This window comes from Salvelinus fontinalis, chromosome 22 (assembly GCF_029448725.1).
Source record: "Salvelinus fontinalis isolate EN_2023a chromosome 22, ASM2944872v1, whole genome shotgun sequence".
NCBI classification, from domain to species: Eukaryota; Metazoa; Chordata; class Actinopteri; order Salmoniformes; family Salmonidae; genus Salvelinus; species Salvelinus fontinalis.
The window spans coordinates 24682645-24826823 of NC_074686.1; the positions used below are offsets into that span (position 1 = coordinate 24682645).

The 144179-nt window shown below is 44.2% G+C and overlaps 4 protein-coding genes and 1 long non-coding RNA gene across 5 annotated transcripts in view; 3 read left to right on the forward strand and 2 right to left on the reverse strand.

Annotated features, from left to right (window-relative positions):
* The window catches only part of LOC129820080 (thrombospondin type-1 domain-containing protein 7A-like), a 184893-nt gene extending 182969 nt beyond the window's left edge, over positions 1-1924 (reverse strand). Inside the window, exon 1 of the mRNA XM_055876922.1 lies at positions 1417-1924. Within this exon, the coding sequence (XP_055732897.1) occupies positions 1417-1573 (157 nt within the window). The 5' untranslated portion in view covers positions 1574-1924. The remainder of the gene's footprint in view (positions 1-1416) is intronic.
* Positions 1925-59026: 57102 nt separating this feature from the next.
* On the reverse strand, positions 59027-68507 carry LOC129820082 (uncharacterized). The gene is made up of 3 exons (XR_008754152.1): positions 68313-68507; positions 64426-64701; positions 59027-64269 (listed from the first exon to the last, which is right to left on the reverse strand). It is a non-coding gene; the product is annotated as an uncharacterized LOC129820082 (long non-coding RNA).
* LOC129820081 (transmembrane protein 106B-like) lies at positions 67792-86038 on the forward strand. The gene is made up of 8 exons (XM_055876923.1): positions 67792-67911; positions 73625-73807; positions 76686-76749; positions 76903-77062; positions 77364-77504; positions 79797-79846; positions 83666-83719; positions 83856-86038. Exons 2-8 carry the CDS (start codon positions 73633-73635, stop codon positions 83995-83997), a joined length of 786 nt encoding a protein of 261 aa, XP_055732898.1. The 5' UTR covers positions 67792-67911; positions 73625-73632; the 3' UTR covers positions 83998-86038.
* An 8035-nt stretch (positions 86039-94073) lies between these two features.
* Positions 94074-114380, forward strand: LOC129820083 (scinderin-like). The gene is made up of 16 exons (XM_055876924.1): positions 94074-94398; positions 97214-97368; positions 98022-98183; positions 98813-98962; positions 99197-99289; positions 99384-99516; positions 99633-99721; positions 109500-109715; positions 109974-110095; positions 110236-110326; positions 111840-112010; positions 112261-112438; positions 113009-113130; positions 113314-113391; positions 113487-113547; positions 113822-114380. Exons 1-16 carry the CDS (start codon positions 94206-94208, stop codon positions 113989-113991), a joined length of 2184 nt encoding a protein of 727 aa, XP_055732899.1. The 5' UTR covers positions 94074-94205; the 3' UTR covers positions 113992-114380.
* A 798-nt stretch (positions 114381-115178) lies between these two features.
* On the forward strand, positions 115179-118862 carry LOC129820085 (ADP-ribosylation factor-like protein 4A). The gene is made up of 2 exons (XM_055876925.1): positions 115179-115464; positions 116323-118862. Exon 2 carries the CDS (start codon positions 116445-116447, stop codon positions 117054-117056), a length of 612 nt encoding a protein of 203 aa, XP_055732900.1. The 5' UTR covers positions 115179-115464; positions 116323-116444; the 3' UTR covers positions 117057-118862.
* Positions 118863-144179: the final 25317 nt, after the last annotated feature.

Below are 144179 nucleotides of genomic sequence, written 5' to 3' on the forward strand. Positions count from 1 at the left end.
TCCCAGGGACCCATGGGACACACAAGGGTCAGCATCCATCCATCCATTCATCCACCCCCTTCCCCAATCACCCTCTTATCCCACCCTTCACCTTCTCTCCTTCCCCCTTCTCTGCCCTCTGCCAATCCACAATCATCCCCTCCCCATCCCCTGTTACTCCCCCTTAACCAACCCCTCACTCCCCCTTTTACCCATTTCTCCCTGTTCTCTCCCTCCTCTCCCCCTCACTCATAAGCCCATGCATGAGTAATGCACCCCTCTCTGACCACGTGCTGACATCTAATGTTGAGTGTGTTTAAAACTACATGGTGAGAGAGTAGCACTGCCCAGAACAGCATGGACGACGCCTCTGCGCTCTATACTGTAACACTAGATGTATCTTACACGTTATAACACAGAGCCAGTCAATTATGCAACTGCAATTATACAACTGCTCATAATCATATGTAGCCTAAAAAAAAAATGAACCTGTATTGGTCATTCTAATGTGCAGCTCACTTGTTCACAACATGCAGGTTCACAGTTCACACATGTTCATAAGGGAACCTATGCACACAGCTACAGGGTGCACCACCACACTGGTACTGCAACTCATCAACTGCACGTGTCAGAATGCAAGAAATGTGTCCAATAGTGGTTTGTAGCGGTTGGAGCAGTACCAACTGTCACTGTGAGCCTAGTGAATGGGGGTGAATGGGAAAACGCACAGAGCACAGCCCCACAACCTCTAGTCCTCTCCTCCTCCCCTCAGCAACAGCCAGAACAGGCTAGGGATTCACCTCAGGGACTGCAATAAATATGTTCACACACTACGACCCTCTGACATATACAACCTTTTCTACTTCCTTACTTTTCAGCAAACGGCATGGTGTGAAATTCAGCTCAAGGGAGATCTTGTGCTTCTTGTCATTCTAAAAACATGCACAATTCTTCTCAAAAGCTCTTGATTCAATAGTCAGAGTGGAAACTGTATTCCCCAAAGCAGTAAGTGAAAGCAACAGGAAAAGATAGGCTACAAAAATACAAATCTTTGTGCATTACTTTTGACCAGGGATATTTGGGACAAGCCGATGGAATAGGCACAGGTACCAGCAGTACAGTTGAAGAGGACAGATCCCTGTAAGGAAAACTTTAGTCCACGATAAACAATCTCTACCCTCAACAACATCTTCAAATCTGTATTTCATATAGAGATTCTAGTCTACCACCCAGGTGTGAGTGAGAGAGAGAGAGAGAGAGAGAGAGAGAGAGAGAGAGAGAGAGAGAGAGAGAGAGAGAGAGAGAGAGAGAGAGAGAGAGGAGTAGTCTGCTGCACAGTACATATAGTAACAGAGGATGATATCTTTCTCGGCACTCCCTCTATTTTCAGCATGGTGACCGAATTAATTATTAGCCCAGCAGTTGTAGCAGCTGTACCTGTTTGCCAGACGTAGACAGTTGGTTTGGTGTCGTCTGCAGTTTGTGCCTCCGTGGCTCCAGAGATCCAGAAGAGGACCAGCGCTAGCCTCCAGAGAGAGGGGAGTAACCCCCTCCACACACCCAGTGTCCCCTTCACTCCGCCAGGCAACCCCATGGCCTTCACAGTGGGACCACGGTGATAGTATCCACACAACGAAAGATAACCAAATGGAAAAAGAGTGGAGAAGGCAACACACACGGAGACACACACTGAGGGAGCACTCAGACACAGTGGAGGAGAAGTGTACTCTGCTCCCTGCTCCGTCCCTCCTCTAAGAAGAAGTAATCCTGGGTAAATGAATGGTTCTCCTCTCCTCCCTTCTTTCTCTCTCTCTCTATGTGGTGGCTAGGCCAGCGAGGGGGAAACAGGGAACAATAGACCTCTAAGCCGAGGCTGTTGGTGTTGCTGCGTCCTGCGTGTGCCGGGCTGATGCAGCACCTCCCTCTCTCTCCCTTGTCTCTCTCTCTCTTGCGCGCTCTATCGCTCGCTCGCTCGCTCGCTCACTACCCTCCCTCTCGCTCTGTGGCTCTCTCTCTCCCTCCCTCTCTTGGTCTTGATCATACTCTCTCACACTTGCCCTCCCTCTCTCTCTCCCTCTCTCTCTCCCTCTCTCTCTCCCTCTCTTATTTTTTGAGCTGGTGCTCCACGCTCCCATCAATGGAGGCATGCAGCTGGACAGAGGGGGTGGAGAGGGGTGTGTGTGTTTTTGGTATTACTATCCCTGTGGTATTAGTGTTTCCCCGGGACACCGTGGGGGGCACAGTTTGGTTTGTCCCCTAGCACAACACAGCAGATTCAAATAATCACCTAATCATCAGGCTTTGAATCAGCTGTGTAGTGTTGGGCAAAAACCAAAGTGTGCACCCCTTGAGGTCCCGAGGACCGAGATTGGGAAACGCTGGATAAGGGGTTAGGTTTATTGTTATGGCAACAATTAGGGTTAGAATTAGTGTTAGGGGTTAGGGGTTGGATTTAGGGGTTAGGGAATCAGAATTTGAATGGGAATCAGTTGTTTAGTCCCCACAATTGATATACCAGCCTGCTCCTTTAGGGGAACACATTTATAGTCTGGTTTAATCGAGTGCTCCTCCTGTCCTGTGGATAATAAGGAAACAGGACTGTGTGTGTGTGTGTGTGTGTACGTGTGTGTGCGTGTGTGCGCGTGTGTGTGCGTGTGTGTGTGTGTGTGTGTGTGTGTGTGTGTGTGTGTGTGTGTGTGTGTGTGTGTGTGTGTGTGTGTGTGTGTGTGTGTGTGTGTGTGTGTGTGTGTGTGTGTGTGTGTGTGTGTGTGGGAAGGAGCGTGGGAGGGAGATAGAATCCTGAAAAACATTATAGATGGAGGATAAAAAGCATCTGCATCATGTTAAAATAAAACAACGAATTATTGATGTCAGATGGGCTTGACCTTGTATGATATTCAAGCCAGAGACCCAACATCCTGCAGTGCACACACACACACACGCACACACACACACACACGCACACGCACACGCACACACACGCACACACACACGCGCACACACACATGCACACACACGCACACACGTACACACACACACACACACACACACACACACACACACACACACACACACACACACAGTCCTGTTTCCTTATTATCCACAGGACAGGAGGAGCACTTGATTAAACCAGACTATAAATGTGTTCCCCTAAAGGAGCAGGTTGGTATATCAATCAGACAAGGCAACGGACATAACGGTGACTCATTCTTCCCATAATGCAGCTCCCCATAAAACATATCCAACATCATTATCATAATGATCTAAAACTCCAGCACAATTTTATCAATAAATATGTTGGAACAAACAAATATTTGATCTGATTTACCAATGAATCCTGATGTGCAGCCTCTATATAGACAGAGCCAGTCAACCACACACTCCCCTCCCCCAATATCCTCGAGCACAACCCTTGCACCCTACTCCTCTGCTCCCCATGACCCTCTCCTCCCTCCTCCCTCCTAAACCTCCACAGCCTGTCATCCCATTATGTAGTTCCACAGCCAGTAGGTTCATTTAGGGAGATCTCACCCCTGCTAGTGTGACCAGGAAGCCCAGCCAGAGCCAGCAGGACTCTACTCACCCGCTCTGCTCCCTAAGCCCTGCTTCACATAGACACGTGCAAGGACAGACACATGCATGCAGGGACGCACATACACACACGCACGCAAGTACGCACGTAGGCACACACACACTACGTGGGGCTGGGCCCAGGTCATAACCTCTGCTAGCGTTGGGGACGCTCATGCCATGCACTGCTTCACACACACACAATGCCGGACGCACGAACAGACGGACACACACAGAAACATACTGTGTCAAGCTGTGTGTATATAATGACAACAGACAGCCGTCTGAATGATTACTTTTAACATTTTATTCAGTTTAGAAACTACAAAGTTCAGTTGTCCTCTTATCCTTCCCTTCTCTCCAGGCACTTCCAACAGTCATCCCCCCCCTCCCACCCTGATCCCTCGTTGCCCTTCTGGCCTCCCTCTCTCACGCCAATGTCAGTCTTAACCCGGAGAGCAATTCCAAGTGGTCACATGGACCACTCTGAGAAGGAATGGAGGGAGAGAAAGAGCAGAGAGAAAGAGAGCGAGAGGAAGAGAGAGAGAGTGGAAGGGAGAGAGAGAGGGCTTACCAGAGGTTTAAATGGTTTTGTGCACAACCCTGATTAGAAGGAATCAGCTGGGTGGATTACAGCTTCAGCCGCTCTCGTTTTGAACTTACAAACAGAGGCGGGCACTGAGACCAGACTCCCTGTAGCACTGAGACCAGACTCCTTGTAGCACTGAGACCAGACTCCCTGTAGCACTGAGACCAGACTCCTTGTAGCACAGAGACCAGACTCCCTGTAGCACTGAGACCAGACTCCCTGTAGCACTGAGACCAGACTCCCTGTAGCCCTGAGACCAGACTCCCTGTGGCACTGAGACCAGACTCCCTGTAGCACTGAGACCCGACCCCCTGTAGCACTGAGACCAGACTCCCTGTGGCACTGAGACCAGACTCCCTGTGGCACTGAGACCAGACTCCCTGTAGCACTAAGACCAGACTCCCTGTAGCACTGAGACCAGACTCCCTGTGGCCCTGAGACCAGACTCCCTGTGGTACTGAGACCAGACTCCCTGTAGCCCCGAGACCAGACTCCCTGTGGTACTGAGACCAGATCCCCTGTAGCCCTGAGACCAGACTCCCTGTGGCACTGAGACTAGACTCATTGTGGTACTGAGACCAGACTCCCTGTGGCCCTGAGACCAGACTCCCTGTGGTACTGAGACCAGACTCCCTGTAGCACTGAGACCAGACTCCCTGTGGTACTGAGACCAGACTCCCTGTAGCCCTGAGACCAGACTCCCTGTAGCACTGAGACCAGACTCCCTGTAGCCCCGAGACCAGACTCCCTGCGGTACTGAGACCAGATCCCTGTAGCACTGAGACCAGACTCCCTGTGGTACTGAGACCAGACTCCCTGTAGCCCTGAGACCAGACCCCCTGTAGCACTGAGACCAGACTCCCTGTGGCACTGAGACCAGACTCCCTGTGGTACTGAGACCAGACTCCCTGTGGCACTGAGACCAGACTCCCTGTAGCACTGAGACCAGACTCCCTGTGGTACTGAGACCAGACTCCCTGTAGCCCTGAGACCAGACTCCCTGTGGTACTGAGGTCACACTCCCTGTATACAAGGGAGCAAATTTCTTGTGACAAATGTTTTTTGTTTTTAGGGGTGCGACTGCATTTAGGGTATTATGCAAGGTAAAATTAAGATCCTCACTTAGGTGGTTAACCAATTTTTGTGCTCTGACGTCCTTGGGTAGGTGGAGGGAGTCTGGAAGGGCATCTAGGAATCTTTGGGTTGTCCGAGAATTTATAGCACGGCTTTTAATGATCCTTGTTTGGGTTCTGAGAAGATACTTTTTGTGATTGCAAACATAATAAAATGGTGGTCCGATAGTCCAGGATTATGAGAAAAACATTTAGATCCACAATATTTATTCCACTGGACAAAACTAGATCCAGGGTATGACTGTGGCAATGAGTAGGTCTGGAGACATGTTGGACAAAACCCACTGAATCGATGAAAGCCTTTTGGAGTGGGTCTGTGGACTTTTCCATGTGAATATTGAAGTCACCAAAAGCGTGAATATTATCTGCCATGACTTCAAGGTCCGATAGGAATTCAGGGAACTCCATGAGGAACACTGTACATGGCCCTGTAGGTCTGTTAACAGTAGCTTTAAAAAGTGATTGAGAAGGCTACATAGATTTCATGACTAGAAGCTCAAAGACAAAAACAAAATCATTTTGGGGGGGATAAATTGAAATTTGCTGTCATAAATGTTAGCAACATCTCTGCCTTCTTGGGATTTGACTTGATTTGATTTGGATGCGCGGGGGATATGGTCACTAGTGTAACCAGGAGGAGAGGCCTCATTTAACACAGTAAATTCATCAGGCTTGAGCCATGTTTCAGTCAGGCCAATCACATCAAGATTATGATCAGTGATTAGTTTATTGACTATGACTGCCTTCGAAGTGGGGGATCTAACATGAAGTAGCCCTATTTTGAGATGTGAGATGTCACAATCTCTTTCAATAAAGACAGGAATGGAGGAGGTTTTTATTCCAGTGAGAATGCTAAGGCGAACACCGCCATGTTAAGTTTTGCTCAACCTAGATCGAGGCACAGATACGGTCTCAATGGGGATAGCTGAGCTGACTACACTGACTTTGCTAGTGGCAGACTCTACTAAACTGGCAGGCTGGCTGGCTAACAGTCTGCTGCCTGGCCTGCACCCTATCTCATTGTGGAGCTAGGGGAGTTAGAGTCCTGTCTATGTTCATAGATAAGATGAGAGCATCCCTCCAGCTAGGATGGAATCTGTCACTCCTCAGCAGGCCAGGCTTGGTCCTGTTTGTGGGTGAGTCCCAGGTAGAGGGCCAATTATCTACAAATCCTATATTTTGGAAGGGGCAGAAAACAGTTCTCAACCAGCGATTGAGTTGTGAGACTCTGCTGTAGAGCTCATCACTCCCCCTAACTGGGAGGGGGCCAGAGACAATTATCCGATGCCGACCCATCTTTCTAGCTGATTTACACGCTGAAGCTATGTGACCTCTGAACGTTTCATCCAAATATCGTTGGTGCTGACATGCATAATAATATCCCTATACTCTCTACTTTAGCCTTAGCCAGCACCCTCTTCAGATTAGCCTTTACGTCATTAGCCCTGCCCCCTGGTAAACAGTGTATGATCTTCAGATTAGCCTTTACGTCATTAGCCCTGCCCCTTGGTAAACAGTGTATGATCTTCAGATTAGCCTTTACGTCATTAGCCCTGCCCCTTGGTAAACAGTGTATGATCTTCAGATTAGCCTTTACGTCATTAGCCCTGCCCCCTGGTAAACAGTGTATGATCTTCAGATTAGCCTTTACGTCATTAGCCCTGCCCCTTGGTAAACAGTGTATGATCTTCAGATTAGCCTTTACGTCATTAGCCCTGCCCCCTGGTAAACAGTGTATGATCTTCAGATTAGCCTTTACGTCATTAGCCCTGCCCCTTGGTAAACAGTGTATGATCTTCAGATTAGCCTTTACGTCGGTAGCCCTGCCCTTGGTAAACAGTGTATGATCTTCCGATTAGCCTTTATGTCATTAGCCCTGCCCCCTGGTAAACAGTGTAAGATCTTCAGATTAGCCTTTACGTCATTAGCCCTGCCCTTGGTAAACAGTGTATGATCTTCAGATTAGCCTTTACGTCATTAGCCCTGCCCTTGGTAAACAGTGTATGATCTTCAGATTAGCCTTTATGTCATTAGCCCTGCCCCCTGGTAAACAGTGTAGGATCTTCAGATTAGCCTTTACGTCATTAGCCCTGCCCCTTGGTAAACAGTATATGATCGCTGGATGATTATTTTTAAGTCAATTATTGCGGGTAATGTGACTAGTGTGACTAATGAGTCGCCAGTGACTAGTGTTTTCAATTTGTCAGCGCTAATGGTGGGAGGCTTTGGAGGCTCAGACCCCGTAACCGTGGAGGAGAGACCTCAGAAGGCTCGGCCTCTGACTCTGAGTTGTTGCTTAACGGGGGGAACCGGTTTAAAGTTTCTGTCGGCTGAATGAGCAACACCAGTTGAGCATGCCGATAGCATTTATTTCCAGAAGAAGACCAGACTCCCTGTGGCATGGGCATCACTAATACCAGCGCCTCTGAAGTCCCAAGCAGCTAAGCACTAGACAAAGAGAGAGATTACAGAGAGGTGGTAGTCCCATCCACCAGGCTACCAGGTGTGAAACAGGGAAGAGACTCAGGGGGTATGCTATTTTGGTATAGAGCAGACCTAACCCCAAAACAGGAACATTTTACATCTGTCTAGAAATTAATAAGGAAATTATCTCAACAGAGAAAAATGTCCTCATATGTGCTACCTATATCACCCCAATATAATCCCCATACATTAACGATGACAGCTTCTCCATCCTAGGGGAAGATCAGCCATTTCCAAGTTTAGGGACATGTACTAGTCTGTGGCAACCTAAATGCCAGAACTGGACAAGAACCCGACACCCTCAGGACACAGTGGGACAAACACCTACCTGGAGGGGACATTATTCCCTCCCCCATATGCTCCCCTAGACACAACTACGACAACATAACCAACAAAACGGGTCACAACTCCTGCAGCTCCATCGGACGCTGGGTATGTACATAGTTAATGGTAGGCTTCAAGGAGACTCCTATTGTAGGTACACCTATAGCTCATCTCTTGGCAGTAGTACTACTTTATCACTGAGCTCAACCCAGAGTCTCTTAGAGCACGTACGTGCAATGCCGTCGGTGGTAAGCCAAATAAAAATGTGATTCACATAAAAAAATATATATATATTTACATTTTAAACAGTCCAGGGGGAGATTTTTTTCTCGTCTGAAATGCCTCGTTTCACTGCCAAAAATAAAATGAAACCATCTAGTGTTCAGCGAAATAACAACACAATTTCAAATACAGGTAGTCAAATAATTAACATCCAATCACATTAACCATTACTCTCTCACGGGAATTCCACTAAAGGTCCGTATTTAGCCAAACGTAGCTGCTGCTCATTTTGTTTGCTCAAAAATGTATAAATGGTTAAAAAAAGTAATGTCCACGTCCATAGAGACACATACCAGCTCTACTGCTAGTACTGCTACTACCAACAGTACTACACCTGCACCTGTCGACGACACAAGTTGTTCTGCTTCCAAGAGCACATACAATGCTAGCATCAGTAATTCTACATGTGTTGCTACATGTGTTGCTACATGTGTTGTGTTGCTAGTGTGGACTCTGACAGTTGTGAATCTGATGCAGCCGAAGAGCTGATTTCCTTACCCGGGAAATCACTGAACAACAGACAGGGACGTTGGACCATCGAAGAGACACAAATATGATGAGAACTACTGTACATTAATTTGGGGTTCACTTACAATGGGAGTAATGCCTTTCCTCAGCCACAGTGTGTTATGTGCAAAAGTACTATCTCACAACTCAATGAAACCTTCACTCTTTCGCAGACATTCAGAAACAAAACCTGGCAATTTGAAAAATATATAGTTTTTTGAGCGAGAATTAAGATGGCTTTTGAGTAGTAAGACATGTATAAAACAAACAGATACTATTAATAAGAAGGGGCTAAAAGCGTCGTATATGGTGAGCTACTGAGTGGCTAGGACAGGCAAGCCCCATACTATTGTGGAGGACTTAATTCTTCCTGCTGCCACGGATATGGCTGGGACAATGCGGGGGGGGGGGCAAAAAAACAATGTTTTGAAACAATTACTGCTTCGCATACAAGCCAGTGAATTCTATGCGTTACAGATGGATAAGTCAACAGACTGGCGGGCCTGGCACAGCTCCTGGTATATGTCCGTTACTTCATGGGGGGTCAATTAAGGAATACATCCTCTTCTGCAAACCACTGGAAACCAGGACAACAGGAGAGGATATTTTTAAATAACTGGACAGCTTTGTGACATCAAATGGACTTTGGTGGTCAAGATGTGTTGGTATCTGTACTGATGGCGCAGAAGCCATGACAGTGAGACATAGTGGAGTGGTAATGCGCATGCAAGCAGTTGCTCCCGAAGCCACTTGGGTACACTGCAGCATCTACAGAGAGGCTCTTGCTGCAAAGGGAATGCCTGACAGCTTGAAAGATGGTTTGGACACTACAGTGAAAATGGTTAACTTTGTTAAAGCAAGGCCCCTGAACTGTTGTGTATTTTCTGCACTATGCAATGATATAGGCAGCGACCATGTAATGATTTTACAACATACAGAAGTGCGCTGGTTATCAAGGGGCAAAGTATTGACATGTTTTTTGTAATTGAGAGACAAGATTAAAGTTTTCTTCACTGACCATCATTTTCACGTCTGACCGCTTGCACGATGATGAGTTTCTCACACGACTGGCCTATCTGGGTGATGTTTTTTCTCGACTGAATGATCTGAATCTAGGATTAGAGGGACTCTCCGCAACTACAGTCTTGGCCAAAAGTTTTGAGAATGACACAAATATTAATTTTCACAAAGTCTGCTGCCTCAGTTTGTATGATGGCAATTTGCATATACTCCAGAATGTTATGAAGTGTGATCAGATGAATTGCAATTAATTGCAAAGTCCCTCTTTGCCACGCATATTAACTGAGTCCCCGAAAAACATTTCCACTGCATTTCAGCCCTGCCACAAAAGGACCAGCTGACATCATGTCAGTGATTCTCTCGTTAACACAGGTGTGAGTGTTGATGAGGACAAGGATGGAGATCACTCTGTCATGCTGATTGAGTTCAAATAACAGACTGGAAGCTTCAAAAGGAGGGTGGTGCTTGGAATCATTGTTCTTCCTCTGTCAGCCATGGTTACCTGCAAGGAAACACATGCCATCATCATTGCTTTGCACAAAAAGGGCTATTGCTGCCAGTAAAATTGCGAGAGACTTGTGTCAATCCTCAAGAGGCGGATGCACAAACAAAAACCCACAAATTCTAACAAACTCCAAGCATTGGTTATGCAAGAATGGGCTGTCATCAGTCAGGATGTGGCCCAGAAGTTAATTGACAGCATGCCAGGGCGGAATACAGAGGTCTTGAAAAAGAAGGGTCAACACTGCAAATATTCTCTTTGCGTCAACTTCATGTAATTGTCAATAAAAGCCTTTGACACTTATGAAATATTTGTAATTATCCTTCAGTATTCCATAGTAGCATCTGACAAAAATATCTAAAGACACTGAAGCAGCAAACTTTGTAGAAATTAATATTTGTGTCATTCTCAAAACTTTGGCCACGACTGTATATTCAATGTGCGGGACACAATTGAGGCTATGACTAAGCAGTTGGAGCTCTTCTATGTGTGCATTAACAAGGACCTTCCTCTATGCTCTGCCTCCAGTCCACTGGGTTCTGTGAAAATTTAATTTAATCAGAAGTGACTGACAGATTTCTGTATTGGGCTGTGCTCAGAGTATCATCCCTTGGCAAATTGTGCTGTTAAGACCCTTTGTAACCACGGACCTATGTCAGAGTGGATTCTCAACCCTCACAAGCTTGAAAACTAAATACAGGCACAGACTGTGTGTGGAAAATTATTTAAGACTGAAACTCTCTTCAATACAACCCAACATTGCAGAGTTATGTGCATCCTTTCAAGCACACCCTTCTCATTAACCTGTGGTGAGTTATTCACAATTTTCGATTAACAATTCAAGTTGTATACAGTGGGGCAAAAAAGTATTTAGTCAGCCAACAATTGTGCAAGTTCTCCCACTTAAAAAGATGAGAGAGGCCTGTAATTTTCATCATAGGTACACCTCAACCATGACAGACAAAATGAGGGGAAAAAATCCAGAATCACATTGCAGGATTTTTTATGAATTTATTTGCAAATTATGGTGGAAAATAAGTATTTGGTCACCTACAAACAAGCAAGATTTCTGGCTCTCACAGACCTGTAACTACTTCTTTAAGAGGCTCCTCTGTCCTCCACTCGTTACCTGTATTAATGGCACCTGTTTGAACTTGTTATCAGTATAAAAGACACCTGTCCACAACCTCAAACAGTCCCACTCCAAACTCCACTATGGCCAAGACCAAAGAGCTGTCAAAGGACACCAGAAACACAATTGTAGACCTGCACCAGGCTGGGAAGACTGAATCTGCAATAGGTGAACAGCTTGGTTTGAAGAAATCAACTGTGGGAGCAATTTTTAGGAAATGGAAGACATACAAGACCACTGATAATCTCCCTCGATCTGGGGCTCCACGCAAGATCTCAACCCGTGGGGTCAAAATGATCACAAGAACGGTGAGCAAAAAATCACCGCAAACCACAAAAGCGGAGACAAATTTGACCCCAATAACTACCGTGGGATACGCATCAACAGCAACCTTGGGAAAATCCTCTGCATTATCATTAACAGCAGACTCGTATATTTCCTCAGTGAAAATAATGTACTGAGCAAATGTCCAATTGAGTTTTTACCAAATGACCGTACGTCAGACCACGTATTCACCCTGCACACTCTATTTGACGAACAAACAAACCAAAACAAAGGCAGTCTTCTCATGCTTTGTGGATTTCAAAAAAGCCTTTGACTCAATTTGGCATGAGGATCTGCTATACAAATTGATGGAAAGTGGTTTACACAAACAACAAGTGTGCGGATAAAATTGGCTAAAAACAAACAGATTTCTTTCCACAGGGCCGTGGGGTGAAACGGGGATGCAGCTTAAGCCCCACCCTCTTCAACATATATATCAACAAATTGGCGAGGGCGCTAGTACAGTCTGCCTCACCCTACTAGAATCTGAAGTCAAATGTTTACTGTTTGCTGATGATCTGGTGCTTCTGTCCCCAACTAAGGAGGGCCTACAGCAGAACCTAGATCTTCTGCACAGATTCTGCCAGACCTGGGCCCTGACAGTAAATCTCAGTAAGACAAAAATAATGGTGTTCCAAAAAACGTCATCTCGCTAGGACCACAAATACAAATTCCATCTATACACCGTTGCCCTAGAGCACACAAAAAACTAGACATACCTCGACGTCACAGGTAACTTCCACAAAGCTGTGAACGAGCTGAGAGACAAGGCAAGAAGGGCCTTCTATGCCATCAAAAGGAACATCAAATTTGACATACCAATTAGGATCTAGTCTTGGGTCTGCTCACCAACCAAGAATTCACAAAATGGGACAACACCAAATTGAGACTGCATGCAGAATTCAGCAAAAATATCCTCCGTGTACAACGTAAAACAATAAATAATACACGCAGAGTAGAATTAGGCCGATGCCGGCTAATTATCAAAATCCTGAAAAGAGACGTTAAATTCTACAACCACATAAAAAGAAACGATTCCCAAACCTTCCATAACAAAGCCATCACCTACTGTACAGAGAGATGAACCTGGAGAAGAGTCCCCTGTGCAAGCTGGTCATAAGGCTCGGTTCACAAACACAAACATACCCCACAGAGCCCCAGGACAAAAACATAATTAGACCCAACCAAATCAGGAGAAAACAAAGAGATAACAACTTGACACAATGGAAAGAATGTACAAAAAAACTGATCAAACTAGAATGCTCTTTGGCCCTAAACAGAGAGTACACAGTGGCAGAATACCTGACTACTGTGACTGACCCAAACTTAAGGAAAGCTTTGACTATGTAGACTCAGTGAGCATAGCCTTGCTATTGAGAAAGGCCGCCGTAGGCAGACCTGGCTCTCAAGAGAAGACAGGCTATGTTCACACTGCCCACAAAATGAGGTGGAAACTGAGCTGCACTTCCTAACCTCCTGTCAAATGTATGACAATATTAGAGACACATATTTCCCTCAGATAACCCAGATCCACAAAGAATTCAAAACAAACCCAATTTTGATAAACTCCCATATCGACTGGGTGAAATACCACAGTGTTCCATCACAGAAGCAAGATTTTTGACCTGTTGCCACGAGAAAAGGTTAACCAGTGAAGAACAAACATCATTGTAGATACAACCCATATTTATGTTTATTAATTTTCCCTTTTGTACATTCACTATTTGCACATCATTTCATCACTGTACATATACATAATATGACAATTGAAATGTCTTTATTCTTTTGGAACTTCTGTGAGTGTAATGTTTACTGTTAATTTTTATTGTTTATTTCACTTTTGTTTATTATCTACTTCACTTGCTTTGGCAATGTTAACATATGTTTCCCAAGCCTCCCAGGTGGCGCAGTGGTCTAGGGCACAGCATCGCAGAGCTAGCTGTGCCACCAGAGTCTCTGGGTTCGCGCCCAGGCTCTGTCGCAGCCGGCCGCGACCGGGAGGTCCGTGGGGCGACGTACAATTGGCCTAGCGTCTTCCGGGTTAGGGAGGGTTTGGCCGGTAGGGATATCCTTGTCTCATCGCGCTCTAGCGACTCCTGTGGCGGGCCGGGTGCAGTGCGCGCTAACCAAGGGGGGCAGGTGCACGGTGTTTCCTCCGACACATTGGTGTGGCTGGCTTCCGGGTTGGAGGCGCGCTGTGTTAAGAAGCAGTGCGGCTTGGTTGGGTTGTGCTTCGGAGGACGCATGGCTTTCGACCTTTATCTCTCCCGAGCCCGTACGGGAGTTGTAGCGATGAGACAAGATAGTAATTGCTAAAAATTGGGGGGAAAAGGGGGTAAAAAAAACAACATATGTTTCCCATGCCAATAAAGCCCGAGAGAGAGAGAGAGAGAGAGAGAGAGAGAGAGAGAGAGAGAGAGAGAGAGAGAGAGAGAGAGAGAGAGAGAGAGAGAGAGAGAGAGAGAGAGAGAGAGAGAGAGAGAGAGAGAGAGAGAGAGAGAGAGAGAGAGAGAGAGAGAGAGAGAGAGAGAGAGAGAGAGAGAGAGAGAGAGAGAAGGACATGGAAAAGGGAGAGGAACAAAATTGTGCAGTTTCAGGCCATGTGGCGAACAATAATGCAGGCACTAGGGAAGTGCCTTTAAAGGAAAGGGAAGAGAGGTGGGTGGGAGAAAGGGAGAGAGGAAGGGATGGAGGGAGAGAGAGGAAGGAAGGGAAAGATTGTTAATTTGAAAGACAGCACTGTATAATGAGAGTAGATCCAAGGAAAGCCGGGCGTAATGACACACACCCCCACGCAACAACACTTCTCTGTGATCATAGCTGATCAGCTAGATAGACAAAGAGGGAGGGAGCGAGAGTTAGACAAAGAGAGAGAGAGAGAGAGAGAGAGAGAGAGAGAGAGAGAGAGAGAGAGAGAGAGAGAGAGAGAGAGAGAGAGAGGGAGAGAGAGAGAGAGAGAGAGAGAGAGAGAGCAAGAGAGAGAGATTAAGAGAATATATAGAGAATATATAGCCTAGCTATACCTTGTAGCTAATGCAAATTCAGTACAACACATCACATTAAATTAATTGTCTCATTCAGTTATCCTATCAGATACTTTCTGTAATTAGTGTTACAATGGGTTTAACATATTATAATATAACACCATGCAACAAAGACCACCATGCAGTGCACTCTACTATACACAGCTTAATGCTATGCGCGCACATGCACACACGTGCGCTCGCACAAACACACACACACACACACACACACACACACACACACACACACACACACACACACACACACACACACACACACACACACACACACACACACACACACACACACACACACACACACACACACAGAGAGAGTCATTACAGCTTCCATTAAAGGAGTATCATCATAACAGGAAATAATATATTACAGTTTTGTCAGGCGAGGGACGTGATTGTGAAGACATGTACCCAGATATTACACAGGGATCGGAACATGGAGGAGGGATGGGAACATGGAGGAGGGATGGGAACATGGAGGTGGTTATTGCTGCCTGATGATCTGCCCCAGTTCCACATAGGTAAAAGACATGGACTGTCTTATAGCTTCATTAGTTTTGTGCCATGAGGCTAAGTCAATATCACAGACCATTATTTTTCTGTTTCGTTGAAGTCTTGCAGAAAGCAGGGCCTGGTTACTCAGAATTCCCAGAGTGCATTTCCAGCAGCGCCACTTTAGCGTTTAATGGTAACGTAACAGCTTGAGGGGGAGGAGAGAGGGGCATAGGGCGGGGGGGAGACTCGACCAATCTGGAGGGAGAGGTCAGCCCAGTCGAGCTGAACCAATTGAAATATGCAAATGTTATCAAAAGGATGCAGGGTAAGAACAGGAACAGAGAGACAATGAGGGAGAACAACAGGAAGAGTAGCATGACACCTCGCCTAATGTAATTAACTATTGACTATTGTTTCATCACACGCTCCACAAATCAATTAAAGCATTTAGAGGAGAAGAGGGGACAATAACCACTGAGTGATTTCTATTGTCAAGCATTCATAGGGGTTCACAGATTGTCATATCCTGCACATTAAAACATGGCACAAACACACTCCGTATCAAGAGGGTGATTTGTTCATATTTTAAGCCCCTAAGCACAATGGCAGCATTAATGACTTGGAGAACCTAGACAAAGTCTAAGACACTTAACTGTATTTATATTAAGACTTAACCCATTTCTTCATCCATAGTGTCTGTCTGTATGGACGTATCTAAGGAAGCAGAAGGAGCCTATTTTAGCCCTTCTCTTCAGAAGTCTGGTAATACTGGTCAATGCATAGATATCACAACAATAATGGTGTGAAAATTCCAATTTGCGGTGTGAAAAGCAATAGCTGTGTGTGTGTGTGTGTGTGTGTGTGTGTGTGTGTGTGTGTGTGTGTGTGTGTGTGTGTGTGTGTGTGTGTGTGTGTGTGTGTGTGTGTGTGTGTGTGTGTGTGTGTGTGTGTGTGTGTGTGTGTGTGTGCATCAGGGTTGTTGTGACCCCTTCCCAATCAGGAACAAAGAGACTGAACACTAATCCAAGCAGCTCATATCCGTCAAGGCAAATCATTCCTGAAATGAGTTCACTCAGGCGGAATCCCAGGACCTGTGTGTGTGTGTGCCTACAGTACATGTGTGTGTGTGTGCATGCATGTGCGTAAGTGTGTGTGTGTTCGTGCATACATATGCACGCGCGTGTGTGTGATTGCAGACCCTCAGCCCATCCAATCGTCTCATTGTCTTCTGATTAATATGTTTAGAGCCAGTAACCAGATTGAGGGAACAAAGCAACTAAGCACCCTGTTTTTAGAGCACTCACACACACACACACACACACACACACACACACACACACACACACACACACACACACACACACACACACACACACACACACACACACACACACACACACACACACACACCAGAGGGGACGTAAAGCACCCCAAAGAGGATTTAAAGGGGTTGCCATCCGCACTCTAAACAGCATAACGCCAACCCCTGGGGATTCACATAAACAACAACGTAAACAGAGGTACTGTCTGGGGGGTTATCCAACATGTGATGTCTGACAGTGGTCTGTCTATATGTGACTGAATAGGTTGCATAAATGTTAGCGGAATCTGTTCAACTGTTCACCCAACTTGGTCAACAATATGACAATATTGATCAATCCTTGTTTTTAAATAACTTAATGGGAAATAATTGGAGTACAGATTTTCGTCCAATTGATCAATTCTAACATAATTACCTGAGATGTGGCAGATACATTCACAATGAATTTCCTGAAATCATATGCAAATAGAGACAGTGGTGATGATGGTGGAGGTCAGACATTGAGCATCACAGGGACCCGTCTACCCCTGAGGGGTACACATTTGTATAAGTCGATAGGAAAACAGAAAATATTTACTTTGCCTGAAAATGGAAGAACAAATAGTGTAAAACATAAAAACACCATCCACATAGCATACAGTACGTCCACGCCCATTGTGACGACATGCCCAGTTGCACACTGATGCAGCTCCCCTCTCTAATTCCCCTTATCTTATCTCAGCACATGCTGCTGTTGATTGATTGATTTCTAAATTGCACAAACAGCCCAGTGAAATTGGGCCTAACCTACCCCCTCCTACCTCTCGACATAGCCATGCTCCGGACCTCCACCTCCATCAGAGCCCCTAATTAAATTCATTTCGACCAAATTAATACCGTTAGCTGGATGTTCTGCAACTAAACACATCGCTCCAGCGTCCGGTCTGATGGTTAGTCTCCAATTTCCAGTGGAATTTAGGGGGAGATGGGGGTAGATTTACACAGGGAGAGAGAGATACACACACACACACACACACACACGTTTAGGGGTAAGATGCTGACTCGTCAGGATCAAGGCGATAGGAGCCAAAGGGATCAGGCATGGCAAATCAACAGCTGTCACAGCCACTTTACCCTGGACCGACGACATCCACTGATTGATTTCTTTGATACAGCTCTGCTTGAAAGGCTGGGCGCGGAGGGGAGGGGTTAAGAAAATAAGACGCAATACAATGTGCTTTGTTTTGTTGGAAGTATCCTAAATTACTTTGTTCGACTGATGGATCAATGTATATAGAAAAAGTTGCTGTAGGTCATACTGGTCTCTGGTTTGTGGAAACACTCTCTGTATGTTTTTTAATGAGATGTGGTTATTTGTAGTGTTGCTGGTGTTACCAGGTGTGGTAATGAGATGTGGTTATTTTTAGCGTTGGTGGTGGTATCAGGTGTGGTAATGAGATGTGGTTATTTGTAGTGTTGCTGGTGTTACCAGGTGTGGTAATGAGATGTGGTTATTTTTAGCGTTGGTGGTGGTATCAGGTGTGGTAATGAGATGTGGTTATAACCACATCTCATTACCACACCTGGTAACACCAGCAACACTACAAATAACCACATCTCATTACCACACCTGGTAACACCAGCAGCACTACAAATAATTGTAGCGTTGGTGGTGGTACCAGGTGTGGTTTTTAAAGTAAACCATTTGAAAAAAAGGTGCTATTTAGGGTTATTCGGCTGTCCCCATAGGAGAACCCTTTGAGGAACCCTTTTTGGTTTTGGGTAGAACCCTTTAGAGTTCTAAGTAGGACTCTTAACACATGAAACCAAAACGGGTTCTGCATGGAAACAAAATGGCTTCTCCCTGGAACCAAAAAGAGTTCTCTTAGGGGAACAACTGAAGAGCCCTTTTGGAACCCTTTTTTATAGGAGTGTAGGTAATAAGCTGTAGTCAGGTGGTCATTACCAGGTTAACCTGTCTAGCCCCGGGGTAGCGGAACCCCCCCCACATTCCACTGGAAAGGCAGCGTGCGAAATTCAATTTTTTTTTTTTTTATATATTTAACTTTCACACATTAACCAGTCCAATACAGCAAATGAAAGATAAACATATTGTGAATCCAGCCAACTGCCTTTTCAGTGGAATGTGGGGGGGGGTTCCGCTACCCCAGGGCTAGACAGGTTAACCTGGTAATGACCACCTGACTACAGCTTATTACCTACACTCCTAAAAAAAGGGTTCCAAAAGGGCTCTTCAGTTGTTCCCCTAAGAGAACTCTTTTTGGTTCCAGGGAGAAGCCATTTTGTTTCCATGCAGAACCCGTTTTGGTTTCATGTGTTAAGAGTCCTACTTAGAACTCTAAAGGGTTCTACCCAAAACCAAAAAGGGTTCCTCAAAGGGTTCTCCTATGGGGACAGCCGAATAACCCTAAATAGCACCTTTTTTTCAAATGGTTTACTTTAAAAAGTATTGCAGAGGATACAGTTGGATATTAAAAACATTTTGCATTGCATTTATATTTGTTTCCATAGTCACCAATTAAAGTCAATCTGCAACATATTGGCAATGGCAATGGCAAAAATAAATCTACATCACAATTGTTCCCACATCTGTATGCAGTAAATGTTTCATAATTCACCCACAGACATTACATGCGTAGAAAGACTGGAACACAGAGTACATAAAGGCCCATTTGTTTTATTTGACTCATGATTAATCAGATTAGTGTGATGGGGTAAATCTTTATCAAGGACATCTGAGCACAGACGGCGATCTGGAGCGTAGTGGCCCTTTTGAACAGTCGTATGATGAGTCAGACCGGCAGTGAAGAGAATCAGCGCATTACAATTTTATCAACTACAGATTTTTAAAGAAAACTAGACGAGGACATAATTGAAGATACTTTGTTGACTCAGCTGGCTAAAAGTATTTCCATGGTACTAGTTGAAGAATTGTGTGGCAGTTATAGATTAGAGACGTCTTCAAAAAGACCCCTTGACTTTTTCCACATTTTGTGTGTTACAGCCTTATTCTAAAACTGATTAAATCGTTTTTTTACTTTTAAATCTACACACAATAACCCATAATGACAAAGCAAAAACCGGATTGTGGACATTTTTGCAAATATACTGTATATATATAAAAAAATATGAAATATCACATTTATATAAGTATTCAGACTCATTACTCAGTACTTAGTTGAAGCACTTTTGGAAGTGATTACAGCATCGAGTCTTCTTGGGTATGAAGCTACAAGCTTTGCACACCTGTATTTGGGGAGTTTCTCCCATTCTTCTCTGCAGATCCTCTCAAGGTCTGTCAGGTTGTATGGGGAGCGTCGCTGCACAGCTATTCTTAGGTCTCTCCAGAGATGTTAGAATTGGTTCAAGTCCTGGCTCTGGCTGGGCCACTCAAGGACATTCAGAGACTTGTCCCGAAGCCACTCCTGTGTTGTTTTGGCTGTGTGCTTAGGGTTGTTGTTCTGTTAAAAGGTGAATCTTCACCCCAGTCTGAGTTCCTGAATGCTCTGGAGCAGGTTTTCATCAAGGATATCTCTGTACTTTGCTCCGTTCATCTTTCCCTCTGACCAAGGCTCTTCTCCCCTAATTGCTTAGTTTGACAAGGCGGCCAAGCTCTAGGAAGAGTCTTGGTGGTTCCAAACTTCTTCATTTAAGAATGATGGAGGCCACTGTGTTCTTGGGGACCTTCAATGCTTCAGAAATATTTTGGTACTCTTACAATCATGTCTCAGAGCTCTACGGACAATTCCTTCAATGTCATGGATTGGTTTTTGCTCTGACAAGCACTGTCAACTGTGGGACCTTATATAGACAGGTGTCTGCCTTTCCAAATCATTTCCAATCAACTGAATTTACCACAGGTGGATTCCAATCATGTTGTAGAAACATCTCAAGGATGAGCAACGTAAACAGAATGTACCTGAGCTCAATTTTGAGACAGCAAGATGGCACCAACAGAGAGGGTCACCTCTTTTCTCTAGTCCTTAGAAAACTACGCAGTATTTTGTTTTTTGATGTATTATTTCTTACATTGTTAGCCCAGAAAATCTTAAGTGTTATTACATACAGAAGGGAAGAACTATTGGATATCAGAGCGACGTCAACTTACCAACATTACGACCAAGAATACGACTGTCCCGAAGCGGATCCTTTTTTGGCAGCACCACCCAGGGCATTTGATCTGATTCCAGAGGCCGACCCAAAACAACGTAGCCGCAGAAGGGGTAGACGGAGCGGCCTTCTGGTCAGACTTCAGAGGCATGCACACCACCCACTGCTTCCAACTATATTACTCGCCAATGTCCAGTCTCTAGATAACAAGGTAGAAAGATATCAGGGATTGTAACATACTCTGTTTCACGGAAACATGGCTGTCTTGGGATATGGTGTTGGAGTCAGTACATCCACTGGGATTCTTTATGCGTTGCGCCGACAGAAATAAACATCTCTCTAGGAAGAAGAAGGGCGTATGCTTCATGATTAAAGACTCATTGTTTAATCATCACAACATACAGGCACTCAAGTCCTTTTGTTCACCTGACCTATAATTCCTCACAATCAAATGCCGACCATCTTATCTCCAAAGAGAATTCTCGTCGGTTATTGTCACAGCCGTGTATATCCCCCCTCAAGCTGATACCACGACGGCCATCAAGGAACTTCACTGGACTCTATGCAAACTGGAAACCAAATATCCTGAGGCTGCATTAATTGTATCTGGGGATTTTAACAAAGCGAAGGCTACCTAAATTCTATCAGCATTTTGATTGTAGCACTCGAGCGGGCAATACACTGGATGATTGTTACTCTAACTTCCGTGATGTATACAAGGCCCTCCCCTGCCCTCCCTTCGGCAAATCTAACCACGACTCCATTTTGCTCCTCCCGTCCTATAGCCAGAAACTAAAACAGGATTTACCCATGACAAGAACTGTTCAACACTGGTCTGACCAATCGGAATCCACGCTTCAAGATTGTTTTGATCACGCGGAATGGGAAATGTTCCGGAGAGCCTCAGAGAATAATATTGATTTATACGCTGTTTCGGTGTGTGAGTTTATAAGGAAGTGCATTGGAGATGTTGTACCCACTGTGACAATTAAAACCTACAATAACCAGAAACCGTGGATAGATGGCGGCATTTGCACAAAACTGAAAGCACGAATCACCGCATTTAACCATGAAAAGATGACTGGGAATATGGCTGAATACAAACAGTGTAGTTTCACTCCGCAAGGCAATCAAACAAGCAAAATGTCGGTATAGTGACAAAGTGGAGTCGCAATTCAATGGTTCAGACATGAGACATATGTGGCAAGGTCTCCAGACAATCGCAGACTACAAAAAGAAAACCAGCCACGTCACGGACACCTTCTTTGCCCGCTTTGAGGATAACACAGTGCCACCAACGCGGCCCGCTAACCAGGACTGCGGGCTCTCCCTCTCCTTCTCCGTGTCCGACGTGACTTTGAGATTTAAACGTATTAACCCTCGCAATGTTGCCGGCCCAGACATCATCCCTAGCCACATCCTCAGAGCATGAGCAGTCCAGCTGGCTGGTGTGTTTACGGACAAATTCAATCTCTCCCTATTCCAGTCTGCTGTCCCCACATCCTTCAAGATGGCCACCATTGTTCCTGTACCAAAGAAGGCAAAAGTAACTGAACTAAATTACTATTGCCCTGTAGCACTCGCTTCTGTCATCATGCTTTGAGAGACTAGTCAAGGATCATATCACCTCCACTTTACCTGCCACCCTAGGCCCACTTCAATTTGCATACGGCCCCAATAGGTCCACAGACGATGCAATCGCCATCACACTGCACAATGCCCTATCCCATCTGGAGAAGAGGAATACCTATTGAAGATTGCTGTTCATTGACTACAGCTCAGCATTCAACACCATAGTACCCTCCAAGCTCATCATTAAGCTTGAGGTCCTGGGTCTCAACCCTGCCCTGTACAATTGTGTCCTGGACTTCCTGACCGGCTACCGGCTACTGACCGGTGGTGAAGGTAGGAAACATCATCTCCACTTTGCTGATCCTCAATACTGGGGCCCCACAGGGGTGCGTGCTCAGCTCCCTCCTGTACTCCCTGTTCACCCGTGACTGCGTGGCCATGCACACCTCCAACTCAATCATCAAGTTTGCAGATGACACAACAGTAGTAGGCTTGATCACCAACAATGACGAGACAGCCTATAGGGAGGAAGTGAGGGCACTCGGAGTGTGGAGTCAGGAAAACAACCTCTCAATCAACGTCAACAAAACAAAGGAGACGATCGTGGACTTCAGGAAACAGCAGAGGGAGCACACCTCTATCCACATCGACGGGACAGCAGTGGAGAAGGTGGAAAGTTTTAAGTTCCTCAGCGTACACATCATGGACAAACTGAAAAGGTCCACCCAAACAGACAGTGTGGGGAAGAAGGCGCAACAGCACATCATCTCTCTCTCTCACACACACACATGCAGAGAACACACACACATACACACATTTACTAAACATTAACTAAACAGATATCAACATTTCAAAATGTTAGCTAGCTAGCTACAACCAATGCCTACAACCGGTAAAAATTCAAATGTGCCATTTCCATGGAGTATTAGCCAGAGCGCTGACAATAATAGCTAGCTAAAATTAGCCAGCTAAGTTAGCTAGCTAGCAAATCTTTCAATGACATTCTTCTCCCCGACAAACTGCCACTTCACATACAAAAGTATAACAGTCAAATATTTTTTGTACATTTTGAGAATTTGTCATTGTTTTCCAGCTGTGTTGTTACGTAGTCTACCGGGAGCTCTGCCCCAACTGCTGTATGGAATGTTGACCTACTGTATGCGCTCGAGCAAGCAGGCTGCCTGCAAGTAGAGATCTATTACTGCGTGTCTATTACTGCATGTGACGCACAGATTCCAATCCAAGTTTTAGCTGGAACTGATATACCTACCTTCTGATTTAGCTACTGAAATTAAAATAGAATTACTGTGCGCTTTATGTTAATTGCTTAAAAGCTTTAAGAGAAAATATAATAGTCATCATTTCAGAGACAAATTCAGTTGCAATAATTTTAGACAAATTGTTTATGGAAATAAATGCGATAAATATAGGTTTTAGTAAATCCTGGTCGATTGTAGTATGATATTGAAATAAAAGACACAGGCCTATGTGTTATTTGTTGAATTCTGAAAACAAATGTAATTAGTCAGACTGGAACTTCAAAACAGCATTAAGTGGAACATAAGAAAATATGCAGCACAAAAAGCAGTGCAATTAGCTAACACAGATAAACGCTACCAGACATAATTAATTAATTAACAACCATCATTTCATTGTACTATAGTGTTGCTGTATTTTAATGACAGTGCATTGTTGTAAAGGTATCCTGTATTATTGTGCATGTTTATCTTACATGCTGGCAGCCTTCAACAGATGTTATGGAAGCGAATGTGCACTTTTCAATTGGGTGGACTGCAGCTACGGAAACCACTGCCCTAGCCTGTAGTAAAAACAAAAGCATTTATAGCATCTGAGATTCTCTGAATTAGGGACCATTTCTTATAGTTATAGGACCACAGAAACTGTCACACATTTTAGCTTAAATGACCTAGCAAATCCCATAACTCTGGGGTGAAATATGTAACATTTCTTTGTTTAAATTTGTTTAAATTTGTTTTGTATTTGTATTTCAACATGTATGAACTTTCCAATTTGTAAGTCGCTCTGGATAAGAGCGTCTGCTAAATGACTTAAATGTAAATGTAAAAACACCTGCTGAATAAAAACCTCAAATGGCCCTACTCATGAAAAAGTTAATTGGACCAGATAAGCTGAAGTGGAATCAGATGGGCACCATTAGCCGAAGCCCAGAGTAATATGATTCTGCTGGACTCGGGAAGAGCTCGGCACGCATGAAGCCCTCCAAGTCAGAGTCCATGCCAAGTCCCCCGAGTCTCGTATTAGGACCCTAAACCGTTTTGGTGTGCTCTGCCGGCTGTTTTTGCCAAGTGTGCTAAGCTGAATTATGCAAACCCTGCTGAAATAGAACATTACTTAAATGTTCATAATTGTAATGGTTCTTATATGCAATAGATGCATGGCCCACAAACCCTATGCCGATGTTGATATAGATCGATGTCAATTAATTGAGTGGCATTTAGATAACTGGTAAGTAGTTCAATCAGATTTCAACCAAAAGCCAGATATCATCCATAATAAGACAGTATTTTTTATGATGTCAAAAATAAGTCTTCATCTGATTGTAAGACGTCCCGACCAGATTTCAGCCAGTAAAAGGCATCTTTATCACATCATATGCCCACTGGGATATAGTGAGCAATATGTTTGGAGCATCAAATCACAAAAACATCACAGTATCAAATCATAATACATATAGAATCGTGAGAATTGCACTACATATCATATCGGCACCTAAGTATCGTAATAATATTGTATCATGAGGTCCCTGGTAATTCCCAGCCCTAGTTACTAGGTGTTTTAATGAGTGTGAGTTCACACCTTTAGTAAACAGGGAAGAGTCGTCATTCACAAGAATGAACTTGTGCCGTGAATCATGTGTATCATGTGTATTCATGCATGTTAACATCAGAAGCTTCCTCCCTAAGTTTGTTTTATTCACTGCTTTTGCACACTCCGCCAACCCTGATGTCCTAGCCGTGTATGAATCCTGGCTTAGGAAGGCCACCAAAAATCCTGACATTTCCATCCTAACGATAACATTTTCCGACAAGAAAGAACTGCCAAAGGGGGCGGAGTTGCAATCTACTGCAGAGATAGCCTGCAGAGCTCTGTCATACTATCCAGGTCTGTGCCCAAATAATTCGAGCTTCTACTTCTAAATATCCATCTTTCCAGAAACAAGTCTCGTTGGCTGGCCCTCACTACATATTCATCACCAAACCCATTGGCTCCAGGTCATCTATAAGTCTATGCTAGGTAAAGCCCCGCCTTATTTCAGCTCACTGGTCACCATAGCAACACCCACCCGTAGCACGTGCTCCAACAGTTATATTTCACTGGTCATCCCAAAAGCCAACACTTCCTTTGGCCGCCTTTCCTTCCCGTTCTCTGCTGCCAATGACTGGAACAAATTGTATAAATCACTGAAGCTGGGGTCTTATATCTCCCTAACTAACTTTAAGCATCAGCTGTCAGAGCAGCTTACCTGTCACCGATCACTGCACCTGTCTGTAAATAGCACACCCAACTACCTCATCCCCATATTGTTACTTATCCTCTTGCTCTTTTGCACCCCGATATCTCTATTCTCTACTTGCACATCTGTCATTCCAATGTTAATGCTAAATTGTAATTATTTCGCCTCCATGGCCTATTTATTGCCTTTCCTCCCTACACTTCTACATTTGCACACACTGTAAATATATTTTTCTATTGTGCTATTTACTATAAGTTGGTTTATGTGTAACTCTGTGTTGAAAAAACTCAATATTTAATCATTTTCATTAGATGCATTTTGAAAATTCCACCCCCCATAAAACACAAACGACATTCCCATGCACAAAAAAAAGAAAAAAAAGAATGCCGGATGAAATGTGACATTAATAATGTTAATACTGCTGAGAGAAGCCCTGACATCAAAGAGTTGTCATCAATATATTCAGGATGTGGGATCACTTCTAAAAGACGCTGGTTCCTGACGGTGGATGAAGCTTATTTCAGACTTAGAGGGAGATCCTTCCGAGTCTCACGAGACCAAAGTGACAGAAGTAAAGTAAAATCATCACAAGTCCCTTCCTTTAATTATGGCTAGAAGGACAACGAAGGAGGAAGGATGGGATGAACGAACGAGAGAACGAGAGAAGTGCGTGGAGGAGAATGCATTTTTTGCATCTACCTCACACTTTCCCTTTCTTTTATCCCTCGTTTGCGTCCCCCCCCCCCCCCCCCCACACACACCCTGCGACTCCCTTAATCTTCAGCGCCGCACTCCAAGCCAATGAGTGCTCAACGTTTCACATTCCTTCCCGGAGACAGTGGAACCTCCCGGTCAGCTACATAGGAACCCTTTATCATTCTACTCTGCCAGTCACGCAGCTTAACACCAATCATATGCTGCTACCCCGGTGCATTCCGCATCACATACCTCCTATTTGGCAAAGCGCACAATATGGGGCTTTTCAATGTTTAGTTAGTTACTACCCACAGGCATGACGAATGCCTTAGCCTGGTGAAGGAAAGGCAAAGCAAGCCATGCTCAATTACAGCACAGACAAATAAATAATGTGAATTTCGCCTGTTACATTCCAGCTTATGATTCTGAGCATTGTTCTTGTCTTTCTTGGGGTAAAGTAGAGGGGGTGGGGGTTGATTGTGATTGGGAATGCCACTTCCTTGTGGTTCCTTGTCAGACATATTAGGATATTGAGCCACAAGTGTCTGCCCAAGGACTCTTCTGATCAATACCGTTGAGCTTATCGTTAGCTCATGCTATATCTCGGCCTGCTATGGCACACACACGCGCGAGCGCGCACACAAACACACACATCTTACTTGGCCTGCTATGGAAGCCCGGACCTAGGTGTCATCTCAGGGTGCATTTGAAGCCTCAGGACATAGAACATAAAATAAACAAAAGTGTCTGTATATGAGGGGGAACCAGCTAAACACCATTCAGTATCAACAGAACAATATACCGTCTGTGTGGAAAGGAGATTATATTTCATTATATTTATAGCTTTTATTCAATTCAATCTCTAAAAATTGATGTTTGAGTGTTGAGTGGAAAATCATCTCCTGATGGAAATTATGTGAGCTGAGGGGTTCAGATTAGGTTGTGAATTCATATGACATATTTCAGATACAGTATGTATTTGGAGAAGTTTAAAAGCCTCAACAATGACATTAATAGGGAAAGTGAAACATAACAGACACAGCTAGTCGTCGCTGCAGGGCTGTAACGTAAAGTACATCATTAAAGTTATTAAAACTGCGTCCAAAATCACACCATTTATATTCCCTTTATACCCCTTATATATTCCCTCTTTCCCTTTACACTATAAGAAGAAAAGGAATAGGGTGTCCCGCAGGGGTGTTCACGTTAACAAAATCGACTTGTCTGTAAAAAATTGTCACCTGCACTTACACTGCCGATGATACTGTTGTGTACGCTATCGCCCCCCACGGTTGACCAGGCTCTACCTGAACTACAGACTGCCTTCATTGTGTTACAGAAAATCTTTATTGACCTGAAATTAGTATTACATGCAGTTAAAACTAAGGATATGTTGTTCTCTAGAGTGCATAAAAATAACTCTGAGGATTTAAGAGGATTTAAGCTGGATGGTGTCCACATTGATTGTGTCCCTGCTTACAAATATCTGGGGATTTGAATATATTAAAACCTTTCTTTTAAAAAGCATATTGATGAGTTAGTTAAGACGCTGAGAATAAAAATGTGCTTCTTCTATAGAAATAGGTGTCATCCTTTCGCTAAACAATACTGATTATTCAGTCGACGTTGCTATCGGTCTTAGACTATGGCTGCATCCTCTATATGAACGCAGCTGCCACTTCATTAAAGTTGTTAGATGCTGTGCTTTATTACAGGCGACAATCTTAGTACTCATCACTGCATTCTATACCAGAAAGTTGGTTGGCCCACTTTGACGGCCTTTTACAAAACGTCCCACTGTACCTAATATCTTTAGTAAACTTTAGACAAACGAGTTACCACACCCGGTCTCAGGGATGGTTAACTCTGGAAATGTCTTTGGTCTCTACTGAGTTAGGTAAATCAGCTATTAGTTTTCTTGCACCTTCTTTGTCAAACAATCTTCAAAATGTTCTTAAATTTGATGTTTTTCTGCTTGCATTTTGTATTCATATTTTGATGTGTGTATTTTCTGTAATTTATGTAATTCAGGGCTAATCTGTAAAATAGACCTTGGTCTCACTATGACTCCCTGAAAAAAATAAAGGTTAAATAAAATGTGGGACACAGCCTAAGGGATGTCTCTGAACAGATGTGTCAACATATCAGTTTGTACAATATGGGTTTCCTATGTGGGTTTATCATTTCATTCTTATGGCCTTTTTCACAAGCAACAGCCTAGGAGCCTATAATCAGGTCAGGCAAAGGTGAGAACAGCAGTACCTCCTCTTTCAGATCAACTCAACCACATCAGAAATCCATGATACAGATGTAAACAGAAAGGCCAACTCATTTGAAACCAGATCCCCTGACAAATAGGTGAGCAACATTGTTTCTGTCTCTCTTCCGACGTGTACCCTTTCCATTTCTTTGATTCAAGCAACGTGAAAAGGTGAAATCGATTATATCCTAGCTGCATTCATAGACAAAAGGAAGCAGTTATCTCTAAGAATGTCGCCTCACACCTCCTCGGTCAGGCAGGGACGTACTGTACCGTACTGTTAGGCTTGCGATTCCCACATCAAAATTACATCTCAATCTTCACCAAGAGGAGTCTGGGCAGTAGAAGTGTTCTGCCAGCTGAGGGAACACAGCAAGGTTAATTGGAGCCACTTGTTTCACTGTGGCGACACACACAAACCACACACACAGGTAATTGATGTCCACAGGCGCCCCGGCCTGCCTGTTGGATCGGAAACGTGGCTCTCTTAACCAGCTCAGCTCACCGTGACAATTAGAGACGTCGACTGCTGAGCTACAGAAGAAAGGAGGGAAAGAATAGGGGGAAGAAAAGACGGATGTTTAAGAGGAGAAAAGAAGCTAAGATAAGTTTTAAAGAGGGGGGAGATTGCTGGGGCTTGATAGACAGATAAGAAAAGAAAAGCCAACTAATATTAAGCTTTATTACGTCTTATAAGCATTTATGAGCCTTTCTAATGTCTTATTATGATCTCATTCCTAGCCTGCCCCTGGAATGTTCTGAGAGCCAGTACAGCCCATTTGTATAGTCGGTTATAGTAACCTTCTATCCTATACAGGATGCACAATATGTGTTTCTAACAATGTATCCATTATTCAAGGTTCTACAATGAACGTTGATTGTCCTAAAATGTGGGTCAGCCAACCAGTGTTTTTCTCAGCAACAATCAATTGCCTATCTGCAACAGCTCTACGCCTATCAGCTACTGCAGAGGACTGCAGCCCCTCCCACACACCCACCAATCAGCTGCAGCAGATTGGTATGCTCCCATCCTTCAGAGTGGATAGTGTGGGTCACACATAGGTTCAAATCACATTTCAAATACTTTAGGTGCAGTTGTTTGAGCTTCCCTGGCATCACAAGAGAACGGTTCCAAAAGTGAAAATCCTGTACACCTGGAACAACCAGTAATCTTTTCCGCGAGTACAATAAATATCATATCAAATTGTATTTGTCACATGCGCCGAATACAACAGGTGTAGACCTTACAAGGAAATGCTTACTTACAAGCCCTTAACCAACAATGCGTTAAGTTAATAATACAAAAAAAGGGTTAAGTAAAAAATAGATAAGTAAAAAATAGAAAGTAAAAGAAGCAAATAATTAAACAGCAGCAGTAAAATAACAAGCAAGGCTATATACAGGGGGTACCGGTACAGAGTCAATGTGGAGGCTATATACAGGGGGTACTGGTACAGAGTCAATGTGCGGGGGCACCGGTTAGTCAAGGTAATTGATGTCATATGTACATGTAGGTAGAGTTAAAGTGACTATGCATAGATTACAAAAAGAGAGTAGCAGCAGGGTAAAAGTGGGGTCTGGGTAGCCATTTGATTAGCTGTTCAGGAGTCTTATGGCTTGGAGGTAGAAGATGTTAAGAAGCCTTTTGGACCTTGACTTGGGTACCACTTGCCATGCGGTAGCAGAGAGATCAGTCTATGACTAGGGTGGCTGGAATAGTTGACATTTTTAGGACCCTCCTCTGACACCGCCTGGTATCAAGGTCCTGAATGGCAGGAAAATTGGCCCCAGTGATGTACTGGGCCGTACGCACTACCCTCTGCTATGCCTTGCGGTAGGAGGCCGAGCAGTTGCCCTACCAGACAGTGATGCAACCAGTCAGGATGCTCTCGATGGTGCAGCTGTAGAACCTTTTGAGGATCTGAGGACCTATGCCAAATCGTTTCAGTATCCTGAGGGGGAATAGGCTTTGTCGTGCCCTCTTCACGACTTAATGTGTTTGGACCATGATAGTTTGTTGGTGATGTGGACACCAAGGAACTTGAAGCTCGCAACCTGTTCCACTACAGATCCGTCAATGAGAATGGGGGCGTGCTTGGTTCTCCTTTTCCTTTAGTCCACAATCATCTCCTTTGTCTTGATCACGTTGAGGGAGAGGTTGTTGTCCTGGTACCACACAACCAGGTCTCTGACCTCCTCCCTATAGGCTGTCTCATCATTATCGGTGATCATCGGCAGACTTGATGATGGTGTTGGAGTCATGCCTGGCTATGCAGTCATAAGTGAACAGGGAGTACAGGATGGGACTGAGCACGCACCCCCGAGGGGCGCCCGTGTTGAGGATCAGCGTGGTGGATGTGTTGTTCCCTACCCTTACCACCTGGGGGAGGCCCGTCAGGAAGTCCAGGATCCAGTTGCAGAGGGGGGTGTTTAGTCCCAGGGTCCTTACCTTAGTGATGAGCTTTGAGGGCACTATGGTGTTGAACGCTGAGCTGTAGTCAATGAATAGCATTCTCACATAGATGTTCCTTTTGTCCACGTGGGAGGGGGCAGTGTTGATCTGGTGGGGCATTTCATGGCTACAGACGTGAGTGCTACGGGTCGGTAGTCATTTAGGTAGGTTACCTTGGTGTTCTTGGGCACAGGGACTATGGTGGTCTGCTTGAAACATGTTGGTATTACACACTCAGACAAGGACAGGTTGAAAATGTCAGTGAAGACCCTTGCCAGTTGGTCAGCTTATGCGCACAGGTACACTTCCTGGTAATCCGTCTGGCCCTGTGGCCTTGTGAATGTTGACCTGTTTAAAGGTCTTACTCACATCGGCTACGGAGAGCGTGAACACACAGTCATCCGGGACAGCTGGTGCTCTCATGCATGTTTCAGTGTTACTTGCATTGAAGCGAACATAGAAGTAATTTAGCTCGTCTGGTAGGTTTGTGTCACTGGGCAGCTCGTGGCTGTGCTTCCCTTTGTGTGTAAATTAGTCATGTCCTGAAAAGTAACCAGATTGACTGTGCAGGGACACACTCACATAGACACAACACAGGGACATAATGATTAAATGCACTGTAGACGGAGAACAGTAGAACGGTGCAGAATATCTCGCCTACAGTACATACACTGTCACTGTGCAGTTAGGTCACACACACGACACAGGGACATAGTGGAGGGTGTACACAACATGCTGAGAGAGAGAGGCCTGTGGTCTGTGATTAAGGGATAATCTGCCAACCAGCCACCCCACGACACACACCTGCTGATCTGGGAGTGGCCTGGCTGGCGTGAGAAAAAACAATTACTCAGACATGGAAATAAACATTGTGGCATACCAGTAGAGGTATATCAGACCTTTCTTGATGTACTCAAAGATTAATTATTAGCATGTTTTAATTACTCCTATCAACATGATCAAACATCAAGATACCAGGCCTGGTCTTCATTTGAAAAGGCGTTTGATAAAGTATGACTATAATTTATACATACAGTAAATGCCAATGAGTATCAGGAATTTATTTATTTTATATTATTTATTTGACCTTTATTAAACCAGGTAAGCCAGTTGAGAACAAGTTCTCATTTACAACTGCGACCTGGCCAAGATAAAGCAAAGCAGTGCAACACAAACAAACAACAACACAGAGTTAGACATGGAATAAACAAACATACAGTCAATAACACAATATAAAAAGTATATATACTTTGTGTGCAAATGAAGAAAGATAAGGGAGGTATAAGGCAATAAATAGCCCATAGTGGCAAAATAATTACAATATAGCAATTAAACACTGGAGTGATAGATGTGCAGAAGATGAGTGTACAAGTAGAGATACTGGGGTGCAAAGGAGTAAAATAAATCAAATAGATAACAGTATGGGGATGAGGTAGTTGGATGGGCTAATTACAGGTGGACTATGTTAAGGTGCAGTGATCTATGAGCTGCTCTGAATCAAGGTAAGATCCAGAAGCAAACTGTTATTTTGGCATTAATACGTGTAACATATCAGTTTGCGAACAATGTAAAAAATATATTTATATAATTTAGTTAATGAATCCACATACGAACATGGTCTCTTTTTTGTTTTCTTGAGTAAGGCAGCTCCAAAAAACGTGGGTTTCAGCCTAGCTCAGTGCTTTCTGTGGTGGTGGGTCAGCCAGCAGAAAATACAGGGTACAGGGGTTGGTAATGTTTTCTAGTTGCGCCGTGATTGGCTCAGTGTTCTGCCACTAATGAGGACACTACATCACCACAAAATCTTCGGGGAGAGCTCAAAAATTCAAGCCCCTTGGGTGCTGCCATAGAGTTACATTAGAAGTGCCTATCCAGGAAGGCTATAGACTGTTTTAGAGAAATGTAATCCTTGAATATTGTAAAAGCTTTCATTGTTTGCTTATATACTCCCTTTATTTATCCTACGGTTCTGACTACAGGGGGAGAATATTGTAAGAACAGCCCATGTTCTGAATTCTGTACATTTCAAAAGTCCTGAACAAATAGATATATTGACTACGTCTGTCCTAGCTCACTCATTAATGTCTTAATCGAAATTACGGATTGCCTCTTATCCGCATGTCTTGCCCTTATGCCATAGTTTGTACATCTCAATTGTTAGAAGAAACCACATTTGTTCAAGAAAGACAACCATAGCAACTATGTTTTTTTAAAGGCAGTAAATTAAGCTGAATGAACTGTTTTAGACAAGGCTCTGCTGAAAGCCAAGTGTCGCAGTGGTAAGGTTTTGGGACTGCTGTTGGGACTCTGCTGTTGGGACAGCTTTATGTAGGCCCTAACAGTTTGTGGGCACCGTTTGTCACCGTTATAGTGCAATTGATTTATTATTGACTGTTATTTGTATTTTTTCCCCACCAAGATTTACATGCTAAAATTGCCACTGCACAGAGGTGATGGAAGATTTCATCAAGCAGCTGAGGGACAACTTCTTCACCAGATTTGAAGACGTTTGTACGTAATCATCTCACAGTCCGCACAGGTGGAAAATTATCCTCCCTTGCTAAGAAAATGATACCCTCGCTGGATGAGGCCGCAATTCAAACTGAGTTGATTGAATTCCAGATATCGAGCCAAATTAGGGATGCGCTCAGGAGTGACGAGTCCTTGTGTGAGTTCTGGAATGCTCCGAGGAATACAGCACAATAAAGAAACTTGCATTTTAAACTCAGCAAAAGAAGAAACGTCCTCTCACTGTCAACTGTGAGTAAATATTGTGTAAATATTTGTATGAACATTACAAGATTCAACAACTCTAATGCGATTGGATGAGGTTGTAAGTAACAAGAATATTTCCCAGAACATAGACATAAACTGAACAAGTTCTACAAACATGTGACTAACAGAAATGGAATAATGTGTCCCAAAACAAAGGGGGTCAAAATCAAAAGTAACAGTCAGTATCTGCTGCATTAAGTACTGCAGTTTCTGCTTCACGGAAACATGGCTAACTCAAGAGACGCTAACGGAGTCGGTGCAGCCAGCTGGTTTCTTCACGCATCACGCCGACAGAAACATACATCTTTCTGGTAAGAAGAGGGGCGGGGGTGTATGCCTTATGATTAACGATACGTGGTGTGATCATAACAACATACAGGAGCTCAAGTCATTCTGTTCACCTGATCTAGAACTCCTCACAATCAAATGTCGACCGCATTATCTACCAAGGGAATTCTCTTCGATTATAATCACAGCCGTATATATTCCCCCCAAGCAGACACATCGATGGGCCTGAACGAACTTTATCTGACTCTTTGTAAACTGGAAACCACACACCATGAGGCTGCATTCATCGTAGCTGGGGATTTTAACAAGGCTAATCTGAAAACAAAACTCCCTAAATTCTATCAGCATATCGATTGTGCTACCAGGGCTGGTAAAACCTTGGATCATTGTTATACTAACTTCCGCAACGCATATAAGGCCCTCCCCCGCCCTCCTTTCGGAAAAGCTGACCACGACTCCATTTTGTTGCTTCCAGCCTACAAACAGAAACTAAAACAACAAGCTCCCTCGCTCAGGTCTGTTCAACGCTGGTCCGAACAATCTGATTCCACGCTTCAAGACTGCTTCGATCACGCGGATTGGAATATGTTCCGCATTGCGTCCAACAACAACATTGACGAATATGCTGATTCGGTGAGCGAGTTCATTAGAAAGTGCATTGACGATGTCGTACCCACAGCAACGATTAAAACATTCCCAAACCAGAAACTGTGGATTGACGGCAGCATTCGCGTGAAACTGAAAGCGCGAACCACTGCTTTTAACCAGGGCAAGTTGACCGGAAACATGACCGAATACAAACAGTGTAGCTATTCTCTCCGCAAGGCAATCAAACAAGCTAAGTCCCAGTACAGAGACAAAATAGAGTCGCAATTCAACAGCTCAGACACAAGAGGTATGTGGCAGGGTCTACAGTCAATCACGGATTACAAAAAGAAAACCAGCCCCGTCACGGACCAGGATGTCTTGCTCCCAGACAGGCTAAATAACTTTTTTGCTCGCTTTGAGGACAATACAATGCCACTGACACGGCCCGCTACCAAAACCTGCGGGCTCTCCTTCACTGCAGCCGAGGTGAGTAAAACATTTAAACGTGTTAACCCTCGCAAGGCTGCAGGCCCAGACGGCATTCCCAGCCGCGTCCTCAGAGCATGCGCAGACCAGCTGGCTGGTGTGTTTACGGACATATTCAATCAATCCTTATCCCAGTCTGCTGTTCCCACATGCTTCAAGAGGTCCACCATTGTTCCTGTTCCCAAGAAAGCGAAGGTAACTGAGCTAAACGACTACCGCCCCGTAACACTCACTTCCGTCATCATGAAGTGCTTTGAGAGACTAGTCAAGGACCATTTCACCTCCACCCTACCGGACACCCTAGACCCACTCCAATTTGCTTACCGACCCAATAGGTCCACAGACGACGCAATCGCAACCACACTGCACACTGCCCTAACCCATCTGGACAAGAGGAATACCTATGTGAGAATGCTGTTCATTGACTACAGCTCAGCATTTAACACCATAGTACCCTCCAAACTCGTCATCAAGCTCGAGACCCTGGGTCTCGACCCCGCCCTGTGCAACTGGGTCCTGGACTTCCTAACGGGCCGCCCCCAGGTGGTGAGGGTAGGTAACAACATCTCCACCCTGCTGATCCTCAACACTGGAGCCCCACAAGGGTGCGTTCTGAGCCCTCTCCTGTACTCCCTGTTCACCCACGACTGCGTGGCCATGCACGCCTCCAACTCAATCATCAAGTTTGCGGATGACACTACAGTGGTAGGCTTGATTACCAACAACGACGAGACGGCCTACAGGGAGGAGGTGAGGGCCCTCGGAGTGTGGTGTCAGGAAAATAACCTCACACTCAACGTCAACAAAACAAAGGAGATGATTGTGGACTTTAGGAAACAGCAGAGGGAGCACCCCCCTATCCACATCGACGGGTCAGTAGTGGAGAAGGTGGAAAGTTTTAAGTTCCTCGGTGTACACATCACGGACAAACTGAATTGGTCCACCAACACAGACAGCGTTGTGAAGAAGGCGCAGCAGCGCCTCTTCAACCTCAGGAGGCTGAAGAAATTCGCTGCCAACATTGTTGGCCGCTGCCAACATACTGACTCAACTCCAGTGTAACGGCAGTCTAAGTCGCCCCCGACCTTGGCCTAGGAATCCTCGCCAAGGTCCCCACTAAATTTAGGAGACAGCTCAGGACAGAGAGGTATCTCAGGAAAGAGAGGTATCTCAGGACAGAGAGGTATCTCAGGATAAAGAGGTAGCTCAGGGCAGAGAGGTAGCTCAGGACAGAGAGGCAGCTCCGGACAGAGAGGCAGCTCTGGACAGAGAGGCAGCTCTGGACTAATGGCAGCTCTGGACTGAATGGCAGCTCCGGACTGAATGGCAGCTCCGGACTGAGTGGCAGCTCCGGACTGAGTGGCAGCTCATGACTGTAGGGCCGCTCATGACTGTAGGGCCGCTCATGACTGTAGGGCCGCTCATGACTGTAGGGCCGCTCATGACTGTAGGGCCGCTCATGACTGTAGGGCAGCTCATGACTGGAGGGCAGCTCATGACTGGAGGGCAGCTCATGACTAGAAGGCAGCTCATGACTGGAAGGCAGCTCATGACTGGAAGGCAGCTCATGACTGGAAGGCAGCTCATGACTGTAGGGCAGCTCATGACTGTAGGGCAGCTCATGACTGTAGGGCAGCTCATGACTGTAGGGCAGCTCATGACTGTGGGGCAGCTCATGACTGGAGGGCAGCTCATGACTGGAAGGCAGCTCATGACTGGAAGGCAGCTCATGACTGGAAGGCAGCTCATTACTGGAGGGCAGCTCATGACTGGAGGGCAGCTCTGGCAGCTCCTGACTGGCTGGCGGCTCTGGCAGCTCCTGACTGGCTGGCGGCTCTGGCAGCTCCTGACTGGCTGGCGGCTCTGGCGGCTCCTGACAGGCTGGCGGCTCTGGCGGCTCCTGACTGGCTGGCAGCTCTGGCGGCTCCTGACTGACAGACGGCTCTAGCGGCTCCTGACTGACGGACGGTTCTAGCGGCTCCTGACTGACGGACGGCTCTAATGGCTCGTGGCAGACGGGCGGCTCTGAAGGCTCGTGGCAGATGGATGGCTCAGATGGCGCTGGGCAGACGGATGGCTCAGATGGCGCTGGGCAGACGGATGGCTCAGATGGCGCTGGGCAGACGGATGGCTCAGATGGCGCTGGGCAGACGGATGGCTCAGATTGCGCTGGGCAGACGGATGGCTCAGATGGCGCTGGGCAGACGAGCAGTGCAGGCAGCTCAGACGGCGCTGGGCAGACGAGCAGTGCAGTCGGCGTTGGGTAGACGGCCTGGTGGTACCGGACTGGAGACACGCACCTCAAGCCTAGTGCGGGGAGCAGGAACAGGGCACACTGGACTCTCAAAGTGCACTATAGGCCTGGTGCGTGGTACCAGCACTGGTGGTACCGGGCTGAGGGCACGCACCTCAGGGCGAGTGCGGGGAGAAGGAACAGTGCGTACAGGGCTCTGGAGACGCACAGGAGGCTTGATGCGTGGTGCTGGAACTGGAGGCACTGGGCTGGAGACACGCACCACAGGGAGAGTGCGTGGAGGAGGAACAGGGCCCTGGAGACGCACTAGAAGCCTGGTGCGTGGTGTAGGCACTGGTGGTACTGGGCTGGGGCGGGAAGGTGGCGCCGGATATATCGGACCGTGCAGGCGTACTGGCTCCCTTGAGCACCGAGCCTGCCCAACCTTACCTGGTTGAATGCTCCCCGTAGCCCGTCCAGTGCGGGGAGGTGGAATAACCCGCACTGGGCTGTGTTGGCAAACCGGGGACACCATACGTAAGGCTGGTGCCATGTACACCGGCCCGAGGAGACGTACTGGAGGCCAGATATGTTGAGCCGGCTTCATGGCACTTGGCTCAATGCTCAATCTTGCCCGGCCATTGCGGGGAGGTGGAATAACCCGCACCGGGCTATGCACACGTACAGGCGACACCGTGCGCTCTTCCGCATAACACGGTGTCTGCCCGTACTCCCGCTCTCCACGGTAAGCATGGGAAGTGGGCGCAGGTTTCCTACCTACCTCCGCCACACTACCCTTTAGCGCCCCCTCAAGAAATTTTTGGGGTTTCTTCACGGGCTTCCAGCCACGCTTCCGTGCAGCCTCCTCATACCACCGCTCCTGGGCTTTAGCTACCTCCATCTCTTCCCGAGAGCGATGATATTCTCCAATGTGAGCCCAGTGTCCTTTACCCTCCAGAATTTCCTCCCATGTCCAGGATTCCTGTGTAGTGGGCCGCTGCTGCTCGTACTCACGCTTCTTGGTCCGAGTTTGGTGGGTGGTTCTGTAACGGCAGTCTAAGTCGTCCTCCTCCTCAGACGAGGAGAGGCGAGAAGGATCTGAGGACCAATGTGCAGCGTGGTAATTTTCCATGATTTAATTAACACAAAACAAGACACTATACAAAATGACAAAACAAACTAACCGTCACAGTCCTAGCTGGTGCAGACAAAACACAAAGACAGGAAATAATCACCCACCAAATCCCAACACAAAACAAGCCACCTATATATGATTCTCAATCAGGGACAACGATTGACAGCTGCCTCTGATTGAGAACCATATTAGGCTGGACACAGAAACAGACAAACTAGACACACAACATAGAATTCCCACCCAGCTCACGTCCTGACCAACACTAAACAAGCAAAACATACAAGAACTATGGTCAGGGCGTGACATCCAGCCACCTTAATAATGGGAATTGATGGAAATTATGTAAAAATGTACCACTAGCCACTTTAAACAATGCCACTTAATATAATGTTTACATACCCTTCATTACTCATCTCATATGTATATGTATATACTGTACTCTATATCATCTACTGCATCTTGCCATCTTTATGTAATACATGTATCACTAGCCACTTTAAACTATGCCACTTTATGTTTACATACCCTACATTACTCATCTCATATGTATATGCTGTACTCTATACCATCTACTGCATCTTGCCTATGCCGTTCTGTACCATCACTCATTCATATATCTTTATGTACATATTCTTTATCCCTTTACACTTGTGTGCATAAGGTAGTAGTTGTGGAATTGTTAGGTTAGATTACTTTTTGGTTATTACTGCATTGCTGGAACTGGAAGCACAAGCATTTCGCTACACTCGCATTAACATCTGCTAACCAGGTGTATGTGACAAATAAAATTTGATTTGATTTGATTTGATTCCAGTGACGTCTGGTGAGGACCTGCCTTACAACAGGTCTACAAGCCCTCAGTCCAGCCTCTCTCAGCCTATTTTGGACAGCCTGAGCACTGATGGAGGGATTGTGCGTTCCTGGTGTAACTCAGGCAGTTGTTATTGCCATCCTGTACCTGTCATGCAGGTGTGAAGTTCAGATGTACCCATCCTGTGCAGGTGTTGTTACACGTGGTCTGCCACTGCGAGGACGATCTGCTGTCCGTCCTGTCTCCCTGTAGCACTGTCTTAGGTGTCTCACAGTACAGACATTGCAATTTATTGCCCTGGCCACATTTGCAGTCCTCATGCCTCCTTGCAGCATGCCTAAGACACGTTCACGCAGATGAGCAGGGACCCTGGGCATCTTTCCTTTGGTGTTTTTCAGAGTCAGTAGAAAGGTCTCTTTAGTGTCCTAAGTTTTCATAACTGTGACCTTAATTGCTTACCGTCTGTAAGCTGTTATTGTCTTACCGACCGTTCCACAGGTGCATGTTCATTAATTGTTTATGGTTCATTGAACAAGCATGGGAAACAGTGTTTAAACCCTTTACAATTAAGATCTGTGAAGTTATTTGGATTTTTACAAATTATCTTTGAAAGACAGGGTCCTGAAAATGTTTAAGTTTTTTTTGCTGAGTTTATGTGCAAACAATGTTTGGATAGACTTACACCTGTGAGTCCTCCTTTTCCTCTATGAAAGCAAACAAGACTCACGACAAGAAGCGGCTTTCACACAAGTCAATCGAGGACTGCCTGCACATCAACATCACATCCTTCTGGCCCGACATCCACAAGATCGTGTCCGAGGGGAAATGCAACTTTTCCCATTGAGCAAATAACGTAGTGGCCTATATGATTGTATTTAGAAAATACTAACATTATTGTGAGTGCTTATCCAGGGCGATTTTGGTCTAAAGCTGACAGTATTTTCTTTTTTTTTTGTTATAGGAGCAAGCAATCCAGAGACTCCCGATACAGACATTCAGACACAGACAGCGTATTTTTTTCATTAAATTATTGTTAAATGTAGGACGCAACATTTTTTACAAGTTGCAATTGTAAGTAGGCCTAATAAAAAATAAAAAACACTTCTGTTAGGCCATATATTTTATTCTTGTGAAAGACGCTGTTAAGCGTCATAGCCTACCTCAGCCAGTTAAGTTATTTTATACAGGCCTTTGTTTGGAAGAAATAGACTCCAATTAAGCCCTATTGTTGTTTGTAAAGTCAAATTAAAATGAAGATTACTGTAGAAATGAATTAGTTGACTGGTGTAGTTTTTCTCCATCTGTTGCTGTGCGCCACTTGCATAACAAGTTCGCTATGTGTTCACCTCCTATTGATTGAGCTGCGGTTGCAGCTTTACGTTTCAGCACCACAAAATGGTCCACTGCCTGCTTTATTAGTTGACTGTCTCTTGCATTCCGGACCGAGCTTGGAAAACCCTGTGACAGAGCACTCACCCTGAAACCAGGGTCGGTGGATCAAGTCCTGGTCTAGCGGGTCCCCATAAATCATTATAATAGAGATTAGCTGCAGCCCTCTCTCTTTCTCTTTCTCTCCCTCTCTCTGTTCTCCATCAGGGCTGTATTAAACGAGAAAGTGACTGCACAGAACGGAGGAGACCTCTGCTGAATGTTTGTTCAGATATTGCACTTACTGTAAGATATCAGTACGCCATGCTGTAACCGCAGATGTATCTAATCTAATACTAGTAATTATTTGGAGAGATCTATAACAGAGGCTTGAGGTAAATGTGGGTAACTGATGGTATTTCTACTGTGAAAGTCACGTAATCCTTTTAAGCCCATCAGTCACAATAGTGAGAGACAAAATGCTTGTGCTTTAGTTAAAGTTAAAGTGATACTTATCAACAAATACGTCATATATTGTATTATGCATTATTAAGGTGTCTAGTATGATTCAGAGAAGTTTCACATGATTTCTCAAAATGGTCAGAAGACGACAAGCGTAAATCTCCAAGGTGTACATTTACAGACAAATTTGACACCAGAAGTCTGTATTCAACAGCTTAAAAAACAAATGCATTGTTGAAATAAAATATTGGTTGAATAAAGAGAAAACAATAGCTTAAAAAAATCCATAAATAAGGTTTTTGTGCAATTTATACAGTGGGGCAAAAAAGTATTTAGTCAGCCACCAATTGTGCAAGTTCTCCCACTTAAAAAGATGAGAGAGGCCTGTAATTTTCATCATAGGTACACTTCAACTATGACAGACAAAATGATAAAAGAAATTCCAGAAAATCACATTGTAGGATTTTTAATGAATTTATTTGCAAATTATGGTGGAAAATAAGTATTTGGTCACCTACAAGATTTCTGGCTCTCACAGACCTGTAACTTCTTCTTTAAGAGGCTCCTCTGTCCTCCACTCGTTACCTGTATTAATGGCACCTGTTTGAACTTGTTATCAGTATAAAAGACACCTGTCCACAACCTCAAACAGTCACACTCCAAACTCCACTATGGCCAAGACCAAAGAGCTGTCAAAGGACACCAGAAACAAAATTGTAGACCTGCACCAGGCTGGGAAGACTGAATCTGCAATAGGTAAGCAGCTTGGTTTGAAGAAATCAACTGTGGGAGCAATTATTAGGAAATGGAAGACATACAAGACCACTGATAATCTCCCTCGATCTGGGGCTCCACGCAAGATCTCACCCCGTGGGGTCAAAATGATCACAAGAACAGTGAGCAAAAATCACAGAACCACACGGGGGGACCTAGTGAATGACCTGCAGAGAGCTGGGACCAAAGTAACAAAGCCTACCATCAGTAACATACTACGCCGCCAGGGACTCAAATCCTGCAGTGCCAGACGTGTCCCCCTGCTCAAGCCAGTACATGTCCAGGCCCGTCTGAAGTTTGCTAATGTCATATGGTCAGATGAAACCAAAATATAACTTTTTGGTAAAAACTCAACTCGTCGTGTTTGGAGGACAAAGATTGCTGAGTTGCATCCAAAGAACACCATACCTACTGTGAAGCATGGGGGTGGAAACATCATGCTTTGGGGCTGTTTTTCTGCAAAGGGACCAGGACGACTGATCCGTGTAAAGGAAAGAATGAAGGGGGCCATGTATCGTGAGATTTTGAGTGAAAACCTCCTTCCATCAGCAAGGGCATTGAAGACGAAACGTGGCTGGGTCTTTCAGCATGACAATGATCCCAAACACACCGCCCGGGCAACGAAGGAGTGGCTTCGTAAGAAGCATTTCAAGGTCCTGGAGTGGCCTAGCCAGTCTCCAGATCTCAACCCCATAGAAAATCTTTGGAGGGAGTTGAAAGTCCGTTTTGCCCAGCAACAGCCCCAAAACATCACTGCTCTAGAGGAGATCTACATGGAGGAATGGGCCAAAATACCAGCAACAGTGTGTGAGAACCTTGTGAAGACTTACAGAAAGCGTTTGACCTCTGTCATTGCCAACATAGGGTATATAACAAAGTATTGAGATAAACTTTTGTTATTGACCAAATACTTATTTTCCACCATAATTTGCAAATAAATTCATTAAAAATCCTACAATGTGATTTTCTGGATTTCTTTTTCTCATTTTGTCTGTCATAGTTGAAGTGTACCTATGATGAAAATTACAGGCCTCTCTCATCTTTTTAACTGGGAGAACTTGCACAATTGGTGGCTGACTAAATACTTTTTGCCCCACTGTATCTATAGGCTACATTGAGTTTTTTCTTTCATTATTTTAGGCTATCTGGCATCAATGAGTAATTCGATTACATGTTAGGGTATCAATATTTGCATTGTGGCATGTCTGGGAAAAATTGGGAACAAACGTGTTAACAGAGGTGGCTTAGGGCCTAGGCTTTAGCTCAGCAGGCAAACACAGTCGTACGCAGCAGGAGCAGGTTTAAACCCACACACATCACTGACTGTAGTGTTCTCTGTAGGGTTATATTCAGTGTACTGTAAGGTTTGACTTTAAGACACTGTTAGGGAGAAGAGAGGAAAAAGGGACTTCTGAGAATGTAGCCACTCACCATAGAGGGAAATTGATTGTGTTCAGTCTAATGGCACGGAGAGAGTGCCCAAGACAAATTATGGTAATCACTTTGGGTCCAGATAGATAGCACCAATCTGATCAATCGAAATGTAAAATGAGGTCTTCCCGGTCAGAGGTGGGGGCTGATGCTAATTAGATTTACATCACATTTGAAACCTTGGAGTTCTTTTTGATAGTACCACATTAACATTATACAGCTGCATTAGCCAACCACAACCTTTGGGGGGTAATGATTTTCCTGTGACGGGAATTTTGCTGGGAATTGTGGGTAGCGGGGTGCCGGACGGTCAGCCCATTTCCATGTGACCCATGGTGCTGATGGGATAGACGGTGAACAGCCGCTCAATTATTAAAACCACCTTGTTCCCATGAGCCTTTGCAGGTCGTTCATTGTCATCTATGATGTCATCTTCTAAAGTAACAAACAAAATATGATGGAGATTGCGTGTTGCCAACTGTCCTGTTTAAGTACGGTGCTTTCGGAAAGTCTTCAGACCCCTTGACTTTTTCAACATTTTGTTACATTACAGTCTTATTCTAAAAAGGATTCAATTGTTTTTTCCCCTCATCAATCTACACACAATACCCCATAATGACAAATCAAAAACATGTTTTTAGAATTTTTTTCAAATGTATTAAAAAAATGGAAATATCACATTTACGTAAGTACTCAGATCCTTTACTCTGTATTTTGTTAAAGTGCCTTTGGCAGCGATTACAGCCTTGAGTCTTATTGGTTATGACGCTACAAGCGTGGCACCTGTATTTGGGGAGTTTCTCCCATTCTTCTCTGCAGACCCTCTCAAGCGCTGTCGGATGGATGGAGAGCGTCGCTGCACAGCTATTTTCAGGTCTCTCCAGAGATGTTCGATCGGGTTCAAGTCAGGGCTCTGGCTGGGCCACTCAGGGATATTCAGAGACTTTTCCTGAAGCCACTCCTGCGTTGTCTTGACTATGTGCTTAGGGTCGTTGTCCTGTCGGAAGATGAACCGTCGCCCCAATCTGAGGTCCTGAGCGCTCTGAAGCAGGTTTTCATCAAGGATCTCTCTGTATTTTGCCCGATCCTGACTGGTCTCTCAGTCCCTGCCGCTGAAAAACATCCCCACAGCATGATGCTGCCACCACCATTCTTCAACGTAGGGATGGTGCCAGGTTTCCTCCAGACTTCACGCAAGTTATCTAGGTTTCATCAGACCAGAGAATCTTGTTTCTCATGTTCTGAGAGTCCTTTAGGAGCCTTGTAGAAGTTGTAGAAACATTTCAAGGATGATCAATGGAAACAGGATGCACCTGAGCTCAACTTCAAGTCTCATAGCAAAGGGTCTGAATATTTGTGTAAATAAGGTATTTATGTTTTTTATTATGGGGTATTGTGTGTAGAATAAGGCTGTAATTTTAGAATAAGGCTGTAACATAACAAATAGTGGAAAAAGGGAATGCGTCGGAATATTTTCAAAATGCACTGTGAAACATAATTTGGAATACCTGATCGTATAATTCCCATGAAATGCACTAGACGTGTTGGGTTTAGTCTTCTGTTTAACAATGTCATCAATTGATCCAAAATCATCAGCTTGAAAAGCCCTAAAATTATTAAAACTGTATTACACATTCTCCCTTTGTAACAGTGTGATATGAGGGTTAATGTAAAAGGTATATGTGATAATGACTTCTTTCTCTCTCCTTCACTACTTTCTCCGTCACTCCTTTTTCTTTCTCTCTTTCTTTATCTGGTCTAATAAGGTGGAAGAAAAGAAGCCACTGCTCCTTGCTGGTTCACCATGAAATCATATTCGGGAGATTCCATGCCAGGACAGCCCACATTTTTGGGGGGTTATCTCAGACTCTTCTAGGAATTTTCACATGTAAACTTGTGATGAAGGATGTTTGACATGCTTTTTACATTTGGGAAAATCATGATGAAAAGGGCCCTTTGAGGCTCTTTTAGACCTATAGATACCTTCTGTAAGACCCTAACCTGCATAATACAGACAACATCTTGGTTTCATTATACTCCTTATAGTGTGCTCTAAAAGAGGGAGTTTGTCTAGAGTTTGTCTTTTAGGGAGTTTGTCTTTTTACATTAATTTATTCAGAATTATAACATATGTGATTTTGTTATTTTTTTTAATTTTTTTTTCCTAAATTGTCACTTTCATCACGACTTTGTCAAAAACTGTTTGTAAAAAGCATGTCAAACATCCTTCCTACCACTTAAGTTTATATGTGAGAATTGCCAGAACAATATGAGATACCCTAAATATTATCGGGCTGTCCTGGAGTGGAATTGCCCATTCTTCCTTTCTTCTTCTTCTCTTTCTCCTATTCCCTTCTTCAGTTTTTCAATTGGCCCTGTCGGGAGAGAGAGAGCCTGGCCCTATCAGATCAGATCAGTTCATGTTAGCCTAAATGAAACACGTTAAAGCACAGCGATTATTCATGCAGACAGGGTCGATCTGTGCAGTTATTTCATTTCTATTTCAATTCCAACTGAAAAAAATATCTTATCAGCATATCCCGATGACTCTCTGACTGGCTATAAGGTATGGCTAATACGGTTCTGAGCGGTGTCCTTGATAACCAACAGTTCCAGAGTGATTTGGCTTGGGGCATAAATCATTCTGAGACATTCAGATAAATGTTTCCTGTCATTTCTGATTTAATAGAGGGCAAAGCAGTGAGTGAGATAACATACTCTTCACTGCGTCCATCTTCAAATAGGTTTTTCTGTTTTGATATTCATTCTCATAACAAATCATGGCCCTTATCTCAAAAGCAATGGCGGAGCTATTGAACCCTCAAAAAGCAAAGGGCATGTGTACGTATATGTGTCTGTGTCTTTATCAGCTTCTGTCTACCTTTGTGTATGTCTCCTTTAGGACCTTTGTTGATGAGAGAAACAACCGGAGTCTCTGTCTCTCTGGTGATGTCATTATGGCCTGCCATACAATGGCGTCCTGGTCTCTTCTTTAGTCCCTCTATTACTGCACATCCCAAAGGATGTAGACAACAAAAGGAGTGCATGTCCCTCCCTGCCACCATGGCAACCATCTTACTAACAGCAGCATGGCACACGCACGAACACATGCACGCACGCACACACACACACACTCTCTGATGGAGCATGACATAGAGAGAGAAGGCCTGACAATCATTAACCTCAGCCAGCTGCTAATTACAACACAACCCCTATATAGTCATTATATGAGGAGGGGAGAAGAGGAGAAGAGAGGAGGAGAGGAGAGGAGAAGAGAAGAGAGGAGGAGAAGAGAGCTGGAGAGAAGAGGAGAAGAGAGGAGGAGAGAACAAGAGGAGAAGAGAAGAGGAGAGGAGAACAAGAGAAGAAGAGAAGAGGAGAATAGAGGAGGGGAGGAGAGAAGAGAAGAGAAGAGAAGAGAGGAGGAGAAGAGAGCTGGAGAGAAGAGGATAAGAGAGGAGGAGAGAACAAGAGGAGAAGAGAAGAGGAGAGGAGAACAAGAGAAGAAGAGAAGAGGAGAAGAGAGGAGGAGAGGAGAGGAGAAGAGAAGAGAGGAGGAGAAGAGAGCTGGAGAGAAGAGGAGAAGAGAGGAGGAGAGAACAAGAGAAGAGAAGAGGAGAGGAGAACAAGAGGAGAAGAGAAGAGGAGAGGAGAACAAGAGGAGAAGAGAAGAGGAGAAGAGAGGAGGGGAGGAGAGAAGAGAAGAAGAGGAGATGAGGTGAGGAAGGGAGAAGAGGGGAGAAAAGGAGAGTAGGAGAGGAGAGGAGGAGGGGAGAAGAGGTGTAGTCAGACAAAGAGGAACTGAGAGCTTGGGTAGGTAGTTAGTCTCCCCTCTTCTCCCCTCCTAAGCTCAAAAAGCACAGCTTACACAAACAGAGACACAAACATAGACACACATGTGTACGCTCTTATACACAGGAACACAATGACACAAACACACGGTGAGACATGCACCCTCACAGACACACGGGCACACCTCCCCCTGCCTCTCTCCCCTCCCCCACCCCACCATGGGAAGGGTCATTGTGTCCCTCTCTTCTAGCTTTGTGAAGGTGAGAAAATATCTGCTGCCGTGCACACTTTCATGTCCGATCCACCGTACCGATCCATCCAAGGTACTGATTGTACCAACCTGCTCCGTCTTTACACGATCACTGCAGTTTATCCAGGGGACAGCAACATCATTATACAACATTGTTAACTCCATCTTTAGCCAATACACAGCCACTATAGTTTTGTAAGGGGTCTGTTATGTCTGTTTGTTATGTGTCTAAGGCCAATTCAATTGATGTGTTCATTAGTTGAAATCAGTTGGACCCACCCGACAGTCTCTGACTGGAACTCTTCAGAATCACTTTTCAGTAGAAATAGCCTAGCACATCCTTCATGACATCATGGTGTCTTGCGGTCAAACAGAGAACAGAGCACATACCTTTTCATGGGTTGTGACCAAGGATGCAGTGGTAATCAACCAACTATTATTATTACTACTATGCAAAATTGATGTCCTCCCTGCCTTGTCACTACTGCACCATGTCACGGTAGGACACAAATCACACAGACCCCTGGCACATAAGCCTACACACACCACACACACACACACACACACACACACACATACACACATACACACACACACACACAAACACAGAGACACACAAACACACACACACAGACACACACACACAGACACACACACACACACACACACACACACACACCAATCTGGGGGATTAGTTATTAGACTGTTCTTATCTCCCCTGGCCTCGTCTGACTGCTGGTGGACACACATACACACTGCAACTGTGTCATAACAGAGAGAAACAGAATGAGCTTTGGGAACAACCCAGCAAACACAGAAACAACTTCTGGACAGGCCTCCATCAACTGCTGGACAGGCCTCCATCAACTGCTGGACAGGCCTCCATCAACTGCTGGACAGGCCTCCATCAACTGCTGGACAGGACTCCATCAACTTCTGGACAGGACTCCATCAACTGCTGGACAGGACTCCATCAACTTCTGGACAGGACTCCATCAACTTCTGGACAGGCCTCCATCAACTGCTGGACAGGCCTCCATCAACTTCTGGACAGGCCTCCATCAACTGCTGGACAGGACTCCATCAACTGCTGGACAGGCCTCCATCAACTGCTGGACAGGACTCCATCAACTGCTGGACAGGACTCCATCAACTGCTGGGCAGGCCTCCATCAACTGCTGGACAGGCCTCCATCAACTGCTGGACAGGCCTCCATCAACTGCTGGACAGGCCTCCATCAACTGTTGGACAGGACTCCATCAACTGCTGGACAGGCCTCCATCAACTGCTGGACAGGTCTCCATCAACTGCTGGACAGGACTCCATCAACTGCTGGACAGGCCTCCATCAACTGCTGGACAGGCCTCCATCAACTTCTGGACAGGACTCCATCAACTGCTGGACAGGCCTCCATCAACTGCTGGACAGGCCTCCATCAACTGCTGGACAGGACTCCATCAACTGCTGGACAGGCCTCCATCAACTGCTGGACAGGCCTCCATCAACTGCTGGACAGGCCTCCATCAACTGCTGGACAGGCATCCATCAACTGCTGGACAGGACTCCATCAACTGCTGGACAGGCCTCCATCAACTTCTGGACAGGACTCCATCAACTGCTGGACAGGACTCCATCAACTGCTGGACAGGACTCCATCAACTGCTGGACAGGCCTCCATCAACTGCTGGACAGGCCTCCATCAACTACTGGACAGGCCTCCATCAACTGCTGGACAGGACTCCATCAACTGCTGGACAGGCCTCCATCAACTTCTGGACAGGACTCCATCAACTGCTGGACAGGACTCCATCAACTGCTGGACAGGACTCCATCAACTGCTGGACAGGACTCCATCAACTGCTGGACAGGACTCCATCAACTTCTGGACAGGACTCCATCAACTGCTGGACAGGCCTCCATCAACTGCTGGACAGGCCTCCATCAACTGCTGGACAGGACTCCATCAACTGCTGGACAGGCCTCCATCAACTGCTGGACAGGCCTCCATCAACTGCTGGACAGGCCTCCATCAACTGCTGGACAGGCCTCCATCAACTGCTGGACAGGACTCCATCAACTGCTGGACAGGCCTCCATCAACTTCTGGACAGGACTCCATCAACTGCTGGACAGGACTCCATCAACTGCTGGACAGGACTCCATCAACTGCTGGACAGGCCTCCATCAACTGCTGGACAGGCCTCCATCAACTGCTGGACAGGCCTCCATCAACTGCTGGACAGGACTCCATCAACTGCTGGACAGGCCTCCATCAACTTCTGGACAGGTCTCCATCAACTGCTGGACAGGACTCCATCAACTGCTGGACAGGACTCCATCAACTGCTGGACAGGACTCCATCAACTGCTGGACAGGCCTCCATCAACTGCTGGACAGGCCTCCATCAACTTCTGGACAGGACTCCATCAACTGCTGGACAGGACTCCATCAACTGCTGGACAGGCCTCCATCAACTGCTGGACAGGCCTCCATCAACTGCTGGACAGGACTCCATCAACTGCTAGACAGGCCTCCATCAACTTCTGGACAGGACTCCATAAACTACTGGACAGGACTCCATCAACTGCTGGACAGGCCTCCATCAACTTCTGGACAGGACTCCATCAACTGCTGAACAGTACTCCTTCTCACTCCCCTATCAGGGCTCTACGGTGCGATAATTTTATTTGCATATGCGCGTAAATATTTAGCTGTCCGACCTGGAATTTTCATTTAGGAGTACCAGTTTGCCTAGAAGAAAATCACCCAGATGAATATTGTTGCAATGATTACTTGACTGTGTCACAGCCCCTGAGAGCCATGGAGAATACACTGAGCACAGATTCATGACCGTCATGCTTGCACTATTAATACAAAAAAAACGTCTTGTTACCGCAAATATTTTTCATTGTGCTCCTACATTTCTTTGTGTGCTCTTAAAAATGTTCAACTTAGACGCACACGTGCTCCTTGTAAAAAAGGTCAGCGTAGAGCCCTGCCTATCTCACTACCATGGAGAAGAACTGATCCAAGTAAACAGAGCGAGAAAGAAAGACTGAGAGATGGGGGGAAATCCATCCACTCACAGAGCCAACTTTGGCTTGACGCAGCAAAAAACTAGATTAATGCTTCACTCCTCTCTAGGCCAGACAAGAGCTCAGAGAGAAAGACCTTGAACATGTTAGAAACCCACCAAATGTCATGTCTAACATTAACTTCAGCCCGGATCACTTTATGCTTCACAGTTCCCTACATTACTGTGCAATATCAGCTATGCATTGTTTATTTGCTATATCAGATACAGTGTTCCACGCATCATGTAACATAAACGGACAATACACACCACACACACACACACACTCACTCACACACAATGTAATAGTAGAGCAATTAATCATAGTCATACAGAATATGAAGGATCGACCAATGGAGAAACCGCATGACAGCATTACACTTGACCGACGTCACGGTTCAAAACAGATGACGGACAGTACAAAAACACCAGTCCAGAAATGGTCTGCTACTGTAGACTAGACACAGAGTCGATGACGCAGACCCTAGCCTGCGTCAGCTGACTTTTCCTCCCCTGACAAGTGCCAAGTGTATGTATGTTATATGACAGCTCACTGTGGTGGAGGAGGTCGTACCCTTTGTGTTGATTTGATAAGGAGTGAGTCATCCTGTCACATGTCTGAGTGTGACATATGACAGCTTTTTTTACTACATAGGAAGAAACACACACACAGTGAATATAAAATACACCTCTGCTTGATGCTCTGATTTAGGGGGAACCAACCAGTGACAACATGGTGCTCATTCCAAACTGCATCTATGCCAACCGTAGTGCAGGGAAAGAGAGAGAAACTGAGAGAGAGTGGGGGGGGGGGGGGGTGAGAGAGAGAAGTAGGGGGAGAGAGAGGGGGGCGAGAGAGAGAGAAGCAGGGAGAAAGAGGGGGGCGAGAGAGATAGAAGCAGGGAGAGAGTTAGAGAGAGTGGGGGGGAAGAGAGAGAAGTAGGGAGAGGGGGGGGTGAGATAGAGAAGTAGGGAGAGAGAGAAGCAGGGAGAGAGAAAGAGAGAAGCAGAGAGAGAGAGAGAGAGAGAGAGAGAGAGAGAGAGAGAGAGAGAGAGAGAGAGAGAGAGAGAGAGAGAGAGAGAGAGAGAGAGAGAAGGGGAAGATTACAGTAGCTTATATTCCTATGGTACAGTAGCTTGCATCACTTCTTCTATTCATGGGTCACACTGTCCAGTGGCTTGATTATAGGGCCATAAACAGGCCTTCTCTATTCCTCTTACAGGGCCTTTCATTTTCTTAAGCGTTCTCTAAATAATCACTTTACATTGTATTAACCACATTGCCATGAACCGTCTGTGGAGGGACCTCTGGGCTTGGCCAGAGGGTTCATCCATACCATAGAAATATAATCTATGGTCCATACCATCAGATTTGACCTTAGGGGTCAGACCAAGGCCCTGATGGACCATACGCTACTAATGAGCCTCTAACACACAGCTGAGTCACTCCCCTCATTAAGAACAGGCAGGCTGTCCTGCCGGGGACCAGGGCATTTGGGTTAGACTAGAGCAGCAGTAGGGCCTGGCATGGAGCAGAACTAAATAACCATCTCAAACATAAACAATTTCAAATATGGATCTGACATTTTAACATTTCATTATTTTACTAAACATTGCTTATGACTTTGGGCTTTCTATTCTTTCTCACTTACTTGTGGGTTATAGTAGAGTGTGTTACAGTACAGTACTACTGTATATGACCTTGGGATTTCTTTCGTTCAGCCCACTATCCATTTCCAGGTATGATAATGTGATGAAAACAAGTTATTTGACTACATAACAATTTGGTTTGGTCTGCATTTCTTTAATCATGACAGATAATTACACCAGTACCACACATCAGCCACATACATATTTATGAGCTCCAAAAGGTTGTGCGATCACTTTGACTTGATCGTAATTACAGATTGATGTAAACTGTTTCCCCTCTGTAATGGGAAATGTAATTTAATATTTCATGGCAGTTACATGCTAAGTATTCACGATATAGGCAATAATAACGGGTGTTTTGTACGTTCACTTAAAGGCTTCATTTAGTATTTTGACATAAATTAAATGCTTTCTTTGAAGCCAAGCTCAAGGATATCTATAGCTACCGTATAAATATTTAACCTTGTTTTTTTCTCATCATCAATTGTTTCTGAAATATTACATATACCTACAACTATGTGGCAGACTGGAAATCGAGGCTAAGTATAGTTTGTCCCAGGTATTGTGGTTTTGATAGGATATACATTTGTTTATTTTTTTAACAATGAAAAAGAGTTAAACATGTCAGCCTTCATTTTAAATCATGTAACATTGCACTTGAGAGAGAAAAAATCCTGACCTGAGAACCCACATAAAAGCAGGACAAGACCCACATAAAAGCAGGACAGAACTCACATAAAAGCAGGACAGGACCCACATAAAAGCAGGACAGGACCCACATAAAAGCAGGACAGGACCCACATAAAAGCAGGACAAGACCCACATAAAAGCAGGACAGGACCCACATAAAAGCAGGACAGGACCCACATAAAAGCAGGACAGGACCCACATAAAAGCAGGACAGGACCCACATAAAAGCAGGACAAGACCCACATAAAAGCAGGACAGGACCCACATAAAAGCAGGATAGGACCCACATAAAAGCAGGATAGGACCCACATAAAAGCAGGATAGGACACACATAAAAGCAGGACAGGACCCACATAAAAGCAGGATAGGACCCACATAAAGGCAGGACAGGACCCACATAAAAGCAGGATAGGACCCACATAAAAGCAGGACAGGACCCACATAAAAGCAGGACAGGACCCACATAAAAGCAGGACAGGACCCACATAAAAGCAGGACAGGACCCACATAAAAGCAGGACAGGACCCACATAAAACAACGCCAAATTAGATTAGAGAAACCAGGATTGAATATCTTGTCACCTTCCCCTTGTATCATCTCAGTAATGGATAATAAAACCATTAACATGCTGTTATATAAAAAGAGAAAGCAAGGACAGGGAGGATAAACATGAAATAAAAAAAATGCAACATGACAGACTGACAACAGATACACTGCTTTTCCTAATGCAGAGGATGGAAGAGAGCGAGAGAGAGTGAGAGGGACAGAGAGAGAGAGAGTGAGAGGAACAGAGAGAGAGAGTGAGAGGGAGAGAGAGAGAGAGAGCGAGAGGGAGAGAGACAGAGAGAGAGAGAGAGAGAGACAGCGAAGATCATGATGAAAGTGTGCCACTGAACTGAGCTCAGCCCCATCACAGCACACGCACACAACAAAGACCCATCTATTGGTGGTGGGAGTGGGACAAATGAGGGCAGAGACAGCCATGCAAACAGAGATGGGGAAATTGTAATATTGTGATCCAACACACACTGTTATTAGCATGGCCATTAAAACCTCTTACTGGTGCATAATTGCATGTCAACTGATTGAATTTGGTGTGTATAGTGCACTGCACCATAGCACATAGCGGCTTTTAGCGACACAGATTTATTTACATACACTAGCGTTGCTCCCAATTGTATTGGGTTGCACAAAAACAGTCTGTGGGAAGTCAGAAGTTAAATACAATTAAATTTCAATTTACTGTGCCGGGGGACAGGCAGTTGGTCATGATGGGGGGAATTAGAGACAAAATGTCTCAAGGATGTTATTAAACAGACTTTCCAAACGTGGGTCTGTTGTACAATTTACATTGTAACTTCTGTAACTCAGGTATAATTAAACAAATGCTGTGTCTCATTTGACAACTATACAGCGTTCAACTTGGTTTGATGCATGGGTGTGGCGGGTGGTATGGTAATCATAGCTGTGCTGTCTGGGTGATATCCAGCGGATAACAGAGGAAGGAAGCTGAGCCAACATTGATATAACAGGGAATAATAGCCACGTTTTCAGAAGACATGGGCCCATAAGCAGAGTCAAAACACAGATCACAGTAAGTACGTTAGTACGTTCGGAGTTGGTTGGTGGATTTCAAACACTAAATGTTACTGCCATCATGTGGATAGAAACAGAATGGCAGCTTATGAATTCATAGAGGTTTTGTTTGCAAGAATATGACCATTTCAAAGTAGTAGGCCTACAATTGTAGCGATAATTGAAGATAATTTGCTCATGGTTTGGAGGCCACGTCCAAGTCTTAGAAATGCTTTTTTTACTTCCAAAAAACATGTGTTGCAAGGACGTGAAGAAGAACTTTCTTGTACTGTTTTGTTTTGCTATGTTTTCAACCTAACACGAGGATCAATCGATACGTACAATCAGTTTCAATCAGCTTCGCACGCAAAGTTGGTGGATTTGGATTCTCTTCTTCTTCTGTGAGGTTTAACGGCGGGTAGCTTGGTAGAAGTTCAGGAAGGGAAATGGCGGCGAGTAGCACGGACAAAATGGAGGAAATGGAGAAAAAGTTAGTGAAGCAACAGCTGTGCTGGAATGCCAACAATATGGGAGATAATTTGAGAAACCAAACTCTCGCATCTTTCACAGCATAGAAAGAAGGAGGCCGGGGGGTGACAAGGAGGAGCAATGGCGGAAGCGGAAGTATTGTGCGATTCTCTTGGCGCGAGTATAGTTGGTGAGAATGAGTGGACGATGGTGAAGAAAAGTGGAGTGAAAAGGGCTAAAGTCGAAAATTAAAAGGCAGTTTATGGTTTGACTGCGATTCACGAGCAATGCTGTTTTTTAGGGTGATCCGTTTGCAGTCTCAAAGATGGTGAAGGACAAATTGGGTAAATTGGCATCGGTTCAAGCAACCAGGAATGTTATGATGCTGATTTCATATGTGTCAACAGCACAAAAAGAGAAAGCTCTGTGGTTCAACAAAATGTTGACATATGATGTGGAAATCTATGATTTTCAGAGTAGGGCACTGGTGTCATCTCTGGTGTTTCGTTGGACATAGAGGATGTGTAGTTTAGGGATGACATTTCAAGAGTGGTAGACGCACATCGATTGAATCAAATGATAGACGGACGGAAGGAAGGAAGGAAGGAAGGAAGGAAGGAAGGAAGGAAGGAAGGAAGGAAGGAAGGAAGGAAGGAAGGAAGGAAGGAAGGAAGGAAGGAAGGAGCAAAGCCTATCGGTTATAAGTGGTCCTCCCAACTTATGTCAAACTTGGGTATGTGAGATATGCCGTGAGACCGTATGTACAGAAGCTGTTGCAGTGTCACAATTTAACAAGTTTGTTCACGTGGCAAGTGTTTGTCAAAGGAGAGTCAGATGAAGCATGTCGTTGTAATTCAAATTTTAAATCAAATCTAATTTTATTGGTCACATACACATCTTTAACAGATGTTATTGTGGATGTAGCAAAATGTTTGTTATTGTGATGGGAATCATGTTCCTGAGTTTCCGGAGTGCCCTGTATGGATGAAGGAGGTCACAGTAGCTAGGATCAGGGGCATCCAGCAGGTCTCCTATGTGATGGAAGTGAAAATAGCAGGAGTGAGTAGAGAGGATATGTTAGTGGATGTCCAACAGTTTGCAGTGAATGCCATGCAGGAGAAAGATCCCTACATAGTAATAGTGAAGAAGGTGGACTTTGTTGCGTTTATAGCGCAAGTGATAAATTGCAATAGTCAAACTAATAAAAAATCAAAGCAGTTAGATATCATTGCGAAGGCGGCAAATAGATTTCTGGATCTCCAGAACTTTACAGCCAAAATGTTACAGGGAGTACTGAATGAAGAGGTTCCCCCCTCCCAGGTTCCTGAGCCTGTGTAGGGATCTGAATATCACAGTTTTTGTTTGAAATTCAGCGTAGTAGCGTGAATTTTGTTTGTGTTTATTTTTTACATTTTCGGTAATTAGTATGATTTGTTCATCCAAAACATTTATTGGGGGGGGGTTGTATTTTATTTTACTACCCCATACAGTAGGTGGCGGCAACACACCTTATGAGCATAGTCTGCCAATAAACCTCAGAGTAGAAGAAGAAGAAGCAGCAGCTTTAACGGCGGTTGGCATCCAATACAGTATATCCTAACATTACTTTGTCAGGTAAAGACTCCGAATCAAAGCTCAAAAGAACAGACTGTGTCACCTCTGTTTCACCATGGTCCCCACCGGGTCTGCGTCGCACCAAACGGTGGGCTTCACAAACACCAGCAAGCTTCAACTTAAATTGCTTCACCTCCACACTTAATGCTACCCCAGAAATGCCCTGTACCTAAGTGCAAAGCAAGATACAGGTCTTCTCCCAAGTTACGTTGCACGGAGTGCCTGCTCCCTCTGATCTGAAGAAACACAAACAAACATCACAAGTCCACCTTCACTGACTCAACAGCACCCACTATATTTTCCTCTCAACCTGAAACCACCCATGGATCAGCCAAAAGGCCTGGTTCCACTCTCTGCAAAAATGTCACTCCTACTGGACCAGAAGTATCTTTATGAAAACCATTTCCATCAATACTAGGCTCGGTCTCCGACCTCCTCACAACACCTTCTCCCCCTTCCATTTCACCTCCAGAACGCTAACTGGAGTCCGGCTCACTCTGTTTGAACTTGACACCTATCTTCCTCGACATACCATCTCTCTTGCTTTGCAAGCTTCAACAGCCCATCCTCTGCCTCCCTCAATCTTTTCATCCTCCTCTCTCTTTCCCTCCAATCCTCCTCCCTTAACCAATTACTCGACTACTTCTGAAAATATTCAACTTTTCCAAGTCAAAATAATTTCGTTGCCTCCTCGACGGACATGCTAAGCCCTGTACTCCCTCCCTTGTCAGTTTCAAACTTGCGAGAGGTGCAAGTCCTTTATTTCTTCATCACCATTAACTTAGAGTGGTTCATCCTTTATAAGTTGCAGTGTACTGCGGCACAGGTTGCATGGTGCCGCAGTTAGTGCTAGTTAGTGCTAGTTTGACCACCAGAGAGCTTCTTTGAAAAGCATTTGATAGCCTTCAATAGTGGCTGTACTAGAGAATTTAAAACCTTTTTTTGTAAGAACATAGTTTATGGGACTGATTTTAAGAAATGTTGCTGAGTTAAATGATTAATATTATGGTGTTTCTATTCCAAGAACAACCCTCTGGGTTTCCGTTAGAATGGAACGGAAAATATGGTGTTGTACAACATGATGGTTGGGAGTAGGCTACAGTACTGGGCTATTTAGCTAAAGAATCCCCGTATTGTGCGTGCACACGGGAGACAGGGGTTCAATTCCCGATGGGGAGGAAGGAGTAGGCTGTCCTTGTAAATAAGAATTTGTTCTTAACTGACTTTCCTAGTTAAATAAAGGTTACACTAAGAGCATAATATTTCTACACCCTAATTGTATAATTGTAGTCTAACCAATACCCAATGGAGATTCAGTGAAAATAAAAATCTCATTAATTTATCAAGACCAGTCCCCATGCTTGTCTCAGAGCAATGCGAAATGGAGCTAAAATCACTGTAGGCTATTGCTTCAAATCCAATTGCTTTTAACTTCATTATGCTCTTTAAATAAATAAGACCTACACCACTTTTAACAGCACATTACTCAACACTAGTGAGACTCATGTCGCCTACGGTAGGCCTACAGTGTATCGAAAAATATGATGTGACTCTCCGACAATAATTACATATAGAGGTTTGGAGGATTCTAAATTAAAACCAAAAGCTGCCTCATGGGTCTCCCGGTGGCGGCCGGCACGGGTATCGAACCTACATCTGTAGCAAGGCATTTTGCACTGCGGGAGCCCCCATCCACAAAGTATCAAAATACAGAGAGGTGTTGTTGAAGGTACTTTGTCCTGCTAATAGCTCATAATACTGTACATGGTGTCCAGGTCAGGTTAACCAAAACATGTCTTTATTAAAGACTATCCGAAAGAATGTTGGTACTTATTTATTTTGATCCAAAGCCATGAATGAGTGAGTCACTCAGTTTTATGTAGGTGCCGCTATATAACTGTGCCATCAACTTGATAATGTATAACGATATTTTGGAGATTATTTCATTTTCAAAAAAACTAAAGTGAGCGATTGTAATCTGAATAAAGCCCAAGATAATATTTGTAAAGGACAAAACATGTATTTCTGTTTTTAGAGGGAGAGAAACGCTGGGCCAATTGTGCACCGCCCATTAAGGCCAAAATATAGCCCTGCTAATAGCCATAATGGCGCTGTACAACGTGACCGTGTGTGTTTGAAAGAGTATTTTCCAGTAAGCAACAATTTGTTTACCTTCATTAGACAACTTTGTTCCAATATTTCTGTAATTCAGTGATATTTCTTCCCACAGTAATTCGTTATGATCCATAACTAAATAAACATTGCCATTTTGAAAGAGTATTTGTATCATTATTTTATTAACGAAAGCATAAAGATGCTGATGAAGAAATACAGTACTGTACAGTATATGCTTTTACATTTGGATAATAAAGCATTTAAACTATTTTGAAAATATAAGCCACTGCATTTGTTTATTAGGCTATAGCAGAACAGCATAACGGTCCGGACGGCCCTTGCTGTGCCTGGTGAGCAGTTGGTCAAGTTCTGTTGTCAGAAGAGGAATGGAAATGTCAGGGTGAACCGAAAACCTGATGAAACCGCCAGGTATGTTGACTGCCTGTCGGAGGTGGAGTTCCAGAGCTCACAGCTGATCATGTGGCAAGGATTGTGACTCCATCTCATTCCTCGCCCTCTTCGACGCATCATTCTCTGCCTGTCTCTCCGCCAAATCCGCCTGGCTCTGGACCAATGCATCAGCAGTCACCCGAATCTCTGCCCTCCGATAATGTTTCTCTTTCTGCTGGTCTGCCTTCAATGACTCGATCTCAGTCTTCAAAGTTTGAATTTAATCCATGTGCACCTTCATCAGAGAGCATATGTTTCAAACACTCCCTTTTTCTCACTTGGGAGAAATCAATCCTTCGCTGCTGGAACACACAACACTATTTTGCGTGTCGCGGTTAGTTGTTTTTAGGAAATATTTCAATATAACAGGCACGAGTGAGTACACAATTGTTAAAAAAATAATAATACCGACGGTGTGGTATGACGAAAATCTCCCCCCTGCCAGAATCCCCCCCTCCCTTCGTGTGAACGCGCACACACTCAATTCTTCATTGTTGTGACTTGCTTGCTGTTGAGATTTCTGATCACATTAGGCTGCGTTTATTTTTATTTTTTATGTCGGTTTGATCGCGGGGGAGGCACTAGTAGCGCAGTGCGCGTTCACAGTAAGGGGGAGGGGAAGAATTCTGGCAGGGGGGAGATTTTCGGCACAACACCAGAAAGATACATCCATTGTTTTCTTACTTTTGTTTTACTCTGCCTGCAAACACGCTGGATGATTCAGAATCCATTGAATAGCTTGAACGTTTCACTTACGAGTTCAAAGAAACATGTCGGTGGTTTCGGAGGATTCAAGCACTGTTAAGGACAACAAACCCAATCAACAAAACAAACCAAGTTGTCCAAGCGGTATCAACGATTTCACCAAACCATCCCCAAGCAAGAGGGCGCGCGTGGGGAGAGGTTTACTGATATGGATGTTGACTTGTTAAAATCCATCAATGAAAGACTTGTCACACTTGATATCTTGGATATATTACAAGAGGACATCAATGCATTATGTGCCAGTCTAGAATTCAGCCAATGTCAGATAGATGATCTAAGGAAAGGGAACACAAAGCTGAAAGGTACTGTAGACTCTATTCATGGCAAGGTGGAGGAGGTGCAAAGGGAGAACAAACATCTTAAAGAAACCTTGCTTGATGTACAGTGTGGATCAATGTGGGAAATCTAATATTTTCAGGGATACCGGAGAACGACAACAGCAGAGGCTGTGAGGACACAGTCCGAGACTTTATGTCAACTGAACTTTAACTGCCCACTGATGCTGTGCATAATGTCACTCCATAGAACGGGTAAGGCCTCTGGAAATAGGCCACGGGCTATTATTGCATGTTTTAACAATTTTAAGCAAAAGGAAATGGTGAAGAGCAGGGGCAGAGAACTCAGAAACACTGATTTTGGAATGAATGATCACTTTCCCACCGAAATCAAAGAAAGGAGAGAAAAAATGTATCCCATCATGAAGGAAAAGCGTTGCCTGAATCAACAAAGCTCCATGGTGATGGATAAACTTTACATCAACGGGCAACTGTATCGGGACACTAGAGTAACTCCCTGGCTATTTTAATCCAATGTTCAAATGTGAGTTTGTGTGTTCTAGTGTATCATGACAACTTCAACTATAACGAATACATGCTCTATTGATCTTCACTTGATAAGGAAAGGGCTGCATATGGCTCAGGTTAATGTATGTAGCCTTCCTAGCAAAATACATGAGGTTTTAACTTGGTCAACATAAATAATATTCATATTTTGGCTTTGACCGAAATGCATTTAGATGCATCTGTAAATTATGGGCAACTGAACATTCAAGGATTTAGTCTACTGAGAAGGGACAGGAATCAAGGATATAGTCTACTGAGAAGGGACAGGAATCAAGGATATAGTCTACTGAGAAGGGACAGGAATAGGAATGGTGGGGCTGTAGCACTGTATATTCAGAATCATATACCTTTTAAGAGGAGGGATGACAAATAGAAGCATTATGGGCTCAAGTACATCTGTCTCACCAGGCACCCATATTGTTAGGATGTGTGTATAGACATCCTAGATCTAAGGTGGCCTATCTGGATGACTTATGCACTGGGTTTGAACAGGCCACAGATAGTAACAGAGATGTACTTTTCTTGGGTGGTTTTAATATAAATTGTAAGGATCATAATAATTCAAATAGAACTAAATTGATGAGATATGCCGAGAACTGTGGTTTGAAACAAATGGTTAATGATACTACTAGATCATCAATTAAGTTGGGTCGTCGTTCAGACACATGCATTGATCTGATCTTCTGTAATATACCATTGCAATGCTTAAAAGCCAGATCAATGCCAGTAGGCTGGACAGACCATAATATTGTGACCATAACCATGAACACCAAAGTTCCAAAGAAACCGCTAAGGATTGTGGTCAAGAGACATTTTTAAATATTTAATCATGAGCTATTTCAAAAGGATTTGGCTGCTGTACCCTGGGAGCTGATTTATCTAGAGGATGATTTAAATCACGCTACAGAATGTTTTATTGATATGCTCTCTGAGGTAATGGACCATCATGCTGCAGTAAGAAAGAGTACAGTTGGGGCTTGTCCATCTCCATGGATTGATGATGAACTGGGTGAGGCTTTTTCTCAAAGAAATATGGCAAAAGTCTTAGCAGCCAAATCTAAACTAGACATTGATGAATAGAATTATAGAACATTACGTAATTAACCAGTTAAATTGAATTGTAAGGGGAAAAAATGCTTTTACAAAAATGCTTTTATTGATTGTAAAAATGATTCTAAAAAGGTATGGGACACAGTTCAGTGCTTACTTGGTACATTTATCTCATCATGCCCATTGAGTGCGGAGGTTGGCGGGAGAACAATAACAAAACCAACTGATATTGCTAATCATTTTGAAGATTTTTTTTACAAAGAAAATGAATTTACTGAGCAACAATGTAAACACCTATTCTTCCAAACAAGCTATTGTCCAATGGATTGATGATCATATTATGAGCAACAAAACCTGCTCTTTCTGTCTACAGATGGTGTCAGTAGAGGTGTTGAAGCTATTGAAGTCATTACCCGATGGTAAATCTACAGGTTATGATCTTATGGACCATTTTTATTTTGCTGTGCTGCTCCCCAGATAGCAGTTCCACTGAGATATATATTTAATTCATCCCTGGAAAAGGGGATGTTTGCAAATGTATGGAAGCATGCAAAACTGTGTCCTATTCCGAGATAGCAAAGAACCCATTACTCCTGCCGATAGTCAACCAATTAGTCTACTCCCTTCACTCAGTAAGATATTGGAGGGTATTGTGAGTAGACAAATATGGGAGTACATGGAAAAGAATGATCTGATTACTGCTAATCAGCATGCTTATCGCAAAAACCATTCCACTACCACTGCATTGATTGACATGACTGACCAGTGGCTCAATGCTATGGATAATGGCAGGTTTGTGGGTGTACTATTTTTAGATTTTAGTGCAGCATTTGATTTAGTGGATCATGAAATAATTTTGACAAAATTCATGCATTATGGTTTTAAGGAGGTATCTAACTGACAGGAAACAGTCCACCTATATCAGTGGTTCATTTTCTTCCCCTCATGTGTTAAACTGTGGAATACCACAGGGCAGCTGCCTTGGGCCACTTCTTTACTCAATATATACCAACAACCTTCCTTCTGCCTTATCTGAATCTCAAGCTACTATATTTGCAGACGATACTACAATTTATACACCAAGACAATCGGTTCAACAGGTACAGCAAGCTCTACAAGTAGATTTGGAAAATATCAGGGAGTGGGTTTGCCGGAACAAACTTGTTTTAAACACCAAGAAAACCAAAGTTATGTTGGTCTGTTCCACCAGGAAAAGGCCAACACTGCATGGGGATACAATTAAGTATGGAAGGAGTACAAATTGAGGAAGTGGTAGAAACAAAACAACTGGGAGTGCAGCTAGACAACTGCTTATCATGGTCGTCTCAAATAGCTCATCTATGGAAAACAAATATTAAAACTGCATGCACGATCAGAAGGATAGGTACATTTTTACCGGTAAAGATTCTTAAGCAAATAACACAAGCATTAATTGAGAGTCAGATGAACTACTGTTCTGTGGTCTGGGGAAGTGCATAAGCAAGTGAAATTAGGAGGCTGCAGATTGAACAGAGCAAAGCAGCAGGGATTGTTTTAAGGTGGAGATATGGTTATTCTGTTGTAGTCATCAATCAACAAGAGAATTGAAAAAAAGCATGCGGGTTTTTTTTCATAATATACACCATTTTAAAATTATTCACAACGGTATTCAGTTGGTAAGAGACAGACATTCAGTAAATGCTAGGAATAGATTGTCCACCATCTATGTGTTATCCAGACAGAAAAGAGAAATAGGCAAAATAACATTTCGATTTAGAGCAATAAAGAAATGGAATAATTTAACTGAGCAAACAAGAAACCTTTCAATATATACATTTAAACAATACTTTAAAACCATTTAAATATAATACATAGGAAAGTTGTGCTGGACTATGATAGGTGAAGAATCAATCTATATCTGTATTTATCTGGTCAATATGTTAGTGTATTATGTATGTTTGTAACAGCGTGTTATATGTGAAAATGTGATCTTATTAAAAAATGTATTTTGAATGTTTAAGGACTCTTGGAAGATTATTCCAAATGAGGACTAAAAGAGATGCTAATAAAATCTAAATCAAATCAGATGAGCAGAATGGTACCGCCCTGAGCCTCCATTGGTTACAGTGGCCTATGATAGAAATGGTAGATCAATTAAGAATTAAAAGTGACTCCAACACACAAATGCTGCGTACACATTTTAAGAATGTAGTAAAACTAACTGCTTTCTTGGCAACCATGTGTTTTTTCGGTGCAGCCCGTTGTCCAGCCGTTTGTCCACTGATCTCCACGGATGATTGTCGGCATTTGGTACGCTCTGCAAAAACACATTCACGTTTTTAGTGCACAATATATATTTTTTTATTTTATTTATTTAACCTTTATTTATTATCGATTGTATTACACAGTATGCCTACACATTGATAGGCTATATACATTTTTGTTTTAAGAAAATGCACTGAAACCAAAATACCTTAAGTTTTGGTGATCCTCTCAGCTCCGGCTCATTTTCAAGTCCTCTCGTGGTTACGGTCCTAACCCTGGAACGGGTAACACCATAGAAAGAAGCTGGCTTGATGAAAACAATGTCCATTTCATCTCTTCTCTTCGGTCACAATGTCATTTTTTGCAGGTGGGGGAGATTGTTCACACCTACAGTAGCCGGGCTATAAAGAGTCTGTTGTCCTTATAATCGGGCTACAAGTGTTTGAAAACGTGTTTTCAAAATGCCACCAGCTGTCCGTCACTACTGTAAATAAAAACACAGCATCTTGTTTACATTCTATATTGTAACCACAATGTCACAAATAATCTGTATCTACCTTTCCAATTACTTTTAGAGTTTGGGATTTACAAATGTGTGCTTTTCATGTCATTTTTTGTTAAATCCAGTTCGGATTTAAGTATAACTTTTGAGTGACGCCTTTAGTGAGAGGTTTAATGCTCTAATATTTAATAATATCTGCCCTCCGAATTCATATCTAAGGGGCGTTTTTTACGCCATTATTAGTTACATTGTTTTAATTTGAACGTGCAGACTGGCACTAAGAACAGCGGGAACGTTTCCCTAGTCAGCGCCATTATTAGTGCAATGCCCCTTAAAGTGTTGCTCTGTGCTACCCAGCTACCCTTCCTCCTCCTCCCTTCCTCATGGGCTAGGTCCGTCTTCTGTGCGTGGCTCTGCGGCCCATCCCGTGCCCCCTGCCCTCGTGCCTTGAACCTCGCACGCCCACCCGTTTCATTGGATACAGCTGGAGAACTGCAAGGCAATCCCATTGTGCGCCACTCGGGAGCCATGACCAATATGACAAATATTGTCCTGCTAATAGCAGGGTTAATAATATATCTGTGAGAATATCCAAGGGGCTTTTATATAATTCTAAATTAATAATAATAATAATCACTTTGTTAAAAATATATATATTTTGGAGATGATTTCATTTTCAAATAATGTAAAATGATCGATAAAAAGGCCATTCTTAAACATGAGGTGAGACATTGTTGCTAATTTGTAAATAAAGCCAGTTTGTTATTTAGAATGATTTATTTCTGTTTTTAGAGGGAAAGAAACCAAAAACCTACACTCATCTCATGGGTCTCCCAGTCAAGGCCGGCACAGGTATTGAACCAGCATCTGTAGCAACACAGCTTGCACTGTACCAAGTGCAACTTCTAAACTTTCTTAGACCATTGCACACTAAGGCACTGTACAACGTGACTGGTCGGGAGTGGGCTACACTACTACAGTAAGAGCAAAATAATCCTAACAAAATAAAATAATTAAAACCTTAGTGTAACAACAATTTTAGTAAGTAATACTGAAGTCGTGCACAATTATCAGTTTCTATTTAGGTTTATGTCGCCCCCTCATTGTCAGTTAGAGACACAATAGGACCCAAAAGCATAATCAGTGCTCTAACTCCCCCTTGCGCTGGTCTGGAGCAATGAAGTAGTGACGCAGGGTACCGTACTACACCACAAATTACCTCTAAATCCCGCAGCATAATCGCAAAACTTTTAGTGGAGCAGGTGGAAAAGTTACTCATGTAACCTTTAAACTGGAATAAAGGCTGTTTTACATTGACCAAGGACTCACTGTAGGCGTTGACCAGGGTGATAAATTATTATTATTTTTATGAATTTGTTTATTTTTGTGATTACAACTTTTTTCTGACCACTCCTCAGCTGACAGCTGACAGTTACAAAGAGCAGTACATCAAGACTAAGCAGCTGCTTTACAAGTGGGATGCACTGTTGAGCACTACATCCCGAGGGGTTCGTGCTGATTGTACAGAGATTGTGACAGCCGGTTAAATTGCGCCCCTTGAGAAGGCAAGAACAAGATGTATGTCAGGAGAAGTGCAGTATTATCATAAGGAGGTGTATACTTGGAATGCAGAGGAGGAATGGAGGGAAAAGAGAGGCAGGGGAGGTATAAGAGAGAGGCTGAGCTTGAGTTGGTTAAAAATGGCAGAAAAAGGGAGATGGTTTGTTAAAGAAGAACGGTAGAAAGTGTAAGCAGAGTGATCTGAAGACAAGGAGAAATGGAAGTGAATGAGGGCTTAGTATCGGAGGTGGTAGGTTTGTTGAAGTTCTCAGAGCCCGAGGCTTGCACCGAAGGTTAGGATAAAGATGAGTCTGTGACAGTAGGAGTGAAGTTTTTGGAAAAAGTGGACCCTCGCCTTTTGGCTGATTCATTTGTGGTTTCAGGGTGGGTGAAAACAGAGTTGGGTGCTGTGGAATCAGTGAGGGTAACCAGAAATGGTCTTGTGATAACTGATTGTGTTTCTGCTGGTAAGAGGGAGCAGGCGCTCCATGTTAAACTAATGGGGGCAAGCGATGTGAATTTTTTGATCTCAAGAAAAGACCGCCATTGAAGGAGTAATTACTGGGGTAGCTGTAAATGTGAAAGTTGACCAACTGAAGGGGAAGATTCCCGGTGTTTGTGATGCTCGTCATTTGGTGCGATGCAGCCAGGGTGGCGTGAGTGGTGAAACAGTTGAGTCGTTGTCTGTTCTTTTGAGTTTTGATGTTGAGTCTTTGCCTGACAAAGTGATGTTAGGATATATAAGTTATCCCGTACGAGCTTTTGTGCCAATTACATTACGTTGCTACAGGTGTCAAGCTTATGGGCATGTGGCAGCAGTGTGTAGGAGGGATATTCCTAGGTGTGAGAAGTGTGCAGAAGGGCATGAGACATAAGGAATTTGGGAAAGTAGTGATATATGTTAATTGTAGGGGTGCCCGTGGGACTGGGGATCAGAAATGTCCGGAGCGAGAGAGACAGGTTGAAGTTTCCAGGGTTAGAGTAGTGCAGAAGTTGTCATATGCTGAGGCAGTGAAGAAAGTAGAGGAAGATGGGTCAAGGGGGAGGGATCCTGAGAGGAGTGGTTTGAGTTGTAGATCTGTACCAGTACAGAGAGTCAGGACAACAAGTGATATATGTTTCAGTAAGATTGGATTTTTAGCCTTTATCGCAATGGTTATCAACTGTACTGCAGGGATGGAACTTAAGTCGCAGAAAATTGAGGTTGTGGTGGCAGCTGCAGAGAGGTATATGGGTGTGCAAGACTTAAAATCAGAAGAGTTACAGGGTGTGTTAAGTGGTGGTGTCACATCCTTTCAGGCTGTTGGCCTGAAGTAGAATTAAGTAGATGTAAATATTGGATTAGGGTAGTTTTATTTATTATTATTTAATTTTTATTTTAAAAAATTGTCAGTGTTGTGGTAGATTGTATTTTATTAATTTTTTCAAACTAAGTATGAGGGAGTTGTACTCCAGTCTAGTAGGTGGCGGTAATGCAACATTTGTTGGATGCCAACCGCCATTAAACCTCAACTAAGAAAAAGACAGTTACGTCATCATCCGAAATGCACTGCGAGTGTCAGTTTGTTTGATAGATAAACAAGAACTGCATAACCTTAAACGATTGCAAGGAAAAACATAACTCGTATTCTGGTAAGATGGACAATACTAATTTAACGTTATGAATAGTATGCCGTTAAATAAATGTTGTGTCATTTAATTCCACTGAAAATCAAAACAGCAGTGGCCTGCTGCTGCTAATATCGTTAGCTAACGTTATCCTGTTGCTCGTTAGCCAGCTTATTTTATGATCGTGTATTTACTAACTAGCTAATTTACAAACCAGTTGATACTCAAATGACTCTTGCTAACCGAATGAGGAAACTCAATTGAGCTTAATTGGCTAACGTTATTTAGCAATCACCCAAATCCAGACAGGTGATGTCCTGAAAGAGCTGCAGAATCTGGATCCCTACAAATCAGCTGGGCTAGACAATTTCGACCCTCTTATCCGCCGCCATTGTCGCAACCCCTATTAACGTAAACTCACTCACTTTTGTACATCGCCATGGTCCGTAAAATTGACCTTATTTTAGCGCCCAAAAAACGTAATAGTTCCAGATCAACTGTAATGGCAATACCATTGTAAAGTACAATTTCTCCCCTTTCCAACAGAATTCATGCCGAGACCTCCACGCTGCCCGTTTCTGCATAATAAAGGCAATGAGCTCCGTCGGGTCTTTTTAAAAATGGCGGGCGGGGAAGCGAAACTAAAGCGTGGTAGTGAGGAGAGATGTGTGTGGCAAAACGGCTTTTTTTTTTTTTCACTCGATCTGTCCAACTTATCACCTTATCGCCTCTAAAATGTAAATAAAACATTATAAAGTTTATTTAGTGTGTTATTACATACCTATTTGAATTGGGTTTTTAGGGTGGTGCTAAAGTGATCTTCAGAAGTAACGTAAACTCACCCCATTCGTATGTAACCGCAACATTCAAACGAGGCTACAAAGAAAACTAATGGGACTGTGTTGGCTTCAAAATCGGGGGGGTGAACTACGTTTCTATTCAAGCGTTGATCGACATGGCAATGGATCTATAGTATTGGAGAAAAAAACGGACCCTCCTTTACATCGTTAGGTGTCATGCCGTAACGTACAGCATGCATAAAGCAACTATTTCTGTCTTACAATCTCTCTCCACCAGATGTAGCATTTCTCACATGTTTAAAAACAAGAAATGGACAGTGACGGGTTAAGGGGATACCTAGTCATTTTTTACGTCATCATTGCATGCATCATCATTCTCAAAGCCGCTGTTTACTTCTAAGATCACTTTAGCACCGCTCTAAAAACCCGATTAAAATTCGGCACAAACCTTCAAATAGGTATGTAATGACACATTATATAAACTCTTTATAGTGTGTTATTTACATTTTAGAGGTGATAAAGTGATATGTTGGACAGATCGAGTGGGGAAAAAAGCATTTTTCCCACACATCTCCTTCTCACTATCACGCATTAGTTTCACTTCCCCACCCGCCATTTTTAAAAAGACCTGATGGGGCTCATTGCCTTCTTGAATCATGCAGAAACGGGCAGCGTGGGGGTCATGTAATTGATTCTGTTGGAAAGGGGAGAAATTGTGCTTTACAATGGTATTGACATTACATTTGATCTGGAAGTATTATGTTTTGGGGCGCTAAAATAAGGTCAATTTTACGGACCAGGGCGATGTACAAAAGTGAGTGAGTTTACGTTAAACAGCGGCTTTGAGTCATGATGCTTGCAGTGATGACGCAAAAAATGACTAGGTATCCCCCTTACCGCCGTCACTGTCCATTTCTTGTCACTGTTCATTTCTTTTAAAGATGAGAGAAGTGCTACACCTGGTGGAGAGAGATTGTAAGACAGAAATAGTTGCTTTATGCATGCTGTAGGTTACGGCATGACACATCATGATGTAACGGAGGGTCAGTTTTTTTCAACTTTTCTCCAATACTATAGAGCCATTACCATGTTGATCAATGCATGAATAGAAACCTAGTTCACACCCCAGATCTTTAAGTCAACACAGTCGCTACAGTCCCATTAGTTTTCTTTGCAGCCTCGTTTGAATGTTGCGGTTGCGCACATTTGTACGGAATGGGGTGAGTTTACGTTACTAGTCTGTTCAACTTATCTTTCGTATCGTCTGAGATTCCTAAAGATTGGAAAGGGGCCGCGGTCATCCCCCTCTTCAAAGGGGGAGACACTCTAGACCCAAAGTGTTACAGACCTATATCTATCCTGCCCTGCCTTTCTAAAGTCTTCGAAAGCCAAGTGAACAAACAGATCATCGATCATCTCGAATCCCACCATACCTTAACCGCTATGCAATCCGGTTTCTGAGCTGGTCAAATCAAATGTTATTTGTCACATACACATGGTTAGCAGATGTTAATGCGAGTGTAGTGAAATGCTTGTGCTTCTAGTTCCGACCATGCAGTAATATCTAACAAGTAATCTAACCTAACAATTTCACAACTACCTTATACACACAAGTGTAAAGGAATGAATAAGAATATGTACATAAAAATATATGAATGAATGACGGCCGAACGGCATAGGCAAGATGCAGTAGATGGTATACAGTACAGTATATACATATGAGATGAGTAATGTAGGGTATGTAAACATTATATAAAGTGGCATTGTTTAAAGTGGCTAGTGATACATTTATTACATACATTTTTTTCCTTATTAAAGTGGCTAGAGATGAGTCAATGTGTTGGCAGCAGCCACTCAATGTTAGTGATGGCTGTTTAACAGTCTGATGGCCTTGAGATAGAAGCTGTTTTTCAGTCTCTCGCCCCCTTTTTGATGCACCTGTACTGACCTCGCCTTCTGGATGATAGCGGGGTGAACAGGCAGTGGCTCGGGTGGTTGTTGTCCTTGATTGTCTTTTTGGCCTTCCTGTGACATCAGGTGCTGTAGGTGTCCTGGAGGGCAGGTAGTTTGCCCCCGGTGATGTGTTGTGCAGACCTCACTACCCTCTGGAGAGCCTTACGGTTGTGGGCGGAGCAGTTGCCGTACCAGGCGGTGATACAGCCCGACAGGATGCTCTCGATTGTGTATCTGTAAAAGTTTGTGTTTTTGGTGACAAGCCAAATTTCTTCAGCCTCCTGAGGTTGAAGAGGCACTGCTGCGCCTTCTTCACCACGCTGTCTGTGTGGGTGGACCATTTCAGTTTTTCCGTGATGTGTACGCCAAGGAACTTAAAACTTTCCACTTTCTCCACTACTGTCCCATCGATGTGGATAGGGGGCTGCTCCCTCTGCTGTTTCCTGAAGTCCACGATCATCTCCTTTGTTTTGTTGACATTGAGTGTGAGGTTATTTTCCTGACACCACACTCCGAGGGCCCTCACCTCCTCCCTGTAGGCCGTCTCATCGTTGTTGCTATTCAAGCCTATTTTTGTAGTGTCGTCTGCAAACTTGATGATTGAGTTGGAGGTGTGCATGGCCACGCAGTCATGGGTGAACAGGGAGTACAGGAGAGGGCTGAGAACGCACCCTTGTGGGGCCCCAGTGTTGAGGATCAGCGGGGTGGAGATGTTGTTACCTACCCTCACCTTCTGGGGGCGGCCCGTCAGGAAGTCCAGGACCCAGTTGCACAGGGCGGGGTCAAGACCCAGGGTCTCAAGCTTAATGACAAGTTTGGAGGGTACTATGGTGTTAAATGCTGAGCTGTAGTCGATGAACAGCATTCTTACATAGGTATTCCTCTTGTCCAGATGGGTTAGGGCAGTGTGATTGCGTGGTCTGTGGACCTATTGGGGCGGTAAGCAAATTGGAGTGGGTCTAGGGTGTCAAGTAGGGTGGAGGTGATATGGTCCTTGACTAGCACTTCATGATGACGGAAGTGAGTGCTACGGGGCGATAGTCATTTAGCTCAGTTACCTTCGCTTTCTTGGGAACAGGAACAATGGTGGCCCTCTTGAAGCATGTGGGAACAGCAGACTGGGATAGGGATTGATTGAATATGTCCGTAAAAACACCAGCCAGCTGGTCTGCGCATGCTCTGAGGACGCGGCTGGGGATGCCGTCCGGGCCGGGAGCCTTGCGAGGGTTAACACGTTTAAATGTTTTACTCACGTTGGCTGCAGTGAAGGAGAGCCCGCAGGTTTTGGTAGCAGGCACTGTATTGTCCTCAAAGCGAGCGAAGAAGTTGTTTTCTCCAGCGCTGCTCTAACAAGCAACCAGTAAGAAAATGTAGGGGATGATGGCCCTCACTTATTAAATGAAAAATGTATTAACATTTGTCGGGCTTACAGTGCATTGTGAAAGTATTCATCCCTCTTGGTGTTTTTCCTATTTTGTTGCATTACATCCTGTAGTTTAAATAGATTTTTATTTGGATTTAATGTAATGGACATACACAAAATAGTACAAATTAATGAAGTGAAATGAAAAAAAGTACTTGTTTAAAACAGAAAAGTGGTGTGTGCATATGTATTCACCCCCTTTGCTATGAAGCCCCTAAATACGATCTGGTGCAAACAATTACCTTCAGAAGTCACATAATTAGTTAAATTAAGTCCACCTGCGTGCAATCTGTCACATTATCTGTCACATGATCTCAGTGTATATATACACCTTTTCTGAAAGGCCGCAGAGTCTGCAACACCACTAAGCAAGGGACACCACCAAGCAAGCAGCACCATGAAGACCAAGGAGCTCTCCAAACAGGTCAGGGACAAAGTTGTAGAGAAGTACAGATCAGGGTTGGGTAATAAAAAAATATCCAAATCTTTGAACATCCCACGGAGCACCATTTTTAAATTCATTATTTAAAAAATGGTAAGAATATGGCACCACAACAAACCTGCCAAGAGAGGGCCGCCCTCCAAAACTCGCGGACCTGGCAAGGAGGGCATTAATCAGAGGCGCAACAAAGAGACGTTTGGTGTTTGCCAAAAGGCAAGTGGGAGACTCCCCAAAAATATGGAAGAAGGTGCTCTGGTCAAAGGAGACTAAAATTGAGCTTTTTGGCCATCAAGGAAAACGCTGTTTCTGGCACAAACCCAACACCTCATCACCCCGAGAACACTATCACCATGTTTTTCATCGGCAGGGACTGGGAAACTGGTCAGAATTGAAGGAATGATGGATGGTGCTAAATACAGGGAAATGCTTGAGGGAAACCTGGTTCTGTCTTCCAGAGATTTTAGACTGGGACGGAGGTTCACCTTCCAGCAGGACAATGACCCCAAGCATACTGCTAAAGCAGTACTCGAGTGGATTAAGAGGGAAAATGTAAATGTCTCGGAATGGACTAGTCAAAGCGCAGACCTCAGTCCAATTGAGAATCTGTGGTATGACTTAAATATTGCTGTACACCAGCGGAACCCATCCAACTTAAAGGAGCTGGAGCAGTTTTGCCTTGAATGGGCAAAAATCCCAGTGGCTAGATGTGCCAAGCTTATAGAGACATACCCTAAGAGACTTGCTGCTTTATTTGCTGCAAAAGGTGGTTCTACAAAGTATTGACTTTGGGGGGATGAATAGTTTTGCACGCTCAAGTAGTTTTTTTGTGTTGTTTGTTTCACAAAAAATATTTAGCATCTTTAAAGTGGTAGGCATGTTATGTAAATCAAATGATACAAACCCCCCACAAAAATCAATTTTAATTCCAGGTTGTAAGGCAACAAAATAGGAAAAATGCCAGGGGGGTGAATACTTTTGCAAGCTGCTGTAGTTCTCCCATCAAGGTACTCAGAAGGATAAATGTCATTATTTAAAATGCCTTGATTGTCTTAGCATTCCAATATATATTTTTTAAAACATGTCAAACGCCATCAAGTAACCTTTGACCCCCTCCTCCAGGTGTGACCATGGGGAAGGCCTTCTCCCTCCTGTCCAAGCAGGCATGCTACGATGACTCCCTGACCACCACACAGGACGATGATGGGAAGAGAGAGGACGTGTCCCAGTTCCCCTACGTAGAGTTCACAGGCCGGGACAGCGTCACATGTCCCAGCTGCCAGGGCACTGGGAGGATACCTAGAGGTGAGCACAACACACACACACGCATACTTATGTAGAGTTCACTGGCAGGGACAGCGTCACATATCCTGCCTGTACCCTGACAGCTGGGACACCTAGAGGTAAACAGAAGGAGTAGAGTACTACAAGCCTGGTCTCAGATAACTTCGTTAAGCTGCTATACCATTTGAATGAATATGACTCGGTAAGAGTTTTGATCAGCCCAGGATCATAGTCAGATGGCAGTTGAAGTGCTGATGTGTATGGAAAACCACGTGGGTGCTCTCTTGTGGATAATGAATAGTGTGACTCTGACTCACTCTGTGGGCTTGAGGGAATGAGACCAATGACTGAATTTGGCATATGAAGGACACGTGCTTTGCCCGTAGACTCACTATAATCAAAGCTGTGTTTGTAGTTTATGATTTTATCCCCAGGGCCTGGTGAATTTCCCCTTTGAGGGATAATAATGATTAGTGATGTGAATCTCTCCTTTCAAGCCTGATTTGATACCCATCTATCCATTTCATTGATTATTTCACAATTTAATGAAACAAATCTTATGGAGAATAAACTATCTAAGAGTTTTTCCGCAAGGCGGTGTCAATAGCGTTGGAGAAGAAGTTCTGAGGGCCAGCACCAATCCACAACTAGGAACACCGCATTATTGAACAGGCACTAATGCACGCACAGATTTCTGACAACATGAACACAAACATGCATGCACAGGCAGTCAAATAATAACCCCTGGTTTTCATGGGAAAAACACTGCAGCTGTGCAGTCACTCCTTCATGGCTCTGACAAATAACCAGACTATTTTCCTTGATTTTTCCCCAGGCCACACAGTAGTCTTAGTTTTGGCACACAAAACCGAAAAGTATTTGAATTGTGGAACTAGATGTTCATACACTTGTTTGAGGATGTTACATCATGTCATCATTGCATGCATCATCATTCTCAAAGCCACTGTTTACTTCTAAGATCACTTTAGCACCGCCCTAAAAAACAGATTTAAAAATTCGACACAACTTCAAATAGGTATGTAATGACATATTATATAAACTCTTTAGTGTTTTGTTTACATTTTAGAGGCGATAAGGTGATAAGTTGGACAGATCGAGTGAAAAAAAGCAATTTTCTCACATCTCCTCCTCGCTATCACGCATTAGTTTCGCTTCCCCACCCGCCATTTTTAAAAAGACCTGATGGGGCTCATTGCCTTGTTGAATTATGCAGAAACGGGCAGCGTGAAGCTCATGTCATTGATTTTGTTGGAAAGGGGAGAAATTGTGCTTTACAATGGTATTGACAGTACAGTTGATCTGGAAGTATTACGTTTTGGGGGCGCTAAAATAAGGTCAATTGTACGGACCATGGCGATGTACAAAAGTGAGTGAGTTTATGTTAGTATGTATGTCGTGAAGCCAATCGCAGTGACGCTATTACTGTGTAACTCCGGGAGGGCAACATCTGAAAAATAGCGCATTTGGTAGTGTGTACCGGTGCTCGACCAGTCGGCGAAAGCCAACATCACCCACGACAGAAAATGGTTGATTATCAAGGGAAATTGATTCCATTATCTTGGCTTTAATGGATTTCGACATTTGAGTTGTCTCGCTGAAATTTTCTTACCCTTTCATATGACCGCTCGACCAATATATCGTGCATCCCTAAAAAAAAAACATGTTAGAAGAAACATATATATTTTTTTTTAAGTAGCCACCCATTGCCTTGATGACAGCTTTACACCCTCTTGGTATTCTCTCAACCAGCTTCATGGGGAATGCTTTTCTGACAGTCTTGAAGGCGTTCCCACATATGCTGAGCACTTGTTGGCTGCTTTTCCATCATTCTGCGGTCCAACTCATCCCAAACCAGCTCAGTTGGGTTGAGGTCGGGTGATTGTGGAGGTCAGGTCATCTGATGCCGCACTCCATCACTCTCCTTCTTGGACAAATAGCCCTTCCACAGCCTGGAGGTGTGTTTTGGGTCATTGTCCTGTTGAAAACAAATGATAGTCCCACTAAGCGCCAACCAGGCGTATTGCTCTGGTAGCCATGCTGGTTAAGTGTGCCTTGAATTCTAAATAAATCACTGACAATGTCACCAGCAAAGCACCCCCACATGATCACACCTCCATGCTTCACGGTGGGAACCACACATGCACAGATAATCGATTTACCTACTCTGCATCTCACAAAGACAAGGTGGTTGGTACTAGGGTTGTCAACTTTTGACTGGTACAGTATATCTTATGGTGAACCTGGCATTTGAAAAGCCCTAATTAGCATTAAGATGTTCAATCAGCAAGATATGAGTCGTGTCCACTCCGGTAGCCTTCACGCTGCCGGTAAAACACCATACAGCGCATTTGTTAACAATTACCCAAATTACATATGTCACCTAACTAATAAAGCTTATGATTTGACATTGCGAAAGCCATTTTACAATTGTTTAAGTGCTGAAGGTGCCACGCAGATATACAAATATTAGGTCAGGGATAGGCTCTCGTTGCCTTGAGGTGCGGTGCTCTGTGTGCACGGTTGTTATCTGACTTGGACATCAATGATAGGCTGCTGGAGAGGAAGCATAATTTCAGTCACAAGATTTAGAGCTATTTTTGGATGGGGGGCATACAATTACGAGTAATAAAAAAAAACATTAGTGATCCGGCGGTCTGCACATTTATAAAAAAAATTAATAATAATAAAAAAAAAAGTATATTCTGACCGATTCATGCCATATTTGGATCGGTTTGGGCTCCCGCGAATCGATGCACTCATATCTTAAACAGTTGAACCAGGGACTGATGCCTGTTGGTGAATCGTTACATTCCTAGTATTGCTGTAATGTTGTAGTTATATCAGATGATTAGTTTAAACATTTCCTTGCATTACACAGGCCAAGAGAACCAGCTGGTGGCATTGATTCCATACAGTGACCAGAGACTCAGGCCCAGGAGAACGTAAGTGGAATGTTGTTGTTGGGTTGGTAGCTATAGGCTAAACGTCACAGTAATGTTTTCCCATGTGACTGCAACTTTGCAAGTAACTATTCCTTTCTTGCAATATTCTTTGTATCCTGCTACTTCTGACCCTGCCTTTTCTCTCTTTCACAGAAAGCTGTATGTGACGGCCTCAGTGGCTGTGTGTCTGCTGCTGTCCAGCCTGGCTGTCTTCTTCCTATTCCCTCGTACCATAGACGTCTCTTACGGGGGCGTCAAGTCTGTCTTCGTCACCTACGATGAGGATAAGAGGATTGTCTATCTCAACGTGACGGTGAGCCTCTCTCTATTCTAACCACACCATGATGATTTGGATCAAGTAGGACAGTCACAGGAGGAGACTGCTTTTCCTTATCAACCGGTTCTTTGCTCCTAAGGTTGCCCATGTTCGGGCAGATGAGTTGGGTCACAAATATAGTGGGTTTCTAGGTATCCTGCCAGCCCTTGAGCAAGGCACATAACTCTGAAACTGCACCAGGGTTGCCGCACTGGCTAACTCTGGTTTCCTGTGGTGTTTGTGTGAAAAGATTAATTTCTGTGATCATAAAATTACAAAATATTCTTCTTCATTCCAGAACACTCTGAACATCACCAATAACAACTACTACAGTATAGAGGTGTCTAACATCACAGCCCAGGTCCAGTTCTCCAACACGGTGATCGGGAAGTCCCGCATCAATAACCGCACCGCTATCAGTCCTCTGGGCTTGCAGCAGGTACACAACTCTGTAATAACACGATAACAACTCTGCAATATCCGGGGGGGGGGGGGGGGGGGGGGTACAGCGTCCAGGCAAAATATATAGCGGAGATACATGAGCCTAGCACAATAATTGTAACAAAATGTCAAGACAATTGTAGGCTATTACACCACTTTTTATCATTACTGCATGTCAGTGGCATGAAAACAGCTGACATAGCCTATGCCGCAAAATGTGATGTGGTTTGACGAGAACTTTGACAGTTTGACAAGGCAGAGATCCATGGCCATCACCGAGACACGCGCAGGCAGCAGTGGACGCATACATTCTGGCCTAAATGTCATTACACTGTAACAGATGACTCTTTCCTTTCACCACTGTTTGGAGGCTGGTAATATGTTGCCAGTCGATGAATGTGGTTATTACACAACGATGACTGGTAATAACACGCATGTTTAGCTATTATAGGAGCCCTTTAAGTGATTGTTTGACAATCAGATGAAAACATGACTGGTTGTGTTTATGCTACAGTAATAGGTAATACATTTTACAAGTTAAATGACATCTTTACGAGGCACACGGAGATCCTATTCAATTAATAAGGATTCTATATGTAATTCTATGATTAGGCCCTTTAAAGTTCTACTTTCACCACTGGTAATAACACTAACTGCACTGTAATAGTGTGGTTATTACACAATGATGACTGGTAATAACATGGTAACTGCACTAAGTGTGGTTATTACACAATGATGACTGGTAATAACATGGTAACTGCACTAATAGTGTGGTTATTACACAATGATGACTGGTAATAACATGCTAACTGCACTGTAATAGTGTGGTTATTACACAATGATGACTGGTAATAACACGCTAACTGCACTGTAATAGTGTTATTACACAATGATGACTGGTAATAACATGGTAACTGCACTGTAATAGTGTTATTACACAACGATGACTGTAATAACATGGTAACTGCACTGTAATAGTGTTATTACACAACGATGACTGTAATAACATGGTAACTGCACTGTAATAGTGTTATTACACAACGATGACTGTAATAACACGCTAACTGCACTGTAATAGTGTGGTTATTACACAATGATGACTGGTAATAACATGGTAACTGCACTGTAATAGTGTTATTACACAACGATGACTGTAATAACATGGTAACTGCACTGTAATAGTGTTATTACACAACGATGACTGTAATAACACGCTAACTGCACTGTAATAGTGTTATTACACAATGATGACTGGTAATAACACGGTAACTGCACTAATAGTGTGGTTATTACACAATGATGACTGGTAATAACATGGTAACTGCACTGTAATAGTGTTATTACACAATGATGACTGGTAATAACACGCTAACTGCACTGTAGTGTGGTTATTACACAATGATGACTGGTAATAACACGCTAACTGCACTGTAGTGTTATTACACAATGATGACTGGTAATAACACGCTAACTGCACTGTAGTGTGGTTATTACACAATGATGACTGGTAATAACATGGTAACTGCACTGTAATAGTGTGGTTATTACACAATGATGACTGGTAATAATGCGGTAACTGCACTAATAGTGTGGTTATTACACAATGATGACTGGTAATAATGCGGTAACTGCACTAATAGTGTGGTTATTACACAATGATGACTGGTAATAATGCGATAACTGCACTGTAATAGTGTGGTTATTACACAACGATGACTGGTAATAACACGCTAACTGCACTGTAATAGTGTTATTACACAATGATGACTGGTAATAACACGCTAACTGCACTAATAGTGTTATTACACAACGATGACTGTAATAACACGCTAACTGCACTGTAATAGTGTGGTTATTACACAATGATGACTGGTAATAATACGGTAACTGCACTGTAATAGTGTGGTTATTACACAACGATGACTGGTATTAACATGGTAACTGCACTGTAATAGTGTGGAATATTACACAACGATGACTGGTAATAATGCGGTAACTGCACTGTAATAGTGTGGAATATTACACAACGATGACTGGTAATAATGCGGTAACTGCACTGTAATAGTGTGGTTATTACACAACGATCATTATTGGACGTGCAGCAGAAACTCCAGTTTCACTAAATTCAAGATCCAACGACCCCTAGCTGTTTATTTTGTACTAGATTCAGACACCTCTTCCTTGTCCTGCATCCGTTGTCACAGTGAGGATTTCAGGTCAATTTCCTATTTTGGTTCTTGGAGCACTATGTCACCTTTTTGATCATAACCCTGTGTGTTGTTGTTCCCAGGTTGACTACATGGTTCCCACCATTATAGCAGACGAGATGAGCTACATGTAGTAAGTACAGTACAGCACGTTACAGTACTAGTATTATGAGAACACTGGGAGCCTAATGGTCGAGATGTTGTTTAAAATAAATCCTATGGGAGTACAGATTGCAGTGTGGAGTCCTCTTTCAGTTCTTGCTTAACCTCGTCCCCAGGCTCATGTTACCGCATATAGAGCCTGGAAACCACATGACACTAAAGTGGGACTTGAAAGGGGCACATGCTAAAGGCTGGAGAGGGACAGAGAGCCTGTCATAGCTGGATTATTTGGGATTTGAAAAACCTGCAATCAATAGCAATGTTGGATCACACCGACCCATATTATTTTTTGGAAGCCCGATTTGATTCTGATCTTCGGCATATAACGTTTATGTGAAGACGTATTTTTAGATCAAGGGTATTCAACCAGGGGACCGCGGAGATACTGCAGAGGGTCCATGAAACATTTTTAAATATTATTTTTGTATGCATGTATCGCTAGCAACCGGTTTTAATTTATTATTACATACCTACAATAGAAAAGAGGATAATATCTTCTGATGGCAACTTTATTTCGTAAACTTCATATATTGAGCCAGTTACACTCAATGGAATAACTGACATACAGTTGAAGTCGGAAGTTTACATACACTTTGGTTGGAGTCATTAAAACTTGTTTTTCAACCACTCCACAAATTTCTTGTTAACAAACTATAGTTTTGGCAAGTCAGTTAGGACATCCACTTTGTGCATGACACAAGTAATTTTTCCAACAATTGTCTACAGACAGATTATTTCACTTATAATTCACTGTATCACAATTCCAGGTCAAAAGTTTGCATAAACTAAGTTGACTGTGCCTTTAAACAGCTTGGACATTTCCAGAAAATGATGTCATGGCATTAGAAGCTTCTGATAGGCAAAAAAAAATGTGCCTTTTATTTAACCAGGTAGATTTAGTTGAGAACAAGTTCTCATTTACAACTGCGACCTGGCCAAGATAAAGCAAAGCAGTGCGACACAAACATCAACACAGAGTTACACATGGGATAAACAAACATGCAGTCAATAATACAATAGAAAAGGTCTATATACAGTGTGTGCAAATAAGGGAGGTAAGTCAATAAATAGGCCATAGTGGCGAAATAATTACAATATAGCTATTAAACACTGGAGTGATAGATGTGCAGAAGTGTGCAAGTAGAGATACTGGGGTGCAAAGGAGCAAAATAAATAACAGTATGGGGGATGAGGTAGTTGGATGGGCTTTTACAGATGGGCTATGTACAGTGATCTGTGAGCTGCTCTGACAGCTGGTGCTTAAAGCTAGTGAGGGAGGTATGAGTCTCCAGCTTCAGTGATTTATTTTTTTTGCATTTCGTTCCAGTCATTGGCAGCAGAGAACTGGAAGGAAAGGCGGCCAAAGGAGAAATTGTCTTTGGGGGTGACCAATGAGATATACCTGCTGGAGCGCGTGCTACGTGTGGGTGGGCTATGGTGACCAGTGAGCTGAGAAGGTGGAGCTTTACCTAGCAAAGACGTATAGATGACCTGACCAGGTGGGTTTGATGACGAATATACAGCTAGGGCCAGCCAACAAGAGCATACAGGTCGCAGTTGTGGGTAGTATATGGGACTTTGGTGACAAAACGCATGGCACTGTGATGGACTGCATACAATTTGCTGAGTAGAGTGTTGGAGGCTATTTTGTAAATTACATTGCCGAAGTCAAGAATCGTTAGGATAGTCAGTTTTACTAGGGTATGTTTGGCAGCATGCGTGAAGGCTGCTTTGTTGCGAAATTGGAAGCCTATTCTAGATTTAATTTTGGATATCATTTGAGTCAATTGGAAGTGGATGTATTTCAAGGCTTACCTTCAAACTCAGTGCCTCTTTTCTTGACATCATTGGAAAATAAAAAGATATCAGCCAAGACCTCAGAAAGAAATTGTAGACCTCCACAAATCTGGTTCATCCTTGGGAGCAATTTCCAAACGCCTGAAGGTACCACGTTCATCTGTACAAACAATAGTACGCAAGTATAAACACCATGGAACCACGCAGGCGTCATACCGCTCAGGAAGGAGACGCGTTCTGTCTCCTAGAGATGAACGTACTTTAGTGCGAAAAGTGCAAATCAATCCCAGAACAACAGCAAAGGACCTCGTGAAGATGCTGCAGGAAACAGATACAAAAGTATCTATATCCACAGTAAAACAAGTCCTATATCGACATAAGGCTGCTCAGCAAGGAAAAGCCACTGCTCCAAAACCGCCTTTAAAAAAATCCCGACTACGGTTTGCAACTATAACACATCCTAGATCTGAATGAATGAAATATTCTTAGGTACCGAGATGAGATCCTCAGACCCCTTGTGAGACCATATGCTGACACATGCACATTTGTGGCCTGCTGGAGGTCATTTTGCAGGGCTCTGGCAGTGCACCTCCTTGCACTAAGGCGGAGGTACCGGTCCTGCTGCTGGGTTGTTGCCCTCCTACGGCCTCCTCCGCGTCTCCTGATGTACTGGCCTGTCTCCTGGTAGCGCCTGCATGCTCTGGAAACTACGCTGACAGACACAGCAAACCTTTTTGCCACAGTTCGCATTGATGTGCCATCCTGGATGAACTGCACTACCTGAGCCACTTGTGTGGGTTGTAGACTCAGTCTCATGCTACCACTAGAGTGAGAGCACCGCCAGCATTCAAAAGTGACCAAAACATCAGCCAGGAAGCATAGGAACTGAGAAGTGGTCTGTGGTCACCACCTGCAGAATCATTCCTGTTTTGGGGGGGTGTCTTGCTAATTGCCTAAAATTTCCACCTTTTGTCTATTCCATTTGCACAACAGCATGTGAAATTTATTGTCAATCAGTGTTGCTTCCTAAGTGGACAGTTTGATTTCACAGAAGTGTGATTGACTTGGAGTTACATTGTGTTGTTTAAGTGTTCCCTTTATTTTTTTGAGCAGTGTATATCTTCTGGTCGGATGAAACAAAAATAGAACTGTTTGGCCGTAATGAACATCGTTATGTTTGGAGGGAAAAGGGGGAGGCTTGCAAGCCGAAGACACCATCCCAACCGTGAAGCACGGGGCTGGCAGTATCCTGTTGTAGGGGTGCTTTGCTGCAGGAGAGACTGGTGCACTTCACAAAATAGATGGCATCATGAGGAGGAAAATTATGTGGATATATTGAAGCAACATCTCAAGACATTAGTCAGGAATTTAAAGCTTGGTCGCAAATGGGTCTTCCAAATGGACAATGACCCCAAGCATAATTCTCTCTCCTATTACTCTGACATTTCACATTCTTAAAACAATGTGGTGATCTTAACTGACCTAAAACAGGGAATTTGTACTCTGAATAAATGTCAGGAATTGTGAAACTGAGTTTAAATGTATTTGGCTAAGGTTTATGTAAACTTACGACTTCAACTGTAGGCTTTAAAAAAGCACCTGTGAAAAGTGCTGCCGGTAAGCTTTCTTGACTTGGACATACATTTTCAACACATGGCTAACCTTTTGTTTTAAACAGCTGCTCTTAGAGAACATGTGTTTGCAGTTTCTTTTCTACCTAATAGACAGAGTTTATACTTCCCCTTCCAATTATAATGTGGTCAAGTCAAAATGCATTTTTGGGGTCACCAGTTTTCCTGGGAGGGGGTCCCTGGGCAAGAAAAGGTTGAAGACCCCTGTCTTAAATTCATACTTTCCGATTTCCCGAACTTACTTCATTTCTTGTTTAGCCTTTCACTTGTGCTGCTCCTGCTTTGAAATGCACAGCGTTTTTTGTTTTCTTATCACGTGAAACAGCCAATCTGACTGAAGCATCTGTTCTTCTTTTTCCCAGTGATTACTGCACCCTACAGACCATAAAGGTGCACAACATTGTGGTTATGATGCAGTAAGTACTCTGTCTGCACATCTCTCTTTAAATATTCACACAGGACCACAGAAGCCTGGTTCTCATTCTCCCATGTAATACTTGTTAATGCACTTGTAATACTTGTCAATAATATATTGAATAATCCTGTTTCCAGGGTGACGGTGACCACAGTGTACTTTGGCCACATGGAGCAGGTCACTCAGGAGATGTACCAGTATGTAGACTGTGGAGGTAACACCACCACTGTGAGGGGGGCGCAGCCCAAGGTGTCTAATGCCCCAATACCCCCAGAGTAACCCACATACTTGCCCTACCTGACCTGAGCCTGGTCCTGGTGAGGGTCCTTGGATGCTAGTCTTAGATCAGGAAACCTGCCAAATCTGGAGAGCTACTGTGTGTGTAGGCTTTTGTTCCAGCCCTTCTCTAACACTGCTGATCAGCTGGATATAGAATGTTAGAGCAGGGATAAAATTGTCCACCCAGTAGCTCTCCAGGAGGAGGGTTAGCCACCCCAGCCGAAGATGGTACACTGTGTTTCTCCTTCCTCTTCACCATCCATCTACTGATGAAGACCCCACTGTCATGCATTTCTGTGTTAGCTTACCATTTTGTTGGGAGTATATGCCAAATGTGCAGTTGAGGGGAAAAAATATATTTTTTTAATGTATAAACACTACCACAATATTTCAGTACCAAACCATTATGCACTTTATTAATGCATTTCAAATTCAACCTGTCACTGTGACAATGTAACATTTCACGATGCCACTCCAGAGTCCTCCAAACCACTTTGAACTGTAAATGTATATGAAGTAATAACACTTTCCTGTGTATGGATGAGGATAACCTCTGAAAGAGTTCTCTCAGTAATCTGATCTCAAATCATTTTGATAGTCAGAGAAATTGAACCAACAGATCTGGGACCAGTCTATTCTCTAAGTTAGACCTGTTGTAACACAATAGTGTGTATTATGACATTAATCATTAGTCCATCTAAATCTGCTGATCAATCACAATCCCCTATATAGCACTACTAGGGCTCTGTCCAAAGGTAGTGAGCTATATAGGGCCCCCAAACTCAACTCTGGACCTCGAAGCCAGTTCCACTGTGTTTTTTCTTCATTGTTCCCCTCTAGTCATGGACTGATTTAGACCTGGGACAACAGGTGGGTTGCAATTATCAGGTAGAATAGAAAACCAGCAGGCTCTGGACCTTGTCGGTTAAGAGTTGAATCACCCTGATTTAGGAAATAAGGTGCCATTTGAGATGAAGCCAGAATGTGGCGTTTCCAGGATTTCTCAGCTTGTAATGACCAGGTTCTGCTTTAGAGGGCTCTCTGTACAATCTGTGAATTTGGACCAGTTTACTGTGATCTGTTGTGTGTGTGTGATCCGTTGACGTGAATTGAAAGGCTTATATCCCTGAAATTGAGTAATTTAAGATATTAAGTTCCTTCCACCACTCTGTTCCCAATTGGTAAAATATTGATTGATTGATGGTGATTCCTTATCAGTAATTTACTCCTCTCAGTTTGTGCCTATGAGGGAGTTGTGTAATGTTTTGTGATCCTACCTACTGCTGATTTGTATTTGACCAACTGAATTTTTACGTTCCATTGGATCCATTTTCATGATATACATAAAGAGGATTTATTAATAACCTGCAAGGGACTGAGTTTTGATAATTTACGTCCCTGCCTATCAAACTCAGTTGAAGAGTTTGTAGAACTACCTAGATTTAATGAAAACCTGTTTTAATACAACTTTTGTAATATGATTCATACCTACGTTGTAGAGAACCTTTTTGAAATATGAACTCAAATTAATATAAACTACCCTCTTTCATAGATATAAATATACCTTGAATTATACAACTCTAATAGAAACTACCCTCTGTCATAGAAAAATATACCTTGAATTTCTTAATGAATAATCAAACTGTAGTTTGCCGTTGATGTAATTAGCAGTTCCTAGGTTATTGTAGAGCACAACATTTAATTTTGTTTTTGTTCAAGCACCTTAATCGTGTATGGAAGAGTGGTTCAGCTTTTGATTGAATGTTAGGATCGAGTGAAGACTTGAAATACTATTGGTTCATCAAGAAGAAGAGTGGTTTGATGATCTGACGAGGTTCTTTCTGAATGTCTACTTCTGTGGGGTAGATAATCAGAATAATGTAACAACTTTTTGACTAGATGTAAATACAAGCTGTTTTTAAAGAGTATAAATGTAGTTTTTATTTGCTTTTCATCATTTTAAATTGTTTGTCCTGTCTAGGTATGTTGTCATGCTTTCAGGAAAAAATGTAATAGCATGAATAAAGTTGTCTCCACATTTGTCTGTTATCTTGTATTTCCTTCAGTCTTTGTTAATACCTTTTTATTTAACAAACCACAGAGCAACTGGTAAGAAATGGAACACTCACATGCTTTAGCACATGAATTAGTGTGACATCACAATTCACTCACAATGAGTTCATGAACCAGAATTGGAATCATACTGGTAATTCTGATTCGATGGATGTTTGCCAAACGGTTGTCTCCTGAGCAAAACTGAACTCGCACAATGTTGCCATGTGGACAGCCAGTGGGAACAGTTTTTACATCAAACCCCATATTTGACAAACACTTGTCTGCATAAATAGCCCCTTTCGATGGAATTTGGCACATTACTTACACTTTACATGCACTTTCAGGCCATTTTGGAAGCTGATCTTCCTTTTGACTTACAGCAAAATAATGGTAAGTTAATATCACTGATGACATGTTGATGCAAGCTTGTATACTTCGGTGATGTCATTTACAAAATAGCCTCCAAAACCCTACTCAATAAATTGGATGCAGTCTATCACAGTGCCATCCGTTTTGTCACCAAAGCCCCATATACTACCCACCACTGCGACCTGTACACTCTCGTTGGCTGGCCCTTGCTTCATACTCGTCGTCAAACCCACTGGCTCCAGGTCATCTACAAGACCCTGCTAGGTAAAGTCCCCCCTTATCTCAGCTCGCTGGTCACCATAGCAGCACCTACCTGTAGCACGCGCTCCAGCAGGTATATCTCTCTGGTCACCCCCAAAACCAATTCTTCCTTTGGCCGCCTCTCCTTCCAGTTCTCTGCTGCCAATGACTGGAACGAACTACAAAAATCTCTGAAACTGGAACACTTATCTCCCTCACTAGCTTTAAGCACCAGCTGTCAGAGCAGCTCATAGATTACTGCACCTGTACATAGCCCATCTATAATTTAGCCCAAACAACTACCTCTTTACCTACTGTATTTATTTATTTATTTATTTTGCTCCTTTGCACCCCATTATTTCTATCTCTACTTTTTTCTATCTCTACTATCTCTACTTTTTTACTTTTTTTTTTTTTTACTTGCTATATTGTATTTACTTCGCCACCATGGCCTTTTTATATTTTTATTTATTTATATATATATTTTGTTTGCCTTCACCTCCCTTATCTCACCTCACTTGCTCATATTGTATATAGACTTATTTTTCACTGTATTATTGACTGTATGTTTGTTTTACTCCATGTGTTGTTGTATGTGTCGAACTGCTTTGCTTTATCTTGGCCAGGTCGCAATTGTAAATGAGAACGTGTTCTCAATTTGCCTACCTGGTTAAATAAAGGTGAAATAAAAATAAATAAAATAAAAATACTTAATGACTTGTCAGATGAGCCTTAATTAAAGTGGTTGTAGCCTCAAAGTTGTTTGACTTGCCAATGGAGCAAGAGCACCAATAGATCCTGGAACAGTCTAGTAACCAAAGTTTGAGTCCCAGGACGGACAGGCAAATCTGGAGGAAGTTGCAGCCGAAGAGTTGCTGGCTTCAACTTCCTATGTTGTATACCCAGTACCATTGTGCCCTTGGGCAAAGCACTTACTGCCAGCTGACCCTGTGCTGCTCCCAGCCTGTAGTGTGTCAGGTTGGGTCCATAGCTTTGACAGCAAATATGAAAAGAATGTCTCTGCCAATAGTATTGTATACAGTATTACACAAATTGTATGACTTGTTTATTTTTGCATTTTGTGTATGCAGGACCAGCAGTGACATTACTTGTGAACAATGCTGCCCCTGCCCCTAGCAGTGCAGGGGGGTATACCAGGTGTACCACGCAGCACCATCGGCATCCTGGCACGGTCTTCCTGTGTACCAGGTTCCACCACCTCACCAGCTGGCCTTGACCACTTCAGAGATACAAGGGGGCACTGATCCAGTGGTGTAAAGTACCTAATTAAAAATACTTTTAAGTACTAATTAAGTCGTTTTTGGGAGGTATCTGTACTATTTCTATTTTTGACAACTTTTACTTTTACTCCACTACATTCCTAAAGAAAATAATGTACTTTTTACATTTTCCCTGACACCCAAAAGTACTCGTTACATTTTGAATGCTTAGCAGGACAGGAAAATTGTCTAATTCACGCACTTATCAAGAGAACATCCCTGGTCATCCCTACTGCCTCTGATCTGGCAGACTCATTATACACAAATGCTTCATTTGTAAATTATATCTGAGTGTTGAACTGTGCCCCTGGCTATCCGTAAATTAAAAAAAACAAGAAAATCACGTCGTCTGGTTTGCTTAATATAAGGAATTTGAAATGATTTATACTTTTACTTCTGATACTTAAGTACATTTAAAACCAAATACTTTTAGACTTTTACTCAAGCAGTATTTTACTAGGTGACTTTTACTTGAGTCATTTTCTTTTAAGGTGTCTTTACTTTTGGTATGAAAATTGTGTACTTTTTCCACCACTGCACTGTTCCCATGAGCCCTGTTGAAACACCTGAGACAAGCCAGCATCAGGAGGTTTCTGACTGGAGCCACGGGGGTTCTGACTGGAGCAAGAGTTCAGAGTCTTCTGAGCCACTCAAGAAGAAGAGAAAGAAGAAGCATGTTCCACCTAAACAGAGGAACCCAGATGGCAGCTTTAATTGACCAGCCAAGAACACAGCACTACGGAGAAGTACAAGAGAATAATGTTACTGCTGAGGAAAGACGGAATGGAGGTGGTGGATGAGACAGGTACTAAGGGACTAACAGATACTGACAGTGAGTCTGAGCAACATATGAATCGAATGGTGGAGAAAGACAGCAGTGAGTAAATGAAAAAAACAGTGCATCAAAGGGAAAAAAGCAACAGTGAAAAGTAGGAGCTGAAACCAGGCTAACCGAGACAACGGAGACTTTCAGCAATCTGACATATCCTCATCTCTGCTAGAGACACAGACCGATGGACCAGAATTGGAGCGCTTATTCTACCTAGCAGCAGAGGGCAATGACGAGACGGACCTGCTCTCAGAAGTGTTGGATGGGCCCTCAGCGGTTCCAAGATACCCAGACTTCTCCGAGGACGCTTTGAGCAACATGATCCTTTCACAATATGCCACTCTCATGAACATGTTCCCACATCCGCAGCTTCCTCCCTTACCCGTACCCTCCATCCTCCCTCTACAACCTCACCTCGGCCCAGTCTATGGAGAGACTCCAGACCTACTCACACCATCTACCCACAGCGACTGAGTCACCCATGGCAACCTCTACACCAATACAGCTGGCCGTTTTGAGGACCAGTTTCTTGCCTCCCGAGAACTCCAGCAGCCAGGTGATGCCGACTACACCAATACCTAAGCCATTCCGGGGACCCTTTAGCTATAACTCCAGAGCCCATGCAGCCAATTCAGGCAACCACTTGGAGGAACAATATGTTGCCTTACCTGACAATATGGTCAGACCTTTTTGGGACTCTTGACTATATTTCTACTGAGCCTGCCTCCTCCCCAGAGCCAGAGCCAAAGCTTCAGCCATTAGTGCTGAGTGCGGAGAGCGAGCCGATGAAGAGGGAGGCCCAGAGACTGAGGCAGCAGGAGGCCAGGGTCACATTATATGGCCTGGACCACAACCCACTGGCTGACAGAGAGGCCCAGAGACTGAGGCAGCAGGAGGCCAGGGTCACATTACCTGGACCACAACCCACTGGCTGACAGAGAGGCCCAGAGACTGAGGCAGCAGGAGGCCAGGGTCACATTATATGGCCTGGACCACAACCCACTGGCTGACAGAGAGGCCCAGAGACTGAGGCAGCAGGAGGCCAGGGTCACATTATATGGCCTGGACCACAACCCACTGGTTGACAGAGAGGCCCAGAGACTGAGGCAGCAGGAGGCCAGGGTCACATTATATGGCCTGGACCACAACCCACTGGCTGACAGAGAGAACTTCACACTGGAGCGCTACCTGGACATGCTCACTGACTGAAACACAGTGACTGTGACAAAGGAAAAATAACCAATAAACATTTGGAATAAAGACAATGATCTGCTGTTGTTTATTCTAATGTAATGTGTGTTTGTTTACACTAGAATCAGTCGTAGGAAATAGAATACCTTCATTATGGATTAGCAAGTGTGAATACCGTCACACTGTTAGCTAGTTAATTAACTAGTCATTTTGATATCTCCATGTCTCTGGGAAATGAAATGTAGTTGATGGATTTACGTTATTGATTGATATCAGGCGGCAATGATGACAAACAGGACGATAACATATCAAGACGAGGAAGGAAGACAAGGTGCTATATTTCTGTTGGAACTGTGGCTGTCGTTCGAAGCAGTTGTCTGATTTTAAGGGCTATGTGTGTAGGCCTTATCCTCTCAAGGCTGAGCGCCCCAAAGGACACAACAGAACAGGGCAAGACTTCTGTTCACATGGAGACCCAATATGAAGACATAATATCTGACCCAATCAAGCAGATGATTCATCTTGTGAAACATGCTGACCCAGAAGAAAGCACTCAGTGAAAAATTGCCTTAATGAAATTGACTACACTGCTGTCTAGAGGCAGACAGATTGAAATATTGTCTGTGCTTGTGTTATAACAGTTTGCTACGGGAGTCAGTTAATACCTTGATACTGTAGGCTATTACATCATACAGTTAATGCTACATCATAGCTAGTTATATAGTGTTATCAGTGCTTGACTTGGACTGAAATAGGTTCCGGTACTCATTTCGAGCGTCGGTATTGTTTTTATTTAGGTGTAGGAGCTCCACAATACTTTTGAGCTGATATTCTATAAGATGAACAGGGGCTCAAGCAGTAATGTGAGGTGCCGGTACTCGGCTCCGGTAAGATCCTGCGATGCCTATTCAATGGGGCAGATTCAGTATGGTGATATTTTGGAATTTATCTGGTATTTATGACATCATAGCTGTTCTTTACGAAATAATGAATTAAACCTCTCAAAGATTCAATTCCCAGCGGGTGGTACCTTTTAACTTTGAAACAGTGTCAACTAGAAGTTGTTGAATTCCGGTAAACTACTGATTTAATTATGAGCCATGTAATAAACGTGTAATAGATGACACATGACAGAACTTGTTTGCTTAACTGCATGCAATCACTTACTGGTGGAGAGGTCACAGCCTGTCTTTGAATCTAACACACACACACACACACACTTTTACTGCACTAATTTGAAAGTACCACTGCCTGTAAACTTCCCATAAATGGCCTATCTTACCATAAAATATTTTGCCTACCTCACCATTGTAAAGAAAATCCTATGAGAAAATAACACAGCCAATGTAAAGCTGAACATAGTCACTTTAAGTGACGCTGAAGTGTGGGTGTATATTGCAGATAAAGTAGCAAGGGAAATGACACCCATTGCTTGTACTTTAATATCAGATCCACACCAAAAACATGATATCACATGACACTGTGTTTTGATATGTTTACAGTGCTAAGCAACAGCACTGTTTTGCTCCATTTCATTTCTGACATAGATCATCTATTTTCCCTGTCCATCTTTCATATGCCCATAGACTATATTATGTTCAGCAATATATTGAAAAATTACCCAAATCAAAAAATGTATATTAAAAAAAATTACTGTACATTTTTTTATACATTAACAAATGAATGTTTGGAAATTGTTATTGAACTCAAAATACCCCTCATATTTCAAAACAAGCGGTAAAGCTTCATTTGACTCCAGTTTTTGCTTTGTAGCACCTACGTATGAAATATTATGGAGTCTTAAAGGAAGAGGTCTGGGTAAGTCCAAAAATGTCATAAATATGCCAACTTTGATTATTTCTCAATTATGCTTTTTGATACAAATGTCAAATATATGTCAACAATCCTTCCTCCAAAGGTCCATTCTATTTATTAAATGTCGTGAAAGTCCCGAATCATGGTCTTTTTTTGTCCTGGTTTCGTGAGGAATCACCATTATACAGCTTCCATCACGGGTCTGGATCCTCCTTCTCTATTGCTCACATTAACTGACACCAAGTGGAAATTGCTCACTGGCGTCACCAACTTTAAAATAACCTTATTTTTGAGTGATAAAACTCTACAGTACTCAAAACAAATTCGTTGCACAACATTAGCAGATTGGTCTTGTAAAAAAACACTTAAGTAATAGTTAGTAGTAAGTAGTTGTACTACAGACTGTCATTGTATTTCAAAACTTATGAGGAACATGTTTGACATTTTCCAAAGATTTGGCCCCAAGCTGTGCAATGTGTTGGAATTGAGCAGGTACGGCTGGTAAATCTACAAGTTTTGAATACCATCACAAAAAACTTGAACTAAAACTTGAGCTCTCCCCTAAGCCATAACCTTCAGAGACAAGTCTAATACGGAACAAGAAATAGGGAACTTGAAAGGGAACCATTCTGTAATGTCTGGTTTATATTTAGTTTCTTGGTCAAATGGTAATATTTCTTTAAACCAGAGTAGAGATCAATTCTGAACTGATGCAATTGTGGGGATTTTTTTCTGGTTCTCTGTGTTTATAAGTGCAGAGACAAATAACCACACACTGATATCAAGGTCCAAACACACCAAAACAGTCATGAAGAGGGTACGACAAAACATTTTCCCCCGGGGGAGACTGAAATGATTTGGAATGGGTCCCCAGATCCTAAAAAGTTCTACAGCTGCACCACCGAGAGCATCCTGACCGGTTGCATCCCCGCCGGGTATGGCAACTGCTCGGCATCCGACCGTAAGGCGCTACAGAGGGTAATGCGTATGGCCCAATACATCACTAGGGCAAAGCTTCCTGCCATCCAGGATCTATATACTAGGCGGCATCCGAGGAAAGCCCCAAAAATTGTCAAAGACTCCAGTCACCCACGTCATAGACTGTTCTCTCTGCTACACCATGGCAAGCGGTACCGAAGCGCCAAGTCTAGGTCCAAAAGGCTTCTTAACAGCTTCTACCTCCAACTGCTGAACAATGAATCAAATGGCCACCTGGACTATTTACCTTGACCCCATTGTTTTTACACTGCTGCAACTCGCTGTTAATTATCTATACATTGTCACTTTACCCCTACTTACAAGTGTCAATCAATCAAATGTATTTATAAAGCCCTTTTTACGTCAGCCGATGTCACAAAGTGCTGCACCGGAACCCAGCCTAAAACCCCAAACAGCAAGCAATGCAGGTGTAGAAGCAAAAACAACCTAGAAAGGCCAGAACCTAGGAAGCAACCTAGAGAGGAACCAGGCTCTGAGAGGTGGGCAGTCCTCTTCTGGCTGTGCTGTGTGGAGATTATAACAGGACATGGCCAAGAAGTTCAAACGTTCATAGATGACCAGCAGGGTCAGATAATAATAATCAAAGTGGTTGTAGAGGGTGCAACAGGTCAGCACCTCAGGAGTAAATGTCAGTTTGCTTTCATAGTCGATCATTCAGAGTTAGAGACAGCAGGTGTGGTAGAGAGAGAGTCCAAAACAGCAGATCCGGGACAAGGTAGCACATCCAGTGAACAGGTCAAATTACCTCGACTAACCTGAACCCCCGCACATTGACTCTGTACCGGTACCCCCTGTATATATGGCCTCGTTATTGTTATGTAATTTTATTGTGTTACTTTTTATGAAATGTTTTACTTCGTTTATTTAGTAAATATTTACTTAACTCTATTTCTTAAACTGCATTGTTGGTTAAGGGTTTGTAAGTAAGCATTTTACGGTAAGGTCTACACATGTTGTATTCGGCGCATGTGATAAATATAATTGGATTTCATTTGCTGAGCTCTGTTGAAACTACAAGATAAACATCTCTGTTGACCTGATCTGAATGCAAGTTATTTGAAGCCTAATATTATGATGTAATAAAGTTATTATAGCAGAACCTTTACTCTGAGCGCTTTTCCAAGGGAATATTGGAAATATTGAGCATGGATAGAGACAGTAATATGTAGGTGTATGTGTGTGTGTGTGTGTGTATGTGCGCGTACGCATTGTGTGTGTACTTTGGCAGCCTCTAAGACACACCCACCCCCTCTCAGCCTCAACCTCAGCCTTAGAGCCCTGCACACTGCTGCTATTGACTCACTCCTTCCCTGGACCAGACAGAGAACAGAGCAGCAGTCTGTGCCTCGCTCTCACCCCATACTCTTCTCACCACACCAGGGATCCACATCCAGCCGTCGCCCTTCTGCCACCAGACAACCAGAGGAACCATGGTGCTCTACCACAGGGAGTTTGACAAGGCAGGCAGGGCAGCCGGTCTCCAGATATGGAGGATAGAGAAGATTGAGCTGGTCGCTGTGCCTGAGAACCTGCACGGGAACTTCTATGTTGGGGACGCGTACGTGGTTCTCCACACCGTCAAACAGCGGGATAGCTGCTTCTACGACCTGCACTTCTGGCTGGGTGAGTTGGAGTGAATGAGCGAGTGTGTTTCCTCAGGCTCTTCCACACAACATGTCACACGCTGGATGATTTGTTTACTGACGGAGGGTTATGAATCCTTGGAGATTAACGTGAATACATTTGGGGAGTGCTTCGTAGACGTTCAAGTTTTATAGCTACAGGCTGAAATCCATGGCATAATATTCTCAGAACCTTCTCATTAACATTAATACATACATTGGCAATAGCTAAAATAACTTAGCATCAAAGGACATAATATACTAACAGTGTTATAACACATTCCCTTCATCATAGGATCATATCTGAGTAGATGTATTCATATAAGAGAAGAACAGGTTGTACATTACTGTAACGGCTTTCTTCCTGGGATGAAGGAGAGGACCAAAATGCAGCACAGTTAGGTTCAACATGTTTAATATAATAAACTGTGAACACTTACAACAATACAAAACAACAAACGTGAAAAAACAGTCCTATCTGGTGCAGAACACAAACACAGAGACAGGAAACAACCACCCAAAATCCCCAACACAAAACAAGCCACCTATATATGATTCTCAATCAGGGACAACAATTGACAGCTGTCTCTGATTGAAAACCATATTAGGCTGAACACAGAAACAGACGAACTAGACCCACAACATAGAATTCCCACCCAGCTCACGTCCTGACCAACACTAAACAAGCAAAACACATAAGAACTCTGGTCAGGACGTTACAATTACAAGACAGAACAAGATAGATGGTTTAGCTTGACACCACAAATGCAGATATGAGATGCTGATAATGTTGAGAAAGATAGTTTAGAAATGGATTAAATAATCACTATTATTTGGCATTGCTGTCCTGCACCTCCCCTGAAAGACCCAATGTCAACCTAATAGTAGAATGCCTCTGCTCTTTGTGGATGATCGTATGTGAGCAGGGATGGAACATAAGGATTTTGGGCACTGCCGTCTAAAAATTCAAGCAGTCTAAAAATTCAAAAGGCACTCTTTTGCAGGTGCATGGTAACAATTGAATAACATGAGAGAAAAAATAAGAACCCTGCATGCTTTTCTTGCTAGTATAACTGCTCTTTATTAAGCTTTATATATAGGCCTCAAGGCCTTTGTAAGAGCCCGGGGCTAAAAAAAATGTGCCATGCGATATTTGAAAAGACAAAATGTCAATAGCCGGGTAGCTAGTTGGGCACATTTTGTACTAGCCCTGTCTGAAAAGTACTGGCAACGGGTTAATAATGGGCTAGCTTAATTTCCATCCCTGTGTGTGAGTGACGTTTCATAACGTTTCACAACTGTGAGGTCTCAAGGTGCTGTTGTCTTAGTGTACAGAGAAGTAAAGCAGAAGCAAGTCAGCCGATCTTGTCATCAGCTGAGCTGAATACAGTTTTTTTGCCTGAAGTAAAAAATGAAAGTGACTATCTGGGTGGGGTGATTGACTATCATGAATCTTCCTGGATAAGATAAGGTCATTCTCAGCAGAGGTCGTAAACTTTATCAGTCCTCGTTCCACACGTAATATGGGAAACGATCAAGCCTTTCATTAACCTTTGAGTAACTTCTCTGTTCAGCTGTCTCAGAGTAGACACATTGTACCTGAAGGTACTGTCAGTTTCGTGGTGGAACTACTGAACCATACAAGTCAATGCTGCTGATCTGTAACTCCAGCTTCCTTCCTTGACACATAATCATATATTTTTATGTCTCTCTCTCTCCCACCCTTCCTCTTTCCTTTCCTCCATCATGCACCCCCCCCCCCCCCCCCCCCCCCCCCCCCCGCCCAACCATTAACCACTAAACACGCGAATGGACCTCCAAAGGGTTTCCTTCACATTATGCTTGCTGCTATGGGCTTTAATTTTTCCCTCAGTTCCTTCATCCAGTCACTCACTAAATTAGAATGGCAACATGTTATAGACTGCTAGCTAATGTTTAACTATGTTAGTCACACCAACATAGTAGGTATGACTCGGACTGTTTACCTACCTCATCAGGCCTACAAGGTACCACTTACAGGGTTCCAGCTCCTCAAATCAAATCCAATTGTATTGGTCACATACACATGGTTAGCAGATGTTATTGCGACTGTAGCGAAATGCTTGTGCCTTTATTTCCAACAGAGAAGCAATATCTAACATGTATTCCCACAATTCCACAACAACTACCTAATAAAAACAAATCTAAGTAAAGGAATGGAATAAGAATATATACATACAAATATATGGATGAGCAATGACAGAGCGGCATAGGCAAGATGCAATAGATGGTATAAAATATAATATAAACATATGAGATGACTAATACAAGATATGTAACCATTATTAAAGTGCCATTATGAAAGTGACTAGTGATCCATTTATTCAAGTGGCTAATGATATCAAGTCTGTACCCAGGCACCAGCATCTCTGTGTTAGTGATGGCTGTTTAACAGTCTGATGGCCTTGAGATAGGTGTTAAACCACTGTTGTATTGTGCAGCAGCAGCAGTCACCCAGAAATGTACAATGGCAACACGCAAGGCTGTTAGATTCTGTTTGAGAGTGAAAATATGAAAACTGCATCACCAGTGTGATTATTGTTGCCAAGCCGTCTTCAAGGGTGACAAAAAAGATGTGAACAAACAGGCCCACGCCACACAGTGTGAAGATAAAGCATACTATGAACATCACAGTGATAACATCAGCTAGGCAGTTTGACTCATAAGAATGAACATTGTGCTTAAGTTCCTTTGTCTAAACTTGAATACTCTCTCATTTCATGCTAACATTTATCATATTGTATTTAAGTACTGTACCACTCATGTTCTCTCCTTAGGTAAGGAGTGCAGCCAGGACGAGAGCACGGCGGCGGCCATCTTCACTGTTCAGCTGGATGATTTCCTAGGAGGGAAGCCTGTCCAGTACAGAGAACTGCAGGGGTTCGAGTCCACCGCCTTCACACGTTACTTCAAGGGAGGCATCACATATAAAGTACAGTATTGTCTTACTGATGCATTTTATTTCAGTTTATTTCACTAATATTATATTTGTTCCTGTATCTGTCTTACTGCTATTTACTACTAGAAGATATGGTGTTATATTGAACCAAAAAGCACCCTTATTTTTAGCAGTGAACATTCATTCCATTTGCCACATTTCAGACCCTGGGCATCATACGCTGGAGGTCTGCTATTAAATGAACACTTGTCGTAACGTTTTGTTTGGCCCTAGCCATGGGCAGCAACACTGACTCATGGGATGGTAAAGGAACCTGGTGTGCAGATGAAAAGGAAAAACAGTTATGCGTGATCCTCACATTGTTTGTTTTTCTTGGTTCTGAACCTTTCTTAATTTTCCTTAATATTACCCAATCACTAGAAGGAACTACTTGACATTCTAACCTTGTTCAACCTCACAGGGTACTCATAGGCTCTGATATTGCCTTTTATATGTTGTTTCAGGGATGTTTGTGTTGGGCACTATGTAACTGTGTATCTTGTGTTGTATGTGATGTATGCTATGTACATCTACATCTTGTATTGCTTTAAAACTGAGCAGGACAAATTCCCTCTTGAGGGCAATGAAGTATTCAATTTTATCCTGATCTACTCCATTTAATTCTATTCTACCCTGTTCTATTCTAGGCCGGAGGCGTGGCCTCTGGGTTCCATCACGTGGTCACCAACGACCTGTCAGCTCTGAGACTATTCCATATCAAAGGTCGCCGCGTCGTCAGGGCAACTGAGGTTACCCTCAACTGGTCCAGCTTCAACAGAGGGGACTGCTTCATCGTGGACCTTGGTGCAGTAAGATTTGATTGATTGATTAATTGATCTACTGATTGACTAATTGACTCATCGATGGATCGACAGATCAGTAGATTGTACTTTAGCCTCCCTCTATGTGAGAGTTTACCATATAGATATAGAACATGTATCAATGATATAGTCTATGTTGGGAACACTGCCTCTGCCACTTGTATGGCACAGATGGTAGTGCACTTAGTGACCCTGTAACAACAGTTCATTTGTTTGACTGTCACCTTCCTGAGAAAACAGACACATTGTCCAGACAAACTTCAAATTCTGTTGAAAGTCAAATATTAACTGTTCAGCTTGAGTTCTTCTTAAATATATGTAGGCCTACGGTATGTTGACTTGAGGTGGGTTTATGTATCAGATCATTTGATATACAAGGTATCCTAATGTTTACCAAACTAAATCCAAAAGCTGTACTGTTCTCTTATTTGAATATTGCCTGAAATCAGGATGTATTGCCACATAACAGTGACCCACTGGGTTAGAACCGGGGTCATCTGCTTGCCCCAGCATAATGTGAGTTATCCCTCGAAGCTAAACGCCTGTATGCACCTGGAACTTGATAAAGTGAGCAACAACCTTCTTTCAAATGAACCGTACCTGTTACCTGTCTATAGGTTATCTACCAGTGGTGCGGTTCAGAGTGCAACAAATTTGAGCGCCTCAAGGCAGCACAGGTGGCTGCCAGTATCCGTGACAATGAGAGGAATGGCCGAGCAAAGCTGGTTGTCGTGGAAGAGTGGAGCGAGCCGCCTGAGTTAACTGAGGTGACAGATGCTAATTCAATATGTATTTTTACAACCACAATATTGAACTTTCATTCCCTAGTCTAGAATTTGCACTCTTGAATGGACATTAATCGCGAATTACTGCAGGCACTTAACTGTATGACAGTTAAATAATCCACTTATGTACACTATCATTTTGCTATCTCCATTAACACAAGTCAATATTATCTTAGTCTTTTTTGTCTTTGTGTTTTTACCGGTCAACCTTAACAGGTACTTGGCAACAAGCCAGATCTACCAGAAGGTGATGACAATGACGATATGATGGCAGATATCTCCAACAGGAAAATGGCCAAACTCTACATGGTATGGTACACAGTCTATACACACTCTAACACACACTCACTCACTCACTCACTCACACACACACACACACTCATCTCGCTGTTGTTCCTTTCAGGTATCTGATGCGTCCGGAGAAATGCAGGTGACCCTGGTCTCAGAGGAGAACCCGTTCTCTCAGAGCCATCTGCTGTCTGACGAGTGCTTCATCCTGGACCACGGGAAGAGCAGGATGATCTTTGTCTGGAAAGGTACATATTTAAACTGCTACACATGCTTATCTTGACCATCTAAATTCATCCTTTAGTACCTCCCATCTTTTTTGTACCTCTTCTTCTGCATGAATCATCCATCATCACCCATAAAGGCCGTAACGCCAACCCGAGCGAAAGGAAGACTGCCATGAAGACTGCTGAGGGCTTCATCAAGCAGATGGGCCACCCAGCTAACACACAGGTTCATGCTCATTATCATCCATATAGCGTCAGTCATAATTGCTTTGGTTGGATCATTTGATTGGATCAACTCGTGACTCAAATATCAGTCTATGTCAGTTCATGACCTGCTAAACTGATCATATCAAATCAAACTTTATGTGTCACATGCACCGAATTCAACAAGTCTAGACCTTACCGTGAAATGCTTACTTACAAGCCCTTAACCAACAGTGCAGTTCAAGAAGAGTTAAGAAAATATTTACCAAATGAACTAAAGTAAATAATAATTTGTACATGTAGGTAGGGGTGAAGTGGCTATGCATAGATAAGAAGCAGCGAGTAGCAGCAGTGTACAAAACAAATGGGGGGGGGGGGGGGGCAGTTCTCTGACCTCACTGACCACACTGCCAGTTCTCTGACCACACTGCCAGTTCTCTGACCTCCTCCCTATAGGCTGTCTCATCGTTGTCCGTGATCAGGCCTACCATTGTTGTGTCATCAGCAAACTTAATGATGGTGTTGGAGTCGTGTTTGGCCACGTAGTCGTGGGTGAACAGGGAGTACAGGAAAGGACTAAGTACACACCCCTGAGGGACCCCAGTCTTGAGGACCAGCATGGCAGTCGTGTTGTTGTCTACTCTAACCACCTGGGGACGGCCCTTCAGGAAGTCCAGGATCCAGTTGCAGAGGGAGGTGCTTAGTCCCTGGGTCCTCAGCTTAGTGATGAGCTTCGTGGGCACTATGGTGTTGAACGCTGAGCTGTAGTCAGTGAACAGAATAATTCTCACACAGGTGTTCCTTTTGTCCAGGTGGGAAAGGGCAGTGTGGAGTGCGAGTGAGATTGCGTCATCTGTGGATCTGTTGGGGCGGTATGCAAATTGGAGTGGGTCTAGGGTATCCAGGAGGATGCTGTTGATGTGAGCCATGACCAGCCTTTCAAAGCACTTAACCTGTCTAGGATGAGCGTGCCGCTAGCGGCACACCCCCCCCCCCCCACTGAAAAACCAGTGCCGCGAAATTCAAAAAAAATATTTTTTTAAAATATTTAACTTTCACACATTAAAGTCCAATACAGCTAATGAAAGACACAGATCTTGTGAATCCAGTCAACATGTCCGATTTTTAAAATGTTTTACAGGGAAGACACAATATGTAAAGATGTACATCTATTACCTAAAAACACATTAGCATAATCCACCATCTTTTATTTGTCCACCAACACCAGTAGCTATCACCAATTCGGCTAAACTAAGATATTTATAGCCCCTAACCAAGAAAAAAACTCATCAGATGACAGTCTGATAACATATTTATGGTATGGGATAGGTTTTGTTAGAAAAAAGTGCATATTTCAGGTAGATGGCATAGGTTACAATTGCACCCACCGTCACAAATGGACTAGAATAATTACTATGAGCAACGTGTTTACCTACTTACTAATTGTTACGCTCGATGAGGACAAAGGTAAGGAGTCAGGCGCAGAGAGCAAAGGTAACGGGGAAAAAACACTTTTTAATGTCCAACCAGAAATACAACTGGTAACGTCAAAAAACATTGGCGTACAACTCCAACTTGAATAAAGTCCAAAACTGGAAACATAAATCCAGTCTGTGGAAAACCCCAATGAAAAATAGCAACCTCAACATACAAACAGAGAAACAAGCCCGCACAAACATAAACGGGCTAAACGAACTTAAATAACCCCACCCTAACAACCAAACAATAAACAGGTGAAATCAATTAGACAAAACCAAACGAAAAGGAAAAAAGGATCGGTGGCAGCTAGTAGACCGGCGACGACGACCGCCGAGCGCCACTCGAACAGGAAGGAAGGCCACCTTCGGTAATACTCGTTACAGTACCCCCCTCCTGACGCGCAGCTCCCGCAGCGCGCCGACGCCGGCCTCGAGGACGACCCGGGGGCCGAGGCGCAGGGCGATCCGGATGGAGGCGATGGAACTCTCTCAGCATAGATGGATCCAATATATCCCCCACCGGGACCCAGCACCTCTCCTCCGGACCGTACCCCTCCCAGTCCACGAGGTACTGAAGGCCCCCCACCCGACGTCTGGAATCCAGAATAGACCTTATCCTGTACGCCGGGGACCCCTCTATATCCAGAGGGGGTGGAGGGACCTCCGGCACCTCACCTTCCTGCATTGGACCAGCTACCACCGGCCTGAGGAGAGACACATGAAATGAGGGGTTAATACGATAATAAGAAGGAAGTAACAATCGGTAACACACCTCATTTATTCTCCTCAGGACTTTAAATGGCCCTACACACTGCGGACCCAGCTTCCGGCAGGGCAGGCGGAGGGGCAGGTTTCGGGTCGAGAGCCAGACCCTATCCCCCGGTGCAAACACGGGGGCCTCACTGCGGTGACGGTCAGCGCTCTTCTTCTGCCGTCTACTCGCCTGACGCAGAGACTCCTGGACGGCTCTCCAAGTCTCCTTAGAGCGCTGTACCCACTCCTCCACCGCAGGAGCCTCGGTCTGACTCTGATGCCATGGTGCCAGAACCGGCTGATACCCCAACACACACTCAAATGGTGACATGTTGGTAGAGGAGTGGCTTAGTGAGTTCTGAGCAATCTCTGCCCAAGGGATGTATCTTGACCACTCCCCTGGCCGGTCCTGGCAATACGACCGCAGAAACCTACCCACCTCCTGGTTCACTCTCTCCACCTGCCCATTACTCTCCGGGTGATACCCCGATGTAAGGCTGACCGAGACCCCCAAATGCTCCATAAACGCCTTCCATACTCTGGAAGTGAACTGGGGACCCCGATCAGAAACAATATCCTCGGGCACCCCGTAATGCCGGAAGACATGGGTAAATAATGCCTCCGCAGTCTGCAGGGCCGTAGGGAGACCGGGCAACGGGATAAGACGGCAGGACTTAGAGAACCGATCCACAACGACCAGGATCGTAGTGTTCCCCTGAGATGGAGGTAAGTCAGTCAGAAAATCTACCGAAAGATGGGACCACGGCCGTTGTGGAACGGGGAGGGGTTGTAACTTCCCTCGAGGCAGGTGCCTAGGAGCCTTACTCTGAGCGCACACCGAACAGGAAGAGACATAGAATCGCACATCCTTCTCCAAGGTGGGCCACCAGTACTTCCCCCTAAGACCTCGCACTGTCCTCGAAATACCCGGGTGACCCGACGAGAGTATACCATGAGCCCATCGAATCAATTGATCACGAACAGCGAGCGGTACATACCTACGCCCCTCCGGGCACTGTGGAGGCGCAGGTTCCTCCCTTAACGCCCGCTCGATGTCCGCGTCCACCTCCCATACTATCGGTGCCACCAACTTGGCCGCCGGAATGATGGGAGTAGGATCGATGGACCGCTCCTCTGAGTCATAGAGGCGAGACAGCGCGTCGGCCTTAGTATTCAGGGAACCTGGTCGATACGAGATAGTAAAACGAAATCTGGTGAAATACATGGCCCACCTTGCCTGACGCGGATTCAGTCTCTTAGCTGATCGAATATACTCCAGGTTACGGTGGTCAGTCCAGATGAGGAAAGGGTGCTTAGCCCCCTCAAGCCAGTGTCTCCACACCTTCAAGGCCTTAACCATAGCCAACAACTCCCTATCCCCCACATCATAATTCCGCTCCGCTGGCCCAAGTTTTTTCGAAAAAAAAGCACAAGGGCGGAGTTTTGGTGGCACACCCGAGCGCTGTGAGAGCACCGCTCCAACCCCAGCCTCGGATGCGTCCACCTCTACTATAAACGCCAAAGAAGGGTCCGGATGCGCCAACACTGGCGCCTCGGTAAACAGCACCTTCAACCTACAGAAGGCCCTGTCTGCCTCTGCCGACCACTGCAAACGCACCGGCCCCCCCTTCAGGAGTGAGGTAATAGGGGCTGCTACCTGACCAAAACCCCGGATAAACCTCCGGTAGTAATTGGCAAACCCTAAGAACCGCTGCACCTCTTTTACCGTGGTCGGAGTCGGCCAATTACGCACGGCTTTTACGCGGTCACCCCCTATATCCACCCCCGAGCTGGAAATGCGGTAACCCAGGAAGGAAACGGCTTGTTTAGAAAACTCACATTTCTCCGCCTTCACGTACAAGTCATGCTCCAGCAGTCGCCCAAGAACCTTGCGCACCAGAGACACATGCGCGGCGCGTGTAGCGGAGTAGATCAAAATATCGTCAATATACACCACCACACCCTGTCCGTGCAGGTCTCTGAGAATCTCGTCAACAAAGGATTGAAAGACAGCTGGAGCATTCTTTAACCCGTACGGCATGACGAGGTACTCATAATGGCCCGATGTAGTACTAAACGCGGTTTTCCACTCATCTCCCTCCCGAATACGCACCAGATTATACGCGCTCCTGAGATCCAGTTTCGTGAAGAACCGTGCTCCGTGGAATGATTCCATCGCCGTAGCGATGAGAGGTAGTGGGTAACTAAAACCCACCGTGATGGAATTGAGACCTCGATAATCAATACACGGACGCAACCCACCATCCTTTTTCTTCACAAAAAAGAAACTCGAAGAGACGGGTGACATGGAGGGCCGAATGAATCCTTGTCCCAGAGCTTCCGTGACATATGTCTCCATAGCCAACGTCTCCTCCTGGGACAAAGGATACACATGACTCCTGGGAAGTGCAGCGTTTACCTGGAGGTTTATCACGCAATCCCCCTGTCGATGGGGAGGTAATTGGGTCGCCTTCTTTTTACTGAAGGCGATAGCCAAATCGGCATACTCAGCGGGAATGCGCACGGTGGAAACCTGGTCTGGACTCTCCACCGTTGTCGCACCGATGGAAACTCCTACACACCTGCCTGAACACTCATCAGACCACCCCTGTAGAGCTCCCTGTTTCCACGAAATCGTCGGATTGTGAATAGCCAGCCAAGGAATTCCCAGCACCACCGGAAACGCAGGTGAATCGATAAGAAACAGACTAATCCGTTCCTTATGATTCCCCTGCGTAATCATCTCCAAAGGAATTGTGGACTCCCTGACCAGGCCTGACCCTAACGGTCGACTATCTAAAGAATGCACAGGAAAAGGGGGGTCAACCTTAACTAACGGAATCCTCAACCTCTGAGCGAGTCCGCGATCTATAAAATTCCCAGCTGCGCCTGAATCGACTAGCGCCTTATGCTGGAGAGAGGGAAAAAATTTAAGGAAGCATATTAACAAAAACATGTGACCAACAGGAAGCTCTGGGAGAGTGTGGTGCTGACTCACCTGAGGTGACCGAGGAGTGTTCTGCCTGCCCTCTCTATTCCCAGATGAACTCCTCCAGCACCGACCGGAAGTGTGCCCTCTTCGGCCACAACTGGTACAGGAGGAGCCTCCTCCGATCTCCCTAGATGCTGCCCCTCCTAGCTCCATCGGGATGGGAGCAGGAGGGTCAGGAGATGGAACGGACAGGACCCTTTCAGAACGTCCGCGAGCAGCTAGCAGATGGTCTAACCGGATAGACATGTCTATTAGTTCATCCAAACTTAGCGTAGTGTCCCGACAAGCCAGCTCTCTGCGGACGTCCTCTCTCAGGCTACACCTGTAATGGTCTATCAGGGCCCTGTCGTTCCATCCTGCTCCAGCAGCCAAGGTCCGGAAATCCAGCGCGAAGTCCTGCGCGCTCCTCGTCCCCTGTCGTAGATAGAACAATCTCTCACCCGCCGCTCGGCCATCTGGAGGGTGATCGAACACGGCCCGAAAACGGCGGGTGAACTCCGGGTAGTGGCCCCTCGCTGAGTCGGCCCCGTTCCAAACCGCATTGGCCCACTCTAGGGCTCTACCCGTCAGGCAGGAGACGAGGACACTCACGCTCTCCTCATCCGAGGGAGCCGGTCGAACGGTGGCCAGGTACAGGTCTAATTGTAGCAGGAATCCCTGGCACCCCGCCGCCGCTCCATCGTACTGGCTAGGAGGCGTAATACGCAACGCGCTGGTACCGGGTCCCGCTGGAGGAGATGGTAATGGTGCTGGAGGGAGGGTAGGTGGGTTTGTAGGGAGACCACTCCTCTCCCAACGATCCATCCTCTCCATCATAAGATCCATTGCTGATCCAATGCGATGAAGGATGGACGTGTGATGAAGGACTCTCTCCTCCATCGTGGGGAGAGGGGTGGTCGCTGCTCCTGCTGGCTCCATTGTATGGTGCGGGCTTCTGTTACGCTCGATGACGACAAAGGTAAGGAGTCAGGCGCAGAGAGCAAAGGTAACGGGGAAAAACCACTTTTTAATGTCCAACCAGAAATACAACTGGTAACGTCAAAAAACATTGGCGTACAACTCCAACTTGAATAAAGTCCAAAACTGGAAACATAAATCCAGTCTGTGGAAAACCCCAATGAAAAATAGCAACCTCAACATACAAACAGAAAAACAAGCCCGCACAAACATAAACGGGCTAAACGAACTTAAATAACCCCACCCTAACAACCAAACAATAAACAGGTGAAATCAATTAGACAAAACCAAACGAAAAGGAAAAAAGGATCGGTGGCAGCTAGTAGACCGGCGACGACGACCGCCGAGCGCCACTCGAACAGGAAGGAAGGCCACCTTCGGTAATACTCGTTACACTAATCATCAAACGTTTCGTAAAAATACACAGCATACACTAATCGAAAGACACAGATCCTGTGAATACAGACAATATTTCAGATTTTCTAAGTGTCTTACAGCGAAAACACAATAAATCGTTATATTAGCATAGCACATAGCACATAGCAGCCCAGCATTGATTCTAGCCAAAGTGGGCGATAACGTCAACATCGCCAAAAATATATTAATTTTTTCACTAACCTTCTCAGAATTCTTCAGATGACACTCCTGTAACATCATATTACACAATCCATATAGAGTTTGATCGAAAATGTTTATATTTAGCCACCAAAATCATGGTTAGACAATGTGAAATGTAGCTCAGCTGGTCAGAAAATGTCCTTGCGCCACTTAGACAGTGATCTACTCTTATACATAAATACTCATAAACGTGACTAAAAAATATAGGGTGGACAGGGATTGATAGACAATTTAATTCTTAATACAATTGCGGAATTACATTTTTTAATTTATCCTTACTTTTCAATACAGTTTGCGCCAAGCGAAGCTACGTCAAAAAACATGGCGTCCTAAGCCACTAAAATTTTTCGACAGAAACACGATTTATCATAATAAAAATGTCCTACTTTGAGCTGTTCTTCCATCAGTATCTTGGGCAAAGGATCCTTTCTTGGGAGTAATCGTCTTTTAGTGGAAAGCTGTCCTCTTGCCATGTGGAAATGCCAACTGCGTTCGGGATGAACTGAAATGCGTGCCCAGCTATTCACAGCGTTTCAAAAATAAATGTCCCAAAATCGCACTAAACGGATATAAATTGCTATAAAACGCTTTAGAATTAACTACCTTATGATGTTTTTAACTCCTATAACGAGTAAAAAGATGACCGGAGAAATATAACAGGCTAAACTAACGCTTGGAACAGGAGCGGGTCGGTGTCCTCCACGCGCGTTACGCACCAAGAAAAGACTTGCTAGCTACAGGGTTTTTTAATTTATAGTGCCTGTGAACGCGCAATCGACCCCATTGAAATCGTCATCACGTAAAGGCATCCAGGGGAAGACGTAAGCAGTGTCCGTATAGTCATAGCAATAACAGTGCCCTTTTAACTGACTCCAGAACAGTGGCCAACATTTCTGAAATCTGACTCCATGTCAGGGAAATTGCTGTAGAATGGGCTCTGTTCCACTTAGAGACAAAATTTCAACTCCTATAGAAACTATAGACTGTTTTCTATCCAATAATAATAATAATATGCATATTGTACGATCAAGGAGTTTGTGGGAAGCCGTTTCAAAAATTACACGATTAGCATAAATAGTCTCAACAGCGCCCCCATCCTCAACAGGTTAAATGGCTACCAACATGCTACGGGGCGGTAATAATTTAGGCATGTTACATTCGTTTTCTTGGGCACAGGGAATATGGTAGTCTGCTTGAAACATGTAGGTATTACAGACTCAGTCAGAGGTTGAAAATGTCAGTGAAGACACTTGCCATTTGGTCCGCGCATGCTTTGAGTACACGTCCTGGTAATCCATCTGACCCCGCGGCTTTGTGAATGTTGACCTGTTTAAAGGTCTTGCTCACATTGGCTACCGAGAGCGTTATCACATAGACATCCAGAACAGCTGGTGCTCTCAATCATGCTTCAGTGTTGCTTGCCTCAAAGCGAGCATAAAAGCATTTAGCTCGTCTAGTAGGCTCGCGTCACTGTGCAGCTCACGTCTGGGTTTCCCTTTGTAGTCCATAATTGTTTTCAAGCCCTGCCACATCCGATGAGCGTCAAAGCCGGTGTAGTAGGATTCAATCTTAATCCTGTATTGACGCTTTGCTTGTTTGATGGTTCGTCTGAGGGCATAGTGGGATTAGTGTCCCGCTTCTTGAAAGCGGCAGCTCTAGCCTTTAGCTAGATGTGGATGTTGCCTGTAATCCATGGCTTCTGGTTGGAATATGTACGTACAGTCACTGTGGGGATGACGTCGTCAATGCACTTATTGATGAAGCCGGTGACTGAGGTGGTGTACTCCTCAATGCCATTGGATGAATCCCAGAACATATTCCAGTCTGGGCTAGCAAAACAGTCCTGTACCGTAGCATCCGCGTCATATGACCACTTCCGTATTGAGCGAGTCACTGGTACTTCCTGCTTTAGTTTTTGCTTGTAAGCAGGAATCAGGAGGATAGAATTATGGTCAGATTTGCCAAATGGAGGGCGGGTTAGAGCTTTGTATGCATCTCTGTGTGTGGAGTAATGATGGTCTAGAGTTTTTTCCCATCTGGTTGCACATGTGACATGCTGGTCAAAATTTGGTAAAACTGATTTAAGTTTGCCTGCATTAAAGTCCCCGGCCACTAGGAGCACCGCTTCTGGGTGCTTATTTTCTTGTTTTCTTATGGCCTTATGGAGTTGGTTGAGTGCGTTGTTAGTGCCAGCATCGGTCTGTGGTGGTAAATAGACAGCTGCAAATAATATAGATGAGAATTATTTTGGTGGATAGTGTGGTCTACAGTTTAAGGTACTCTACCTCAGGCGCGCAATACCTCGAAACTTCTTTAATATTAGACATCGCGCACCAGCTGTTATTGACAAAAAGACCCCCACCCCCACCCCTCGTCTTACCAGACGTATCTTCTCTGTTCTGCCGGTGTATGGAAATTCCCGCCAGCTCCATATTATCCGTGTTGTCATTCAGGCACGACACGGTGAAACATAAGATATTACAGTTCTTAATGTCCCGTTGGTAGGATAATCGTAATCGTAGGACATCAATTTTATTTTCCAATGATTGTATCAGGATAAGGTAAGACCCAGATGCAGACTGTGTCGAAGTAACAATGTTGATTACAGCAACAAGGGCAAAGGTACAGGAAGGCAGGCAGGCTCAGGGTCAGGTCAGGCAGAGGTCGGTAATCCAGAGACGGGCAAAGGTACAGGATGGCAGGCAGGCTCAGGTTCAGGGGCAGGGGCAGGTAAAAAAATATTACAGTTCGTGGTGAGTAATCGCTATTCTGATGTCCAGAAGTTATTTTCGGTCATAAGAGACGGTAGCAGCAACATCATGTACAAAATAAGTTTAAAAAAATAAGTTACAAACAAGGCAAAAGAATGACAAAATAGCACAATTGGTTAGGAGCACGTAAAATGTCAGCCATCCTCTTCGGCGCCATCTTCATCAGGACAGAAGGAGAGTTGATCCCCAACCCTGACATTCATAAAAACAACTCCTCTTCTCTATCTCCAGATCCAGGTACTTCCAGAGGGTGGGGAGACTCCCATCTTCAGGCATTTCTTCCAGGAGTGGAGGGATAAAAACCAGAGCGAGGGGTTTGGGAAGGTCTTTGTGACCGAGAGGATCGCAAAGATACGTCAGGTGGAGTTCGATGCCTCCAAACTCCATGAGTCCCAGAGCATGGCAGCCCATTATAACATGGTGGATGACGGCACAGGAGACACTCAGGTACAGAACCATGTGTTACTGCCACAAGACTGTTAGCCCGCTGAGCTAAGGTCTAAGCAATAGATCAGGGAGCTAGCACAGGCCTTCAGGTATCAGGCAAGGTTCCTCATTACACAGGCATTAATTAAGAGCAGTGAATAAGAAAATGTGCTAATCTAAAAATGAGTCACGTGTTTTATTCAACTGACAATTCCAATCACATGGATTGTAAACAAATGATAGTAGAATAGCAAGCCAGATGCATGTTTCATGTTCTAGATCTTCAGAGTGGAGAGCAGTGGTCGAGTCCCAATCGACCCAAAGACCTATGGCCAGTTCTATGGAGGAGACTGTTACATCATCCTCTATACATATAAGAGAGGACAGGTCATCTACACCTGGTGAGTCTGGTAGACCTGTGCTCATATATTCAATTAGATTGATTGGTTGGCTGGTTGGTTGGTTGGTTGGTTGGTTGGTTGGATGGATGGATGGATGGATTGATTAATTAATTGATTGATCCCTATACTTCCTGTGGCAGGCAGGGGGCTAGCAGCACTCTAGATGAGCTCACAGCTTCTGCCTTCCTAACTGTGGAGCTCGATCGCTCTCTGGGTGGGAATGCAGTTCAGGTAAGTCTAACCCAAATTAAGTTGAGGATCTCTTATTGTCCAATGTCCACAGATGTCCAGTGGATGTGCTTTATCCCAACCCCTCCGAAAGACACACACACTGCTGTTGGAGCGAAGGCCCTCGGTGGAAATGTGTAAAAGCTGTAGAAAGTTTTAAACCTTTTTTTTTATCACAGTTGTAAATTGTGATACTAGAGGTTATTCTCTCCAGCCCATAGTGTATTAAATTCCCTAATTTGATTGTTTTATCGGGGTTTAATTTCCATGCCTACGGGGCATGATGTAATCTTTTCTCTGGTTGTGAAGTTGGTATCTCATTATCTGATTCAATGTTTTATGATCAACTGTTAGCACAGGGTGCCGCTGGGAGGTTCTCAATTTGTTTTACTAACTCCTCCATCCTCTCCTCACCTCTTTTTTTAAAAAGGTCAAAGGTAATTGAGGAGAGGAAACGTGGAAACAAATGCGATTGTATGAAATGAGATTCTCCTTCTCCACTCGTGCCTCATCAGGCAAATCGAGAGCTTGGGACGTTAAGGTTAAATGTGGAAAAAGATGATTCTGAGATAATTAAAGTTCTGATCCCTCAATGGTTTGAATGGTGTCAGCGATGTTTATCTTGTAATCTTTTGAAATTAACAACATGATTTGTGGTATTTAGAGTACTATATAGGTAGAGAACATTGAACAGAACAAGGCTATGTCAATAACAACATTTAGACAAAAATGCAGATACAACTTCTAGTCCCAAACTCTCGAAATGCGTTTACAGGGGTGGAATACCCAAATAAATGTGTAAAGTGATGAAAACAAATGGAGCTAGATGTGGCAGACATTTTATTTATTTATTTATTTATTTACCGTTATTTTACCAGGTAAGTTGACTGAGAACACGTTCTCATTTGCAGCAACGACCTGGGGAATAGTTACAGGGGAGAGGAGGGGGATGAATGAGCCAATTGTAAACTGGGGATTATTAGGTGACCATGATGGTTTGAGGGCCAGATTGGGAATTTAGCCAGGACACCGGGGTTAACACCCCTACTCTTACGATAAGTGCCATGGGATCTTTAATGACCTCAGAGAGTCAGGACACTATAGATAGTAGAGTATAGTTTTTAAATGTGTACATGTTTTTCTCCTTCGAAAAAAACACATCTGATTCAAAGTGGGTGTGGCGGATTATAAAACACTTCTGCGCTACCTGCCGCGAGGACACTCTTGTGCATCCGCTGCCGAAGGAGGCCATCGAAGAGGGAGCAGACTCCTTTGTTCGCCTACTAACGAATTGACAGTTTCCTCCACCACCTGACAACTTATCGGTTTCTGGGTCACGGAGGATAGATAACGTTTTTTTGCCCAAATGAGAATCTTCCACTGTGTATGCCATGTTATAGTGCCCAGTGGTTGTCTACAGCATAGTTTTCTACCTGGCCCTCCAGCTATGGCTTTGCTATCCATGAGCTCCTGTACCAAATTTGATATGCATTAATACTCTCTTTTGGTTTCCTAGGTGAGAGTTTCCCAAGGAAAAGAGCCTGCCCATCTCCTGAGTTTGTTCAAAGCCAAGCCCCTCATCGTGTATAAGAGTGGTACCTCACGCATCGGAGGCCAGGCACCTGCGGCCCCCACACGCCTGTTCCAGGTCCGACGTAACCTGGGCACCATCACACGCATCGCAGAGGTTAGGATATTCTCTCACACAGACACACACCTATGGTTGTTTGATTGGCAGAGATGGAAGGTAAACACACATAAATGCAGTTTTCACACTATATTGTGAATAGGCACTGATTATGCTAAATTTGAGTGTTTTTCATTGGCATTTACGATGCTCATTTGTCATTTCCTATCATCTAGACTGGAGGTCAGCGTTTCCTCACCACTAGATCCCAGTTGCATTGTCTGTTGTGTGTGTGTGTGTGTTGTGGCAGGTGGATGTGGAGGCTGGCAGCCTGAACTCTAACGACGCATACCTGCTGAAGCTGCCCTCGGGGGGGAGCTACCTGTGGGTGGGTAAGGGCGCCAGCGAGGACGAAGAGCGGGGGGCCCAGTACCTGAGTCAGGTGCTGAAGTGTCAGACACAACGCATCGTAGAGGGACAGGAACCAGGTGAGAATATCATACAGATTCCTTGGCCTGGGCTCATGTTCATAAAACGTCTCAGAAGAGTGCTAATGTAGTATTAGTTTTCCTTTTTAGTTCATAATGAATAAGAATATATGGACGGGTTCCTGATATTAGATCAGAAGTTCTACTCCGAGAAGCTTTATGAGGGGCCGCAGGTAGCCTAGTGGTTAGAGGCAGGTAGCCTAGTGGTTAGAGGCAGGTAGCCTAGTGGTTAAAGTGTTGGACTAGTAACTGGAAGGTTGCAACATCAAATCCCTGAGCTGTCAAGGTAAAAATCTGTTGTTCTGCCCCTGAACAAGGCAGTTAACCCACTGTTCCTAGGCCGTCATTGAAAATAAGATGTTTTTTTCTTAGCTGACTTGCCTAGTTAAATAAAGGTAAAATTAAAAAAATGAGATATGATGTAGTACTCAGGAATGTCACCAGGGGACACACTGACACAAGGAAAGTCTTCAGACAGATTGACAAGTTTGAGGTTTTTCGTCCTAAAAATGTATATCACAAGTTCAAGATGCAAAGAAACCCAAGCAGATTTGTTTTGTTTGGTTGTAGCGGACCTCTGGGCAGCATTAGGGGGAAAGAAGGACTACCAAACATCAGAGAGACTGGCGAGTAAGAGCCTCACTCAACAACCTCGCCTGTTCTCCTGCTCCAACAAGACTGGCAGGTTCATAGTGAGTACCACACACACGCACACACTCTCTCTCTCTCTCTCTCTCTCTCTCTCTCTCTCTCTCTCTCTCTCTCTCTCTCTCTCTCTCTCACACACTCACTCTCTCTCTCTCTCTCTCTCTCACACTCACACTCACACTCACACTAAAATAGATAGATAGATAGATGACAAATACTGTTTGCAGATTGAGGAGGTTCCAGGGGAATTCAGTCAGGAGGATCTGGCAGAGGATGACGTGATGCTGTTGGATGTCTGGGATCAGGTATGGAGCTTGTTACATATCCTCAAATTACAATTTTCAGGCCATTTCTAACTCTATGGAGGTTGAACTACATTGATGTTCATTTTTTGCGATAGGTGTTTATCTGGATTGGCAAAGATGCCAATGAAGTTGAGAGAACTGAATCTGTAAAATCAGGTGAGTTTTGCCTTGTGTGTGTGTATATAGGGTAGTTTATTTTTCGTAGTACGTTTAATATATAGTTTCTAAGTATATAAACTGAAACCATATCATGACCAAGACTTGGCATCTACAAGGTCTTATTTATGCATACATTTAAGCAATGAGATGAGATTTAAAAAAATATATATATATGTATATACTTATATACCTTTAATATATAAGAGGTGTGAACACCCTCTTTTCTATGGTTTATCCCGTTGATAACATCTATGTGCTCCCTTCCTTACAGCCAAGACATACATAGAGACGGATCCGGGTGGTCGGGATAAGAGGACCTCCATAGTGATGGTGAAGCAGGGTCATGAGCCCCCCACCTTCACAGGGTGGTTCCTGGGGTGGGACGCGGCACGCTGGGACTCAGACACCATGGCCAGGACCATGAAGACACTGCAGATTTAGCATCAATGAATCCCAACAGTTATAACACCATTATAACACAGTTAGACAGTTATAACAGTTATAACATTCACTCTGTATTCAGTGGAGGGTTTACAAATACTAGTGTGAAAGGAGGGTTAGCTAGCTCTTCATGGACTAGTGTTAACCCCAGATGATGTGTACTGCTTGGACAACTTTGTTGTTTTGGTTCCAAAGATAAAAGACCAAAAAGTATGATATATGATGTTAATTTGAATGCGGATCTTTACATTTGGACTACGTCTGTAATTAAATATTGCTATTTGCTCTATAAAAACAAAAATACAAATAAGAAGTTTGTAATTTGTGTGTTGGCGAGTATGGAAGATTGAATGCTTTTGTCATTAAAAACTCTGATAGAAAATGCATAACGCCTTCCCGAGAGTTATTTGCATGAACTCACACTGAGAAAGAGAATTTCTTTTTTTTTTGTCCTCGAGTCTAACGTAGCCGCCTGATCTCGCGAGCTTACATGAATGGTTCGTTAATCAGTCTGGTAATTATCAGGCTTAACGTCTAACCATGATGGACAATCAAATTAATTCAAGACGGGCTAATACATTATTAAACATTTATTAGCTCCCGTGTCTTGTCTTAAACATTTATTAGCTCCAGTGTCTTGTCTTAAACATTTATTAGCTCCAGTGTCTTGTCTTAAACATTTATTAGCTCCAGTGTCTTGTCTTAAACATTTATTAGCTCCAGTGTCTTGTCTTAAACATTTATTAGCTCCAGTGTCTTGTCTTAAACATTTATTAGCTCCAGTGTCTTGTCTTAAACATTTATTAGCTCCAGTGTCTTGTCTTCATCTCAAATCTTGGCCTACTGTGTAGCCTGGAAAATGAACTCGTAATTCATATCCTATAATATTCGAGTACCTGAAAAAGTCATTTTGGTCACGTTAGAATATCAAAAGAAAGACGTAGGCTTTCCAATGAGAGACATAACTATCACTAGTAAATTGAGTGTGAGATTGGGCACAGACATCAATTCAACGTTAATTCCACGTTGGTTCAACGTAATTTCATTGAAGTCACGTGGAAACAACGTTGATTCAATCAATGTGTGCCCAGTGTGATTGCACTGAAATGTTATTTCAAATGTACATTTCCCACCATCACAATGTCTGGCGTCTGGGGAGCAGTGACAGAAACAGGTGGCGCGTGGAGGTGTGTCGCGTGAGGACGACGACGACAACAGGCACCGCTCATCACCAATCGGACAAGAAGAAAACGGAGCGCTCTGGGACTTCAACCAAACAGAGCTCTCGCTAGAAACATTCTGGGTTGAACCCGTGGTGCGGGAATGGATTGGAGAGGGAGTATATCCACGTTTATCGCTCAGTAGTCGTGTGGACATGAAAGTGTGAGCAAGAGAGAGGAGATCATAAACGATACCCTGTTGCAACGATTTCGATTTGATGTTTTGGAAAGTCCATAGGCCTACATCACAAAGGTAGGTGTGCATTCTACAAATTATATAATTTTTTCCATGCATGGAGATTATGCATAGAGATTACGTTTAGTACAATATGTGGAATGAATTAGATTATACCCAAACCATCGTCGCCAATTTTTCATGACAGTTTGCATTTAATGTCTGCCTAGACCGCCTATTATTGAGTGCAAGATGATTGAATAGGAAACTAGCAATAGCCTACTAACATATAAAAGCGCATTCGATTCAGTGTTTTGTTTTTTCATAGCACATGTTGGCATAACCCCCCTGTCTGCCTGTCAACCCATTTGTTTTGTCGTTAGTGGTAGAAGACTGTTGTGCAGTTTCTTGATGGCCAGCCAGTCAATCTTATGTAGCCTATTTCGATTATTCTCTCAATTTACGATTTGTCAGGCAACGAGCAGAATAGTGTTATTCCTTGTGCCAACGGCAATGATCATCAACCCGAAGACAGTTAAAGTCGGATTTTGTTGGGAGCACCCCGACGTCCTTGTTATTCAATTTTGATAGCCTACTGTCTCTGAATGGGAATTAACATATGAAATCCACCGAGCTCCGAGCGCTGCTCTAGACGCTACATGTGCAAATAGGCTCCTTTCACACCCCTCTGGTTTACCTCTCATTCATCTCATGGCCCGAAATATTAAAGATGTAGAAGGCTTAAGAATAAGAAAGAGAGAGAGCATATTCACTTACAATGAGAAAAGGGAAAAAAGACAGACTGTATAGGCCTAGGCTATATTCACTTACAGTGCATAGCCCCTCCAATTGTAAAGCAATAGACTGCTGTTCTTGTTGGTTGTTAGAGTGCTTTTTACAGCTGCTTACATTGTATCCTCTCTCTTTTATGTCTAGGTGAATGCTGCAGCACAGCCCCCTGGAAAAGGAATGAGCAAAGCAGTCTTGTGATTATTTGTTGAAGCAGCAGCGGCAAGCTTCTCCCCTGTCTGAGTCTCCCTCAAAGTGTGAGAAACAAGATGGGTAATGGATTATCAGACCAGATCTTCCCCAGCCTTCCTTCCTTCCAGGCTCTCCATATTGTCATCCTGGGTCTGGACTGCGCCGGGAAGACCACTGTCCTCTACCGCCTTCGTTTCAATGAGTTTGTGAACACGGTCCCCACTAAGGGATTCAACACGGAGAAGATCAAAGTGTCCCTGAGTGCTAGCGGAAAGTCCTGGCGGAAGGCGGCGTTCCACTTCTGGGACGTGGGCGGTCAGGAGAAGCTCCGCCCCCTGTGGCGCTCATACACGCGGTGCGCCGACGGTATCGTGTTTGTGGTGGATTCCGTCGACACCGAGCGTTTGGAGGAGGCCAAGACGGAGCTCCATAAGATCACAAGGTTAGCAGAGAACCAGGGGGTGCCTGTTCTAGTGGTGGCCAACAAGCAGGACCTGAGGAACTCCCTGCCGCTTCACGAGATGCAGCGCTCTCTGGCGCTAGGGGAGCTGGGTAATGGAACGCCCTGGCACCTGCAGCCCGCCTGCGCCATCATAGGGGAGGGGCTACAGGAAGGTCTCGAGAAGCTCCACACCATGATCATCAAAAGGAGGAAGACGCAGAAAGCTCAACAGAAGAAGAAGAGATGATCGGATTGGTCACACACACAACCGCCAACATGGCGGAGTTGGTGGAGTTACACAAGGACTTAATGTGAGATACCAATGGTGATGGACGGTGACCCATCTGTCGGGGTGTTAACCTGTTAACCATGAGCTGGACATATGGTGTTGACTAGTATGGTGTACCAATACTGCTAGGTGTCTCCTTATCAATACATTGACCAGGTGATGTGGAGCACTCAGTGATGGGTCAGCTGCTTGCTGGACTGCCTGCCTGCCTGTAAGTCTGTCTTGGCACAGCAACACGGGACAGTAGACACTAATGTCTTTTTATAGGAAGTATTTCGTCATACCATGAGGCACACAAGAGTTCCCAGAGAGACAAAACAATCAAAACGTTGGAGTGTCAGAGAAGTCAAATGCACACTTGACTGTCTTTACTGTCAAGTGTTACAAGTGTATGTAGCCTATTGTTCAATCAGTTTGAAACATGAAAACACAATGAAATTATAGGTTTACCAAAGCTTTTGTTGACAATGAGATTACACGTCGAAAACACAAAGAAGGACTATCAAGTTGCAGTAGGAGTCATGTTAGTGTGACCTCTGAAATGTAGTCTTACAATCAGTCAGTATTAGAAGCAGGGGCGCAACTTTCACTGGGAACGGGGGACATGTCCCCCCCACATTCTGAAATTGCATTTTTGAGAACGTTTAAACATTGGAATGTGATACAAAACGAGGCAACTGTGTGCTTTAGGACCATGTGGACGCCTCCGAGCAGTCGGGTAAACTGTTTGGAGTGTTTGTCCGACTGGATAAAATAAAATAAAAAAGTATGTCCCCCCTTCTTCTAAAACCAAAGTTGCGCCTCTGTATACAAGTTTAGAGAGAATAGTTCACAATAAGCTCAATGATGATGATGATTCACTGAGAAGAGAATACAGAGATGGACATTTTTAAACGTAAGTGTAACAACGTTAGTGTTTCATCAGTGATAAATGATTAGGATCTACAGCAGTTAGGCTATTTAATGTTGCTGTCACTTGGGTGAAGTGAGGTCAAGGTGGGGTATAAACTTAGTTCAGCTCAGCACTATTGGTGTCAGTGTCAGTGGTTGTGTCTTATGTAATTCTGTTGATGCCAGGCTCAGTTGGCTAAGCAATCTGAATATTCCTTCCTGGCTTGGCTAGCGGTCTGTTCTGGACCCTGTACTCCAAAAGTGTCAGGCATCTGTCAGATCCAGGCTTAGTACCTGCCTAAGACTTTGGGTGCATTCCAGAGTGTAGATCCAGCCCTACTTCGCTATCTACCTAAGACTTTGGGTGCGTTCCAGATACACCTTTTCTGCTGTCATATCCAGCCCTACCTAAGACTTTAGGTGCGTTCCAGATACACTCATTCTACTCAGGTCCTTGCAGTTTATAGGATCGTTATATCATGTTGATGTGCTTCCTGAGATGTTAAATAGTTCTCCAAATGATGTAAAGATCTGATCTCAGATCTGTGCAGGTTTTGTGTACCTGGAACGCACCCATGGACTTCCATATTTCATAGGGACAGTCAAGTAAATGCACTTTATTGGTCCGTTTTCTGACCTTGCGTCATCAGATTTTTGTATGACGTTTATTATGATACTTAAAAGAAGTCAAATATTGATATTGCTTCGAAGGAAGCGTTTAAAAAAAAGTTGTTACACTGTTACCACATTGGACCGTCAGTTATGTCCACCTGTTTACTCTGTCTGTGTGTGAGGGGGGAGGGGTGATCATATGTATGTGTTTGTTTGTAGGAATTTGTTCAACTCGAATAAAGCAACAATTAAATGCAATAACATGACATCACAGTGGTTTTTTCCTCTCCCATGCAAAAAGTGGTGAAAATAATTTCCTAGATGACGTTAGACCTTGGGCAACAGTGTAATTAATATTATCTTCAGAGGAAGAAGAAGAAGAATATTTAAGTTACACTTCTATCATAGCTTATCAGCAGTTATATGGCATTTACACACTGCATTGGATTCTGGGGGGAAAAATGTAAATCACTGATATTTGCTCATGAAATAGGTTCCCGCCCTCCTGTCAGTGTAGAGACGGAGAATAACAAACGGGAGAGATGTGCTTTCATTACACAGTGTACTCTACTCACACACAGACACACTGTATTTCACTTTTCACCGACCTGAATTCACTGGCTACGCCCCAAACCCCCTTAATTCACTGCCTACGCCACAAACCCCATGAATTCACTGGCTACGCCCCAAACCCCCTTAATTCACTGCCTACGCCCCAAGCCCCCTCAATTCACTGCCTACGCCCCAAACCCCCTTAATTCACTGCCTACGCCCCAAACCACCTTAATTCACTGGCTATGCCCCAAACCCCCTGAATTCACTGCCTACGCCCCAAACCCCCTGAATTCTGCGGTGAAACTAATTCAGGTTCAACAGCTACTCTCACTGTTGGCTAGAAGTGAGGCTGGTGTTCTAATGAGGCTCATGAATATTCCTGAGAAACACTGAGGGAAAAGCATGATATGCATAATGTAACAGGGAACAGGGTCATAGCAGTGGGATTTGGAGCTGGGCACAGAATTACAACTCTGATAGTGGTGCTGATCAGGTGGCCTTGGGATATAGGCTACCTCCATTACAGGACAAGCAGTATAACATGTTCACACCATTACCAGCTGTTGAAACTATGTATTATCTTGTTTATTATCTGGGGCTGATTTCAGTGGTGTTGGGTTGTTTCTGTTTGGAGAAGAGACGAGCGGTCACAGCCAGTTCTAGCCCAGGAAGACCCGCCCTCCTCAGAACAAAAACATAGAGAGGGAGAGAGAAAGGGAGGAGAGGGGCAATTGGTCAGAGGAGATGACCCAGTAAGGAGTTATTTTTCTGGACTTGTTTCCCCTGTTAAGCCCTTTCCTGGTTGTTGGCTGGATGGAGAGGAAGGCACAGTCCTGTGAGGGGAGGGCACACACATGCGCGCACACACTGACACGTACACACACGCATACAAATACACACACACATACGCACACTAGCTCACACGTACAATCACGCACGCACGCGCACACACACACACACACACACACACATAACCCCCACCCACACACACACAATGTGGTCATCCAGGTCACCCAGGTATTTGATAGGGAAGGATAATGTGGTGAAACTGGCACACAGTTAATTGTTTCAGAGATAATGAAATATGCAAAAATATTCTCTCTGCATATTCATGTTCTCTCTCTGCATGTGCACCTACAGAAAGCCTGGTCCTGCACCAAAAACGTCAAAGAGAATTTCAAATGTGTTTTCAAACATTTTAAGAATTTAGTCTTTTTTTATGAAAGGAGGAGCAACATAGACATTGTTGCAACTAAATAAACAGCAGAAAACAGAAATAATATGAATTTGACTTCGTAAAGCTTCACACTACTTTTTCAGTCTTCGCTATGCTGTAAACATTTGGATTAAACATTTCAATACTACACCTAAACAAGTGTTACTTTCCTACCACATGTGGATATGACTGAATGATCGTCCAGGGTCCTGCCATGTAAACGGTGGCACATTGTTTCTGTGATATCCCTTCTCTGGGGCTAAATGGCTGTTTGCCCATGTCGATTTTTCCGTCATAGTGACGTCAGACAGATGTGTGTGGCACCAGAGGTTAAGGCCAGGGGGAACACACACACACAGTTTAACAGAGTCACATTGGGGTGTAGGGTTCAGTCGTTCCCATACCCTCCTATCATTCTCCCTCTCTTCCTCCTTTCCTCCTTTCCTCCTTTCCTGTACCACTACAAGCCCTGACTGGGCCCCTGCCCTCTGATCTTTTGATGTAAGTAATATGGTATTCGTGTGTTAAGAGGCTAAACACATGGACTCCAATCCCCTTCAAATTGAGCTTTGCGTGACTTAATTTGTCCTGTACAATTAAACCAATGGAATTGTCCTTAAAGTGCAAACTCTGAGCTAAATCAAGCGCACCTGCTGACCAGCATCATGGGATTCCTTCCTGCCCTCAGAACTAGTTGATTCAGAAGCTGTATGTCAAACCACACCCTGTTCCAGTCCAACCCTGTTCAAGTCACACACCCTCGCTGTTCCACTCCCCCCACACCCTCCACTCCTCCTATGTGACACTGAATTAGGCCTGCTCTAGGGTCATAAAAGAGAAGCTCACAACCATAAAAAATCCCTGTGCACATGGTCATTACGGGTTTCCATGGAGGGATGTAGTGTGGAGCCAGATGCGGACTGTACATGTTTTCATCTACACCAGATGTTTTACTGTACCTTCTGCTCTCGCTGCTGTGACGTGACGCAGGGCAGTGCCCTAAATTATGAGAGCCAAACTCACACGCTGATGGCATCTCTGTCCACCCTTTTCTTCCTCATTTAATTTCATGCCATTTGTATTGATTTTACCAGGATATTCCACTCAGTCACAATTAGCACTATTATGTGAACGTGAACACACTCAACTCCGTGTTGAATTTATTTTGTGTAGTCCACTAAGAGGTTAGTCTGATCTGATGGCTTCCTGTGGTTGAGGAGTTGGACAGGTATTATCAGAACAAGCTCTACATTACTGCTTCTCTATCACTATTACCATTCATTTGAAGCCTGTCTGCCTCAGAGGTCTAGCACTGTCAGTATTCCAGAGGTGTGAATGTGGGAGTGGAATCATTCATGTTGAATGGGTGTGTGTGTGAAGCTCCGATCATCCCTCACCTCCAGCGTGTGTGAGCTGTGGGGCAGGGTGTGTAAACCGTGGTAGCTAGGGTGTGCATGGTGAGGCCATCATTGATAAGAGAGGAACCAGAGTTACCACTCCCTACAGCATGGCTTTCCTGAGAAGAGGCCTAGAGCGGCCTGCCCTCGCTAACACTCAGAGTGAGAGACAGGACATTACAGCAGAGCTTTTCACACTTTGCAGTGTCAGGGGGAAAAAATATTTTTTCCGCTTTACAAGCATGGCCTATTGTCTCACCCTTTCCCCGTCAGTTTATTTCTCATATATCAGCAATTTTTTATTGGCTTCAATAATAACGGTATAATGAATTTTGGAAAAGCGCAGTGTAATGTTGTGAAACATAAATTATTTCCACCGTTTTTGTGTTAAGGTAAACAAACAGAATAAAAATGATTTCTGTGCCTAAATACTCCTTAATAACAACTAACGGCTGTGCTAAATTGCATAATAAGGCTCAATGAACCGTTTTAATTTCTTTTTCATAATAACAGGAAATGAATGGGTGATTGAGATGGCGCCGGAAAAGATGGCTGCAGTTGTACGGGCTCCTAACCAATTGTGTTATTGTGTCTGTTTTTTCACATTATTTGTACATAATGTTTCTGCAACCATCTCTTATGACCGAAAAGAGCGTCTGGATATCAGGACAGCGATTACTCACCTCGTACTGGACAAATAATTTTTATTGAACAAGTCGGACGCGAAGGATTTACTTCAGACACCCGACAAGGCCCAAACCCCTGTCATTCACATGAAGAAGAGACTGAAATATCGGGGACCTAGGTCGGGATGCCTTGCAAGGATCTGACGGCAAGTGAGTAATCCCCCTCTACAATCAGTCCTATTAGCCAACGTGCAATAAAAAAAAATTGCACGTTATTTAACCAGGTAGGCCAGTTGAGAGCAAGTTTTCATTTACAACTGTGACCTGGCCAAGATAAAGCAAAGCAGTGCGACACAAACAACATAGAGTTACACATAAACAAATGTACAGTCAATAACACAATAGAAAAGTCTATATACAGTGTGTGCAAATAAAGTAAGATTAGGGAGGTGAAAAACAGTTGAAGTAGGAAGTTTATATACACTTAGGTTGGAGTCATTAAAACTCGTTTTTCAACCACTCCACAAAATTCTTGTTAACAAACTATAGTTTTGGCAAGTCGGTTAGGACATCTACTACATGTGTATGACAGAACTAATTTTTCCAACAATTGTTTACAGACAGATTATTTCACTTATAATTCACTGTATCACAATTCCAGTGGGTCAGAAGTTTACATACACTAAGTTGACTGTGCCTTTAAACAGCTTAGAAATCTCCAGAAAAATGATGTCATGGCTTCTGATAGGCTAATTGACATCCTTTGAGTAAATTTGAGGTGTACCTGTGGATGTATTTCAAGGCCTACCTTCAAACTCAGTGCCTCTTTGCTTGACGTCATGAGAAAATCGACAGAAATCAGCCAAGACCTCAGAAAAAAAATGTGGACCTCCACAAGTCTGGATGGGACCACGCAGCCATCATACCGCTCAGGAAGGAGACGTGTTCTGACTCCTAGAGATGAACGTACATTGGTGCGAAAAGTGCAAATCAATCACAGAACAACATCAAAGGACCTTGTGAATATGCTGGAGGAAACAGGTACAAAGTAGCTATATCCACAGTAAAATTAGTCCAAATCGACATAACCTGAAAGGCCGCTCAGCAAGGAAGAAGCCACTGTTCCAAAACCGCCATAAAAAAGCCAGACTACAGTTTGCAACTGCACATGGGGACAAAGATCGTACATTTTGGAGAAATGTCCTCTGGTCTGATGAAACAAAATAGAACTGTTTGGCCATAATGATCATTGTTATGTTTGGAGGAAAAAGGAGGAGGCTTGCAAGCCGAAGAACACCATCCCAACCGTGAAGCACGGGGCTGGCAACACCATGTTGTGGGTGTCCTTTGCTGCAGGAGGTATTGGTGCACTTCACAAAATATAATGCATCATGAGGAAAGAAAATTATGTGGATATTTTGAAGCAACATCTCAAGACATCAGTCAGGAAGCTAAAGCTTGGTCGCAAATGGGTCTTCCAAACGAATGAACAATGACCCCAAGCATACTTCCAAAGTTGTGGCAAAATGGCTTAAAGGACAACAAAGTCAAGGTATTGGAGTGGCCATCACAAAGCCCTGACCTCAATCCCATAGAAAATGTGTGGGCAGAATTTAAAAAGTGTGTGGGAGCAAAGAAGCCTACAAACCTGACTCAGTTACACCAGCTCTGTCAGGAGGAATGGGACAAAATTCACCCAACTTATTGTGGGAAGCTTGTGGAAGGCTACCCGAAACGCTTTACCCAAGTTAAACAATTTAACCTGTCTAGGACTGGGGTGCCGCTAGCGGCACACCCCCCCCACCCCCAATGAAAAGGCAGAGCCGCGAAATTCAAAAAAATATATTTTTTAAATATTTAACTTTCACACATTAAAGTCCAATACAGCTAATGAAAGACACAGATCTTGTGAATCCAGCCAACATGTCCGATTTTTAAAATGTTTTACAGGGAAGACACAATATGTAAAGATGCAAATCTATTAGCTAAAAACACATTAGCATAATCCACCATCTTTTATTTGTCCACCAACACCAGTAGCTAACACCAATTCGGCTAAACTAAGATATTTATAGCCCCTAACCAAGAAAAAAACTCATCAGATGACAGTCTGATAACATATTTATGGTATAGGATAGGTTGTTAGAAAAATGTGCATATTTCAGGTAGATGGCATAGTTTACAATTGCACCCACCGTCACAAATGGACTAGAATAATTACAATGAGCAACGTGTTTACCTAACTACTAATCATCAAACATTTCGTAAAAATACACAGCATACACTAATTGAAAGACACAGATCCTGTGAATACAGACAATATTTCAGATTTTCTAAGTGTCTTACAGCGAAAACACAATAAATCGTTATATTAGCATAGCACATGTGCAAACATTACCCCAGCATTGATTCTAGCCAAAGAGAGCGATAACGTCAACATCGCCAAAATATATTATTTTTTTCACTAACCTTCTCAGAATTCTTCAGATGACACCCCTGTAACATCGCATTACAACATACATATACAGTTTGTTCGAAAATGTGCATATTTAGCCACCAAAATCATGGTTAGACAATGGGAAAAGTAGCCCAGCTGGTGAGAAAATGTTGGTGCGCCATATTAGACAGTGATCTACTCGTATACATAAATACTCATAAACGTGACTAAAAAATATAGGGTGGACAGCAATTGATAGACAATTTAATTCTTAATACAATCGCGGAATTACATTTTTTAAATTATCCTTACTTTTCAATACAGTTTGCGCCAAGCGAAGCTACGTCAAAAAAGATGGCGTCCTAAGCCACTAACATTTTTCGACAGAAACACGATTTATCATAATAAATTGTTCCTACTTTAAGCTGTTCTTCCATCAGTATCTTGGGCAAAGGATCCTTTCTTGGGTCTAATCGTCTTTTGGTGGAAAGCTGTCCTCTTGCCATGTGGAAATGCCAACTGCGTTCGGCATGAACTGGAAGCGTGCCCAGAGATTCACAGCGTCTCAGAAATAAATGTCCCAAAATCGCACTAAACGGATATAAATTGCTATAAAACGCTTTAAATTAACTACCTTATGATGTTTTTAACTCCTATAACGAGTAGAAACATGACCAGAGTAATATTACTCCCTACACTAATGCTTGGAACAAGTGCGGGTCGGTGGCCGCCGCGCGCGTGACGCAGCAAGAAAAGAGTTCCTAGCTACAGGTTTTTTTTATTTATAGTGCCTGTGATTGCGCAATCGACCCCATTCAAATCGTCATCACATAAAGGCATCCAGGGGAAGACGTAAGCAGTGTCCGTATACTCATAGGAATAACATTGGCCTTAAAACTGACAAAATTTCAACTCCTATAGAAACTATAGACTGTTTTCTATCCAATAATAATAATAATATGCATATTGTACGATCAAGAATTTTGTAGGAAGCCGTTTCAAAAATTACACGATTACCATAAATAGTGACAACAGCACCCCCTAGCCTTAAGAAGTTAAAGGCAATGCTACCAAATACTAATTGAGTGTATGTAAACTTCTGACCCACTGGGAATGTGATGAAAGAAATAAAAGCTGAAATAAATCATTCTCTCTACTATTATTCTGACATATCACATTCTTAAAATAAAGTGGTGATCCTAACTGACATAAGATGTGGAATTTTCCAAGGATTAAATGTCAGGAATTGTGAAAAACTGAGTTTAAATGTATTTGGCTAAGGTGTATGTAAACTTCAAACTTCAACTGTAATTACAATTTGGATACCCTCCTCCGGCGCAATCCAATCATTGGATAACAAAATGGATGAGCTCCGATCAAGACTGTCCTACCAACAGGACATTACAAACTGTAATATCTTATGTTTCACCGAGTCATGGCTGAACAACGACCTTGGATAACATACAGCTGCCGGGGTTTTCGGTCCATCGGCAACATAGAACGGCTGGTCATGGCTCACATCAACACCGTTATCCCAGAAACTGTAGACCCACTTCAATTTGCATACCTCCCCAACAGATCCAAAGATGATGCAATCTCTATTGCACTCAACACTGGCCCCTCCCACCTGGACAAAAGGAACACCTACTTGAGAATGCTATTCATTGACTACAGCTCAGCATTTAACACCATAGTGCCCTCAAAGCTCATCACTAAGCTAAGGACCCTGGGACTAAACACCTCCCTGGATCCTGGACTGGAACTGGATCCTGGCCTTCCTGACGGGCCACCCCCAGGTGGTGAGGGTAGGCAACAACACATCCTCCACACTGATTATCAAAACAGAGGCCCTTCAGGGGTGCATGCTCAGTCCCCTGCTGTACTCCCTGTTCACTCATGACTGCATGGCCAAGCACAACTCCAACACCATCATTAAGTTTGCAGACGACACAACAGTGATAGGCCTGATCACCGACAACGATGAGACATCCTATAGGGAGGAGGTCAGAGACCTGGCAGTGTGGTGCCAGGATAACAACCTCTCACTCAACGTGATCAAGACAAAGGAGATGATTGTTGACTACAAAATAAGGAGGACCGAGCACGCTCCCATTCTCATCGACGGGGCTGTAGTGGAACAGGTTGAGAGTTTCAAGTTACTTGGTGTCCACATATCCTTAAACTAACATGGTCCAAACACACCAAGACAGTCGTGAAGAGGTCACGACAGTAACTATTCCCCCTCAAAAGACTGAAAAGATTTGGCATGGGTCTTCAGATCCTCAAAAGGTTCTACAGCTGCACCACCGAGAGCATCCTGACTGGTTGCGTCACTGCCTGGTATGGCAACTGCTCGGCCTCCGACCGCAAGGCACTACAAAGGGTAGTGCGTACGGCCCAGTACATGTGGGGCCAAGCTTCCTGCCATCCAGGAACTCTATACAAGGCGGTGTCAGAGGAGGGCCCAAAAGACTCCAGCCTCCCTAGTCAAAGACTGTTCTCTCTGCTACCGCACGGCAAGCGGTACCGGAGCGCCAAGTCTATGTCAAAGAGGCTTCTTAACAGCCTCTACCCCCAAGTCATAAAACTCCTGAACAGCTAATCAAATGGCTACTCGGACTATTTGCATTGTTCCCACCCCATTTTTATGCTGCTGCTGCTGCTGCTGCTCTCTGTTTATTATCCATGCATGGTCACTTTACCTCTTCCTACTTGTACATATTACCTCAATTACAACCACCCAAGCCACTGCCTGTTCACCCCACTATCATCCAGAAGGCGAGGTCAGTACAGGTGCATCAAAGCAGGGAACGAGAGACTGAAAAACAGCTTCTATCTCAAGGCCATCAGACTGTTAAACAGCCACCACTAACATTTAGCGGCCGCTGCCAACATACTGACTCAACTCCAGCCACTTTAAAAATGGGAATTGATGGAAATTATGTAAAAATGTACCACTAGCCACTTAAAACAATGCCACTTAATATAATGTTTACATACCCTACATTACCCATCTCAAATGTATATACTGTACTCTATATCATCTACTGCATCTTGCCATCTTTATGTAATACATGTACCACTAGCCACTTTAAACTATGCCACTTTATGTTTGCATACCCTACAGTACTCATCTCATATGTATATACCGTACTCTATACCATCTACTGCATCTTGCCTATGCCGTTCTGTACCACCACTCATTCATATATCTTTATGTACATATTCTTTATCCCTTTACACTTGTGTGTGTATAAGGTAGTAGTTGTGGAATTGTTAGGTTAGATTACTTGTTGGTTATTACTGCATTGTCGGAACTAGAAGCACAAGCATTTCGCTACACTCGCATTAACATCTGCTAACCATGTGTATGTGACTAATAAAATTTGATTGATTTGATTTGATTCGACTAACCGATGCCCCCGCACAGTGACTCTGTTACGGTACCCCCTGTTATACAGCCTCTCTACTGTTATTTTATTGTCGCTCCTGAATTATTTGTTATTTGTCAATTTTTCTGGGGTTTTTTCCTATATTTTTTTTTACATTTTCTTTACTTCAGTTTATTTTAGTAAATACTTTAACACTTTTTTTCTTAAAACTGCATTGTTGGTTAAGGGCTTGTAAGTAAGCACTTCACTGTAAGGTCTACTACACCTGTTGTATTTGGCGCATGTGTAAAATCAAATTTGATTGGATTTGAAGCTCATTATGGAGTAGATAATATCAGGGAACTGTAAACTCTGGAATCTGTGACCTGTTTTCTTCAAGCTGAACCTTCCAAAAGCCATAAGGGATTATTCAAACGTAACTCAGATATTTTTCTCATGTACTTATTTGATTTTGGGTTGAATGGCAGAATCAACAAAACATGTACAAATATTCTCTTTCAAGTAAACAGACCGGCTCAACTAGTGCAGTGTGTGTGTGTGTGTGTGTGTGTGTGTGTGTGTGTGTGTGTGTGTGTGTGTGTGTGTGTGTGTGTGTGTGTGTGTGTGTGTGTGTGCGTGCGTGCGTGCGTGCGTGCGTGCGTGCGTGCGTGCGTGCGTGCGTGCGTGTGTGTGATGGGGTGGTAGAGCCAATGGAGGAACACTTCAGACCCAAACAGTCCTACTTCACTCTATTACGTAACTAAGGCCTGAATTTGGATGCCCCATCATTCTTTTTGTCCCTGTTTAGACGAGAGTTTAACAAAAGCAATCATATCTCCATTTAACTTCAATCGCATTCATTATTAAGTGTTAAGAGAAAAGTTCTGAAGTCTAATTCAGTCTGTCTGTCACGTTCCTGACCTATTTATGTTAGTTGTTATATGTGTTAGTTGGTCAGGACGTGAGGTTGGGTGGGCATTCTATGTTTTCTGTTTCTGTGTTGGTTTTGGGTTGCTTGGTATGGCTCTTAATTAGAGGCAGGTGTTTGGCGTTCCTCTAATTAAGAGTCATATTTAGGTAGGCGTTGTCACAGTGTTCGTTGTGGGTGATTGTCTCCTGTGTCAGTATGTATGTTCGTGCCACACGGGACTGTAGCGTTTGTTTGTTTCGTTTCGTTTCGATGTCGTCTGTTTCCTGTACGTGAGTTTATGTTTAGTTATGTAAGTTTATGTTCAGGTTTCGTCAACGTCGTTTTCTTGTTTTGTAGTTTTGAAAGTGTTTTGTTTCGTTTCGTGTTGCCATCGTATTTATAATAAAGATGGCTTATTTCCCAAATGCTGCGTTTTGGTCTGAAGATCCTTCTCTCCTCACCTCATCCGAGGATGAGGAGAGCGACAGCCGTTACAGAATCACCCACCACGCTAAGACCAAGCGGCAAGGGAAAACTAAACGGAGTAAGGGACAGGAGAGAAAGGAGCAATGGACATGGGATGATGTATTGGACGGAAAGGGTTGCTACACTTGGGAGGAGATCCTGGCTGGTAGGGATCGCCTCCCATGGGAACAGGTGGAGGCATTGAGGAGAGCAGAGGCTACCGGGGAGAGGAACCGGAGCTATGAGGGAACGCGTCTGGCACGGAAGCCAAAAAAGCCCGTAAGTAATTCCCAAAAATTTCTTGGGGGGGGGGCTAAGAGGTAGTGGGCCAAGGGCAGGTAGGAGACCTGCGCCCACTTCCCAGGCTTACCGTGGAGAGCGGGAGTACGGGCAGGCGCCGTGTTACGCAGTAGAGCGCACGGTGTCTCCTGTACGAGTGCATAGCCCAGTGCGGGTTATTCCACCTCCCCGCACTGGTAGGGCTAGATTGGGTATTGAGCCAGGTGTCATGAGGCCGGCTCAACGCGCCTGGTCTCCAGTGCGTCTCCTCGGGCCGGCATACATGGCACCTGCCTTACGCATGGTTTCCCCGGTTCGCCTACATAGGCCGGTGCGGGTTATTCCACCTCCCCGCACTGGTCGGGCAACCGGGAGCATTCAACCAGGTAAGGTTGGGCAGGCTCAATGCTCAAGAGTGCCAGTACATCTCCACGGTCCGGTATTTCCGGCACCACCTCCCCGCCCCAGCCTAGTACCTACAGTGTCTACACTACGCACTAGGCTACCAGTGCGTATCCTGAGCCCTGTTCCTCCTCCACGCACTCTCCCTGTAGTGCGTGTATCTAGCCCGGTGCCTCCAGTTCCGGCCCCACGCACTAAGCTACCAGTGCGTCTCCAGAGCCCTGTACAAACTGTATCTTCTCCCCCTACTAATCCTGATGTGCTTGTCCTCAGCCCGGCGTCACCAGTGCCGGTACCACGCATCAGTTATAGAGTGGGCTTTGAGAATACAGTGTGCCCTGTCCCTGCTCCCCGCACTAGTAGGAAGGTGCTTATCCTTAGCCCGGTGCCTCCAGTTCCGGCACCACGCACCAGGTCTACAGTGCGCCGTATCCGGCCTGAGCCATCCGTCTCCCCAGCGCCATCTGAGCCATCCGTCTCCCCAGCGCCATCTGAGCCATCCGTCTCCCCAGCGCCATCTGAGCCATCCGTTTGCAATGAGCCTGCAAAGCCGCCCGTCTGCCATGAGCCTGCAAAGCCGCCCGTCTGCCATGAGCCTACTGAGCCGTCCGCCAGACAGGAGCCGCTAGAGCCATCCGCCAGACAGGAGCCGCTAGAGCCGTCAGCCAGACAGGAGCCGCTAGAGCCGTCAGCCAGACAGGATCTGCCAGAGCCGCCAACCAGACAGGATCTGCCAGAGCCGCCAACCAGACAGGATCTGCCAGAGCCGCCAACCAGACAGGATCTGCCAGAGCCGCCAACCAGACAGGATCTGCCAGAGCCGCCAGCGAGCCATGAGCAGCCAGAGCCGTCAGAGAGCCATGAGCAGCCAGAGCCGTCAGAGAGCCATGAGCAGCCAGAGCCGTCAGAGAGCCATGAGCAGCCAGAGCCGTCAGAGAGCCATGAGCAGCCAGAGCCGTCAGAGAGCCATGAGCAGCCAGAGCCGTCAGAGCGCCATGAGCAGCCAGAGCCGTCAGAGCGCCATGAGCGTCGAGAGCCGTCAGCCTGCCATGAGCGTCGAGAGCCGTCAGCCTGCCATGAGCGTCGAGAGCCGTCAGCCTGCCATGAGCGTCGTGAGCCGTCAGCCTGCCATGAGCGTCGAGAGCCGTCAGCCTGCCATGAGCGGCGAGAGCCGTCAGCCTGCCATGAGCGTCGAGAGCCGTCAGCCTGCCATGAGCGTCCAGATTCATCAGTCAGCCATGAGCTGCCCTTCAGCCTTAAACGGCTAGATACCCAGAACTGCCCATCAGTCCAGAGCTGTCTCTCTGTCCGGAGCTGCCTTTCAGTCCGGAGTTGCCCCTCTATCCTGATCTCCCTCTCTATCTTGATCTACCTCTATATTCTTATCTATCCCTCTGTCTTGATTTATCTCTCTGTCCCGGTGCTGTCCTTATTAGTGATGTTATTAAGAGGATTTTGTGGGGGTAAAAAGAGGGTGGACATTCTTGGAGGGAGGAAGCTAGGATGGATTATGGTGGGGTGGGGACCTCGCCCGGAGCCTGAGCCACCACCGTGGTTAGATGCCCACCCAGACCCTCCCCTAGACTTTGTGCTGGTGCGCCCGGAGTTCGCACCTTGTGGGGGGGGTAATGTCACGTTCCTGACCTATTTATGTTAGTTGTTATATGTGTTAGTTGGTCAGGACGTGAGGTTGGGTGGGCATTCTATGTTTTCTGTTTCTGTGTTGGTTTTGGGTTGCCTGGTATGGCTCTTAATTAGAGGCAGGTGTTTGGCGTTCCTCTAATTAAGAGTCATATTTAGGTAGGCGTTGTCACAGTGTTCGTTGTGGGTGATTGTCTCCTGTGTCAGTATGTATGTTCGTGCCACACGGGACTGTAGCGTTTGTTTGTTTCGTTTCGTTTCGATGTCGTCTGTTTCCTGTACGTGAGTTTATGTTTAGTTATGTAAGTTTATGTTCAGGTTTCGTCAACGTCGTTTTCTTGTTTTGTAGTTTTGAAAGTGTTTTGTTTCGTTTCGTGTTGCCATCGTATTTATAATAAAGATGGCTTATTTCCCAAATGCTGCGTTTTGGTCTGAAGATCCTTCTCTCCTCACCTCATCCGAGGATGAGGAGAGCGACAGCCGTTACACTGTCTCTCACCTCATAGCTGCACTCCACATATGATGTGATCAACAGAAGAATTTGCCAGTTGTATGACTTTTTCTGAAACTTTGCAAGTGGGACAAAGCAGGTTTCCCTTTCTCCCTGAGACAATGGGAAGAGAGACAGGGAGGGGAAGAGGGAAGGGTGGGGGAGGTTAGAGGGAGGTGGCTGGACAGTCCTGTGGATTTGTTATTCCATAAATCCTGAACTTCACAGCCTTCAAAGGGTGTCCTCCTACTCTAACCGAGTCACTGTGACAACATGTAGTATGAGTGTTAACCCTGGTGTTCAGGCTAAATAAGCAATATGTAGTAATATGAGTGTAAACCCTGGTGTTCAGGCTAAATAAGCAATATGTAGTAATATGAGTGTTAACCCTGGTGTTCTGACTAAATAAACAATATGTAGTAATATGAGTGTTAACCCTGGTGTTCAGGCTAAATAAGCAATATGTAGTAATATGAGTGTTAACCCTGGTGTTCAGGCTAAATAAACAATATGTAGTAATATGAGTGTTAACCCTGGTGTTCAGGCTAAATAAACAATATGTAGTAATATGACTGTTAACCCTGGTGTTCTGACTAAATAAACAACATGTAGTAATATGGGTGTTAACCCTGGTGTCCTGGCTACATTGCCACCCTGGCCCTCATACTATTATGGCCATCATTGGTCACGTAATCATGTCCACCTTCCAATTGGCTCATTCAACCCATCTCCTCTCCTTTCTACTCAAGATTGGTGCTGTGAATGCACCTTTTATTAGTTTGCACATCACCACAAAACCTCAAAGAAGTTGCTGTGAATGAGAATGTGTTCTCTTCTCAGTCAATTTCCATAATAAGTTTAGGGTTAAATAAAACAAACATGAAAGCTGGAGTGTTGGCAGTTGGCACTTTGGCGGATCGGGGAGCACGAGTTCTGCAAATTCACACCAGTCAGGAAGTGAGGTCACACACCATCTTGTCCTGTTCCTGTGATAAAAGAGCATGTTCTATAATGGGTACAGTACATTGGGCCCTTTTAACAATTCTCTTTGTAGTAGGAGATAATCCAAAACATAAGATACCAATACCCTTTGGAAAGAGGTCATGTGACCGCATCGGTTCTTTCTGGTTAAATCAATAAATTCAACATTAATAAAGTGATGTTTTGTTGAAAATGTTTCTAAATTGTTCACCACCATGTTCAGGATCAAACATGATTTCAAGAAGCATAATGCATGTAGTAATAATATACAATATGTGTGTTCAATGTCTTAATATGGCGGGCCAGATAAGACATTGATTGTCTGTTTGTCTTTAATGGCTCCAGTCTCTTAGGGTCAGAGTATTTATGAGCATTATACGAATAAACTAATACTGGTGGAAGCAATAACTGAAAAGGGGTGGATAAGGAGGGGCAGAGGGAGGGATGAGGAGGAGTGATGAGAACTAAGACGGGTGGGGAGGAGGTGGAAGAAGGGAGTGGTAGAAGGATAGGTTTGGTAAGGGTTAGGAGGGGTGAGGAGAACTAGAGGGGAACAGAGGAGCAGCAGAGGTAGAGAGGAGCAGAGGGGTAGAACAGTATGGAAGTAGGGGCAGAGGAGGTCAATATAACAGCAGTGTCACGCTCGTCGTAATGTGGAAGAGAGGAGGACCAAGGCGCAGCGTGAAGTGAATACATTGTTCTATTTATTTAAGAAGAAACACTAACCAAACTAATATAAAAACAACAAAACGAACGTGACGCTATATATAACAGTGCAGACACAGGCAACTAACACATAGACAATCACCCACACCCACAATGACAAAACAGGCTACCTAAATATGGTTCCCAATCAGAGACAATGACTAACACCTGCCTCTGATTGAGACCCATATCAGGCCAAACACAGAAACAAACAAACTAGACATACAACATAGAATGCCCACTCATATCACACCCTGACCAAACAAAACATAAAAACAATACAAAGCGAACTATGGTCAGGGCGTGACAGTACCCCCCCCCCCCCCCCCCCCCCCTCCCCCAAGGTGCGGACTCCGGCCGCAAAACCTGAACCGATAGGGGAGGGTCTGGGTGGGCATCTGTCCGCGGTGGCAGCTCTGGCGCTGGACGTGGACCCCACTCCACCATAGTCTTAGTCCACTTTATTAGCGTCCTTTGAGCGGCGATCACTGGACTGAGGAGCGCCTCTGGTCTGAGGGGCGCCTCCGGTCTGAGGGGCAGCTCCGGACTGAGGGGCAGCTCAAGACTGAGGGGTAGCTCATGACTGAGAGGTAGCTCATGACTGAGAGGTAGCTCATGACTGAAAGGTAGCTCAGGACTGAGGGGTAGCTCAGGACTGAAGGGCAGCTTCGGACTGAAAGGCAGCTCCGGACTGAAAGGCGGCTCCGGTTCGAAGGGCAACTCCGGACTGACGAGCGGCTCTGGCAGCTCCTGACTGGCGGGCGGCTCTGGCAGCTCCTGACTGGCGGGCGGCTCTGGCAGCTCCTGACTGGCGGGCGGCTCTGGCAGCTCCTGACTGGCGGACGTCTCTGGCAGCTCCTGACTGGCGGGCGGCTCTGGCAGCTCCTGACTGGCGGGCGGCTCTGGCAGCTCCTGACTCGCGAGCGGCTCTGGCAGCTCCTGACTGGCGGGCGGCTCTGGCAGCTCCTGACTGGCGGGCGGCTCTAGCAGCTCCTGACTGGCGGGCGGCTCAAGACTGAGGGGTAGCTCATGACTGAGGGGTAGCTCATGACTGAGAGGTAGCTCATGACTGAGAGGTAGCTCATGACTGAGAGGTAGCTCATGACTGAGAGGTAGTTCATGACTGAGAAGTAGCTCAGGACTGAGGGGTAGCTCAGGACTGAAGGGCAGCTCCGGACTGAGGGGCAACTCCGGACTGAGGACAGCTCCGGACTGAAGGACAGCTCCGGACTGAGGGGCAGCTCAGGACTGAGGGGCAGCTCAGGACTGAGGGGCAACTCAGGACTGAGGGGCAACTCAGGACTGAGGGGCAACTCAGGACTGAGGGGCTGCGCCGGACTGAAAGGAGGCTCCGGTTCGAAGGGCAGCTCCGGACTGACGGGCGGCTCTGGCAGCTCCTGACTGGCGGGCGGCTCTGGCAGCTCCTGACTGGCGGACGGCTCTGGCAGCTCCTGACTGGCGGGCGGCTCTAGCAGCTCCTAACTGGCGGGCGCTCTGGCAGCTCCTGACTGGCGGCCGGCTCTGGCAGCTCCTGACTGGCGAGCGGCTCTGGCGGTTCCTGACTGGCGGGCGGCTCTGGCGGCTCCTGACTGACGGACGGCTCTAGCAGCTCAGGACAGACGGGCGGCTCTGATGGCTCAGGACAGACAGGCAGCTCAGGACAGACAGGCAGCTCTGGGAACACGCACCTCTGGGCGAGTGCGGGGAGCAGGAACAGGGTGTACAGGCCTCTGGAGATGCACAGGAAGCCTGGTGCATGGTGTTGGCACTGGTGGTACTGGGCTGGTGCGAGGAGGTGGCACCGGATAGACCGGACCGTCAAGGCGCACAGGAGGTCTCGAGCACCGAGCCTGCCCAACCTTACCTGGTTGAATGCTCCCCGTAGCCAGACCAGTGCGGCGAGGTGGAATAGCCCGCACTGGGCTGTGCTGGCGAACCGGGGACACCATGCGTAAGGCTGGTGCCATGTACACCGGCCCGAGGAGACGCACTGGAGACCAGATGCGCTGAGCCGGCTTCATGACACCTGGCTCGATGCCCACTCTAGCCCGGCCAATACGAGGAGCTGGAATGTACCGCACCGGGCTATGCACACGCACCGGGGACACCGTGCGCTCCACCGCATAACACAGTGCCTGCCCGGTACGACGCTCTCCACGGTGAGCACGGGGAGTTGGCTCAGGTCTCCTACCTGGCTTAACACGACTCCCCGTGTGCCACCCCCAAGAAATTTTTGGGGCTGCCTCTCGGGCTTCCTTGCCAGCCGTGTTCCCTCGTAACGCCGGTTCCCTTTAGCTGCTGCCTCCGCTCTCCTGGCTGCCTCCCCCTGTTCGCATGGGAGGCGATCCCTACCAGCCAGGATCTCCTCCCACGTGTAGCAACCCTTACCGTCCAGAATGTCCTCCCATGTCCATTCCTCCTTATAGCGCTGCTCCTGCTGCTGCTACCTGTTACCACGCTGCTTGGTCCTTTTTTGGTGGGTGTTTCTGTAACGCTCGTCTTCGGGAGAAAGAGAGGAGGACCAAGGCACAGCGTGAAGTGAATACATTCTTCTATTTATTTAAGAAGAAACACTAACCAAACTAATACAAAAACAACAAAACGAACGTGACGCTATATATAACAGTGCAGACACAGGCAACTAACACATAGACAATCACCCACACCCACAAAACAGGCTACCTAAATATGGTTCCCAATCAGAGACAATGACTAACACCTGCCTCTGATTGAGAACCATATCAGGCCAAACACAGAAACAGACAAACTAGACATACAACATAGAATGCCCACTCAGATCACACCCTGACCAAACAAAACATAAAAACAATACAAAGCAAACTATGGTCAGGGCGTGACAATCAGTCCAGGAATTTGTAGGGTTTTTGTTCGTTTACAGGTTGGGGATGTCCTGAGCTTCCTGCTCTCTGTCCCGACCCCGGCCTCGACACACAGCCCACTGGGTAACACCGGGTTTGGAAGTGATGTCTTTGACGTGTTCCTCAGAAAGAGATAGCCCACTGAGAGGACAGGATTTAAGATTTCCTCAAATGCAACTCTGTTCAACTTTGAAGAAGAGGCTCAAATGTTTGTATTTCTATACTGTGCCCTATCTGTATACTGAGCCCTATATCTACAGTACAGTGTATCTCTAAACCTTGAATAGCAAAACTGACTAATTATACTTATCTCAAATCTAATTGAAGGTGTGATGGCTTCATAAGATGAAGCCTACATGCTATGACTTGTATTGTCGTACCTTCCTCCACCTCTCTCCACCAAACCCACTAGGCACAGACGTCAATTCAACGTCTACTCCACGTAGGTTCAAAATAATTTTATTGTAGAAGATCGTATTGGCTCTTAACCTGTTTGGCGTGCAAGCCCGACGTCGGTACACTTATGACAACAGCCAGCTCAAAGTGCAGGGCGCGAAATTCAAAAGATTTTTTTTTTAAATATTTAACTTTCACACATTAACAAGTCCAAGACACCAGATGAAAGGTACACATCTTGTGAATCAAGCCAACATGTCCGATTTTTAAAATGTTTTACAGAGAAGGCACAATATGTAAATCTATTAGCTAACCACGTTAGCAAAAGACACCACTATTTTTACTCCATCAGTTTTTTACTACATCAGTAGCTATCACAAATTCGACCAAATAAAGATATAAATAGCCACTAACCAAGAAACAACTTCATCAGATGACAGTCTGATAACATATTTATTGTATAGCATATGTTTTGTTAGAAAAATGTGCATATTTCAGGTATAAATCATAGTTTACATTGCAGCTACAGTCAGAAATTGCACCGAAAGCAGACAGAAAAATTACAGACACCAACGCCAAATAACTAAATACTCATCATAAAACATTTCTGAAAAATACATAGTGTACAGCAATTGAAAGATCTTGTGATTCCAGACAATATTTCCGATTTATCAAGTGTTTTACAGCGAAAACACAATATAGCGTTATATTAGCTTAGCACAATAGCAAACATAACAACAGCATTGATTCAAGGCAAAAATAGCTATAACGTATAAACCACCAAAATATATTAATTGTTTCACTAACCTTCTCAGAATTCTTCAGATGACAGTCTTGTAACATCATATTACAGAATGCATATAGAGTTTGTTCGAAAATGTGCATATTTAGCGGCACAAATCGTGCTTATACAATGAGAATAGTGTCCATAACGTCAAGCAATCTGTCCGGCGCCATCTTGTAAAGGCACCTTTTCTTATCGAAAACTATTCATAAACTTGACTAAAAAAATACAGGTTGGACAGCAATTGAAAGACAAATTAGTTCTTAATGCAATCGCTGAATTACATTTTTTAAATTAACCTTACTGCGCAATACAGGCTGCGATAACGCAAGGCTACACTGCAGGAAATGGCGTCTTATGCATTTGACATTTTTCAACAGAACAATGAACTATCAGCATAAATAGTTCTTACTTTTCGATGAACTCCCATCAGAATCTTGGGAAATGTGTCCTTTTTCCAAAAGAATCGTTGCTAGGTTGGAGAACGTCGTCTTCAACGTTGCAATTAGCAGTAAACAATAGCCATGTGGGCCAGAGATACCCAACTTCCTAAAACGTCACGAAAATAAATACCCAAAAATCGCAATATACTGACATAAACTGATATAGTTAGGTTTAAAATAATAACATTACGATGTCTTCAACACCTATATCGAATAAAAACAGAGCCGGATATATCTAGGAGCTAATACGGGAGCTTCTAAAATGACATGCCAAGACCCTCCCTGCGTCAGAGCGAAGAGTGGAAAGATGGGACACTTCGGTTCCAAGCAATTTATAACCTTTGGGACCTACGTAGAAACTCCATTTCAACTCTCCCTATTCGCTGACACCCAGTGGAAGGCGTATGCAGTGCATCTCAACCAATAGAGGACAGGCAAATTAATACACAGGTCTCAGAACAGCCAGCAAAATTCTGCATTCTGACATACACATAGGAAAATTGCTCTAAGTCGAGTTCTGTTTCACTCAGAGAAATAATTCAAACGGTTTTAGAAACTAGAGAGTGTTTTCTATCCAATAGTAATAATAATATGCATATTGTACGAGCAAGAATTGAGTACGAGGCCTTTTTGAAATGGGCACCTTTTATCTGGCTACTCAATACTGCCCCTTGAGCCCAAAGAGGTTAACCAACCATGCTATTTTGTTAGTTTTTTCGCGTTGTTCATGACTTATTTTGTACATAATGTTGCTGCTACCATCTCTTATGCCCGAAAAGAGCTTCTGGACATTAGAACTGGGATTACTCACCTCAAATTGGATGAGGAGTTCTTCTTCAATGAGTCGGACGCAAGGGATATACTACGGACACCCGACCAGGCCCAGATCCCCGTGATTCGCTGGAAAAGGAAATGTAGAAGTAGGTTTTGCGGAAAGAGATCAGGATGCTTTGTGAGGATCAAGCAACGAGTGGCTAATCTGCCCATGCCTTCCGTTCTACTAGCTAATGTTCAATCGCTGGAATATGAATGGGACGAACTGAAAGCACATATATCTTACCAACTGTAAAATCTTATGTTTCACCGAGTTGTGGCTGAACGACGACATTAAGAACATACAGCTGGCGGGTAATACACTCTATCGGCAGGAGAGAACTGCAGCATCTGGTAAGACACGGGGCGGGGGCCTATGCATATTTGTAAACAATAGCTGGTGCACAATATCTAAGGAAGTCTCAAGGTTTTGCTCGCCTGAGGAAAAGTATCTCACGATCAGCTGTAGCCCACACTATCTACCTAGTGTCACGTTCTGACCATAGTTCTTTTGTATTTTCTTTGTTTTAGTGTGGTCAGGGCGTGAGTTGGGTGGGTAATCTATGTTCGTTTGTCTATGTTGGTTTTTTCGTTTGGCCTGGTATGATTCTCAATCAGAGGCAGGTGTTGTTAGTTGTCTCTGATTGAGAATCATACTTAGGTAGCTTTTTTCCACCTGGGTTTCGTGGGTGGTTATTTCCTATTTAGTGCTTGTGTGTTTCACGTTACGGGACTGTTTCTGTTTTCATTTTGTTTCACTTTGTTAGTTTGTATTTTGTCGTATTCATTCTTATTAAAAGTCATTATGGATACGTACCACGGTGCGCATTGGTCTTCCGATCCTTCCTACTACTCCTCATCAGAGGAGGAAGAAGAAAGCCTTTACACCTAGAGAGTTTTCATCTGTATTTTTCGTAGCTGTCTACATACCACCACAGACCGAAGCGGGCACTAAAACCGAACTCAATGACAGGAAAACGCTCATCCAGAGGCGGCGCTCCTAGTGGCTGGGGACTTTAATGCAGTGAAACTTAAATCAGTTTTACCAAATTTTTATCAACATGTTAAATGTGCAACCAGATGGAAAAAAAATCTAGACCACCTTTACTCCACACACAGAGACGTGTACAAAGCTCTCCCTCGCCCTCCATTTGGCAAATTTGACCATAACTCTATCCTCCTGATTCCTGCTTACAAGCAAAAAGTTAAGCAGGAAGCACCAGCGACTCGGCCTATAAAAAAGTGGTCAAATGAAGCAGATGCTAAAATACAGGACTGTTTTGCTAGAACAGACTGGAATATGTTCTGGGATTCTTCCAATGGCATTGAGGAGTATTGATAAGTGCATCGAGGACGTCATCCCCACAGTGACCGTACGTACATACCCCAACCAGAAGCCATGGATTACAGGCAACATTCGCACTGAGATAAAGGGTAGAGCTGCCGCTTTCAAGGAGTGGGACTCTAACCCGGAAGCTTATAAGAAATCCCACTATGCCCTCCTACGAACCATCAAACAGGCAAAGTGTCAATACAGGACCAAGATCGAATCGTACTACACCGGCTCCGATGATCGTCGGATGTGGCAGGGCTTGCAAACTATTACAGACTACAAAGGGAAGCACAGCCGAGAGCTGCCCAGTGACACGAGCATACCAGACGAGCTAAACTACTTCTATGCTCGCATCGAGGCAAGTAACACTGAAACATGGACGAGAGCATCAGCTCTTCCGGACGACTGTGTGATCACGCTCTCCGCAGCTGATGTGAGTAAGACTTTTAAACAGGTCAACATTCACAAGGCCGCTGGGCCAGGCGGATAACCAGGACGTGTACTCCGTGCATGCGCTGACCAACTGGCAAGTGTCTTCACTGACATTATCAAACTCTCCCTGTCTGAGTCTGTAATACCAACATGTTTCAAGCAGACCACCATAGTCTCTGTGCCCAAGAACACCAATGTAACCTACCTAAATGACTACCGACCTGTAGCACTCATGTCTGTAGCCATGAAATGCATGAAAGTCTGGTCATGGCTCACATCAACACCATTATCCTAGAAACCCTAGACCCACTCCAATTTGCATACCGCACCAACAGATCCACAGACGATGCAATCTATATTGCACTCCACACTGCCCTTTCCCATCTGGACAAAAGGAACACCTATGTGAGAATGCTATTCATTGACTACAGCTCAGCGATCAACACCATAGTGCCCTCAAAGCTCATCACTAAGCTAAGGACCCTGGGACTAAACACCTCCCTCTGCAACTGGATCCTGGACTTCCTGACGGGCCACCCACAGGTTGTAAGGGTAGGTAACAACACATCCGCCATGCTGATCCTCAACACGGGGGCCCCTCAGGGGTGCGTGGTCAGTCCCCTCCTGTACTCCCTGTTCACTCATGACTGCATGGCCAGGCACAACTCCAACACCATCATTAAGTTTGCCGATCACACAACAGTGATAGGCCTGATCACCGACAATGATGAGACAGCCTATAGGGAGGAGGTCAGAGACCTGACCATGTGGAGCAAGGACAACCTCTCCCTCAACGTGATCAAGACAAAGGAGATGATTGTGGACTACAGGAAAAGGATGACCGAGCACACCCCCATTCTCATCGACGGGGCTGTAGTGGAGCAGGTTCACATCAAGTTCCTTGGTGTCCACATCACCAACAAACTAACATGGTCCAAGCATACCATGACAGTCGTGAAGAGGGTACGACAAAACCTATTCCCCCTCAGGAGACTGAAAAGTTTTGGCATGTGTCCTCAGATCCTCAAAAGGTTCTACAGCTGCACCATCGAGAGCATCCTGACGGGTTGCATCACTGCCTCGTATGGCAACTGCTCGGTCTCCGACCGCAAGGCACTACAGAGGGTGGTGCGTACGGCACAGTACACCACTGGGGCCAAGCTTCCTGCCATCCAGGACCTCTATATCAGGCGGTGTCAGAAGGAAGTCCCTAAAAATTGTCAAAGACTCCAGCCACCCTCGTCATAGACTGTTCTTTCTGCTACCGCATGGCAAGCTGTACCGGAGCCCCAAGTCTAGGTCCAAGAAGCTTCTAAACAGCTTCTACCCTCAAGCCATAAGTCTCCTGAATAGCTCATCAAATGGCTACCCAGACTATTTGCACTGACACCAGTACCCCCTGTATATAGCCCGATATTGTTATTCTTATTTTCTTAAAACTGCATTGTTGGTTCAGGGCTTGTAAGTAAGTATTTCACTGTAAGGTAAACATCTGTTGTATTCGGCGCATGTGACAAATACATTTTTATTTGATTTTGATTTTGATTCAACCAGTGTAGGAACCTTATATAATGTCAGGTTTATTACTCCCTGTGCATGCTTGCTGTTTTAAAGTATTCAAGGTATGTGGACAGTATTGTGTGCCCTCTTAGCCCTTTATTCAACTTTCAGTCGCTCAAAAAACCTAAAAAAATTGCAGGTTATAAAAGGCACTCTCAAAAAGTGATTTTAATGTTTCCTCTCCACCATTCACAACCACCGATACATCTCACACCTTCCACCTTTTCTCAAGGCGTGACGGTGTGACTCAAAAAGTATGTTAGCTTGGGCCTTGAAATCAAAATGATTCAAACCCACAATGATAAAGGCAGAGAGGATTTCTTTTTCACACCCTTTTTCATGATATACAATTTTGATCCAATTCAGATCTTGTCTCATCGCTGCAATTCCCCAACGGGCTCAGGAGAGGCAAAGGTCAAGTCGTGCGTCCTCCGAAACATGACCCGTCAATCTGCATTTCTTAAAACCTTTTCTCAATAGGGGGTGCTGTTTTCACTTTGTAAAAAAATAATTCCCAAATTAAACTGCCTCGTACTCAATTCTTGCTCGTACAATATGCATATTATTATTACTATTGGATAGAAAACACTCTCTAGTTTCTAAAACCGTTTGAATTATATCTGTGAGTAAAACAGAACTTGAGTTGGAGCAATCTTCCTGTCAGCAAGTGAGAAATCTAAAATCAGGCAATCTGTTCCAGGGTCGGTTTATTAATTTCCATGTATTCTATTGGTCGACATGCACTGCATACGCCTTCCCCTGGATGTCAGCAAGCAATGAGAATTGGAATGGAGTTGCTAGGCAGATCTGAGGCTATATAAAGGGGCTTGGAACCGGGGGTCCAGCCTTTTCAACATTCGCCAGGACGCAAGACAGACCTCAGGATTGCGTTCTGAAAAGCTCTCGTTATAGGAGTTAGATATATCCGGCTCTGATTTTATTCGATATAGGTGTTAAAGACATCATAATGTTGTTATTTTAAACCGAGTTATATCAGTTTATATCAGTTTATTGCGATTTTCGGATATTTCTTTGTGCTGCGTTCTAGTAAGTTGGGCACGTCTGGGTCACATGGCTAATGTTTACTGCTAATTCCAAAGTTGAAGGCGACAATCTACAACCGAGCAACGATTCTTTTGGACAAAGGACAACTTGCCCAAGATTCTGATGAAAGCTCATCAAAAAGTAAGAACTATTTATGATGTTAATTCGTTGTTCTGTTGAAACATGTAAAACTCATATTCCGCCATTAATTTCGGTGCGGTCTCGCTTTAACGCACGCTGTATGTCGTAGTAACGTTAATTTTAAAAATCTAACACAGCGGTTGCATTAAGAACTAATATATCTTTCATTTGCTGTCCAACCTGTATTTTTTAGTCAAGTTTATGATTAGTTACTGATTAGATTAGGTGCCACTCCCAAGATTTCTCCCGACATATTGTTGGCAGCTTGGCTACTATTC

Bases quoted from the DNA above. Each gene is read 5' to 3' on its own strand.
- LOC129820081 (XM_055876923.1), top strand. From the start codon at position 73,633: ATGGGGAAGGCCTTCTCCCTCCTGTCCAAGCAGGCATGCTACGATGAC. The intron at 77,063-77,363 runs GTGAGCCTCTCT...TCTTCATTCCAG, and splicing joins TTGTCTATCTCAACGTGACG to AACACTCTGAACATCACCAA. The intron at 79,847-83,665 runs GTAAGTACAGTA...TCTTTTTCCCAG, and splicing joins GACGAGATGAGCTACATGTA to TGATTACTGCACCCTACAGA.
- LOC129820085 (XM_055876925.1), top strand. From the start codon at position 116,445: ATGGGTAATGGATTATCAGACCAGATCTTCCCCAGCCTTCCTTCCTTC.
- LOC129820083 (XM_055876924.1), top strand. From the start codon at position 94,206: ATGGTGCTCTACCACAGGGAGTTTGACAAGGCAGGCAGGGCAGCCGGT. The intron at 99,722-109,499 runs GTTCATGCTCAT...CTCTATCTCCAG, and splicing joins GCCACCCAGCTAACACACAG to ATCCAGGTACTTCCAGAGGG. The intron at 110,327-111,839 runs GTAAGTCTAACC...TTGGTTTCCTAG, and splicing joins TGGGTGGGAATGCAGTTCAG to GTGAGAGTTTCCCAAGGAAA.